Raw genomic sequence first — 144179 nt, 5'->3', positions numbered from 1 at the left:
AGTCTACAGAGGGAAATGGTCCAGAGTTCTTGAATTTACCTATGACTGACCACATTAATGATCTGGCGCTATTGAACATGTTGAGTTGGGAAGAGATGCCCCAACCAACTTTCTTAAACTCTAAGTGGAATTTGCTCTGACTCTCTATTAGCCCAAAGATCTATGCTTTGGTAGACCTTTCAGACGATTTGTCTATGCACCTTGAAATTTGAGAATTGTTGCTCCAATAAATTCTCTCTAGAACTTGTTCTCTAGAGTTTTGAGGGTGCTGGGAGAAAGTATAGAGGATGCCATGACTTTGGCACTAGAATATTAAGGTTTCAATCTCATGATGCCATTTCTTGACTCCAACAATGGCCTGACACACAACTGTCAATATATATTGGTTTTTAACATGGGTCTAATGGTATTAATTTTTGAGAGGAAGAAATTTTGGGCCATATTTGATAATGATCAAGTGTTTACTCATGTCTCTGTGCTAAAAGAACACTCCTGGTAGTGCTGGGGGTTGAGGGAGACCATATGCAATGCTGAAGATTGAACTTAAGTCAAGACTGCAAGCAATCATATACTGCATGCCCAAAGAGTACCAACAAGAATAGACTACATAGTACAATTATTTGCAGACCCTTGTTGAAACTTGAGACTGGTGGAGTCCCAGATAGAGTGAAGCAAAACCAATTCAGATCTAATTATGATCATGTCTTCCTGATAGGCAATCTCGTTTTTCCATGCATACTGAACTTGTAAGTATGAGGAAGATCAATGGGAAGGGTGGCCAGCAAGTTTCTAAAAATCCCTTCATTTCATTAAGGTTCTCCCTCTGGGCTATGGCCAGTCCACTGTTCTGATCACACTCACATTGAAAATGGTCCTGGCCTCGTTCTTCTTTGTTATTTTGATAACCATCTTCACTTCTTCCTTGTCATGATTTTATTTAGGAATAAAGAACACATGGTCAAAAATTGTGAGGTTGGTTCTTCATGCATGAACTCTTATTCTTGCATTCATGCATATGGTCTCACTGAGCTTTCATATGCAGATAGAAGAGGCCTTACTCTGAGTGATCATATATGACTCTTAAATACTTGGAATGGGGCTTATGTGATGTTCAAGTAGTTTTATTACATTTATTAATTAAATTTGAGTTGAAAATCTTCCCTTGTCTAGTAGTTACCGTGTACAGTAGTGTGGAGAATAAGCATGGATGATGCTTTACATTTGCTGGGTTAAGCAGACCTGCACACTCCCAATTCTATTTTAAACTCCAGTGTCAAGAGAAGGGGTACCAGGAGGAATGTTTACTTCTGGATAAAGCAAAGAGATGCATGTAGGAAGCTCATACCCTTTTTTTCTGATTTCCTGCCCTGTTCCCTCCAATGCTTCTAAACCTGACTTTCATATTGTCCAGGGCAATGATAAAGCCTGATGCCCTAAAAATCCTCTTGAGACTATGAGAGGTAGATATTAATAAAGACAGAAGCATCAGTATTCTGAGTGGTTGGAACCTGCCAGGTCTAGCTATGCATTTTCCAGACATATCAACTCATTGAATGCTAACAAACATCCAGGGAATGGATCTGAATTGTCTTAGCTTCTTTGTATCTGGGACTCTACCAGTCTTAAATTTCAAGAGGGCTCTGAAAATCACTGTACTATGCAGTCTATTTTTGTAAAATGTCATGTTAAATAACCTACGAAAACTAAACTCAGCTTCCTTCACATTCCATCACTGTGAGGCATCACAGATACCATGCAAAGTTCTCAGGAAAGCTTCACCCACCCTCTACATAAGTGAAGTTGTTGGCTCCAATGGCAGAGAGGAGAGAAGGAGGTGAAGAGAAGGTCAGTAACTCTCCAAAGTTCCACAGGGAAAAGTGCACCAAAGCTGAGATTTAAACTGAAGGAAGCCAATTGTAGAGGTGGTGTCTCTCCCTCTTGTACTATATTGCCCTTTTGGGAGAGCAGGGAGGACCCTGGGACCTTCTGGCTCTAGACTTCTGTTCTTGTGTAGGGAGGCCACATCCTTCTGAGGAAGGTTGCTGGAGGCTGTGTCCTGTGACTCTCTCTCAGACATCCTCATTGATAGCCTCCCTTTGAGTGGGGCTCCTTCCTGACAGTTGTTGCTAAGATAACTCACTGAGTCATGTCATTACCCAGGACTGATTTACACACCACATCAGAGGAAGAGCAAGATCCAGCTAAGGCTGTGAAATGCTGGAGATGTGGAAATACCAGACTAAGACAACAAGAGGGGTTCACAGCAATGCCTCATGCAGGAGCTCATGGCAAAGGGCAGCCTTGGAGCATCTACCCTGTTTCCTCTGACTCTGAGGAAGGCAGGACCGTACTTGGCAAAGTAGATTCCACAATACAGAATTAGGGTGTTGATTCTGACAAAGCCACTTCCAACGGGATTGTGGAAATGAGAAGCTCAAAGATGAGGGGGAGACCTGAGGCGCAGCCTTACGAGGGCTGGGGAGCCCCCAGTGTCTAGCTAGGATTATTCATTCTGCTCTCATCACAGTTATTATCTGCCCTGCCTCTGCCTGCAGCTTTCTTGGATGACTAAGAATCCCCACATTTGAGAAGCTGTTTCTATCAAGGCTCATGGAAATTTGGAAATAAAGGAAGATCCCATCTATTGGCCCAGAGTCACCATGGACCTAAAGGGATATTGTTCATTATTCCCTGTTTGGCGCAGGTTAGGGTAGACCCAATAATGCTCAGGGGTTATTTATTTTTGTGCTCAGGAAATAGTTCTTTTGGGGCCAGGAAATGATATATGTGGCACTGGGGATCCAACCCAGGTCAGCCAAATGCAAGGCAAGTGTCTTACCTGCTGTGTTACCTCTCTAGCCCTTCACTGCTATTCAATGAGCATTCAATGAGCTGATATGTCTAGAAATTGCATAGCTAGATCTGGCAGGTTCCAACTACAAAGGAGGGTGTAAAGGTGGCTGCACAGAGCTCACTCATCATCCTCATCCTCATCTTCATCCTCATTATAATCCTCATCATCTCTCTCTCTCTCTCTCTCTCTCTCTCTCTCTCTCTCACACACACACACACACACACACACACACACACACACACACACACACACACACAGAGGTCCCTCATTAGATGCTTTCTCAAAGACTCTGATGTGACTTTCATCAATTTGGACAATTTTTCATCTTCTTTCTTCTTTTCCTTTTCTTTCAGTTTCTGGGCCAAGATGGTGGTGCTCAAGATCCACTCCTACTTCAGTGCTTGGGACCATGCTATGCTCAGGAGATGGTACAGTATCAGACATTGAACCTTTGTAGCTCCTTCCTGGCCCACATTCTCCCAATCCTGGCCATCTGCAAAGCTCAGAGAAAACCCCCTCATTGTGGAGCCTTCATGGCCTACATGTTGTCTGGGGCAACACCAAACATCCTTCAGCCCTGCCATGTTGGACCAAATGAGAAATGAAGAGGATTTTGGAAAAATCTTAAATGGCAGCTCTACATGCATGGTGGATGAACACAGAGTGCTGGCTCTTCTCTCTTCACTAACATCTACCTCTGAAGGTCACAGTGTCTTGTCCATGTCATCCTGTGGCACATTGAAAAGGCAAAGAGAAGAGTCTTGGGACCCTTCTTCCAGTCTTTCTGCTTCTCTCTCATTCTGAAAATAGCTGTGTGCTATCCATGGAAACACCAGCTGCAGAATGCACACATGTCTTCTGTGAGGAAACAGAAGCAATTGTAGGTTCTAGTAAGGACTCTGCTTCTTTCTCTTTTCTAACCCTTTCCCTCTGTGGACATTATTGCTATGAGTGGAGTCTGTTTGCCCACCAGCGTGCTGTTGAGAGTGCATCTCTTGCATGCTGTGGTGCTCAGTGATGGGCTGCACTAGGAACCAAGCTCTTATTTTTTTGGGGTTTTGCACAAGTGCTTGCTAGGGCACACATGCTCCCACCGTTGCAGTGCACCCCAGAGTGGCTATCCTGATGCTCCAACTGGAATCTTCTGGTGGAGTGACTGGGGCCATTCTGGAAACACGAGGGGAGCAATAGGAACCAAACTCATCATCTCATTCAGCACTTTCAACTACTCAATCTGCCTACTCATGGCTTTATTTCTTGCTCTTAATTCAATATTTGGTGTTTTCAAAGAGTCTACATTAGCTTAGCTCTAAATAGGCAGAGAAACGGCCTTGATCAAATTTTTCTATTTCCCGGGAGAGAACAAGCTTGTCATGTGCTATAATGTGCTTTTTACTTTTTTGGGGGGCCACACCCAGTAATGCTCAGGGGTTACTCCTGGCTATGCCCTCAGAAATCTCTCCTGGATTGGGGACCACATGTGATGCTGAGGGATCGAACATGGTCCGTCCTGGGTCAGCTGCATGCAAAGTAAATGCCCTACCGCTGCACCATTGCTCTGGCCCCTATGATGTTCTTGTGGGATGTTTGGGTCAAGGATGGCCTAAGCCTGGAGCCTGTTTCTTTTGTGGGTCCCTTGTCTCCTTCCTACTAATATGCTATACACAGGGGCTACCTTGCAAGGGGGTGCACAGGCCTACTCTGCAGATAGTCAAGTGCTCAGGAGCAAAATGTGGAAAACTCTTCCCTCATTGTGGGAAAGAAGGGGTCCTGGCGGCTGCCTACAGGATCCCGCTGATCAGAATTTGAAGTAAAATATACCTTGAGAATCAAAGGAAAGATGTCGTTGAAGCAAACCATTGGTTCTTGATGTGCTAGAAACTTTCCTTTAATGAACAGTATAAGCTTTGGAGAGACATCATTCCTGTATCACTTGAAATAAATGTAAAAACCAATCCCCAAGAAACTCCCTTAAGGTGTGTGGTGTGCGATCCTCGTCCACTGGGGTTTTAAGCAACATTGTTCCAGATCTGATATTTTCTGTGCACTAAGGAGAAAACTCTTCTATACAGTTTTCTAGCTGTGCCCAGAAAGGTGAGCTTCTAAAATCCCTTACTATCTGGAATTACAGTCTATTTAGGAAGGAAGATAAAAGCCTTATGTCACGTTCTGAAAATTAGGCATTTTTCTATTTAGATTCTTTCCCTTAAAGAACTCATGAACCAGGTTTTTCTTTGTCTGTCTGTTTGATGTCTCTCTCATTGGCAGCAGAACTCCCCTTGGCTACCAGGCACTGGGCCTGGAGCCCAGGTCTGAATCCACATCAGAAGACGCCAAACTCTTCTGGGTTCATCCATCACGCATGTAGAGCTGCCATTAGAGATTCCAAAATTTTCTGAATTCCTCATTTTCTTCAGCATGGCAGGGCTGCAGGAAGTGTGGTGTCTTCCCCAGAAAACACCCTGGCCATGAAGGCTCCACAATGAGGGGTCTTTCTCTTAAGCTTCACAGATGGTCAGGAATGGGGGAACGTGGGCCAGGGAGGTACTACAAAGGTTCACTGCCTGACACTGCACTGTGCCCTAAGCACTGCATGGTCCCAAGCACTGAACTGGGAGTAGTTCCGAGGCATCAGTAGGCTTGATCCAGAAACTGAAGAAAAGGGAAAAGAAGAAAGAAGAAGAAAAACTGTCAGAAGTTGATGAAAGTCACATCTGAGTCTTTGAGAAAGAAACATTCTTTCATCTTGAAATGACTGATGGGCAGTGAGGTGCATGTGTGTGTGTGTGTGTGTGTGTGTGTGTGTGTGTGTGTGTGTGTGTGTGTGTGAGAGAGAGAGAGAGAGAGAGAGAGAGAGAGAGAGAAAGAGAGATGATGATGATGATGAGTGAGTGAGTGAGTGAGCTCTGTGCAGCCACCCTTATACCCTCTGTGGAACTACATCAACTGTTGATACAGAAACACACAAACACACACACACACACACACACACACACACTAGCATTTGGCTCCAGGGAGGAGGAGGAGGAGGTGGAGTGACGATTTGATTTCAAGGTCTTCATCTAGCTGTTTGCTAGTGGGCAGTCACGACCAGTCTTTGAGGGGAGTCACTTGAGTTCTCCAGATGCCACAATGGAAGGTTTCAAATATCTCTGCTCTCAACTACAGGGCTGGATCTCAGGGCCAATTGCTACTGTTGAAGGTCTTTGCAGTGCTGCCCTCCCTACTCTCACCCCAAATTTAGAAGGCCTCTCTGGTTAGGATCAACTTAAACAGACTGACTGAAAGCTGGTGGTTTGGAGGGTGGATCTCCCTCTCTTTGGGAGACTTGGGGAACATTTTTGCATTGTTCTGACCCCCAGCCCATTGCCAGAAGTTCCCCAGGATGAAGCACAATAAAGTCATTATTGACCTCTAGGCTCTTTGCTGTGTTACCACCCAAAACACACACTTCCATGATGTTTCTTCATTTTCTGTCCACATGACATGTGTTCTTTGTGTGCTTATTTGTGAATGCTGTTAGTCTTCATCATGAATATACATGAGTTTCCAGAAAACTACTAAACTGTATAAACCATTATGTGGCTTTACACATGCTGGGCATAAATGTGGCCCCTATTACCTTTCTCTGAGCTGTTGTTCAGTCTGTGTTGCTGATATCTTTCCCAACTTATGCTGCCATTTCATTGCCAATAAAGTCACTTTAAACTTACTTTAAGCACAGTGGTTACAATTGGAGTTGTAATGCAGTTGGGTTTTTTTCTTTTGCATAATTACAAAATTGTTTATGATTGAGTTTTAGTCATACCATGTACAACACCTTTCACCCGTGCACATTTCCCTTCACCTTTCTTTATTCCTTTTAGATTTTGTATATTAAATATAACATTTGTATATATTAAATTATATATATTATTAAATATTATTATTTAAATATTATTATTGAATATTATTACTGAAGAGGCCTCATGCATAGCACTTTATTTTCAATAAATCCACTTTTAAGTTCAGTTCTTCTATGCTTTTATTTGAGAATGGCATTACCCAGAGGTCCAAGATCCTTTTTACTCTCCTTCGCTAACAGATAATAGTAGAGCTTGAGGGGCTGGGGTGTCTGTGTGATTAAAAAGTCTCTTTTGATCAATGAATGCAGACTTTCTAAACTTAAGAAATGAAGGAAGTAAATTCTATGCTTTGTCTGGGAAAATCTCAGCCAGGGCAACATTTCCTTTGTTCTCAACTTTAGTGAACAATATATTTCAAAATATTCCCAATTGACTCATCCAAAAATGAGCCCCAAGAACTCTTTTTATATTCCCTTAAATAGCCTGAAATGTAAACTTGTCCAACTTGGTTGGTATTTGCATCCCCCTGTCCCCAAAACCCCCAAAGTACTGCCAATGCAACATCTCTTGAGCTGGGAAAGTCTTTAAGCTTCTTACTGGAACTACGAGCACATGGTTAAAATCCCCACTGGGTAAACTGTGTGTTTGGCATAAAGCATCACTTCTGTCTTAGAGTCTCACTCAGAATCATAAGTTATAATGAGATCAATTCCTTTTTAAGGAGAATTCTAAATCTTTTCATTTAAGATCTCTGAAAGTTAGTGAAATTCAGGACTGTGGATGAGCCTGTAAAATTGCATGATTGCCTGCTTGCATTCCAGACTCCCAAGTAAGACAAAAGCTAGGGGAAGTCAGGAAAGTGGTCTCAGCTTCCAGCACATTTTCTTTTCTTTATTTTATTTAATGTTGGTTTAGGGGCCACACCCGACTTTGTTCAAGGCTTCGTTCTGCCTCTGTGTTCAGTGATCGTTGGTGGTGGGGCTGTGGGGACCTTATGAAGTGCTGGGAGATTGAATCCCTACTCATTGCAGTATCTCTCTGACCCCTCTTGTACAGTATTTTAATGCATCTTTCCTTGTGGGACTGAACTGATGTGCAAGCTGTGATGGGGATGTGAGGGTCCATGCTGGTTCCCTCCTCTAGGTCATGCGTGCCTGAAATGTCTCCTCATAAAGACGAATAGAAAAGACAACAGAAGCTGTGGTTGGAAGAAATCACTCTGGACCCAGTGCTGGGCTGTTCTGGGTTTGAAAGAAGCAGGAGAGTTTTTTGCAGGGGTTTCCTGGAGCCTTTGAAACAAACCAAAATCTGCTGCCACATGGTCTGGAGCAGGAGCCAGAGGAGGCAGGAAGAGAAGGAAGGTTGGAAAAGTCCAAGAACTCCGGGGCTGATGGAGTTTCCCAGTCGGAAGAGACTCACAGGGACGGCTGTGTAGGTCCCAGCCTTGGTCTCCCTGCTGCCACTTAATTGTCCTTTACCTGCTATCAGGTCATGCCATGGTCCTTCCCCTTCTTCCCCACTGGGAGGACCATAACTCTTGTCCTTTGAGAGGGAGGGACTTCCTCTCCCCCCCAACCCCCCCCCCCCCCCCCCCCCCGAGCCTCCATCCACAGTAGCAGAAGGTACAGCTGAGATTTGAGAACAAAGATTCTCTGTTTCGGTGTTTACCCTGGGGCACAGGACTGACTTTGGGCCCCTGCAGCCCTGGCTCACTTCTAGAGCAGGAATTCTCCCCGACCCTAATCTGGAGGGGGACCAGGAATCCCCCGCCCCCCACTTCTAATGCTTCAGTGCGCTGGAGGCTCTGAGGACAAAGAAACAAGGCAGAGGCAGAGACTCTGTGCCTGTGTCTTCTCCAGGGATTCCTCATCCTGGCCTCCAGTAATGTGTCACCCCTCTACCCAGAGTCCTTTCCACAGCATTGCATCCTGAGTTCACCCTTTCTCAGGATGGACAGAGAGAGAAGGGGTGAAGACTCTCTGGCCTTGGGTTTTAACATTTCAGCTCTCCAAAATACTTCTGTCCCAAAGACAGATATGCTTCCTCCAAAGGCAGTGCTGGGTGAGGGTTTTGAAGGAGTACTCCAGCCACTCTCAAGGGATTAAGGATCACTCTGTAGGATGTTGAAAGGGGAACACTGGAGTGTCTGAAAATCTTTTTCTTGGTCCCCAACACCCCAACACTAGCCGCTACCTTTCAGTCTTTAGTTCTTGGAGTTCTTTAGCAGGTCCTTAGACCAACATCTGCCCTCTAAGATGACTTAGAGGAAAAGGGAAATTGATGTTATACTTGGAACTATTTAAGGGAACTAAATGACTGATTAAGTGCTTTCAGAATTGCAGACTGGAATGGGAGGTTTGTGGGTAGTTAGGAGGTTATAGAATGCACCTGGGGATGCCAGTAACACATCTCCCAAAATCATATTTTACATTTGAAAAATTGGAATCTGAAATGGGGGTTGCAAAGGAGAAAATGGAAATTCTTTAGCATAGCTACTGTCTCTCTCTCTCTCTCTCTCTCTCTCTCTCTCTCTCTCTCTCTCTCTCATTGAACTTTTTTGCTTGAGGCCACAACCTGAAGTGTTCAGAGGCTACCTCTGGCTTTGTGCTCAGAGAAGGGCCCCTCCTGGTGCTGGCGGTGCTCACATACTCAATGAATGCCCCTACTATGGCATTGATCGCCCAGTTCTTGTCTTTTGGCTGCATCCTGAAGTCCAGAGGGCTCTGTTTATACTGGGGTCCTTTAAGATGGGAGATGGAGGTGCAGTAACAAATACCACCAGTGGGTGACTTAACCTCCCCCAGAAAGCCCTTGCTCCCCCTTGGGGTACAAAAAGTATGAGCCAAGGGGGAGCAGGGCTGGTTCCGTGGGATGGGGCACATCCCAGACTTCTCCTGTCATGGGATGCAGCTCACTCTGCCCCAGATTAGCTCTTCTCAAAGCGGGATCATGAGGGGCTCAGCCTCAATGTAGATGTCCACTACAACGATTTCTCTCTGAGCTTGGGTACAGTCGGGAGTGGGTGACGACTCTCTCCTACGTGGAGGGGAGACACAAAATCTCCACTTTACCCCCAGATACCCCTGCCCCAGGATATATTTGTGCACATGTGTGTGAGAGTGTAAGAGTGTGAATGAGTGTGTAAATGTGTGAGAACATGTCTGAATATGCATATGGATTTGAGTGTGTGCATGCATGTGTGTGATGTGTCAGCGTATGTGATTGTGTGTGAGTAGGAATGAGTGGGAGAATGTGTGTATGAGGGTGTGAGAGGGTGCATGTGGCTTTTTTGAGTGTATGCCTGCATGAATGTATGTGCATATATGTGAGCATATGTTTGTGTGCACACATGTGTGTTTGAAAGTTTGAGTGTATGTGAATGTGAAAGTGTGAATGTGTGTAAGAGCATGCGTGACTGCGTGTATGTGAGCATGCATGAATATGTGTGAGTTGAGCATGAGCGTGTTCATATAAGCATGTTTGTGTGTGTGTGTGTGTGTGTGTGTTGGAGCAGGCAGGTGGGAAGTTCCCCGCTCACCTATGACATCAGGGCCTTGCAGGTGCATCCTGTCCCCTTTGCCCCACCCCCATCCTTCCCTTCTTAGTCTAAGGAACTTATCCCGGAGCCGGAGAATTCAGAGGGGCAGGGGCTTGCCTTGAACCCCTTTCAATCCTGTAAACAACATAAGGTTCCTCAAGTACATTCAGTAATGATCTCTGAGCACAGTGCAAAAGCAAACCCTGAGCACCGCCGGGGATGGTCCCCAAACAAAAATATAGTCCCCCTAATTTATCATTGGTTCAAAAAATTGTCTTTGGTTCCAATCTTTACAATCCCTTAACCCCCCCCCCCCAAAAAAAAAAGTTGGTTAGTGGGGAAGGGAACAAACAAGCAAACCATCTTTCTAAAACATCCTGAATGTGTTTTTGTCCCTTTTGCACCAAGGGGACTTTTTTCTCCTCCCTTCTTCTCCACTGCACCCCCCAAATGTCTTCCTGGGGGCGTCCGGTACTCAGGATTCTGCTTTCCTGGTGGTTTTTGTGGCTTGCTCAAGACAGCGGGGTGATCCCGGTGCATTCTGAGATCAGTGCTCTCAGCTCTTCTAAACCTCTGCTCCAACGCCCCGGATCCCCGGGATTTGCTGTCTGACCTTCAGGGTGGTGGCTGATGTCTGAAGCGGACCGGAGGGGACTTTCCTTGCTCCGAAGCATCCAGGGCGACTTTTGCACGACCCACCCTTAGCTCTGGCCCACCTGCTCAGCGCATGGTTCAGGCTCGCTTCAGGTTTCCTGAACACACTGACCTGAGGCCCTGCAAAGTCCCGGGGGCACCCTACAGTCAGCTCCTTTCTAAATCTGCCCCCGAGAACAGGATATGTTTCCTGCAGCAAATTAATGCCTTTTGCACCACCCCCTTCTGAACCACGTTTATGCAATTACCGGAATTTCCTCCCAAGTTTTTCAAAAAACCAACGAGCCCAGACCTGAGTGTGTTGGTCTTAGCGCCCCATAGTGGGCGCTTGTTTGCTTTACACTCTGTGTTTGGTCAATTTTCAGAATTAAAAATGCCTTTTCCGATTTAAAAGGATAAATTCTAAATAAAGGATATGTCTATTAAAATGCATTTTCATAAATGCATTGTTTTCTAAGGTATAGTTTTTCTCTTGGCCTTTTTATTTATTTTCCAACTAAAATTCACTGTAAAGCATGACTGACTAACTTGTTTATGTGCACAATCCTGAGAAGTTTGGCAGGAATTTCCCATGTCCCCCACCTTCACTCAGATCAGAAGGAACCTGGCAGAGAAAAATAACCCTAAATTCATTGGCACCGCGGCTGGTAACGTGTGTCTGAAGAACCCACATGTGAGAATATGATTCTAGCTGGACTTCAGAACCACAGCTCAATATGAGGGCAATTTATTTGATTTTTGGGTCACATTTGGGGGTGTTCAGGGAGGTTTTTAACTCCTGGATCTACTCTCAGAAATGCCTCCTGACAGGCTCAGAGAACCATATGGGATGCTGGGAATCGAACACAAGCGGGACAGAATTGTGATTTCAAAGCTTAGCTGACCTCACAGAAAACCTCGTTTGACTAGGGAAGTTCCAGTTTATGTTGGTCACCTGACTGTAATGTTCCACACTGAGAAATAGCTGAGGGACAGTAGTAAGCATTAGATTTATTTGTTTGGTTTTTGGGCCACACCTAGCAGTGCTTAGGAATTACTCCTGGTTCTGTGCTCAGAATTTACTCCTGGCAGACTCAGGGGACCAAATGGGATGCCGGGGATCGAACCTGGGTCAGCTGTATGCAAGACAAATGCACTACCAGTTGTGCTATAGCTCCGGGCCTGCATTAGATTTTTAAGGGAAAACAATTCAAAGATGAAATAAGCCCCTATCATTGAAGCGTCATTTAAGCTCTCTGATTTTATGTCCTTTCTCATGGTGGGGGCAACTTCTATTACAAAGACAATTTTGCACAGAGAAATCCTATTGATTTCATTTGTTTCCAATTAGTTTGCTTGGGAACGCTGTGTTCAGGGTTACTCCTGGCTCTGATCTCAGGGATCCTGATGGGGTTCAGGGCTTATAGGTGGTGCAGGGAAGAGAACTGAGGTTCTAAGCACTCAGTGTCAACATCAGGATTAAGTTCAGAACTAAAATGAAAAACTGATAATTTCCAGAAATCAATCTTAAATCTTAGACAAATGGAAACGTCTTCTATATCTACTTAATTGCACTTTATCTAACATTCTACAAGGGAGGAGTATTTTTTTTATTATATTTCATTTTATTTATTATTTTTATTTTATTTTATTTTTGCTCTTGGCCACACCCAATGATGCTCGGGGCTTACTCCTGGCTCTGCATTCAGGAGTTACTCCTGGTTGTGCTCAGGGGACCACATGAGATGCTGGGGAAATTGAACCCGGGTTGGTCATGTGCAAAGCAAACATCTTATATGTTGTGCTATCTCTCGGACCCTATTATATGATATCATAGATGTCTCTTTTAGAAAAGTGCTTTGCACTAAATCTGGGTAGTTGGTAGCCCTGTTTCCCAGGTTAACCTTTATTTCCAGAAACAGAAAATTCGCCCCCAGCTGACACTGTTTCCTTGAGCAAGTCTGCCCCCTTGTGGCTACTGGGAAAACCAGACCAGCTAGGCCAAGGGCCTCTCGCTTTTGGCAGGCTCTGAGGACCATGCTGGGGATCAAACTCGGATCGGTCCCAAATCAGCCACTTGCTATTGCTCCGGTCCCAGTGAGGCCCAATAAAAAAAGCTCTGCTGCAGTTTCTGAGTTTCCCACACGGTGGCAAACGTTCAAGACTATCCACCGTGCTGAACTGATGTCTTAGCCCCAAGCCCTTGTGTATAGACGTGAATCTCTGGAGATGCCCAAAATCTCCAACTAATAATATCCCCCCATCATTCTTCCTGCTGCATGGAAGTGGAACATCCCTGTTCAGGAAAGGCAGCTCTAGGCCTCTCTCTATGGAATCTCCGACTTTGCAAGGCCTTTGTCTTTCTAAATGTCTCCTGAGAGAGAGAAACAGAGAGACAGAGAGAGACAGAGACAGGGGGAGAGAGGGGGAGAGAGGAAGAGAGAGAGAAAGAGAGAGAGAGAGACAGAGAGAGAGACAGAGAGAGACAGAGAGAGACAGAGATAGAGACAGAGAGAGACAGAGAGAGACAGAGAGAGAGACAGAGAGAGACAGAGAGAGAGACAGAGAGACTTCATTGACCATTTGCTGGCAGTGACCCCTGCAGCTCCTGCTTGCAGAGGCATAATTATTCACAGCTGCGGGTTCATTTTCTCCACTTATGATTTTATATCGTAGCGAGTTATGGGTGAGGAATAACCTTTCTTTATAGAAGAGCCTTAAGAAAAAAGGGATTAAAGGTAATTGAACGTATGTGCCAGGCAGTTATTAAGGTTTCGGATAAAAATAGATGTGAAAACGTAAATGTACACAGCTTAGCTTGGTGAAAGGAAAGGCTGCTAATGGGGAAAACAGTTCTCACATGCAATGTTGCACATGGCATGCCAAAAAGGAGACGATGCTTCTTCAGTACTGATTTGTTGATCCAGAATATTTAGGGGGACCTCTGTGGTAGTGTTTGGGGCACTCCTGGATATTTGAACCCGATGGCTTTGGTGCTGGACCTGGACAGGAAGCTCTGCTTTTCCCCCTTGCCATGCTGGGGCCTCTGGAGCTGGGCTGTGTTTCTGAGCCTGGAGTAAGGGCATTTCCTGGCCAACACTCCCCGCACCCTCCCGCTCTGGCCCAGCTGGCCACAAGGCCTTACCTTTACACTGGACTTCAGCCCAGACTTCCCAGACAGCACTTCTTCATCCACCCCAAAGCTTGAAGGGTCAACTGTTGTACTAGCTATCTCAATTCCTCAATTCTTGAGTGTCTGTCATGCTAGGCTAATGCTTTTTTCTTTTCTTTTCTTTTCTTTCTTTCTTTCTTTCTTTCTTTCTTTCTTTCTTTCTTTCTTTCTTTCTTTCTTTCTTTCTTTCTTTCTTTCTTTCTTTCTTTCTTTCTTTCTTTCTTTCTTTCTTTCTTTCTTTCTTTCTTTCTTCCCTTCCTTCCTTCCTTCCTTCCTTCCTTCCTTCCTTCCTTCCTTCCTTCCTTCCTTCTTTCTTTCTTTCTTTCTTTCTTTCTTTCTTTCTTTCTTTCTTTCTTTCTTTCTTTCTTTCTTTCTTTCTTTCTTTCTTTCTTTCTTTCTTTCTTTCTTTCTTTTTCTTTCTTTCCTCCTTCTACCTTTCTTTCCTGTCCCTTCCTTTAACTTTTTTGCTTAAAGAATAATTTACAAATCATAATAGCTGACTTTTAGGCATATAATCTTTCAACAATAATCCCACCACCAGTGTCAGCTCCCATTACCAGCCTTCCCAGCATGCCCTGCCACCACCTCCCTCACCCCCTTGATAGGCTCATTGTAGTTTGTCAGTTGCATCTTAGGCTTTATGTTTTCAGTGTTGTTGAGTTTGTGCTTTGGATTTCTGGCTGTTCCACTTTTCCACATCATCAAATCATTGAGGCCTAGGACTCTACTCTCTCATTACTTCCCTTTCTCACCCTTTTCCTTCCCTTCTCCCTTCTTGATTTCTTTCCTTCTCTCTCCTTCTTTTCCCTAAGCTCTGGATCAAGTGTGATCTAGGCATCCCCTTTACTACATTACATTTCATCATCCAGTTATTCCACATACCCAGATAAGTGAGATCATTGTTTGACTTTCTTCTGAAAGCCATCAACTTTTAGAAACCTGGTCCATGGTCACTGCTTCCCACCTCTGGGGCTCTTTCCTGACATTTCCTGCAGGTAGAAATGGGGAACTGTGTCACCTGGTAAAAGATACCTATCATTTACAACTCAGTCTCAATGAGATGGGACAGTGTTAGTTCATTCTCAAATCCCAGATCCCAGACGTAGAACTGAAACAAATCTCTGCAACAACACCAGGAACTAAGCTCCATTGGGAGATATACTTGTGCCAATGTTAATATGACAACGAGGACAGCGAGGAAATGACAACTTGACCTAAGACCAGCAGGTCCTATCACATCACCTAACACTAAGTGGAAATCAGAAGATATATTGTCCTTTGAACTATGAAAAATAAGAGCACTAACTACAGAAAACTGACTTTGACAACTGTGACTGGGCAGAACTTACCTTGAGACCATTAAGGAAAACCCTACCCTAGGCTATAGCTCAGGTCTCTTACAAAAATCAAGATTTCTTAGTACAGAGGCCCAATTCTGAAAACAAAGAATGAGCAGAACCTTTGGAACCATAATTTCCTAGACTTCAGCTTAGGGAATGAGCAAAAACATGGAGACATGATACAGAAAACTGAAAACACCAACAATGTTGGAACAGAACTTCTAGAACCTTAAAGACTCTATCCTAGGCCTTGTCCTAGGACCTGCACAAATACCAAAAGTGCTTGCTATAGTGGCCTGATTTTCTCATCCACAACTGAGAGGAAAGGTTCCTGACACCAAAAAAAAAAAAATCCTGGGATATGGCTATGAGAAGGTATGGAGCCAGTGGTTGTTCCATGACAATATGCTTCAAGAGTGGAGAAATCCTGAATCTCTTAGACCACAAGAATTTCCTTCCTTCCCCTATACTTATTGTGCCTATACAAAAAAAAAAAAAAAAAAAGGAGGTGGGGTAATACCAAACCCTGCCACTCCAGCACCTTCTCTGGTTTTGTTTTGTTTTTTGCTTTTTTTAATATATATTATTTTCCTTCTCTTTTTTCTTCCACTTTTTCTTTCTTTTTCACTCCTGTGGATACTATTCAGTGATTTCTTTCTTTCTTTCTTTCTTTCTTTCTTTCTTTCTTTCTTTCTTTCTTTCTTTCTTTCTTTCTTTCTTTCTTTCTTTCTTTCTTTCTTTCTTTCTTTCTTTCTTTCTTTCTTTCTTTCTTTCTTTTATTTTTTAGTAGTTGACACCAAATTTTTTCTTCTCTTTTCCTTAACCTTTTATCTCCAACAGAATAGCATAACTTGAATCATTCAGCCTCATAAATTGAGGGGAGAGGGAGGATGATATCAGGACCAGTCATATGAACATGTAGTGTAAATAAAAAATGACCAGACTGGAACACCAAACAGAATAGATACCGAACCTACAACAAGCTGTAAAGTGGAGACCAGTTACACTAGTATTATGGGGAAGTAAAGGAGGGAGATATGGGAGACATGCTGGGAACAGGAGTGGGGGGAGGACAACATTGGTGGTGGGAATGCTCTTCATTCATTGGCACTATGTACCGTAAATAATTTTGTGTAATGAACTTCAGTCACAATAAAAATAAAAAAAAAGATACCTATCATGGTCTTAAGTAAGGAGGAGGAGGAAGAGAAGGTGAAGGTGGAAAAAGCGAATGATGAGGAGAAAATAAAGGATAGATGAAAAGGAAGGAGAGGGGAGAGGAGGAAGAACAGAGAAGGAAGGGGGGAAAAGGAAGAGCAGGAGGAGGAAAGAGAAAAGAGGGAAAAGGAGGAGAAGTTTAAGGAGGAAGAAGAGAAGAGAGAGGAGGAAAGGAACATAGGGAAGAAAAGACTAAGGGTGAAAATGTTCTTCCTCCTGAGAACAATCTTCTCAAGAGGTTAATAATTGCACAGTGGCATCTGTTTATCACACCAAAATTTCTATTGGTGAGGGGGCACCCCAAACCTAGAATTGGGATCCAGTTGAAAGTCTCAGTTGAAGACTCAAGGGGGAAGGGAAGGTTAGAAGCCTGGAATGAGGGTGGGGATCCTTGGATGGACTGGAGTGGGGTGTCTTTTACATTATTGGGGGGTGAAATAGGTCGTCCCTGGGTTTGGGACAGCACCCAGGGGGGAAGCCAAGGCTCCAATGATATTTTCAACTAACTAAATCATGAATTGGAAAGCGTTTGGAGGTAGACCGGGGGATGAATTGGGGCCAAGGAAGTCAATAATAGGCTGGTGGATAGAAACTAAACTTTTGTTGGGGGTCATCATTGTGTATTATGATGTCAAATTATAGCAGAGACCTGAAACCTATCAGCCCACCTTCATTTCACAACACAAAGCTGTTCAAAGGTGAAGAAGGGCAGGCGGAGGCCAGCAGCAGAGTGGGTGTTCGGGCTCGGTGCCAGGAAAGCTGCTGAGGAGGCATTTTCCAGATGCTGATTAACACGTTTCAGGGATACAAACCGGATCAGCTATTCGGGTTCCCTGGATAATGAATGGCTATTGCCCAAGTCTTTACACAGTCCAGAATTCGCAGTTGTGGTATTAGGAAGCCAGTGACTCCATCAACTCTGGAATGACAAGGATTCATTCAGTGAAAACTTCCCCTAGCACTGCAGACTGAAACCCCAGCACATTTCTTCTTTGTGGCAGGCCACACTCGGCTCCAAAGCAACTTGCTTTAGGCACCTAAAAAAATTGATTTCTTCACCCCTCTTTGTGCTTGATTTGACAAAGTGAGTATTTTTTTTTAACTGCAATAAAATTGCTTTGGTGGGGTGGGTGTGGAGTTGTCATTTCATCTCCTCTGGGAACCCCAGTCAGTGCTCTAAGACCATAAAAATCTCGATTTTCTCATTGTGTGTGATTTATTCCTTGGCTTATTCCTGTGACAATCCATTTCATCTGCTTCCATGGGATTTGGTCTCATCTGAAAACGACTGAGAACTGTTTTATTTTTTCCATTTTTTCTAGCCTCTGTTGTTGACATCCGATCTCTCCTGAATAACTTTGTAGCCCGGCTCCCTGCTTTCTTGCTTTCATGGGGTTTGGGGGCAGAAATCATTCTTTTTGACAGAGTTGAGTTTAATATAAATGTGTGGGAGATAGTTGGGCTTGAGAACCAGGAGGATGCTGGCAGGCATTGGGGGAGCCTCAGAGAGTGAATCCAAGGAGCAGTGTCAGGTAGATGTGGAATTTGGACATTCGTACTTGGACAAGTAGCCTCACTGCAGGGCCTCCATGAATTGCTTTATAACAAACACACATCTGCATTCTGCTTGGCAACCTGCTATTCCTTTTTGGCAGTTAGCAATTTATTTTGGGCACCAGTCCTGGCATTGGAGTTAAAGTCAAAATAGGTTAAATACCAGTTGGGAACAGTCTGAGAGCTGGAGCTGATGGTACCAGGGGGGCCAGACAAGGTTTCTGGTTCTCACTAGTCAATACTGAAACCTCACAGTTTTGCTTATTCACCCAAGTCCCAGGAATAATTGTTCCACAATATTTTTATGACACTGTAAAGCATATATGTTTCATTTCTATTTTTATTATAACACTATAATTTACCAAGTTGTTTATAATACATATTAAAAGTTCCAATACTGATCCCACCACCAGTGTGACTCTTCTTTCCCCAGTGTCTCCAATCTCCTACTCACCACCTTAGTCTGCCTTCATGCAGGTATAGACTTCATATTGTTTGTGATAACACAAAGGCAAAAGGTATTATAAAAACTTAGATATACAAGGGCTATTTAAAATAACTCTTCTTTTTCTCCATGGTATTACTAAAAGTCAGTTTCTAAGGATTTATTGGGCGGCAGTCCCTTCTTGAAGGCCTTATGGGATGATTATAGGGGAAGTCAGATTCTTTCTGATGTCCTGCTTGCTGTCTGGAGAAACAGTGAGGTAAACCTCTTTACCTTTAGGCAGGTGGGTTTTAAATAGAAAATGCTGGTGACTAGAAATAATGTTCCAAGAGGGAAGAACTAGGTGGAATCACTGTGGTCGGTGGAAGAGAAAAGAGGTTCAGGAGTGAAACTACTCAGGAGAAAAAGTTGGTTTTTTAATGGTTCTTTATTTTGAGCAAATAAGTGGGGGACAGGGTTTGCTCTCTTTGTTCCAGGCTTGGTAGTAAACATACATGTGTGCTCTGTTTTCAGGGGATTATGGGGTGTGATGGTGAATGGGGTGGGGGAAAGCAGGCCTTGGGGGCAGTGAAGTGAAAAGGAAACTCTAGGAGTTAACTTGGCCATTACTTCCCTGAGCCAGGGTCTGGTTTTGAGTTGGAGTTGAGGGAGAAGCAAGTATCTGGGTGCCTGTTATACCTCCAAAACTACTGCTTGCTCAAGATACTCCCAACATAGAAAAATTTACTTCCCCACTGGAATTTGTGGTCTTTAACCCTCCTCCCATTTAATCTTTTGCAATGGGCAAGGTGAGTTTCTCAACTTCATTGACATTTTATAAGGTATCTATATATTTAAATTTATGTTTTATTGAGGTGACAATGGTTGACAAGAATGTTCATGTCTATGTTTTAGGAGACCAATGTTAATAGATCATGCCCCATTGCCAAAGAGCCAATACTTCCAACCACAGTCCATAAGGCCCTTTAGTACCTTGATAAGACCATATTGTGGTGAGTCTCAGTTTTCATTGAACACTTTGGCCTATTCCTGGTAACCATGGTGATGAACAGTTTGGAGCAGAGATGGTCTGGGTGAGTCTGGTCTGAACCCACTAGAGTTTAGCAGCACCCTGGTCTTCACCCCTGGGGTGAATGCAGCACCATGGGCCCTCTCTAACCCATCCTCAAATGCTCCCCATTATTTCAGGTGTCTCTGAGGAGTAAAGACAGCACTGCTTGAGAACTGTTCATGGAAGTAGAAGTAAAGACTTTTTGTGGGCATCTGAAAAGGATGGGGTTGGAGGGAGGGTGGGGAGGAAGGGAGAGAGAGAAAGAAGGAGAGAGAGGATCTATTTTCAGATTTTCCCTCTGGTTAAAAGTCTGATTCAATGGTGGTGGGAATTGTCCTAATTGCATTATCACTATGTACCTTAAATATAACTGTGAAAAACTTGTAATTCACACTGGTCCCAATAATAATTATTAAAAAATAAGTCTGATGTCAATGTACACAAGCAGAGGGAGCTGTGTTTCCCTATGCTGAATGTATTGTCTGCTCTGGGGCTTGCAATTTGCGCCTGTGATCTCGAGCATGAAGAGCCGAGTCCTGTACCCACAGACTCAGAACTGCTTTTCCTTTCAAAGGTCTTGTGCAGGTACCTCGTGGTTGTGGGCTGCTTCTGTGGCCTTGAACTGTGAGGGTGAATCAACCAGCCATCAAGTCTGGGAGAGCCTGGGTGGCAGTGCTGTCAGCATACTTTAGGGTGGTGCTAGTTCACCCCTTTTATTTGGGACCTTGATTCTCTTTGAACTCTGTGTAGTTTCAGATAAGTGCTTTTATTTAGGCACTATGATTTAGAAATGTGACCATACGAGGGTTTCAGACATCCGATGTTCCTGCCACTTGTCACCTTCTGTCCACCAATTTTCCCAAGTCCTGCCTTCAGTTCACCCTGCCTTTTTTTTTTTTTTTTTTTTTGGTTTTTGGGCCACACCTGGCGGTGCTCAGGGGTTACTCCTGGCTGTCTGCTCAGAAACAGCTCCTGGCAGGCACGGGGGACCATATGGGACACCGGGATTCGAACCAACCACCTTAGGTCCTGGATCGGCTGCTTGTGAGGCAAACGCCGCTGTGCTATCTCTCCGGGCCCTCACCCTGCCTTCTTAACATGCACCTTTTTTTTATTGAATTTTTATGGTTTGAGTCCATTGTGCATAATTCATGGCTTTGTGGTTTGTCGATAGGGTTGCCCACCCTCAACACCACTGATATATCAGTGGTCCCTGATTGCAATTGTCTCTGTTCCCTTCAGTCCATCTAGTCTTACTCCTTACTCCCCCTTCCCATTTTATTATTGTTTAGTTATTTAGTATTTAGTTATTTTGGGGGACCACAACTGGATGTTTTTAAGGGTTATTCCTGGCTCTATACTCAGGATCACTCCTGGCAAGCTTGGGGGACCATATGGGCTGCCAGGGATTGAACCCAAAACGGCAGGATGCAAGAAAAACATACTACCCATTGTACTACGTCTCTAGCCCCTCCCAAGTTTTTATTTCTATACTTTCCTTTTGACTATTTAGAAGGAAAGATAGGAAGTGGGAAAACAGAGCAGGTAGAACTTTTGGGTGATATGGGAGTATAAGGAAGGAATCACAATGATCTGTTAGAGGGTTGTGGGACCTAAAAGCTCAGCAGTGAAACACCTACTTTACATATGTGAGGCCCTTAGTCAGTCCTCAAACCTCCAAAACATAATGTAATGAGAACAAAATCAAAAGTGATATTAATCTACTAGAGATTTCATAATCAATACAAATAATAAAATTTCAGAGCTGAGTGCTTTTATAAGATGACTAGTAATTTAGGCATGAGTCCATGGTATTGCAAGAAATTCTATGGCCCATTCTTAGGGCAAAACAATTATCAGCAGTCAGTGTATCATGTATCCCCTAGATAAATATTTTCAGGATGCAGGCTACGCTTCACTTGAGCAGGTTATGTGGCAATTACACCTGACAACAAAATGCAGTTTACAACCCAGGAAGTTCAGCTTTGCTTGTGGAAAATTTATTCATTCCACTGGGTGAAGCCACTTTTATTTTCATGAGTTTACTGTTCAACTGTCATTATATCTTCCATGCATTGCATCCTTAGCAAATGCTTCCAGTCCACTAGATGCATTTGAAATAGCTAGTGGTACATCCCCTAGATGCATTTGAAATACTAGTGGTACATCCCAAGTGAATGTTAAAATATTCTAAATGCTGGAGCTTTAAATGGTTACTCACTAGTTTCCCAACTATATGTTTAAAAATTGTCAAGGGCATTCACCAGAAAAAGGGAATAGTAGGGACTGTTAGTTTGATCTTGGACATCTCAGTGGCTCCCCAAACCCACCGAGACTGTTTAATGAGTGCAGGGCTATGAATATGCCCTGAGCACTTCCAGGTGTGCCCCCATCCCCAAAGGTTGCTTGTTATAGGGTTTCAGAGGTAAAGCAGATATGAAAGAGCAGGTGGGGCTTGAGTTTGCATCTTTGAATGCCCAATCATGTCATGGGGAGATGTTGCAACTGTTCAAAATGAGACCCAAAAACCAACCAATTGAATTTTATAGAGGCAAATATTGAGATGTAATATTTTGCCAACGATTTAATGCCTATTAATTTTGGGAAACCTTTCATGTATCATGATTGATAGCTTGTCAAAGACATCACTATTTTATCAAAGAGAGGGATGCATGAGGAGATTGACAAAGGTGGATGAAAAACAAAATTCAGGAGACCCGCAGTGTTCTTCATTGGAGGCTTTTGGCTGCAGTTTCTATGGCAACCGGTGATCTGGATTCCAATGGAAATGCTTGTTTTCTCCATCCAGAAAATTTGGCCCGGAGCTCAAAAAGGATCCAGCAGGAAGCAGCCAGGAACGGATCCTGCCAACACTATCAGAATCTCTTTTGAGATGTTAGGAGGATCAATACTGAATGTGGATTGAAATAATGACCTAGACCCCATCACACTGACACACAGACACACACAGACACACCTCTCCTTGAGCACACACACACAACACACACACACACACACACACACACACACACACACACACACACACACACACACACACACACACACACACACCCCTCTCCTTGAACAATACAGTTGCAAATGCTCCTCTACTTAGCGATGGGGGAATTTAGAGACTAGTTCCAAATGGAAACTTTAATAGCTTTCAATCAGGGTGACTTTTTGCCTCTGGGGGAGACATTTAGTGATTCTATGAGAGGACTCTTAGTGATGTCTGGGACATTATTTTGATTGTCACAAGTGGCTCTCCTTGTGTTGTGTATTGGTGTGGTGGTGGACAAGCAGAACGTTGACTACAAGTAACTAGTAGACAGAGGTCAGGCAATGACCTTAAAGACACCACAGTGCACAGAACAGAGGGACTCCCCCCAAAAAGGAGACTGACAACCCTGCATCTAGCCTCACTAATAGTGATGGGACTTTTATGGGACACAGAGAACATTTATTAATAGATACATTCCTTTGGAGGCCACCCTGTTTATAATTTGTTTTCCAGATCTCGCATTTCATTGCGCTTTTCTATTTAAATTGAAGAAAAAGGAGGAAACCAGAGAGAATGAAAGGGGGGTAGGGCACTTGCTTTGCACATGGCTGAGACGGTTCATTCCCCTGTCACCTTACTATTGTCCACCTAGCACTGCTAGGAGTGATCCTTGAGCACAGAGCCAGGAATAAACCCTGCGCACCTCCAGGTGTAATCCTAAAGGAATAAAACAAAAACTGAAATAAACACCATCATTTCTAGTGCCCAGGGCAATCGCCTAGATTCTAGGCCCTAGAACTTGCAGCGCCGTTTGTTCAAGCTGGTAGAGGGTTTTCGTGGCACGCACGCGCGCGCGCGCGCGCACACACACACACACACACACACACACACACACACACACCCTCTACTGGGTTAGAATTTTCTAGTAGAACCAAGAGGTGTCACGTCTAGAATTTGGGACACGCTCAGCCAGCTTATTATTATTATTATTATTGTTATTATTATTATTATTATTTATTTATTTTAAATGGAATTGTTTTTGACAATAGACTTACCTTTCGGCAGCTGAAAATAGAAGCGCTTTTCCCAGTGGCTGCATTTGCCTTTTGACTTGTGTCTCCTAAAAGAGGTGACTTTATGTCACTTTGGATTTTGAAGGACAATGCCTGAATTTCTACGCCCAAATCCACTCCTGGGTTCAAGGATTCAGATCTCTTGGGCAGACAACCGGCCAAATCCTTTTCTTTGCAGAGGAGTAGGCGAGCCAGACAGCGATCCAAACAGCCAGAGGGCGCCCCAAGGCCGCAAAATAGAATCTCCGCAGGTTCTGCTGGGTTTTGCGGGAACGCAGGCTTTGTCTGAGGCTACAGCAACCGTTGTAAGCGCAGACACCCTGTGTTTGCTGCGTTTGTGGCGTTGGCTCCGGATCCACAGAGAAGACAGGAGGGATCCGCCTCTAGCCGAGGCTGTTGTCTATGATCCGTGGTCAAACAAAGTGGCACCCCCTTTGCCCCCCCAGGACATCCCGAACCCACCGAAGTTGGCCACGGCGGCTTTGCCCAGGGCGCACGTGTGCGGCTTCTCTCGCTTTCCCCATCCTCCAAGCAGCCCTGGAAGATCCGGAGAAAGCACAAAAGCCAGAAAACCGACGGCCCCTGGGCTCGGTGCGTCCTCGGTGGCGCCGGCGGGTTCAGCCCCGCGAGTGCTGGAACCGCGCGCCCGGCTAATGCTCTCGCGGTGCGCCCTGAGCGGGCGGGCACCGCCCAGGCGTGCCAGCTCCTGGAGACCACCCCAAAAAAACCTGTAGACATGGGTCCTGCTGAGTTGAGGGGAACCCTCCAGGACCCATCCCACGCCTGCACCCCACACCTCACTGTCTCACCTCTCAGCCTGCTGTCCAAGAGGGACAGAAATTGGGGTGCTGAGAAGGGCAGCAGGTGGAGAGCTGGGGAGGTGGTGTTGTGGGGGGGCATCATGGGTTCCCTTGGAGGCCGCTTTTTCATTCAAGTCTGAGCCAAGAGATGTAAAGAAAGGAGAGAAGCCAAGTGCCCACGACTGTCTGGGAAGCGCAGGCAGGGGACTGGGGGGGAGGGCGCAGGAATCAGGCGAGGAGAGGAGGGGAGAGGCAGGGAACACTCCTGGAGGAGGAGGGATGGGGAGAGGCTGGAGGGGTGTAGAGGGAGGCTGGTGGTCCTGGTGCTGGGTTGGGGGCGAACGACTTGGATGGGTGGGGGGAAGAGCCGGAGGTGTTTAGGGGAAACCCCCGGGCTGGAGGGGGAGGCCGGGGAGGGGAGGCGTGGAGGGGTGCGGGGCGGGGTCCGCGCGGGGAGGCTGGGCGGGCGGACGCGCCGGGGGAGGGCGCTGGGCAGGAAGGGGAGGGGAGCGCGCCCGAGAAATGCAGAGGCTGCAGCGGCCGCCGCGGCAGTAGCGGCAGCGGCGACGGCGTCGGCGGCAGCGCTCCAAGTCGCTCCTTTGCTCCGGGCTGCGCCGTCGAGCCGAGCCGAGCCGAGCCGCACACCCAGCCTCGCCTACGGCCGAAGGAGCAGCCGGCCGGACTTTCCGCAGCCTCCGCGGGCCCGTGCGCGTGTCCTCCCCAGCCAGGGCCAGCCACAGGCAGCCCCCCAGAGCCGGTAAGGAGGTGCGCCCCGATGGGATGGCCCCGCGCTGGGATTCGGATCTCAAACCCCCCATCCCTATCCCCACCCCCACGGCACCCCACCCCCAGGACCACTTGGGTGCATTTGAGTCTTTGCTCCTGGCTGTAGCTGGGGGGGGGGGAGTGGGTGAGGGGACGGCGTGGGGCTGGATTAGACGGTGCCCTGCTGGGTTTTTAAATATTTTTATGGGGGTAACGGGGTTCCCTCCACGAGGGCTTCTTAGCACTTGGAGAGATCTGGGGTCCAGGTAGGCGCCTTGGAGAATCGCGGGGGAGATGGTTGGATGGATGGATGGATGGGTGGATGGATGGATGGATGGATGGATGGATGGGTGGGTGGGTGGGTGGGTGGGGTAAGGTGCGGTGCGCTGGGCAGCGCCTGATGGTGGGGAAGAAATCGCTCCTTTGGGTACCTCGAGCCCCAGAGAGGCTGACGGCCGGCAGTGCGCACGGACCGCGGGGAGCGCGTCTGTCATCGGAGCTTTCAAAGCTCTTTGGGGCTACGGGTGGGAGTGGGGGTGGTTGGGTGGGGTGGGGCGGGCGCGCAGGGGAGAAAGAACCCTGGGGTGGGAATCCGGGAATCGGGGAAGTGGGGGGGGTCCCCTTAGTGCCGTGATTAGGTTGGCTGGCCCGGTTGGGGTGGGGTGGGGGACGCTAGCATCTTGGCCACTCGGATCTCCGAGCTGCGCGCCAGCAAGAAACACGTCTGAGCTGGAGGGAGGGAGGCACGCGCCTTCCTCGAGCGTGGCCAAGTGGCCTCCCCACGAACCTGTGGACTCTGGGAGCGTCCCATCACCCCATCGCACCCCCACGATCTTGCAATCTGTGGTGCCCAGAATATCTGGGGCGCTTCCACCTCGGGGAGCCCCGCTTGAACCTGACAGCGCGCGCACAGCTCCTCGCCCTGTGCCAACAAGATTTAGGGATTCGCAGCTTTTTTTTTTTTTTTTTTTTTTGACCACGTCTGGTTCCTGTTCTTGAACCTTCCAGGAAAAAGAATGAAATAAAATAAAATAGCAAAATCCCCAGCTTGGACCAAGCAAACCTAGCTAACCCGCGCGCGCGCGCACGCGGCGACAAACCGCATTTTGGTCATGAATATTCATCGAACGCTCGGCCCTGGCTCCTTATCTGCACCCCCAGGGACATTTCCTCCTGGAAAGCTACTCGGTGCCAGGCTGGTGCCAGCCTAGCGGGGTGGCTCGGGCCTCGGCGAGGAGCGCAACCTGGTACATCCCTTGGGTGCGTTTTTAGCACCTCCGCCCCGTGTGGGTGCCACACCTCGCCACGGGGACTTGTAGGGAGGCTGGAAAAAAAAGAATCTACCCAAGATTGTCACCCCCCTCCGTCTACCTCTCTCCCTACAATCCCTCCCTCTGGGATTACAGATGGGGGGGGGGGCGGTGAAGGGGTGTCTTCCCGGCACTGCAGGCAAAATGAATGAATCGAGGCTGTAATTACCTATTCCTTTGTCTTGGCCTCGCGCATGCGCCCGAGAGCTGGGTGTGGAGGGTTGGGGCTGCCCCGTCTGATCGCTCCTTCACCCACCCATACCCCCTTGCTTCGCTAGAGCCGAGGAACAAAGGCCCTGGCCCTAAAGGTTGTCCGATCCGAGGCTCCCTTGGATGGCAATGACAGCTCCCCGCCCCCCTCTCCCTTTTTCTTCTTTTTTTTTTCCTTCCTTTTGGAGACTGGCTTGCATCAGGGCTGGGTAATATTGCCAAGGGCAGAGAAAGCTTAAGAGACTGAGTTGACCTGGGCGCAGAGTGTGGATGCAGTAGTTTTGGGGGGGGGGGGGGCTTTTCTTTTCTATTTCTTTTTTTCTTTTTTAAGCTGAAGCTGCTGTCTTCTTCCTTCCCTGCACTGCACTGCCCATTGTTCAAACCAGCATCTCCGTGATGCAAGTGGGGTTATGCTTGAATTTGCATCAGTGGACCATATGTTTGAAAGGTCTTGGTTCTTTGATGGACACGGTCTTCCCAATGCCTTTCAAAAAATCAGACTTTTTAGGGGAACAAAACCCACAAGATGGCCTTCCCCAAAACTCAGCAGAGAAAATGGTTGCTGTCAGCACCCCCTCCACCAAGCCCTTCTTGTTTTCTTTTGATTCCTTATTGTTTTAGTACAAATCCCCCGAGGTGAGCCCCCACGATTGGAAAGGCACCTTTGGGGAGGAAGGAGGTGACCCAGCCCAGTCCCCATTTCTATGCCTTCCTTTCTGCCTGGCGACTTCTTGCAAGAGCCATGACACATGCTTAGACCTTGGGCTGAGTTTCTTGTCTGTAGTGCCTGCTCCGGGTTCAGGCCCTTCCCATTTTATTTAGGGATCAGTTTAGCTGACTCTCAAACCAGAACAAAATCGGAGCAAGATATTATATTTCTTCACAGCCTTTTATTCTTCTAAGATTGTATGCTGACGTTTTCAGTAACCATGGCCGAACCACACGTGGCAGGGACAGGAACATCATTTCTTTTGTTCCTTTAAATGGAATTTTGATAATGACAAGTCGGGCATATGAGGGCTCCCTCCCTGGTACCCTTTCTGTTCTTCCCTATTGATGGATGTCTTAAAATAACCAAGTCTAGATTTTTTCTTCTTCTTTTCTTTTTCTTAAGATGATGTTTTTTTTGATCAAGAGATGAGTTGGAATAGAGGCCCAACCAAGAGCCAGGTCAAACCAATTTATAGGAGCTTTTTTGTTTTTGAGCAGGAAAGAATTTAAAGTAAACAAAATGTCAGCTTTTCAGCCAACTAATTTTTTGGGTAAGGGTTATGGCAGGCCGAACAAGGGAATTGACTGAGGGAGGCTCTTGACCAAATGCCTTAGCGGTGAGTATGTGGACTCTGGCATTGTACTAGTCCTTTTGAGTTGACTTTGTGGGGGGAAAAGGTCTTTCTCTCTGTGGCCACCCCCCTTTAACTGCCTTCTTAGAGCCCTGGGAGGTGTCTTCTCACCTAACGAACCATATTCCAGTCCATGAAGTGATGTGTTTCATCTTACTTTAGTTTATGTGTGCTTAATTTTTTTTCTTTTACACACTTAAGAACCTTTTCAAACCATGGTCAAGAGAAGTGAAGTTCAATGTTAGAAAGCAACTTGGAGAGTTCTAACAACTCTTAATGGGTATCTGGGAATTCAGTGCAATTTTGAAGAAGGTTGCAAAGTGCCAGACTGTTAAAACAACTAATATGCATATTTCCATAGATACATATATATACATATATATATATATATTAAGCTCTTCATTGGTATGCAATTAACTGCTTGGTATAGATTACAACAGGAATCACATTTGTCTTTGGGAAAGAATTTATTTTCTATTTATGTAAATATGTTCGCAAATGAGGGACCTTGGCTAGTCTGCTAAGAAGCTTATTATAAATAATGTCTCTCCTTACACTCTCGAAATAAAAGTATTAAGTTTTATGCTTCTTACATCAAGATGTGTATTTGTAGGCTTAACATTTTTACAATCATCAGCACTACTGCACTTTACATGTACTAATAAATGATGGTTACTGAATAAAGAATTTATGAAATTCTGTGTAATTTTTGTGAGGCCCTTTTGAAAAATGCCCCAGAAAGGTTTGTCTTTTTTGGGGGGAGGGAGGAGAGTCAAAAGTCATTATTGTCCTTGGTGTCAGATTCTCTTGAAATAAATGCTTTGCTTTGTTTAAGTCTTTATCTTTCTGAGATGCAACTATTTATTTTATTTCTTCCTTATCCAAATACGAACAACTCCTTAGTGATTCTCTTAGCTGCTGAACTAGAAGTGAAGGAATCACTGAGGAAAATTAAGTGTTTAGGATACTTGCTTGTTTCTGGAAGGAATGAAGTTCCCAGGGGATGGTTCTGGAATCTCTCACTCTTTGTAAGTTTTCTCTAAACTTACTGAAAGTTTTCTCTAAACTTACAGATTCCTATGCATGTACAACTTTACACAACTCAGGGCAATCGGAGCTATGCTCTTTGGCTGAGTTTTGGGTGGATAACTATCAGGAAATAACTCTGAGCTTGTAAATACTCTTATTTCTTATAAATGCAAACACTTTGACTGTGTGTGGGGGGGAGGTTGCTTGGGGGCAGAACAGGAAAGAAGCTGGGTTTGAAAAATTTGAAAAATCCCTGACTCTGCCTCTTTGGACAGATTCAGACTAGCTCTCTCTCTGCATGTGATTTTTTTCCAAGTGTGAAATTGGGATAGTAATTCCTAGGTTCAGCCTAGAAGGACCACACAAAGTCTAGAAAGGACCTAAATAGACAATGGTTGGCTCCCATACTCCTCCATACATCCCACCCCCTGCCACGCGCCCCAATCTCTCTGTCAGTGTTTCAACACATTCAATACGACGAAACTCTCTGATTTCTGTATATTGAGCTGGATTTTTGTTCTGAGCTGATTCATGCAAAACCCGAGGACTTGGAGAGAGAAACTTGACACTCAGACTCAGAGCCCTGGTGATACCTCCTAACAACTGTCCTCTTGAATACACATTGAACATTCCATGCAGCACCTTAGGGAATGTGCCCCCAAAGTGGGTTGACTCCAGCAAGCCAGTCACCCTCTCTGATGGGTGATGGCTGCTTCTATAACTCGAGAGATGGCGTATGTGGTCTGATGTTTGAGAAGATACAGGGGTTGTCCCCAAACCACAGCTGTGCCAAGCTTGCCCAAGACAGGATTTTGCTAATATTTTTCTACTGCTGTTCAGGCAGACCTTTAGGTAAGTTGTCACCTGAAGAATGGTGTCCTGGGAGCCTTCTCAGGAGTAAAGGTCAACCCTACACAGTCACGTCTAGACCTGGATCCAGTTAAAGGGTAATTTGGTAGGGACTGAAGGACCGGAAGCCTTGTGATTAAGAAGCCCTGACTTTTTCCTGCTGGAACTGACCTGGGATGAAATGGATGGAAGAAATTTCATCATGCTTTTCCTTGCTTCTGCACCCTGGGGATTCCAGAACATAAAGAACAAAATAATCAGGCTTTTTAAATGCAGTGGATTGTTTTAAACAAAATGCAGAAAGAGCAAGGAGTTGGGTTTTTCTTTATTCCCCTTTGGACTAGCTAAGGCCAGCAGGGAGAGGGGCTGTAGTTGAACAGGCATCTAAATCTAGGAATAAATTCCTGAAAGCTTTCGAAATACAGAAATTGAAACCATCTGCAAACACCACTGGGACCTAGGGTTTACCATAAAGAAACACTGCCAGATAAGCCAGGCAAATGAAGCCTGGGGCAGGAGAGGAAGGTCTTTGCATACTGTTGCCTCAGGATCACTTAAACATCCCCTGAGTTTATTTGGAATGAATTGACATTTTTCCCCCCTTCCTGCCCTTCTCTTTATTTGCCTAAGGGAGCAAGGATTGGGCTTCATTGACTTTTTTCCCAACAACTTTTTTATATAGGATATAAAAACATATGGCTGATATATATTTAATGTACATTTCCATCATTTGTACATTGTAAAGGGAGTATGGTGAGGAAAGGGTAACATTTTTAATTGAGACATCATTCACAATAATATAAAGTCATTATTTTATAGTTGCAAATGGCAACCCTTCCACCAGGGTTTCAAGATCCGCCCACCATTGTCTCATGTTTTTGTTTTGTTTTTCCCTTCTGCTGATCAAAATGTGGTTTTCTTGTGCCATTCTCCACCATAGATCTGGAGGAATCTATAGTGGACCACACCCCCATGTAGCACGCGAAGCCAAGAGATGGCCTACCTCCGGATTTGTTTCCTTGGGGAATTATCTAATCCCTTTCTTTGTCTTTATACTCCCCTATGAGTGAGATCATCTGCTCTTTATCTTATTTTTCTTTTTCACTAAACTAAGCCTGGCACCTTCTTGTTTCATCCAAGTGGTAGCAAATTGCAAAATGCTTTATCTTTTTCAGAGTTGCATACAATTTCATTGTATGTACCTGCCACAATTGCTTTATCCACTCTTCTGTTTTTGACACTTGGGGCTGTTTTCAGATCTTGACTGTTGTTTAATACCTCAGTGAACATAAATGTTCCTCTGTCTTTTTAGGGTGCATTTTTTTTGAGGGGTAAATGTGGTAGAGTTGGGCATTCTGGATTAAAAAGTATGTATCATTCTTTCACTAGTAAGACCACAGATTTGCTTAGCTTCTCTGTAGCTCAGTCCTCATCTATAGAAGGTGGAAAAGAGGGAGTTTGTAAGGAGTCAGCGAGATGGTTGTGCCCCTAGAATAGTGGCATGACCACATTTCTAACATGCATTTTCAGGGATTCTTGGCAACATACATCCACCATCTACAGGGGTACGTATCATGACCAGTTGTTTTCTTGACTTCACTCTGCTTCTAGAGAAGTTCATACACTTGTTTCCAAGAGGTTCCAAGGTTGTTTCCAAGATACTGGTGCCTTAGGAGTAGTTGAATTGGGGGAAAATAATTGAAGTCTATGGTTTAGAAAAATCCTGTAGGTAGGAGTAGCTAAGGTACCTTGAATATGCTGGGAGGAATTTTGTCTGGTTTTCAGATGTTCAAGACACAGATTGATACTCTCAGCTTCCATACTGTGATTGTATTAAGATGAATAGAAAAGGTGAACATCTAAGAACTTAAGGGAACTTTGAGAAAGAGTCATGGTTATGTTGAGATGTTGAGTTCTGTGTTCAACTCTGTGGCCTTTTGTGTAGACACAATTTCTTCACAGTCCTCAAGTGTGACTTGGTTGTATCCTGAATCAGGAAGCATTTGCCACCACCTAAGAGGAGTGTCTTAATCACTAGTATTAAGATTGACACAATCTTAATGCAATATTTCAAATGTTAAAAATATGGGTATATATATTTTTAATTAATTAATTAATCAATTAATTAATTTTGAGTTTTAGACCACACCCAACTGCTCAGGGCGTTACTCTCTGGTTCTGTTCTGGGATCCTATTCTGGGATCTCTCCTGGCAGTACTCAGGCAATTATATGTGATGCTAGGGTATAAACCCAGGTTAACCTTGTGCAAAGTAAATGTCTTAACCTGCTGTACTATCTCTCCAGCCCTAGGGTTTTATTTGACTTACCTTACCTTCAAGAGTAAACTGGTTTTCATAACTGGAACATAACAGATAAAAATATCCTAACAGATCTTTGCAAACAATTTTGGGTTTGATCAATCCTGGAATCTTGAGTCTTTTTTTTTTTTTCCACCTGAGTCATGGAAAACATATAGGTTGTTTGGCCTTTTGGACACTGGCTTTTGCTTTTAAGTGAAAAGTCACTCTTTGGGTAAATTATTTCTATTTTATATAGTTTAATTTCATTATGAGGAAAGCTTTTCTTTTCTTTCTTTCTTTCTTTCTTTCTTTCTTTCTTTCTTTCTTTCTTTCTTTCTTTCTTTCTTTCTTTCTTTCTTTCTTTCTTTCTTTCTTTCTTTCTTTCTTTCTTTCTTTCTTTCTTTCTTTCTTTCTTTCTTTCTTTCTTTCTTTCTTTCTTTCTTTCTTTCTTTCTTTCTTTTTTTGTGGTTTTTGGGTCACACCCGGCCGTGCTCAGGGGAAATTCCTGGCTCCATGCTCAGAAATTGCTCCTGGCAGGCACGAGGCGGGGGTGGGGGGTGGGGGGGGGGGAGAGCATATGGGAAGCCGGATTCGAACTGATGACCTTCTGCATGAAAGGCAAACGCCTTACCTTCATGCTATCTCTCCAGCCCCGAGGAAAGATTTTTACTGTAAGGAAAGTGGTTTTAGAAACAGTTGTTAAATTAAAACAATTTTTTTCTACCAAAGGTTTTTGTTCATTGTTTTTAATCTGGAGACTTTCAGGAGAAAAATTGGACATTGATTAGTTACTGTCTACCAGATGTTTTATTTATTGAGTTAGTTTTGGGGTCACACCTGGCCATGCTTTGTGCTCACTCCTGTCTGCACACAAGAATCACTCCTAGGAGTGCTCAGGGGACCACATAGGATGCCAGGGCTCAAATTTGGGTCGGCTGCATGCAAGGCGAGTACCTTAACTGCTGTATTATCTCTATGGCCTCTCAAATGCTTTATTTAAATTGCATCTCCTCAAATTCTTAGTTGCTTCTTATTTGTGAATAAATTAAAGAAATTGGGTTAAATAATGTGCCCAAGAGAGGAAAAAGAGGTAGAATTTGCATCCATGCCAACACCTCTCTGCACATCACATAAGCCTTTAGCTATTTGATCACACTCATTCACATTCTTGAAAAGGACATAATAGTTGCAATGAAAAGAATTCAGCATTTGGTCAATGTAAATTTACTTATCACGAGTATGAAATACATCTCCATAGATCTCTAAAGTCATCTTTAGGTAGACAGGCTGTATGTCAGAGTGAAAATAAGGAACGTCCTTGAGGCAGATTACTTGTGGTACAGCAGTGGTTTTGCTGGCTTTGATCAGAGATGATGATGAATCATGAAGAATGTGGAGCCATTGGTCCCGCCATGTTCCTTCTTACACCTTGGTGCAAGGCTGGCCCATATGTCTTGACAGCCATTCATTGGGTTTCTGAGTGTTAATCAAAGATTTTAAGGAAACCATTTTTCACTGGGCACAGGAAGAGTTGCCTGGATAGAAACAATCCAAGTCTTCCAGTCTTCACCCTGAAGAATGAAAATTCTGCATCCTTGAGGGACTTACATACTCTCAAATCCCCTTTTGCTTATCTTGTAAAAAACTCCTTTGTCTGCACTCTTCCTCCTTTGGAAATTCTTGTATCTCGGGAACACAAAGGCTAAAATAAAAACTCAGGACTAAAGCACTGATGTCCCAGGAGCTAGGTAGAAGGCTACGATTAGAAAATGAATAAATCTTATTTTGCTTAGCCTCTCCTGCCTAATGGAGGGCATCTCTTACTGCTTGTAGCCTTAAAAAGTAATAAAATTACTTAGAAATTCCTGTTATTTTCTTTCCCAGTTATCATGTTTTATTTATTTATTTTGGTTTTGGGGCCATATCCAGCTCTGTGCTTAGAGATAACTTCTGGCAATGCTTGAGACCATAGAAAGTGGTCAAACACTAGTCAGCTGCATACAAGGCAAGTGTCCTACCAGCTGTGCTATTGATCTGGCCCTGCTGTCAGCTTGTAATGCTCCAGTCCTGAAGTGGTCCTGATATGCACTTCTTTTTTCTTGCTGTTTTCCTCTCCCAGTTTGAGCTCTTTCAGCTACTCCCCAAGGGCAGTTTTTACCAGTCACTGATTTATCTATTTGTCACCCCCCCCCACTTATCTCTCCCTGCTTCTTACATTATAAGCACGTGACTTCTTTCAAATGCCAAAGAACATATGGTAGGAATTAAAATAGCTTTGCTCATAGAACTGAATCTTAGTATTGTCACTTTGGTTTTCTACAAAAATAAGTGGTGGAACAGGATTGCAGAAGGGGGCTATGGATGGAGGGTGCATATTTGAAAAGTAAGTCTGGGCCCGGAGAGATAGCCCAGCGGCATTTGCCTTACAAGCAGCCGATCCAGGACCAAAGGTGGTTGGTTTGAATCCCGGTGTCCTATATGGCTCTCCATGCCTGCCCCTGAGCACTGCCGGGTGTGGCCCAAAAACCAAAAAAAAAAAAAAAAAAAAAAAAAGAAAAGTAAGTCTATTGGTCTCTGATCAATTTGGGAGGCCATAGACCATCATGCCTTGTGCCCTAAAAATGCCCAAGAATTTTTAGGAGGAGCCAGTATGCATAGCATGGTGAAGACCCTGTGAATGGGTGCCGGCTTATTGATTTGAGAGGTGAATTAAGAGCGAGGTTTAATCTGTCGTCTTTGGCATTATCCTTTAAGTATATGAGCTGGTTTAGAGGATTAAAAGCCAAGTGCATTTTTGAAGAAGTCATTAAAATATGAAATTTAGCAATTTGCGTCATTAAGATGTTTTATGTAGCTTAATATAGGCAAACCTTACACATAGAGTTCAGTTCCCGGCCACTTCAGTAAAACAAATGATCACAATAAAGCAAGTTGCATAATATTTCTGTTTCCCTAGTGCCTATAATAAAAGTTATGCTTAGACTGTATGTTATCCTATTAAGTGTGCAAAAGCATTATATCTGATAAATCTACAGACCTTCGTTGAATGGGACATAGACTGGAATTGAGCACTGGATTTTACAGCACTGACACAGGAGTCCTAATATCACAGTGCTCAATGAAGGATTGTCACAAACCTTTAATGTGTGAAAACAACCCACTTAACAGCAAAATGCAATCATTTGAAGCCCATAAAGCAAAAAGAAATAAACTCACATCTGTCTAGATTGGGATGCTTTAAACTGATTTTAATAGCATCAACTGTGACTGGGCATTTGTTTTAGATTAACTCTAAAAAGTTAGGCTTTTGATGAGATCATTGATATTTCTTACTCTAAATCATCTATTTTGACATCATAGTAAGGTGGAATATAAAAGCTTTGATGGATGTATTTATATATTTTTCAGGGAAATCTACAATGAGCTAATGATTTCACAGTTTTAGAAACTTTCATTATTAGTTTTGAAGATTCAGTATTGGAGACAGTCTTAACAATCTACCTAATTTAAAATTTATTTGAGACATTTATAAAGAAATAAAAAGACTGAGAAGAATTTTCATGGATTTATTTAGCAAAGTAATTTTGAAAAGCATAGTTATTATGAAGCTGTTGACAGTAATTGGAACATCAGGACCACTGGGCTAATATAATCACTAAATTAAACAGTAACAAGATTGACTTGGGGATAGGGTAAGTCAGAGGAACAGCAACAACCATGTATGTAAAGGAGAACATACCTGTTTCTTTCCTTTTTGGTGGGGAGGACACACCCAGTGGTGTTTAGGTTTGACCTCTTGGCTGTGTGTTCAGGGTATTAATCCTGGCGAGGTTTAGGGATCTAATACAGGTCAAGCACATTCATGGGAAGTGCCTTAGCTACTGTACTATTTTCAGCATCTGTAGAGGAAGATCTCTGTAGAACTTTTTGGGGCATCATAGATAATTCTTCTCTGATCTCATCTTGGAAATTTTAGGGGAGGATGTAGGAATGTTTAGTGGATTAGACCCTGATGAATGTTCTAGTTGTTTCTGGATCATAAAACTATATTTTTCTTAGTTTTGAGGGGAAGGAAGATTATAGGTGTGGAGATCTGTGCTGACTTCTTTCTATAACATTTTGTCAAGAAGGAAGGGTAAAAGTTACTTGATCACTTGGATATTTACAGAAGCCATTAAGATGAAATAAAGTGCTTTGGATTATTCTCTGAATGATTCATTTTCCTAAGGAAAAAAAATGTCAATAAATACTTGATGAGCACCATAGCTTTTGGGGCCTCATGGATGCCCTGGTCTTGCAGGTACCACTTTCTTGACAGGGATTTACTGTGACCTGACGTGTCCTCAGTAGCTATGGTGATCTCTTGTTGAGACCTCAAGTTTTGGTTGTTTTTTTGGGGGGACACACCCATTTGGTGCTCACGGGTTACTCCTGGCTAAGTGCTCAGAAATTGCCCCTGGCTTGGGGGACCATATGGGAAGCCGGGGGATCGAACCATGGTCCTTCCTTGGCTAACACTTGCAAGGCAGACACCTTACCTCTAGTGCCACCTCGCCGGCCCCGAGACCCCAAGTTTTGAACTCCCAAGACTTACCCAACTGGACTTCAGAATCCTGGTTCCTGAACTTTCTGTATTTGGTTTTCAGACTAATAGTAACAAGTGTTTTTTCTAAATGTTTTCCTGAAGGCTGTGAATAAAAGGTGGATCACAGTTTCCCAGGTATGTGTTTCTTCATGTGACTCAAATCTAAATGTGACTCTTCCCTCTCACCTCACCCAAAGGTTGAATGAAGAAAAGTTTCATTGAAGGGTTCATTGACATAAGACAAGAAAAACTCCTCGAGCTCATTACTTTTACCTCAATCCTTTCTGCTTGAACTGACTTTGTTTTAACCAAAGTGCTTAGCTCTGATTTCATCTGTACTGAAGTGGGTACATCAGGGGACAGGTGTCCCAGGTAAACTGCACTGGCCACAGTACAGAAAGCTGGTCAAGAGCATGCTCCATGGGAATAATTCTGTTCATGTTCTAAGAGTTTGCTTAATTGATGATCAGAAAGAGCCAAGTCCATCCCTCCCCCAAAAGGGGGGATTTCAATCAGTGAGCTTCTCATCCAGTCTAATGAGCTTTTCTCATTTCATTTATGGTTGTCTATAGTAACACATTTTTTCTTTTTAGCACTCACTCATTCCAGCAACAAATATCACAGTTAAAGGAACACATGATAGTTAATGGAAGCATCATTGGAAAATTAGGACACATGTACTAATGTTTCCCCTTTTACACACTTAATTAGACTAGAAAGTGAACAACTTGGGGTTCTCCTTCCTGTATTGATCCCTATTGGTAATTCACGATCAAAGAGAGGGGGTCTTTGTTTCTTTCTGTGATTCCTGAGTGCAGAGCCAGGAGTAACTGCTGAGCATTGCTGGGCATAGGCCCAAACCAAAAAACTGTCATCAGTTAAAGTTTAGATTTACATAATATGCACCGTCTCCCTTTCCCTCCCCAAGTTACTGCTGTTCTGGGGAGAAAAGAATTCAGGGCTGTTTTGAGTTGGGCATAATTCCTGTGGGAAGAGGGTGAAAAGTGGGGGAGAGATAGCTGAGGAGCCAAATAAAACCCAAGCCCTTAGGGTATTTGGATAATTGTTAATATTAGCACATATGTGGTAAACCAGCAGGCCCTAACATGTTGGTATTTGTTTACATGATTTACCTAGGAGAGAAAAGATCTAGCTGCTAGAACAAACCATGTAGACTGTTCTCCTCATAGTATGAGATTTCATTGGATTCATATTTGACTGTATTTCTTCAGGGGTTACTCCTGGCTCTTTGCTCAAGGATCACTCCTGGTGGGGCCACAGGGGACCATGTGAGATGCTGGGGATTGAACCCAGGTTGGCTACTTCAAGGCCAGTATCCTAAATGTCGTGCTGTCATGCAGTAGTTGCATTTTGATTTCAATCTCCTGAGAAGATATTTAGTACCTTCCTGACTAATTAAACAGTCTGATTAGGAGAAGTGGGAGTGGGGGGCATTTTGTGCAATAGCATTTCTTGTTCAATTTGAAATTTGGAAACCTGAAAAGTTGGGTTTGGAAATTCTGAGAAGGGGTAAATCGCTGTACTTGATGAATGTTTCAGCATGTTCTATTGCAGCCATGTTCCTGGCTGGAGAGAAGGGCCCACAATTCTCTTCCAACACTAGAGGAGAATTGAATGACCCTTGTTTGAGCAGGATTTCTGGTAAGCATCAGAGAACCACCTAAACCTCATTGCTCTGTCCACAGTCTATGAGCTAGGTTTGTCCTGAGCCTATCATTCTCTTCACTTTTTGAAGGGAGTGTAGGAGAGATGAGAAGAAGGGAGGGAAGGATTTGGGGAAGGTTGGCAGATGTTCAGACAGGAAGAGAACTGATGTAAGGCACCAATTTCTGTTATTTGCTGGGCTGCCATAACAGTACAGACTCCAGGCTTTCAACCAGAAAGCCCATTTACTTAGCCGTCTGGAGGCGAGAGTTCAAGGTCAAGGTCTTGGCAGGGATAGTTTTTTGCTCTCTTGCTTTCTCTGTCTCTGTCTCTCTCCTGACTTTTGATGATCCCATTGGCTCCCTTGTCAGACCCCATCACCACCATTTCTCATGTCTCCTGACTCATCCCAGCTTCAACAGGGCCTGAGTTTGGTGGAACTAGGTCCCATTCTAATGATCTGTGTATATTCCTTTGTCACTATTTCATAGGCCTCTTGAAATAAGTCTTGTTTTGAGGTACTGAGTTGTTGAGCTTCTGCTTGCCCATTTGGAACATAGAGCAAAACTCTTGCCTATGCACAGTTCCTGTTTCTTAGAAAAGATAGTTGTTGGGGAAGTACCTTTGAGACCCTTACACAGAATGCTACTGCATTCTGTTCTATTCTTAGGGATCCTTATAGAATATTTTCCGTTTGCATGAAAGGCAGAGAATCTCTCAGAGAAGAGACAGGAGGGAGACAGTTCATGGGTACAACCAATCTCATCCATACACCCCTAAGATCCATGTTGCTAGGGAAGATAGTTGAGAGAGATGATTCTGCATTACCTGTGGTGCAAATGGAGGTAGATATGGCCTTTGCAGGGTCTTACTGTTTTGGGGCTTGGATGCCTGGAAAAGTCCTAAAATCCCTATTAAGACATTGCTCTAGGTAGTGACACCCAGTTAATACCCACTCATTCTGGCACTGTATTATTCTGCCTGAGAATGTAGTGAACCAAGAACCAGCTATTCTTTTTTTTTTTTAAATCTTAATTGCTTTATTTAAACACCATGATTACAAATTTGTTTATTGTTGGTTAAGTCATACAATGTACATACACCATCCTTCACCAGTGCACCCTTCCATCACCAATGATTTTTGTTTCCCTCCCATCACCTACCCCTCACCCTTGCCTTGCTCTAGGGCAGGCAAATTGCTTTTCTCTCACTCTCCTTCCTTTCTTTGTTGACACTGTGGTATGTACTATTGTTGGAGTGGTGCCTTGCTTTTTAGTTTCTCCACTTTCAGCATCAAGTTCTTGTCCTGAACAATCAGTTTCATCTATCATGGTCTTAGTAGACCCTTCTCTAGCTACACTCACCGCTCTTTATGGTGAGCTTCCTATTCTGGGCTAGACCTCCTGGCCTTTTACTCTTTTGTCTCTGGGTATTATTACCAGACTATCTCTTGTTTTTTCTTATATCCCACAAATGAGTGATATTATTCTATGTCTATCCCTCTCCCTTTGACTCATTTTACTCAGCATAATAGTCTCCAGGTCCATCCATGTATAGACAAATTTAATGACTTCATTTTCCCCCTAATGGCTGCATAGTATTCCACTGTGTAGATGTACCACAGTTTCTTTACCACTCATCTTTTGTCAAGCACCTGTGTTGTTTCCAGATTGTGGCTATTATAAAGAGTGCTGCACTGAACATAGGAGTGCAGAGGGCATTTTTATATTATGTTTTTGTATTTCCCAGATCATCTTATTATTTTATTTTGACCCCACAAGGCTGTGCTCAGAGATTACTATTTACTGCACTCAAGGGTCACTCTTGGTGGAGGTCTGAGGGATCATATGTGGTGCCGGTAATTGAACTTGGTTTGGTTGCAGTGTGCCAGGCAAATGCTTTACCTTCTTTACCATCTTTCTGGCCCCCAAACCAGGTAGTCTTAAATAAATTAAAATTGAGTTATTCTGAAATGTTCATTTTAACATCTGCCTGTATTTAGCATGGTGATTAACCATTGTTCTAGACAGAAAAGTTGACCCATGGATATGCCAGTTGAAAGTATCCTTTTAGCGTTTATGGTTCTTTGTAGGAGGATCTACTTACTAGACAGAATCTTTACTGTGGGGTAAGTTTTATTGCGTGGAGAGTTGGAAAAATGAGAAGATAGAGATTACAAAAAACCCGTGTGGGGAGAGTGGTTGGAATTTTTATAGATTTCTTCAGAAGGAAGTTTCCATCATCAACTGAAATGTTGGCTGACTACAGAAATTAAGGCTCCTGAATTTTGGGGTCTTTCCAAGTAGTAAAACAAGCAGTGGCACTTCTTAGGGGACTCTTTGAGGGATATTCTCAGAAAATGTTCCTGAGATCTGTCTGACATTTTAAAAAGGCATCTTTCTAAAAACAAAGATCAGTTTATAGCTTTAGAATGTACCTTCATATATATATATGGGTATATATATATATAACAAATATGTATACTATATATATATATATGTTTCAAATTTCAGAGCAAGCCATGCTTTATGGTAATTAAATTGCTGACTTACTGGGGTCAGGGAGAAGCTCAATGGTTTTAGCACATGTTTTACCTGCTGAAGGTCCAACTCTGGTCTCCAGCACTGCATGATCTTAAGAGCTCCACCAAATATGCCCCGTTTTATCACCCAGACATTGAATATGACAATTCAATTTTACTCCTCCAGATAAACTTCTGACCTTAAAATAATTCTACATTGGGACTGTTTAATATCTTTTCTAAAATATTGCAACTGGTGAGTTATTTCCTCATAACTTTGTGATGTGAGTGGCAGTACAATTTTCTCTTTTTCTCTTTTCTTTGGTTTTTGCTTTATTGGGCCATACTCAGCTGTGCTCAGGGCTTGCTCCTGGCTCAGCTCAACCATCACTCCTGAATAGGCTTCAAGGAGCATATGAGGTAGGTCCTAGAGATTGAACCTGGGTTGGCTGTATGCCATGCAAGCATTTTATCCACAGTATTATCTCTCCAGGCCTAGAATTTTTTCTTTTAATACCAAGTAGAAAATATTTTCTCAAATCATCCATATTCATTATTTAATATTCCTAACCTTGATGAACAGCACTTTTCCTTTGGGGATATCTTATAATCTGCACTCCTAGATACAGTCTTTGTCAAACTTCAAGGGGAGGGATTCTGTAATTTTGTGTTGCTCGGGGGGGGGGGGGGGCCGCATTCATTTTGGGTTCCAGGTTGGTCCAGTGGTGCTGACATGAAGAGTATGTGCTTCAGTGTTTTGACTTGATCTTTCTGGCCCTGTGGAACTGTGGCCCTGAAGTCTGTAAGGAGGTTGCTTTGGAGAAAGATAAGTCTCCATCCATTCTCTGTAAAGACAATCTCCTCTTTCTACCTAGTGTCCTAGTCTTATCTCATTTAAGAGGATCCAAAACTAGACTCTGTATGCTTTGGTTTACCATCTCTTCCCCAGATAACTCCCTTTCATTCCTCCCAGTTGCTCAATGCTTAACCTGTGCTATTTTCAGATGGTGTTTGAAACCTTCTGAGAACTGTTCATCTTTCCCAAGTGTCTCCTGTGGACAGGGGTATATGTATTATTAATAAACTGCATTTTGCCTTTTCTTTTTATCAAACAGCCTCATGCCTGTTGGATTATTTGTACAACCTCCGCAGAACCCAGTATGTGTGTGTGGGGGGATGGGATGGTTTCCTTTGCACCCCACGCATGCATTCCAGAAAGCTGGGCTCTTCCTGGTAGCAAAGCCCTGTCATGTGGACTGTGTAATTACCTCTTGCTTAGATACAGTTCCTGTTCATCTAGGCCAGAGTCTGGGAGAAGCTTCTCTCTCCCTCCTTGTCTGTGGCCCGAGTACTGGGTTTCATCGAAGCACGGAATGTCTATTTCTGAAACTCTTTGTTCTAGCTTGCTTTTGCAGTACTCAAATCCTTTGCCAGCCTGAAAGGTCTTGGATGTGCCTCTTCTATTTTCCTCTGTAATATCCTTTCTTCACTTTTTCTTTCTCACCCACCTCACTTTCCTGGAATTTCCTCCTACCCTCCCCAAACCATCGTCAAGAACTTGTCAGCTTAAAACTATTTCCAGAGGTCCCTATCCCTTAGCTTCCTTGCCATTTGTCCTATTTTTTAGGGTGCATTTGCTTATCAAAACCCAAATCTACTCAATAATTTTGTGTAGTCACTCTTCTGGATGAAAACACCCAAGAAGCATAGATATGTGGAGTGTTTTGGGTCATAGCGGGGCTCCATTTTTGGTCTGATACATGGAGAGTTCATAGAAGTTCATGGACCAGGAATCCACAGAACATCTAGCCAATTGGGGACATGCACTTTCTAAGGGTGTCCCTTGGCAGGGGTGGGGGGTGGCATGGGGAACACGGAGTTTCACCTCCTGGCTTGTGCTTTCTCTGAAGATGAATATCTGAGCAACTCCAATTAGTGTAATTATTCACTTTTCAGGCAGTAACTTTAGTGAAGTAATTGTTCTCAGGTCCTGAGACATTACACATAATTAGTACTAATGGCTTATGTGTCCATGCTTCCTCACAAGGTAGAATGTCAAAGGAAGAAGAAATGGTGTATTATTTGTGAGAAAAATATTGTGGGGTCTTTGCTGAAAGAGCTGATAACAGCTAATGCTACATGCAGATCCATGGGCATTTCTGAGATCTTCAGCGATGTCTGGGTGCCAAGTTCTAGATCTAGTCATTCTGTTTTTTTTTTTTTTAATTTTAATTTTATTGAAAACATTGATTTACAAAGTCCTTCATAGTGAGTTTCAGACATACAATGAATCAAGGCCAGTCTCACCACCACTGTTGCCCTCCCTCCACCTGTGTTTCCCAAGTACATCCCATACCACCTCCTTTTGCCCCCTAGTCTGCCAATATAACAGGCCCCATTTTAAATTTAGATCATTAAATTTTGGGTCTTTTGATTCCATTATTGTTGCCTTTGGCTTAAATATTTAGATCTAGTCATTCATGAGCAGCTGAAACAAAGCATTCATTCATGAATCAGGTCTTTATTGTATTCCTTGAAGCACTCCCTTAATTTCCCACACATTTAGGTGAGTATTTGGTCTTAAATTCATGAGACACAAATGAACCCTGCTTCAGGTGCTGTGGCCACTTGCTCTGAACTGTGAGTTCTTCCAAGACAGGTGTTTGCTTCTTGCATCTTTGGTTTTCGCTTCATTCCCAGAGCCAGTGGTTCAGCATAGAGTTCCAGGCAAAGAAGGGCTTGCTTCACTTCCACTTGGCATCAGCAGACCAAAAAGGGCCCCTTTCAAGTTCACTGTTTCAATCTCATAGCCAGCAACCAGATTGTAAATTATTTTTGGTTCCATTTTTTTTTTTTTTTTGATATTTGGCCCACACCTACTGTCAGTGTTTAAGGACTACTTCTGGCTTGGCTTTTGGGACCATATTATGCTGGGATCATATTCCAGGCCCATGCATACAAAGATGAGCTTTAGTCCTTTGAGTCATCTCTTCAGCCCCTCATTATATTTACTTTGTTTCTGGAAGGGAGAACAACACAGTTAAAACAATATCTGTGACGTTACCTCGGTCTTCATCGTCTCATTTCTGCTCATGGCTTCAATTGGAACTTTAGTTTAAAGACTCATGATTTTGAAACCATCCTGCACTTGCTCCTAGGTCAGGCTATTATTTTTAAAAGACTATTCTTGTTGAAATCTTCCCAAATGATAACACACACACACACACACACACACACACACACACACACACACACACACTTTTTTTTGTATTTTTTTCACCTTGCTATGAAATTGTCTTTCCAAGTAGCCTATAGTTAAGTACTTGCAATGTGGGGCTCCAATAGGCAGGCCTAGTCCTGCAAAAACAATTTCCTCCTTTAAAAATACTTCTGGATAGTGACACTGAACTTGCAAAGTTTTTATTTTAATGGAGTTCCGTTTTTGCAAATAGTTATGGTGATGTAACCCTCAGAGTTCTGGTTTCACTGTCACCCCATCAAATGAGAGAAACAGATAGAGCCTGTGGGGGGGAAGGGGAAACTTGACTAGCAAGAAGCTGGTAATTGGAAAGTTGGTGAATTCCTGTAGTCAGTGTTGACCAGATTGTCTGCAGGGGCTGAAGGAGAGGTTTGGACAGAGAAAAGAGGACAGGAAGGAACAGTTTTATAAGGGTGGGTTGCAGACTACTGGATGCTAAATTGAACAGCAAATTACCTTGTCTTATCTGCACATCTAAATAGTGGTTTAGGAGTAAGACCTGGACTTTGGGGAGAAGGACAAGATAAAAAAAAAAAGTCCCCCCAGGCTCTGAAGTATTTTCTGGAGTTTATCATTTTGAGTTTAGCATGTATTCGTGGGTTGTGATACTCTTCATCTGTGAGCTGAGTTGGGAACAAGAGATTCTTACATCATATGTGGAGTGTACCAGGAAGTGCCCAGTACTTTGAAAATGGCCATTTCAGATAAGTTCAGTGTAAGACTGAACTGGTGGGATTCACAGTGGTTGTAATTCCTGTGTAGTAACCCCTCCATTTTATGTGGTCTCAACCTCCCAATAGATTGACACTTTCTAGAAAGAGCTGACCATTAGGAGAAGGAAGAACAGAGCACAACTACAGATCACCCAATCCCTACTTCTGCAACTATGGGGTGTATGGGGTAACTGAAGGGGGAGTCACAAAAAATTGGTTTTAAAATAAAAATGTGATTATCAATAAATGTTAGAGCTTTGTGTCTATTTCATGTGTTTCATGTCATATGGAAATAAATGTGTTGGGTGAAAAGGGGTGTCAAATGGAAAAAAGCTGAAACACCCTTGATTCTAATTTCAAGGGGTTAAGTCAAGGACCAGAAAGTTATGACAGCAGGTAAGGTGACTTGTCATGCACTTGACTGATCCGGATTCAATCCTGGGCATTCTATATGGCCTTTGGTGCATCACTAGGAATGATTCTTGAAATCAGAGCCAGGAGCCACTGCTAAGCAATGCCCAGATGTGGCTTACCCCAAAACAAAACAAAACAAAACAAAAATAAAATAAGTAAACAAACAGTAAAAGGGTTAAGTCAGTTGGATTGCAATTAGTTAGGAGGACCCAAAAGGCAGTGAAGGCAATTTTGGAATTAGTTTTTGATCTTTCAGACAATTCAGCACCTCTCATTCTTATTTCTCCTGCTGCCTGTTTTCCCACATTCCAGACTTGGCCAGTTTGGTTTGGAAGCTTCATCCAGGTTGTAGATTATGTACTTGAAATATGTAATTAGCTGGAATGACCCAGGATCCCTGTCTGAGCAGCAGTTTATGACACAGATGAGTAACTGGGTGACTGATTGGCTTTTTAATGAGTGTTTCCAAGTCTATTAATAGTTTGATACCCCCCCCCTTCTAGTTCTTAATTCCTCTGATGTAACTCCACGAGTGTTGTTGTCTCTTAGTTTTGACATAAGGTCAGTGGGGGAGATTTAAGATGAAGTATGGCTGCAATTAGAAAGCCTGGGTTCTGATTAGCATCTAGATTTGATTCTCCTTAATTCTGGGAGACCTTTTGTGGGACCTCAGCTCCTGCTAGTGTGGCTGCATTTAGATCTCTTAACATTGTGTAAGGATCAGTTTTTTCTTTTCTAAGTAGGTGGCTGTATTTTATTTGAGAAACACAGACACATTTGAAGCATTAAAAATATTATATGTATACATATATATCTATATACACTTAAGATGTGTAAGTATTGCTCTTGTGATGAATTCTTTCTCTAGTTTAATGATCCATGACATTTGTAAGCCTAATTCTAAAATGAGACTTTTAAAGGCAGTCTAAGTCCAAATGAACTACCAGTATGGGGATTTTCTTTTCCTGAGTGCAAAGTGGGAAAATTTAAGCCACATTAAAATATCAGAGATTTACTGGAAATATTTAGAATGAGTTGAAAGGTGCAATAAGTTATTACTTCCTAAATTTTTTTTGGAGGGCATACCCAGTGGTATTCAGGGAATACACTCAGGGATTATTCATGGTTGGGTTTAGGGGACCATGGGGTGCTGAGGATCACACTTGAGTTGACCTGGTGCAAGGCAAGCTCCCTACCCACTGTACTATGGCTCCAACTTTAGCATTTCTAAGTTCTCCTTTGAAAAAATTAAAGATGGTGAAGGTAAACAGGTTCACCAGTAGTTTTAAGAAATAAATGTTGGACTGCAGGTATCTGAGTTGAGGTTAGTAACAGTCAGTCATGAAATTAACCTCTTGGGCCAGCCATTACCCCTGTTCTCTATTACCTCTGTTTTTTCCTGTTACTGTGTTCTCTCTCTCTCTCTCTCTCTCTCTCTCTCTCTCTCTCTCTCTCTCTCAATCTCTATCTCTCTCTCCTCTCTTAATAAGTTTACCTCTTTCACCTACCAGTTCATTCATTGAAGATAACTCAAGTGCACCCAACTGTTAGCCTAAAGAGTTTTATTTAAAGACCATTTTTAAGAATGATAAATTCAGAGTCAATTTTTATTTCATTCAAGAAAATAAAAGTTTTTTGGGGGGCCTGAGTGTAACTGGGTAATACTTGGTGACCCTCAGGGTCTTTTCCTGGCTCAGGAATCCCCTCTGGTGGGGGTTGTGGAACTATAGATGTAGGGGTACAAGGAATATGCCTTACTTGTTATCTCTTGCTCTTTAAGAAAAAGTCTTACTAGATAGAAAAGAAATTAACATGCTTTAAATTTCATGTAAAGTAAAATTCTTTGGGGCTAGGGCTGGGGCTTGAGCGATAGCATAGTGGTAGGGCGTTTGCCTTGCACACAGCTGACTCAGGATGGACCTGGGTTCGATTCCCAGCATCTCATATGGTCTCCCTAGGAGCGACTTCTGAGCACATAGCCAGGAGTAACCCCTGAGTGTCACTAGGTGTGGCCCCAAAACAAAAAGCAAACAAAATTCTTTGGGGCTGAAGATGGAAAGAAGAGTTAACTCTTGAGGAAGAGCAAGACTGCTTTGAGTGTGGAACATGTGCTAAGAGAAAGGGAAGGGCTGGTTTCTCAGGGGTTTTCTTTTTTGCAGACAGGTCATCCCCCGAGCTTCACTTTTCATGGGTCTCTGAGCTTGCAAAAGAGAGAATGAGAGGCCCTTGTCCTTGTCTTTAGGCATATGAGATTAGTTTTGCAGGAACCTTCTAATCTTTCTAGAGAAGTTAGTCCTTGATTCAAGAAACACCTGGTATTTATTCTTTGTGTGAGGGATGTAATTCCTATAGGAATACAAGTTGGGAGCATGGACATAACTAAGATATTGCACTTACCATGACAAAGAGGGTCTCTCTCACACGAAAACAACTTTGGAATATGATCAAACCTGCTTTGGAAAACTATGCATTTTGGAGTTTTTTTTTTTTTTTTTTTTTCCGGCTTGGGTAAGTTTGCTCTGCTCAAGTTGATAACAGGTGGGTTTTCCTGTTGATTCTTTTGTCATAGCGAATCTTGCCATACCAGTTCCCTTTGCACTCATGTCCGATTTCCCTTGATTTCTATAGCTCTTCAGTAGTTGGAGTTCTTTAACATGATTAAAAATCTTTTTCCCCAACTAACTTGCTATAGTTGGTAACTGCATTTTATCATTTCTTTCACATTAACCGAGTCTGATTCGATGAGTCATTGCTCATCATTAAATGTTTATCTCTCCATCTCACAGGGAAGCTCTTTAGATGTAGGGACTCAATGGACTGCCCTGTTGTTATCCTAGAGCTTTAAGTGATAATAATCCCAGACTCATTCATGGCTCTGTATGATTCAATGGACTAATATTTGAAATTATTTTTCCTTGAGGGAGAAAAGTGAAAATGATGAACTATTGTATGTATTTAACCCAGTGCAGATGATTTAGAGATAGTTGCCTGCATCATAAATGAGGATTTGTTAACGGTGCTGATATACCGTATTTTCCGGCATATAAAACGACTTTTGAAACAAAAAAAAGCCAACCGAAAATCGGGGGTCGTCTTATACACCGAGTATATCCTGAAAAATGTTTTAATATGCCGCTAAACGAAACTTGTCTGAATATTGCCACAAAATGAATTTTCCAGCTCGATCCTGCACCAATCACTGCACGGCTGCTCGGACCGCCTCTTTAATTCAGCCAATCCAAGCAGGCTTTTTATGCATGCAAATTAGACAATGTTCTGGACCCGAATCTATACTGTCAAAAGCCTGCTCAGATTGGCCAGAGTCAGAGAGAAAGTCTATTACAATCTAACCTTTGAACCTTTGCTTGTTGTGATTGGCTCACTATGGTACATACAGTTGCAGCACAGGAACGTTCTGTCTGATACAGCGAATATAGGCCTAAACCTATGTTTTAACTGCAAAATTAGGGGTACAAGGAATATGCCTTACTTGCTATCTCTTGCTCTTTAAGGAAAAGTCTTACTAGATAGAAAAGAAATTAACATGCTTTAAATTTCCATTTAAAGTAAAATTCTTTGGGGCTAGGGCTGGGGCTTGAGCGATAACATAGCGGTAGGGCGTTTGCCTTGCACATGGCTGACCCAGGATGGACCTTGGTTCGATCCCTGGCTTCCCATATGGTTTCCCTAGCCAGGAGTGACTTCTGAGCACATAGCCAAGAGTAACCCCTAAGCATCACCAGGTGTGGCCCCAAAACAAAAAACAAACAAAATTCTTTGGGGCTGAAGATGGAAAGAAGAGTTAACTCTTGAGACAGAGCAAGACTGCTTTGAGTGTGGAACATGTGCTAAGAGAAAGGGAAGGGCTGGTTTCTCAGGGGTCCCCTTTTTTTGCAGACACCAACACAACATGTTAGTAATAGAATTGATGATCTTAAATTAATTTCACATAAATACTTATATCAAAAAGTTGCAAATTCAAGTGTGATGAGTCATGTACTTATAACTAGACCCATATTTTAGAAATACTAATAATTTGTCTTCATGAAAATACATCACAATTCTGGGGCCAAAGAGATAATCTACGGCTTAAGGCACCCCCCTTGCACACACTAAGCCCAATTGGATTTTCCATACCACAATTGGGGCACCTCTACCACTAGAAGTGACTCTTGAGCACAAAGCCAAGAATAAGTCCTAAGCACCATGGTGGCCCCAAAACAAAACAAAACAATAAAGTCAAATGAAAATAACTATACTAGATATATAAATGGCAACTCATGCTGTGTAACATGATTTCTTTGAAATTTTTAAAAATAAATTTTATTGAACCTCCATGAGTTACCAAGCTATTCATGATTGACTTTCAAGTATTTGAACACCAATCTCTTCACCAGTGTCCACTTCCCTCTACCCAATTTCCCAGCTACCCTCCTGTCCCCAGCCAGTCTCTATGGTAGACACTTTCTACCTTTTAGCAACCACTTATGCAGTGGCCACTCCCCTCCACCAATGTAATATGGTTCCATGACTGCCCTTGTGCATTAGATAACATTTTTCTTTATTTTATGCACATGAAATATCATTCTGTTTCTGTTATTCTCTGGTCTAATTTCATTCAGTGTGATACTCTTCAGATTCATTCACATAGAGGCACATTGCATGATTCCATCTTTTCTCATGCATGAGTAATATTCCATTGTGTAGATGTACCACAGTTTCCTTATCCTCTCATCTGTTCTCAGGCACTTGGGTTGTTTCCAGAATCTGGCTATTGTGAATTGTGCTACAATGAACATAGGAGTTAGAGGTCTTTTTTGCATTGTGTTTTTGGGCCTTTAGGGCTATATTCCTAGGAGTGAAACTGCTAGGTCATATAAAAGCTCAATTCCTTGTTTTTTGAGAAATGCCCACAATGATTCTTCTAAAGGCTGGGTCAGTTGATATTGCCACCAATAGTGAACGAGGATCCCTTTTTTTTTTTTCATACCTGCACATCAGCACTGGTTACTGTTTTTGTTTATAGATGTACTTCAGTCTTGCTGGTGGGATCTTCTTATTGTTTTGATTAGCATTTTTCTGATGATTAGTGATGGAGAACATTCTATTCATGTGCCCTTTGGCCATTTGTATTTATTCTTTGAGGAAGATTCTCTTCATCTCTTATACCCAGTTTTGGTTGGGGTTGGGTGTTATTTTCTTGTAAAGTTCAACCACTGCTTTCAACATCTTTGCCATGAAATTTGGGAGCACTGTCATTTTTCTGCATACCTTGCAGACTTGCTCATGGAATCTTCCCATTCTCAGTGACTGAATGAGCCAGAATTCTCCTTGGAGACGTTGCAGTGAAAACTGATAACATGGGGGACACAAATAACATCCTGGAATTCACTGGATATGCTTTTTATAATGACACCATGAACTGAAGTTCTGCTCTTTACACCAATGGCCTGGATACTTCTCATTTTAAAGAAGGAACATTGCCTAAGTCTGTGGTTGAATGAGTAGATATTGCACACCTAGCCCTCTAGAAACGGAGAGCTTATGTGAGATATCTCTACCCTGACCCTTGCTCACTAGTTGTTTTGTTTTCTTTTTTTTTTTTTTTTGGTTTTTGGGCCACACCCGTTTGACGCTCAGGGGTTACTCCTGGCTATGTGCTCAGAAATCGCCCCTGGCTTGGGGGGACCATATGGGACGCCGGGGGATCGAACCGCTGTCCTTCCTTGGCTAGCGCTTGCAAGGCAGACACCTTACCTCCAGCGCCACCTACCCGGCCCCTCACTAGTTGTTTTCTGAGGTTGCTTTTTAAACATTATTCAAAAAGCGCTGTAGCACCACCAGACAAGTAAAAAAATTTAGTGTGTTGCTGGGTACCTGCTTAATTAGTGATGATTTGGGACTAGACCTGGTTGGCACCTTAAGAAACTTGAGTGAATTCTACTTTATCTGTGGTTTATTTGCCTGTTTTTCTTCTATTGAAATGAAAAGATTAGGAAATCCTCAGCTTTCTTTCTTCTTAATGTTTTTTCCCCCAGAATTAATTGCTTCTTCTTATTAGTTTTCTTACAGAAAAAGTGGTCACTGTTGTCAACCACCCCCACCTCCAGAGCTGGCTCTCTTGAGTTTTTATTGGAACCAAAATTCAACTTCAAAGCAGCCATAGAAGCTTGAGTTTCCCTTCCCTTCCTTTCAACTAACACCTACCGATGTTTATCTTGGAAATAATTTGATGTTTATTTGATGCAGCATCTAGTTAAGTGTTAATGGAGACTCATGTCAAGCTTCAAAAACTATGTGGAGACACCTTTAATAATATTATCTGCAGAGCTCTTGATACTCTGTGTTCATGGGTTTCTCCAGAACTCATGAAAGCCAGGAAAGTGAGGGTGCTTGTTTCACCCCTCAAATCTCTGCTGACCCCTTTGAAGGATGGTTACAAGCTGTCTTCTGAGTGTGACCTGCTTCTTCTCTCCCTGTCCACCTGTCCTTAAAATTCTGTATTTACTATTAGTTCACTTGCTACCCTATATTCCAGCACCATGGACTGGCCAGAATTGCTCCTAACTATCTGAAGTTATAGGATAGGACTGACTAAACAGTATTTTCTTTTTTTTAATTAATTACTTTATTTAAACACTGTGGTTACAAGCTTATTCATAATACAGTTTTTTTTAAAGATATAGTTATTCAAGATTGAGTTTCAGTCATACAATGCCCAACATCCTTCACCAATGCATATTTCCACCACCAATGTCCCCAGTTTCCCTCCTGCCCTCCCTCTGCCTGCCTGCCAATGGGACAGACAGTTCTCTCTCTCTCTCTCTCTCTCTCTCTCTCTCTCTCTCAACCCTTTTAGACACTGGTTTGCGATATTGTATTTGAGGGGGTATCGTGCCTTAAACAGAGTTTCTTATAAATCATATTCCAAAATTGAATATGTCCATAGTTTTTTCAAGAATTTGGATGGAATGTCTTTGAGTTTTACACTAGATTACCTACTTGCTCTTCAGTTTTGAATATCTTTAGTGAACATTCAAATTTTTCTCTGGATTGAGGACTGCCCAGCTCTGATCAATGAAGAGGAAAGGAGGGTTGGTACATGAACCTGCTTATTTTAGCTGTGTTGGAAGGCCAGTTAGCTGACTTCTTCCAGTGGAATGTACCAATACACCAATACTGAATGAGTTGCAGTGAAACCCTGTAAATCCTCCTCCATGAATCATATGACTTAGCACTTGGGTAAGGATTACCCACTGCCTTCAGAGCTTTCTGAAAGAGGTATGGCATATACAAAAGTTCCCTCCTCCATTGCTTTGTTTCTTAGCCAACCACTGTGAAGTTCTGCAGTGCAGGTCTGGTTAATATTAGCTCATGCAGCAGAAGGCCAGCTACTGGGTGCTGACCACTTTGCCCCCATGACCCTGGTCCTCACTAATGTGTGCTGAAGGATTTATGCGCATAGTACTGGCCATGGCAGCTTCAGGGCTTTTCCTTCCAGAGCTTTGCAGTGGAAGACAGATATGAATGAAGATTCCAGTTTGAAGATGAGATATGTGTGGCATCACTGCATCAGACAATGGCCTTATACACGAGGTGCAAAGTACAGCTTCAGCGAGTAAAATACAAAATCTGGTCTAAATTCTCCCTCAAAGTTTGCTTATTTGCACTTCAGAAAAATCTGAAGGGGTTTGGACTCTTAACAAATGCCGCTCCCTATGATGTGACCCTGTTTGCTGGTCCTGTTTGTAGTTCCTTTTTCAGAGTCTGTAGTTTGGTAATGGTTTACAAAGATGCATGTTCAGAGGCTACTTAATAAGAAAATTGGATTGCTCTGAATTTGATTCTAAGCTGATGAGAAAATCATCATTACCACAGGGCAAATCTTGATATTTTTTCCTCCAAAGACCTTTTAAGTGCTATAATTATTTTTAATTACTATACTAAAATAAAACCTTCCCTATGAAAGACAGAAGTTATTCTGAGCACTACAATGGTTAACTTAAGAGGTATTTTAATTTATTATTATTATAATTTTTATTATGATTTTTTTGGGCTACACCTGGTAGTTCCTTTCTGTGGGTTCCTTTCTGTGCTCAGAAAGTACTTCTGGCAGGCTCAAAGAATTGTATGGGATGCTGGGGATCAAACCTGTGTTGACAAATGCCCTATCCACTACTGTGCTATGACTCCAGCCCCCTTATTAGTATTACTTTTCTTGTTGTTGGCACCCCCACCCAGCTGTGGTCAGGGCTTACTCTGTCCTCTGTGCTCAAGTGTTTGGCAGGACCATATACTATGCTGGGGATGAAACCACATGCAAGGCCATTATCTTAACCTCTGTAGGATCTCTTTAGAATATAGGTCCTACTCTAAGTGCCAATATGTAGAGAGACACCAGGAACAAGGTTTGGAGCCAGGGGACTCGGTCCTCCTTATTCCCTGTGCTTCAGTAACTGGACTCTTGTCCATAGAACTACTTGTTTGATTCTTTCTAAATGGGGCATCGTTGACTTCATACCAATGTCAGACATCAGCCTGACATTGAATAGATCATTGAAATAGATGAGGCTGATGCCCATCTCAATCTGATATTGGGGTGGAGCTAGAGTTTACAAGGGTCACTGTTCCTCTGAGCCCCAAGGGCCAGCAGTGTCCCAGTCTCACCCCTTCTCCCTGCCCCCCTGAGCCCTTGACTACTCTGAACTCACAGGGCTGGTGGCCAACTGATCCCCAGAAAGCCAAAACTCCTGACTCACTGATCTGCCAGGACCTGGAGGATTTGGGGGCGTACTGCAAAGCCGAGGCCTGCACCAAGCATGTGAGCTTGGAGTGAGTTTGAGAATCAAGCTAGTCTTTGTCGTAAATTGAATCCAGGACTTGTGACTGACATGCTGAGTCACGCTGGGAGAACAGGGTCTGGAATCTCCCCGCCAACGCGATATGAGCTCAACGCGACATGAGTTGCATGTAAAGGGAGAGGGGTGTCCTTACAAAGGCAACAGCACCCCTGAAATGCTCTCCTGTCCCACCCACTACTAGGAGTGACTGGGGAGAGGAAATGCGCAGCCTGCTGAGGCCTCTGCAGAATAGGAAGTCCTGCTTGTGTAAAAAAAAATGACGGCAGCTACCTCCAGCCCCATGTGGGGCCTTTATAGTTCCTTTTTTTCTGACTCACTTTCATCCATGACTCAGATCATGAAAACCCTCTAGTTCATGTCTGCAGTGAACAGGAGTGAGACTGGGTTTGGGGCTGTGTCTTTGTACCAGACTCTGGGAGTGGTTTTAGGAGCAGAAGACTTGGGGAATTCACATGCTTGGCCTCCTTTCTGGCACCGTCTTATTAACAATCCCCTCCCTCTAAGGGGGGCTTTTGGTGAAATGATGGATGTGAAGGAGTTCATGTGTTCCATCAAGCTCTGTGCACATCATCTGGGGTTGAGTCGATTGAGACAGCACAGTCCCCAAAGGCCTTTGGTGAGAAGGAAGATTATAGACCATAGGGGCTACCCCACAGACTGGGGTTGAAAACTAAGCTTGTGTGTGGGAAAGGGCCCTAAGGAGGTAGGTGCTTTATCCCCAGAGTTTGAACACAAGGAATCACACCTTCTCCCCAAATCTCCAGCATATGCTATTGTGGTGAGTGAAGGGGAAGAGAGGCTTGTGTGTTCCTGTAACTCAACTACATGCAAACTGGTAAACTGGGGGATTTTGAGATTTAGCAATGATGTCCTATTTGTTTCCTTATTTTACATTTTAACTTAAACTTTTTTTTTGGAGGCGTACACTTGACTCTCCATAGGGCTTATTTCTGGCTCTGTGCTCAAGGATCACTCCTGATGATGCTTATATAGGATGCTGGGGGTCAACCTCCAGATGGGCATACACAAGGCATGCTCCCTGCCCACTCTACTATTCTCTTGGCCCCGTATCTTGAACACTGTTCATTGCAGCACAGGATTGGAGATGAATCTGCCTTTGGGCCAATATACACCTCCTTTAGATACTGGGGATGAGGCTATTGGCAATTTGGAGTATTTTAGATGAGGACTTCATTTTTTTCTACTCATTATCCCAACTTATTTGACAGACTTCCTGAAAAAAAGGTTGCTTTTTCTCCCTCTCTGCCTCTGGGACTCTGAATTCTTAGATGATGACTACTGAGAATTGTCCCATCTTCTCTCTTATCTGTTACCCTCTAAAAGGCATTAGGATTCCACACTGCCTGATGCTTGTATAAACTCTGAATACTGCTTCCTTTTTAGGCGCAGTAGTTGGGAATGATTGCACTTAGAGGTAGTGAGTTTTCTGGGCCAGTACTTAAACCTGCCTTTGTATTTAATTTTGTTGGGGTTTCTCCTAGACATTGCTCAGGGAAACCGGAGGCAACTCTCATCAATTCTTGGCCAACCAGGCTATTTGGTTAATGCTAAGATCTGGGTTTGGAGATGCTCTGGGGTAACTCTGACCATCCCAGGTGTTGCTCAGGGATTCATCCTGTCTTTGCTTCACTATTGAAGCCAACTAAGTCTTTCCCCTTATGACATTGGCAGACATGATGCAGGTATGAATCTAGCTGTGTGGCTCCTTTACCACTTCCATATCCCGGATGTGACTTAAAAGAATCAGTCGATTCTGTGTTATGAGAACCAGGAGATGAATGCACAACTGAGGATTTGGAAAATGCCTAGCATTTTTGTGGTCTCTTTGGTAGCGCCTTATAGTTTCTGGAAAAAGAGCATTAGTGATCAGAGAAATGGTGAATTTGTGCATCTGGACCACCAGGAAGCTCTTGTAGGCATGCGTTGGCCAATAGCCTTGGTGTCCCGAGGCCTAGTCTCTCTTGTTCTCAGTTGCTTATGATTATTGCAGTTCAAACCTTTAAATAATTCCAGACTGGGGAGACTGGACAGATGGCTTTATGCTATTCAATAGTCTAGCAAATATTTTTTAGATGATCATCTGTCATCTCCCAGGCTGAAGTCTCACTTCAGCTATAAATGCAACTATCTCTGGTTCCCACTTGAGCTGAACAACAGTTTGTAAACTGTTGCAGTGATATGGTCAGGTCCCGTGTCTGCTATCTGGTGCATGTGGACATACATTTGTATTACAGAGCAGATTCTGCTGTGACTTTACCAATCTGCTGTGCAAACAAATCATCCTAAACTAAAAGAAAATTGCCTTGTTAGATATGCTTTTGCTCTTATCCTGCATAAGGATTTTGTTTTGGAAACTTAACTTCCAATAGTGTTGATTGTGTATCATTAGTGCTCTAGTTTACTGGACTCTGTCTCTAGGAAGTAGATCACTTCCCCTGACCAATTCAACACAGCTTCAATTTGAGTTGCATACTAGGGTGTGATGTTTACTGATCATTGCCACAAGGTCCTAGTTTATTCTGGGCTGAACTAATACTTTTTGGTATCCCAAAAGTAGAGGATGGATAAAATGATGCTGAGAGGCAAACGTGATGGCCAATGAGATGATTCAAGCAGAGAAGACTCATGCCTTGCACTCATCCAACCCAGTTTAACTTTGATTGATCCCTAACATCCTCTTTGTTCCCTTGAGCCCTGCCAGGAGTAAGCATCAAGTCAAGAGTTTTCCCTGAGCACTGTTTTATTGAGTCACCAGGTGTGGCCCAAAAATAAAAACAAAAAAAAGTTAAACTTTTTAACAGGTAAAAAGTTGTTGATAGTTGGGTTTTGATCATAAAATGTTCCAAAACTCAACCCTTTGCCAGTGTTCATTTTCTGACACCAATTTCCTGTTTCCTTCTCTCCAAGTTGACCCACCCTCACTCCTACCCCTAATCCCAACTCAACTCAGCTCAACTCTCCTCTCCTCTCCCCTCCCTTCCTGTTCTCTCCTCTCCTGTTCTCTCTCCTCCTCTCCTCCTGTCCTTTCCTTTCCCCTCTCCTTTCCTTTTCTCTCCTCTTCCCTCCCCTCTCTTTCCCTCCGCTTTCCCCCTTTCCTCTCCCCTCTTTCTCTCCTTACCTGTTCCCTCCCCTCCCTTCTCCTCCCCTCTCCTCTCCCCTTTCCTCCTTTTCCTCCCCTCTCCTCTTCTCCCTTTCCTCCCCTCCCCTCTCCTCCCTTTCCTCCTTTCCCCTATCCCCTCCTCTCCTATCTCCTCTCCCCCCCCCCCACACACTGTTTGCAATGCTGTTACTGAAGGGTCAGCATGTATATTACTTTACTTCATTTGAATTCCTAATTCTTACCAAGTTACCACCGAGAAGAGATTAGGGATAAAGAAACTGTGGAACATCTTCACAATGGAATAATATGCAGCTGTTAGGAAAAGTGAAGTCATGAAATTTGTTTCTACATGAGTAGACATGGAGAATATCATGTTGAGTGAAATTAGAGACAGAGAGATAGGCATACAATGATCACACTCATCTATGGAATGTTAGAAAAAAAAAAAACAAAACCATAGTATGAAAATAATACCCAAAGACCATGGAAGCACTTTTTTTTTTTTTTTTTTTTTTTGCAGATCTCAAAGATTTAGACTTTCTAGGGCCCTAGTGAACGCAGCCATCTTGGCTCCATTGTTTGGGTGAAGATACAGGAACTGTTCTTGTGACTGGCTTTGGGTTGCTTCATCTCTTGGTGAGTGGATATGATCTGTGGAGGAGGGTGTGGTGAGTGTCAGTTTTCTTGAAGCCTTGCTCATCAGAGGTAAAAGGTCATCTGGTCAGGTGCTCCTCTTTCCTGCTTGTTGATAACAGCAAGTCAGAACTGATCTCATTTGTTAAGTGACAGGGGATTCTGAATGCTTACTATGCTTGAGCTTGTAGAAGTCCTGATGGATGCAATCATTAATGGAATTTGAAAAATTTAAGTTGAGTGGCTGCATCCATGAAACTTTCCTGACCCTAATTGTCAATAGTGGTTCCCCAAGTTAAATTTTAAACCCTGTTTAAAAATCATTTGCTACTCAGAATGTTACTACATTTTAAGTACTTCAACTTAGATACAATTATGTCTTATCTAAATATACTACCATTCTAATTTATTTGCTGCATATCTTCTTATTTCATTTTTCTTCCACCCTTAAATATCAACTGAAGCAATTTTAGGGATCCACTTTTGTTTTGGACTTCTTGCTTGTGCTATTTATTTAGCATACCAATAAGAAATAAAATTCACCAAATTTGACCACTGTCTGTTCCATTGGATCTATGAAAGGTCACCTTGTCATGCTATAATCTTTGTACTTCATGGGAAGTGTGCTCTTAATTTTTGTTTTGTTTTGTTTGAGGACACACCTTGCAGCATTCAGGTATCTATTCCTGATCTTATAGCTCTGGAATGATGTGATCCAAGGGGTTAATTGTAAATTGTATGTACAATAAATAAAAGATTATTTTGTGCTTTTTGTCTCCCCCCGACCCCCCCCCCCCCGCATAGGCACAGTAAATATTGGGGTCATTCGAAATAGAAATCCCCTTGGCCTAGATACAGGGTTTCTCCACCCTTGGAATATATTGTCATGGGATTATCTATAGACTCCTTTCAAGTTCATTTACTCTCCCCTTGGTGCTTTTGTGGTGTATGGAAGACCTGCTCCGATCTGGATGATAAAAACAGATCTCTATATCTAGAGATCTCTATATCTAGAGATCTCAGTCTGTGCACAGGTCAAGGAGTGGAACTTATGATGAAGTCTTTCTTTGTGATTTTAGAAGTTCTGTTTCCTCAGTGTCATTTTAATCTGTCTTCTGTGGTTGGTGGTCTTGGCCCTTGTGCTGAACCTCGGATGGAGCCTGGGATATCGTCTTCCGTTATGTTTCCAGAAGACCCATTCAGTTGCAATTGCCTCAGTTAGATCTCTGGAATTAGAGGTCGTGGTTGTTGTGCAGGTCGTAGAACAAACCCTAGATTAGGGCTTTCTTGTTGGTCCCAGAATACATACTGCCCGGTCATGGTTCTATCAGCCAGTCATCTGTAGATCACATTCTTGTTTTTTGCACAGCCTACAGTGTGACAAGTCTTCTCATTTTGTTTTATCGTTAGTTGGTGAAGTAGTATAACCTGTTCTTATGTCCATTTGTTCCCAATTTCCTCGTTGTCAGGATATCATATTAGAACTGGCACATGTTGGTGTTCGAGCAGTATTCAGGATGTCCCAGATGGGATTTGGTTCCTGTAGCTGTTGTGAAGAACTGTGTCATTTCTATGTCTGGGGTTCAGGAAGAACGGACATTTTCAATTCAAACAGTGCTCAGACATTTTTAGTTCAGACAGTGCTGGGGGTGCCACCGGACCATTTGCTCCTAGGGTCACTGCAGTCTCTCTTGTGTTCAATTCTAAGCCCCTTTTCACATAGCGAATAGTGAGGATAATATTATCCCCATTTTCTGCTTAGGGGAAAAATTGGCTTACAGAGGCGAAGAGATTCATTCTGTGCCATAGAGCAGGAAGGGATAGAACCCAGGATTGGAATCCAGGCCAAGAATTTTGGTTCTGGTGGGGAAGCTGGGAGAAGCAAGTCTCCAGAGATCATCAAAGCCTTGGTCTAGTCTGTTTATTAAGTGTTCTATTGATGGTACAATCTAATTATTTTTGGAGACTGGATCTATAGCACAGTGAGTAGGACATTTGCCATGCATACGGTGGACCTGGGTTTGATCCCCGGCATCCCATATGGTTCTCTGAGCCTGCCAGGAGTAATTTATGAGCCTAAAGCCAGGAGTAACATTGGAGTCCTTGGGTGTGATCCAAAAACCAAACCAAAAATCTAAGTCTTTTGACTCTCTGGCAATTGGAACACAAAGATTAAGGGTTTTGAGTTTTTTGTTTTGTTTTGTTTTTACAATCTCTCCCCCCAAGGGTTTTAATTTTTTATTTTTAATTTTCAAGACTGTCTTGTTTCACATTCTTAAACCATGTGATGAGTTTCAGCCCTTATAATATGGTTGCAAACTCTCAAGACTAGAATTAATCTTTGCAACATCTTATAGACTTGCAGCAGTCTCATATCTGATAGCAGAAACTGAGTCATGAGATAAGTATGTTCTTTTATACTCATGTAGACCTCTAGACTGTAGTATGCAGACTTTTCTCTTAAAAATCTAGGTAATACATATTTTAGGCCTTGCATCGCCTAATGTACAAGGTCTGTCGTCCACAACAGCTGTCAGGCTGAAAGTGACTAACACATAAATTAGTCACAATTAGTGGAAAGTGGCTACACTTTGAATAAACTCGATTTTCAAATGCTAGCAGGTAGTTGACTTGCTGATCCATGCTCTGGAAGAAGGCTCAGTTCTAATAACCCCACTTACCATTCTGTAAATGAAATGATCAGACAAAATCGTGAGAAGAGTCCATTGTTCTTGTTCATTTCCAAGATTTTAAAAATCTTTGTTTTTGTTTTTGTTTGAGGGGTCAAACCTGGTGATGCTCAGGGCTTATTCCTGACTGTGTACTCAGGACTGGCCTCAGAGTACCATCTGGGGTTTTGGGGGTACAGGTAAGCCAGGCAAGTGCCCTTTTTACTGCATTTCTCTTCAGCACTAAGTTGTTGGGTTTTTAAATGGATTTATCATTGTCCTTATCTTTGAAAAAATATAATGACCATTATCTGAGAACACATACAGAAATGACCTTAGTTTCTCCATTTCATTCTGGTATTTTTTTCTTCTTTGTAATCTTGAAAGAGTTTTGAGTGCTCAGAATCTTCCAAGCTTTTCAAAACAATAGATCTTTCGAGACTTGGTATCTAATTTTCACTAGCCTATGATGGTTTAATCACTGCAATGGTTTGATTACAGATTCCCTTTCTTCAATCTCTCCCCATCACATCTGTGGGAGTGAAACTAGAATCTAAAAAACGGTACCTATACTATTGGCAGATCTTTATGTATTTTACTCAGCAACAATCAGAAGACTGCTAATTCATTCACACAGTTTTAAGAAGAAAAATATTCTCCATTTTTAGCTATTGCAATGACTATATATTCACATAAGTCAGTCTTAGAAAAACATACAAGTTGAATTTACAAATGGATCATTTGATTGTTCATATTCTAAATCTGAATTTTTGTGGCCATAGAGACAAATGGACACAACTGATGTGTCTAAAATCTTCAGGAGGTTTTTTTAGTTTTTGCAGTTTTCCTTTATTTGTATTTGCACAGCCTTGCCTGAAGTAATCCAAATTCATCCTTTGTCTTCACCTAAAAGTGTTTCCCCTTTGAGCTGCAATGTTCCTGTCAAGGCAACATTGACATGTACTTGCCTTCTCAATCCCCTTAAGCACTATTCTTGATAACCTGTGGCTTTCCTGTGAAACAGTATTTCCCTTCTGCAGTTTGTCTTTTAGTGTTAAACAGGGAGATGGAAGGAGATGATGGATTTGGGGAATTCTATAACTTGGTCATAACCACTTATGACAGACAGTCAAGGTTCATCAGTCCCAAGTAAAACTAGACACAGAATTGCATGAAAGTGGGGATGGTTCAGAATTTAGCAGTTTACTCTGAAAGCTCTGTTAGAAATGGAAACTTCTGCCTGACTGTCAAGCCGGGTATGTTGCTAAAAATGTCCCATTTCCAGTGGCTTTTAAGGAAGTGATGAAGAACTTGGTGGTAGGTTTGAATAACCACATTCAGTTTTCGGATCTTAGTGCAGGTAACAACTGCTTATCATTTTGTTTGAGTCAACGCAAATGTGAGCAGGCTATTCTAGAAAGCATTTTTACTGAACCTCGCAAGAACAGACCTTGAGGCTTGAGGCTCAAAGTAGATAAGAAGTTCACTATAAAGACAGAAACTAGAGGGCAGGAGTCATATTAGTGCGGGTAGAGCATTTGCCTTGTATGTGGCTGACCTGGGTTCAATCTCCGGCATCCCATCCGGTCTTTTGAGACCACCAAGAGTAAATCTTGTACACAGAACCATGAGTAAACCCTGAGAATCACTGGGTGTGGCCAGAAACAAACATTCCACCACCACCCCCCAAAAAACTCCCAAACAAATCCTAAGTACTGTGGATACTGGTCTCAGGAGATCCTTGCCATATTGGTCTGCCTGTCTGGACTGACATCTGTGGAAATCACATTTCATATTGATCTTTATTGTAATAAATGTGCTCTTTCTCTTTGTTTCTGGTGAGTATAAGGAAAAAATTTTAAGACAGCGCTGAGGGTCTGCCAGCCAAAGGGACTCGGAGCTAAATGTTCTCTCTTTTCTGAGTACTCTCAGATAATTTCAGTCCATCTTGTGCTGCCATTTTTGTCTTCCAACTGATTCAAGATACAACTTTGATGTTATTTTTCCTTCCTTTATTTTATGTGGTACTAACTAGCCATCTTAAAATTTATTTTTAAATTAAAAATTTATTTTTAAAATTTATTATTTTTTTGGAGAGGGATGAGTTAAAATTCTGGGGAATCAAACTAAAGGGCTGCATGACATGTATAAGCCTCAAATTCCATCACTGGTTCCCTGCACAACAGTTGAATATTATTGTGGTGGACCTAGAGCATTGCTTGAGAGGCCCCTTAGACTTAGTGTTTTGACCCCATAGTTTGGCATACCAGCACTTATTCCTTTGTTGCTGTCTATTGAAGTAATGGTTCAGACACTTGATGTAGAGCATTAGATCCTTGTCATTTTAGAAAGGAAGTAGTAGAACATCTTTTTGATTATTTTTTTTTTCCTTTGGGAGGTTAGTGCTCCCAAGCAGTGCTTAGAAGAGTTAGAAGCCCCACCTGTGATTCTCGCCAGCCATAGCTTTGATTCTATAGTATTGGGGATACTCGGAGAATTGAACTCATGTTGGTCACTTGTTAAATCCTTTCTACTATCTTCTGGCCTGCAAAATAGCTCAATTTGATAGAAAAACAAGCCATAAAAGCAGGTAGATCTTAAAATGTGATGGGCAGCCATACCTCACAGTGCCAGGGGTGTGGTTCCTCAGCTATTTTCCTTACCATTAGCTCAGCTTAGTCTATTTTAGGGCTGTGTCAATGCCAGAGGGAAATCTTGGACCCACCAACTACTTCCCTCCCAGCTCTCCCCAAGATCCCCCAGTGAAACAGCACACCACTCACCCAGCTTTGTGCTCCCTTCCTGGCTTTAAATTTTCTAATGTCCTAACTTTGGGGTATGAGAGGGAGCCTGGGTTCCATGCCCAAGTAAGGCTGCTGAGTGCTTTGAAATCTCTTGCCCCATGTGTTTTGGTAGCCGACATTGGGAGAAGTGCTGGCAGGTGTGGCTCACTATGGGTGGTCTAGCAGAACTGGAAGTTGTGAAACTGCAGGGTAAGTGAGTGAGTGATTGAATCCCCAGCATTTTGGAGGGGTGGGATTGGGGAAGGTGACACTCAGAGGTTCTCAGGGGCTGTCCCTTATGGTGTTTGGGGGACCAGGTGGGGCCTGAGATTGAACTGCCTGCCGAGGGTGAGCTGCTCCCCTCCAGTTAGCTCTCTACTTCCCATCACCCACTTCTGCCACCCCCAATAACTTTACTGACTTTTGTCCGCTTGAATAAGTTAGAAACTTGCTATGTTTGCTTTGGGTCAGACTGTTCACCTCCCTCCAACATATTATCACAATGGCAGGGTTGCTTAAGCCTCATGCTGTCTGCCCCAGGTATCTTCCATTTAGCAATGTCCTGCAGACAGAGGAAGTTTCAATTAGGGAAGTCCAGATACCCATGTGGAGGAGACACACATTGGGTGTGTATGACACTCTCTGCTGTTCAGAAGGTGTCTGTGCTGCAAGAGTGATTCCGAAGGGACCTGACTTTGATTTCTGTGGTCTCAATTGTTCCTTCATCCTCTGGTATCAGTAGAAATTCCTAGCCTGGTCCTTTAGGTCTTCATTTTTAGTAGCTATCACATTGTCCTGCATTTCAAGTCTCGTGCTTGGTATTTGAAGAGTCTCCCTTGGAGAGCCCCGGAAACCTCCTTTTAAATTGTGTTGGATCCTTACTTATTGTGTACTGAATGCTCTATCTCTAGCCAAAACAAATGAACTGTTTGTTGCTGTTATGTACTTAACATTGTTTTAAGCCACACACCATCCCTCCAATCGAGAGGTGTTTGTCATTACCTTTGACTCCACTAGAAGGCAAGGTTAGCTGGGAATGGAAATGTGAAATGTGTCTGGTGAGAAGCTTCATTCTCATTGGATGCCCTATGTGGAGCAGAGAGCCTGGAGGAATTATGGCATTTTTCAGACATGCATGCATTTGAATGCATAATAACTTCATTCCAATTAGACTTAAAAATCATTACTGCATGGCTTGGATAAGCCTTGTACAGGTCTAAAGGATATGGTCCTAGGTCTTTAATACGATAACCTGTAACTAAGCCGGAGTTGAAAGTTGGTTAAACATAAGGAAGCAGTAGTGGTCATAGCCACAAACCCGTTCAGCACTTGAAATTACCAAATCATCCACAATAATGGTGCTAGTTGCTTGTTTTAGGTGAGTGTTTTGGGTGAGCTTTGCATAACTAGGACACCCATGAAGGACCACCCTAAGTGTTAACTGTTGGCATGATTTTCAGTGCTCTCTCTGCAGGCTGGTTCCTGAACACAATTTCTGATCTTGAGTTGCCAAGTTGGGCTCCCCACTGGTTTCCTAACTCCAGTTCAACTGCTCCCGGATTCGGGCAATTGAGTTTCCTTGACTTGCCTTTTCTAAGCCTAGAGGGAAAGATAAAAAATTGGCGACTTGCCTGAATCATGTGTTTAGACCAAGGAAGCCTCCCATAAACTTCTTTCCTTCACTTTGCATTTGGTCTCTCTTTATTTTTTAATAGCAGTAGATGGAAAATAACATCTTTCTTAAGACATGGTTTATTGATGGTTCCATGTGAGGGCAGTCACTGAACTCCAGACAGGTGCCATGGATGGAGCAGTGTTGTTCCAGGCCCTTTGCCTTTGTCTATTTCTACCCCCAACCCCCAAGATGGAATGAGTCTTCGCAAAACTATTCATGTTGTTTTGCACAAAGTACTTTGTAAGGTACCATCTTTTCTGGAAAGCTGTGCAGTGTGTGATGGGGTTCACAGAGGCCTCTGCCAGGCCTGGGTGGCATTCCCTTCCCCCAGCTTAGGGCATCTGTTGTTCATGAAAGATTTTGCCCATTGAGTCACATCTGTTTGCTCTTTACAAATCTAGACTCTGTAATGGCTCTCGCAGACTTTAATTTTGGCTTGAAGCATTCAAGAAAGTCATGATTATTTTTATTATGTTTGAATCAAAGTTTTACTTACTTGGCCGTTTTGATCACAGTAATCTGTTGGAACAGTCCTGTTTGACTTCATCTTGAAATTCAAGGTCACTTCTTGCTACCTTTCTATGGAGGGGAGAGAATGGGAGTTTGCAGCAGGCTTTCTTGCAGACACCCCGCTTTGTGCTCTTCTCAAATTCTCTCCACTTCGTTCTTTGATAGAAAAGGCTGAGTTGGCTCATGCTCACTGGCCAATGCAAGTTCACAAAGCTGAACTTGGCCTGCTGACCCCAGTGCCCATATGCTTTCTCCCACAGCGTGTTTGGATCAGGGCTCAAAACACACTGGCAAGCCATCAAAGTTTTATTTGAAGTATAAAAGGGGGGAAAAACCTGTTTTCTGAAACATGAACTCGAATTACATAAAATGGAAGCTTCTGAAAACAGCATTGTCTCACAGGGCAGGCCCTAAACCTGCAACAACAATGGAAGTCCCCCCATTATGTAAGAAGGAGGAGTTTTCAAAGGCAAATACCCCCCACTCCGCTTCTTCTGTATAAGCCCGTCCCACACTCACAGTGAGTGCTGTGGATGGTTAAGAAGGGACTGCCCAGGTCCCAAATAGGCATAAGGCCTTTCTTGCAACTGCTGAAACTTGATCTGGAACCTTCCATGCTGGCTGTGCAACATCGTTAGGCTGTTGCATATGCATGTATCTGATGGTGCATGTAGATTTTCTGTTTCCAGGATCACAGGGACACTTGACTACTGGGCTGTTTCCAGAAAGAAGAATGGCCCTGATGCTTCTTCTAGCATATTCTAGCTAGTAGCACAAAAAAAAAAAAAAATTACAAAAAAATCAGACACCACAAGGCAGCAAAGTGTTCAATGATTTTTTTTGGGAAATGGACTCCATTCTGCTGTGTTTTTTTCTCATCACCAGCAAGACCCAGCAAGGTGGCTGACCTGCTTGTTGTGGGGCTTTGCAGCCACCAGCTATCAGTCTCTGCAGATTTTCATGGTTCAGAATTTTTATGGTCATCATGAAAAGAAACCTCAATAGGTTGGTTATTCCTGCCAAGGCCTTGAACTGCAGATGCCTGCTTCAGCCTTTTTACCTGGGAAACTTGTTAAAAGAAAGAAACAAACAAAACAAGAAAAATTGGTTCATAGTGCCAGCCCACTAGTTCTAAGACCCTGTGTCTGCATTCCTTTCTTACTTCTTCTCTCACTCATGACACCAACGGATCTACCTTTTAAAAGACCATGCTCCTCAGATGAATCTTGTATACTTAAATTTCAGAATACTATTTAAGAGACATTTTTTTTGAAAGTTGACAGGGTATATTAAAATATGAACACCAATGAGAGTTCTGAGTGATTTTACTTCAAATCACATCATAATTAACGGACATGCTAGTATGAAATTCTGTTTGCTTCAATCCAGATGTATTCCCATGAGTTCATACATGGAAAAATTCATACATGGGTTTTTTTTGGCTTTTAGGATTGGATGAGAAAAGACTTTTGTCTTTCTTCTCTAGCTTAGAAATAGGGTTAGGTTTTGAAATCACATAGCACTATGTGACTTAAACCTTCAATATTTCCTTGTTGCTCAGTGCCTCACTAGAAGCTGGATTTGGGAAAGACAAACACATATTAGGAAACATGGAAAACGAGGATTTTCACAAAATTAGATTTTGTAAGTAAGGGCTGGAGTGTCAATGACATTCATTGTTAAGCTGTTACATTAGCACCTGGAGAGCATGAGCTGCTTAAAGATACACAGAACACATGCTTCTCTCATCTGTGTGTTGAATGCTTGGTTTTTAATGCAACCAAACCCCTATTTTGGCTATACATAACACTAAGAGAAAAGAAAAAATTTTGATTAAAAATCAAGGGGATATATTTAAAAAACAATGAAAACAAAATGGAGAATAGCTTGAGGACTGTAACTACTATATTACTGCCAGAGCTTGAGGACTGTAAATACTATTCCTACCAGAGCAGGGAGGAAATGGTATGTTAAAATGTCAATATGTGGCTATTTTAGCTGGTCATAATAAGTGTGGATCCCTTGTAATAATCGGAGATAGAAATGACTGGAAATAAGTGAGTTGTTGCTAGGGAAGTGGACCTTCTTTCTCTCTTCTCATTGGCCACCAGCCTGTCTTTGTGGGGTGAGTCTTTTATTACTTCAAGCCCAGGAAGGTTGGCTAGTCTATTAATAAGAAGTAAATATATCTCAACTGCTAGTTGTGTGTGTGTCCATCATCTCCTACACACTACTTTATTTTATTTTAATTTTACTTGTTGAGAAGTCCACATTATTTGCAGTGATACCATTATTGGTTTCCTGAGTTTGTGGAGGAGAGTAATGGCTCAGAAGTGATCTCAGCTCTTGCATTTCCTGAGCTGATTGTGGTTCCTTCACCAGCTTTATTGACTGAAAGAGCATATTAGAATGCAGCCACTAGTGAGTACCTTTTAAAGGAGCACTGTTAAGTGCGAATAAATAACAATGTGCATGCACAGCTGACTCTAAAAGCATATTAGACTGTCAAGGAGAATGAATAATACATGCTTTCTGATGATGTCTGCTGCATGTGGCAGGATATTTAACAAAGGGTATTGGAGATGTATTTGTGTGGGGAGATCTGGGTAAGATCTATGTATTACTTAATCAACCTTTATGGTAAGAGATAAGTTGAAATATCTGCGGTGTTTCTAGCAACATCCATTTGAACTTTGTTGGCAAAAGCTATTGGAATTAATTAGATAGAAATTGGTTTCTCAAAACATGCACTGTAACTTTGAAAGCACACATGTCATTATTATTGCCATGATTGCTGCATTCTCATCCTTTTTAAAAAAAATATCTTTCTTCTTTATTGAATCAATGTGAAAATTGTGTATGCTTGAGTTGCAGTCATACACTATCCAACACCCCTCATCAGTGAGATCTCATCTTTCTGTGATGAGTTCCATTGCCTTCTTGTTGGCCATTCTGGAAGATTCCTGGACTTTAGTTCTTGTTTCACTTAATGAAATGGGATTTTTGATGTGATTTATTCCTGCTGCTGAATAAAACAGAACTCCATAACTCAATGTATTGTCATGATTATATTGATTCTTTCATCTTACAAACTTATAATTTTTAAATTGTATTTTGACGTAGATAAACTCTACAATCTAGTGAGTACACATGGTGCGTTATCAACTATAATATAAAATAAATATCAAACAGAAAATTAATCTTAATTTAATTGACCTAAAATAGGTTAATACTTAAGTGATACCAAATCCATTTTAATGCTCATATTTCCTATACACAGTGATGAAAGATGAAAAGGGTGAACAGTTACCAAATTATTTACAGTCCAAGATTAGATAGCTTTGTAAAGAAAGATTCTTTTTCACTTACATGGAGGAACAAGTTTACATGCCAACTGTGAATTTTCCCTATATGGCCTTTTTTAGTACTGTGAGCATATCACAACTCTTGAAAAATCCTAAGTGTGGTAATATGGTAAAAAACAAAGATCCCAACCCAGAAGATAAATGGTTTTATCAAAGACACAAAATCCGACATTTGGTATAGTGACATCAAGTATTTGGTCTGGAATGATTCAAATTTGACCATATATACTTGAAAGAAAGTAGTATGCAGGGGAAACAATAAATTGCATTGGTTGGAATTGACCTCACTCACCATCTGTAGAGGAGTGGTTCTTTGTATCAAGTTGCAGCTTGATTTAATCTTTGAGCTTTACATGATTTGTCCTATACATGATTTCTTGTTTGTCTTTCCATTGTAAATCTTTGCTTTGTTTTATCCTGTGTTCGTATTTATGTATATTTTAAGTTCTTTTAAATGCTTATGAGCAGTTGTACACAAGGCTCAACTTGAACAAAATTTGCCTTTGCTTTTCCAGCCCTCATTGATGTAGGATATAGAGTTATCTTTTCTGGCTCTTACATTCTTTGAACCCTTCCAAAGAGCCATATTTTTTTGTTCTGTATCTGAGTCATTCAAAGTCAGTAGTGGACGACTAATTATTAGACCAAATTGCACAATCTATATTATATATTTTAGCCAGTTTTACAACTTTATGGCTTCTCTTTTGATTTTTGAGATATAACTTTGTCATCTCGAGCTCTTATTGCAAATTGAATTGGCAGTGTTTTCTTTTTTACCCTCATGATCTTATATGTTCTTCTTTGACTTTGGATACCTTTATAGGTTTATATTACAATATCCTGCATTCCAGGTAAATGGATCTTTACCTTTTTCCTAAGTGTGACTAGCTTTTTGAATTATTTCAAATAGACAATTCTTTCTGGCCTAATTCAACTTTTCCACTGTCCCTCTTTGTCTGTAGATAGCTTGGTCTTTTTCAAGAGAACAGACCATGCTTGTTAAGAAATCTCACTCAGGTATGCCATGGTTTCATATCATGGTTTATATGATATGAAATATTTGTTCCAAATTATCTTTTAGTTTTGTTGTGGAAAGGAGAGATAGCAATAATGTGTTCCCATATTGTTTAGACAGCTAATGGGTTAGTCTATGTAAATGAAAATAGTAAGATGGGTAGTCTTAGACCAACTATTTTAACTGTGTATGTCTTTTGATTCCTGTTAGACTTGAGTTGGTTTATTAAATTTGATGTGGGATGTTAACATCTCCAAAAGGTCTGTGAGCTCTTTCTGCCTTTGTGTTTAAGGGTCATTCCTAGTTGTGCTTGAGGGATCAATGTAATCCTAGTATTACACCGTTGTCTCCACACTTTGAGGTATTTCTCTGGCCTCCCTCATAAAGGACTTTGATGAGGCTTCTTAGGTTTTGTTTGGACTTTATGATGGAGAATAATAGAGGGACACTTGCTCTTAAGTTCCTAACTATGTAGATTCATCTTGAGTACTTCTGTGGAAAAGTAGATTCTAGATGTGTGGGTATGTGTGCCCCCCCCCTCTTTCTCTCTCTCTTTCACACACATACCTCTCTTCTCTCCCCTTCCTTTCCTCGAAATAATTCTTTCTCATTTTTATAGTTCATTTTTACAATATTGAATTTTTTTTACTGTGAGGCATTAAACATTTTTACTGTGCAAAGGGTATAAGTTGTCTTGGAGAGATTTTCTCTAAAATTTTTTACTCATGGTATGAATAGAGCTGCTTTAAATCTTAGTCATGAATTGCATCTCCCCCGAGGTTATTACCATTCTGTAAATGTTGATGCTACAGTTGCTGAATTGAAGCCTTGACTGAATCAGACACTGAATCTAGTAAGTCCAACAATGGAAACTATCACTAGGCATTGATAAAACCTGATAGTAAATCATTGTGGTAAAACACATCTAGGTAGGAAGACCAAAAATACACAGATGCTTTTTTTTTCTTAATTTCATTTTCCTAATTTAGAATAAAAATTTTAAAGAAAAGTGCTAGTCATTTATTGAATATAGAAAATGTTGACTGTAACAAAAACAATATAGGTTTTTTTTATTCTATCCTTAGTGAGATTGTTTTAGGAATTCATTGTTTTTTTTGTTTGTTTGTTTGTTTATTTTTGGGGGGGCCACACCCAGTGACACTCAGGGGTTACTCCTGGCTATGAGCTCAGAAATCGCTCCTGGCTTGCGGGACCATATGGGACGCCTGGGAATTGAACTGCTAGCGCTGGCAAGGCAGACAACTTACTGCTTTGTGCCACTGCTTCCGCCCCTCATTGTTATTTTTTTAATTTTTATTTTTGGTAAGTTCTTCTTTAAGGTAATTTCTTGTTATTCCTTTTCATTATCTTAACATTTGCTTCAGCACAATCACCAATCAGGTTAGGGTCAGTAACATAATAATCCCCTAAAATATTTACATACACAACAAGTTTGACCAGTAAGTAAGATTCCTTCTGCTTGATCAGTCATCAGCCAGTTAGCTTGTAATAAGTTTTTTGCAGAAGCAATTTAGTTTTGACCTTTTATATGTTACTTACAAATATATAATCATGTATTAGCTTATGAATGAGTCTGTCTAATCTTTGTAGTTCTGAGTACTCAAAGTGGCCATTGCTTATGTAAAGATATCATGGATATAATGCAGCATCAGCCACATACTTCATTAGTAGACATCGATTCACTCAGTATCTTATGAGACAGACCATTTTTTCTTTTGATTATAAGGGAATCAAAGGGAGCTATGTTTACTTTTGCAACAGGAAGCTGCAATCAAACCGGAAATAAGACTTAAATCTGACAGATATTGTTGCATATTCATGATAGGCTTTGCTCCACCTTCTGTTTTCTATCATCATTGGGAACACATGTGAAGTAGTTCATTAATCCAATTTTATGTTTCCAAAATGGAAACATGGAGGAGCTCTTTCTATGATTCAAACTGACCTAGATAGGAAGTGCCTGTTATTAATATAGACACAGAAAACAAAAAGAGTAGGAACAGATTATGAAGTAATTTTCAGACTATGAGGAAGAATTTTGTTGTAGTCATTTTCTTATTTGTTTATTTTTTAAACAAATTAATTAATTTTTATACAGTGGTTTATCTAGGCCAAGAAGCTTCAACTCACAGAAACATGTTGGTCATTGACAGAGTAACGCAAATTTTAAATTCCAAATGAGAATTGGAATCAGGAGGCATCATGAAGCTAGTTGGAATTGTAGAAAGCAAACAATGCACAGATTCACATGGTTTGAGATAATCAGTGCCTGGAAATTTTGTCATCATGCAAGGTTGCATTTTCTGAAGTGGCACCATCTAATTGGGGTCTTGCATATTTGGACAGTGCTAATGGATTTCATTCACCGAATGCTGCCCAAGTGAGGACACAACAGTTCCAAGTGGATATTGCTTCCACATCCAAACATCAAGAATGTAGTACCCAGACAAATATAAGCATTCACATTAGTTTCCTATAATGTTTGCCACCGAGTTGCAAAAATGTTCTGGAATGAGACCCAGGTTTCCAGAGGAATTCTAGAAAGTCTGCTGCCATATCACAAGGATTGAAATATTCAAGTTGCTGATAATAGTCCTCTCCTTGATTCTCTTGCACAAAACTCCATTGTTTCCAACACTCTCTCCTTCTTCACCTACTCCCAACCACTAAGTATTTTATGGGAGAACTGAAAAAGGAAGCTTAAATGATACCTTCCAGAAATCTCATTCTCCTTTGGAAAAATGTCATCAACTTCTGGAATGACTAAAACATCAATTAAAAATAGTCACAGACACTTGGAGTTGCTAGACAGAATTCCCCCAAATGCACAGAGATGACTTCTTCTGTTTAGGTGCAATCCTGGGATTTGAGAAACTCAGTAAAGGCAAAGGACAGATTGCCTTCAGTCAATGCTTCAAGAACCTTGATTGCTGAATGGCTCTACATTCCATTGCAATTGTTGGCTGCCAGGTTGGCTCCCTTAGCATTATTAGAGTCATGATTATATTGTCTTAGAGTCAAGGTTCAAATTTCATTTGTGTGTGTGTGTGTGTGTGTGTGTGTGTGTATGTGTGTAGTTTGTATTGTGTGCATCCAAATGTGTCCTGCTAGAGAAACTGAGGGCATACAATAGTTAGCTTTGGTGTCCATAAATTCAAAGTGTAGAGAAATATTGGGACCAGAAGTGTAGATTCTCAAAAGATGCAATAACTATCGAGAGAAGGTGAAAAGAGACTTTATTCAAATGGAGAAGTTTCTCTCACTCTTTCTTCTCTTTTACTCTTTTATGTGAAGGAAATGAATCTTGACTTCTGCTGTGCTCCAAGTCACCATGACCTCCCTCTGATACTCATTTCTAAAGTCAAAGCTGTTGTCATTTACAACTTGTAACTGATCTGAACCATAAACTCCAAAGAGAATCTTCTAAAATGGATGTGCTAATTGCTCTGTAAAAATAGTGATAGGTTCTACTTTTGATTTGTTTTTCAATATAATCAACATTAATTTGAATTACCCCAAACAATATTTACTATGTATTAATGTTTAAAATTAATATCAATTTATTAATTGTTCCCAAACAATCTTTATTTTTTGTATCAGAAACATAGTTTCCCTTTTTCTCATCAGCATTTAACCTTGTATAGACATTTTTCCCTACCAAGTTTAGCCTAGGTATAAAAATAGGAATTTCCCTGTCTGTTTTTTACATCTCATGCCAGTTTTGGGGGACAAAGGTGTGCATGGTGTGGAACTTGAATATGTTAGCACTTACTGAGGAAAATGTGAGTGTAGGCACTCCTTGGATTGTTTTTCTCACCAGATGGGTAAAAGCTGGTTTTGGCAGCAAAATACATGGGAAGCCATCCATGACTAAATATTCAAAGTCATTGTCCTATCAAGATCTTGCTTTAGCAAGCATGTCTCCCATTTTTATAGAGCATGTGTTCATGAAGGAATTATTGACATTGTCTAAAATACCAACCAGTGGCACTGCAGAACCTTGCTTTAGAATATCTTTTACTCTCACAGACAATATGTTCATGAGGGAATTGTAGATACTGTCTAAAATACCGGCATATGGCAGAGCAGGATCTTGCTTTAGAAAAAAATACATAGGATAATGATGATTTCATTACTCTTATAATACTCAATATTGAACTTATAAGATATTGGAAATGAACAAGAACAATGGACTCCTCACGATTTTGTTTCTGTGTCACTAAATTAGAAGTCATTGGCTTGATTTTTTTTCTTCAACATTAGGTAGATAAATTGTTCAGAAATTCAGATCTAAGAACACTTTTCAATTGGCATTAGTCAACATTTCTATACCATACTGAAACCGAATTCATGTTAGTCTGTGAGAATTGTAATGGGTCATATCTGGAGGTTAACTTAAACAAACTATATTTGAAATGATGGATTCAAAGTTTTCTAAGGTCACATCAAAGGGAAAGAGCATTTGGTTGCTCTAGGAAACCCTCTTTCTCAATGTGCTTGGACATAGCTAAGACTTCTCCAGCAGGACCACCAATGATTGGGAGATGACTCTTGCAGACAGAGAAACAAATTAACTTGGTCACATGAATACAGCAATATGAAATTGTTTGGCATGAACATAGCTAATGATCCTACATTTTTTGAGTTAAATTTCCCATCTGCTGTGCTCTCACTGTTCTCTTCCATCTTAGTTCATTACTTATAGAACTGACACATTTTGAAATGTCATTGTAAGCATTCTATTTTTTGATAAATATTTGGATGTTGTTATACATTTATTTTTTTAATTTTTAATATACTTCACAACATTCTAATCACTTACAAAGATACCTATTCAGTGCTACAGGCCAAGTTGTTGTCAATTGAATCTTCAGAGTGTCAGATGATATATGTTTGTATGAAATAGAGAATCTATACTTAGTCTTTTTAATAATGAAGTACTGTAGACTCCATGGTTGGTTGACTTAGAAGAAGCAAAAATCGATTTCTTAAAGTAGTGGAAGCTGGAAATCCCAGATCAGGGCCAGCATGGTTGGGCTGAGGGAAGAGCATTCTTTGAGCAGTAGATAGCTGACCTTATTTGGAGAGTGGGGGTAAGGAGGGGTAGGGAGTTGTGCAGGGGTGAGTTTGAGTCACAGATGTCATCAGGGGCTGTTCTTCACTCAGCAGTAAATCCTAATGGTGTTTGGGAACTATGTGTTGTTAGGGATTTGAATTTGGGTGACAGCTGCTGCAGCCATATGCAAGGCCAGTGTCTTCTCTCCTCTGCTATCTCTGGAGCTCCAAGATGACTGACATTCTGTTGTGTCTTCTCACAGAGGGAGAGGAGTGGGAGTTTGGTGGGTCTCTTCTCTAAGAAGACTGCCTCCATTCATAAGGATTTTGCATTGATCATTTCCCCAAAGTCCCACTGCCTTAATCCAATATCATAGAAGAAGGATATAATATATGATTTGGGGGCTGAAGCAATGTTCTAAAATTTATTGTTCCACTTAGTGTTTTTAGTTTAATGTCACAAATATAGCATACATAGCATAGAAAAATGTATTTATGATAAGATACTTTTTTTTGTAGAAATAGAACTTTACTATCTTCATTTTACTACTTAGGAGATTTTGAAATCCAGGTGAGGAGGTGACTTGCTGAGAGTCTTAGAGCAAGTTATTGACAGTTGTCACCATGCTTGATATTTTTGCCATTTTCCTCAAACTTCATGCCAAGTGAAGGTGACTTATTTTTACCTATATTGGTACAAGTCTTGAAGAGATTTACAATTTGGGGACATTTTTCCCAAGTTACATTTTAACCTTTGCCTGTTCATCTTCATTGGCCTAAACATTTAATTCTGTTGTCCATGCTGATAGATGGCCTCCTTTCAAGGTAAGAAACATACTAAGGACAGTTTTAAAGAGGTTCATGATGTCAGCAGTGACATCATACCTTACCTAGCCAGAATCCTAGTTGTTCAGTGAAATTTAGTTTGTGATAATTTAGCTTATGTAGAATTGATATGGGCCTCTTATATTTTGAGATTATGGAGGCAAAATAATCACAGCAATTTGAAAACTAAGAAATACTTTCTTGGGCCCGGAGAGATAGCACAGCGGCGTTTGCCTTGCAAGCAGCCGATCCAGGACCAAAGGTGGTTAGTTCGAATCCCGGTGTCCCATATGGTCCCCCGTGCCTGCCAGGAGTTATTTCTGAGCAGACAGCCAGAAGTAACCCCTGAGCAGCGCTGGGTGTGGCCCAAAAACCAAAAAAAAAAAAAAAAAAAAAAAAAGAAATACTTTCTTTTTTTTTTTTTTATTTTTTATTTTTTATTTTTTTTTTTTTTTTGGTTTTTGGGTCACACCTGGCAGTGCTCAGGGGTTATTCCTGGCTCCAGGCTCAGAAATTGCTCCTGGCAGGCACAGGGGACCATATGGGGCGCCGGGATTCGAACCGATGACCTCCTGCATGAAAGGCAAACGCCTTACCTCCATGCTATCTCTCCGGCCCCAAGAAATACTTTCTTTATTCATACAGACATCCTTGAGCAAAATGATCAGAGAACTGGAATTTTGTATGGAAATAGATCATCTCTTGCTGTGCATGTTTCTTGATGATAGTATAACTTTACAATTTATGTTTTCAGGCTCTGTGGGCAGAACTCATGCTTTACATGTAAAATGCCCAGAAGTTTGATCCCTTGTCCCCACCATCCCATATCCTATGATCCCTTGAGCATCATTGTATATGGTGCAAATCTCCACATTTTCCCCATTGTTTTGGGTCCATAGAACAATGATGGCTGTGCTCACACACACTGGGCTCTGCCCTCAGGGATCCATTATGATGATCTTGGGGGACCATATGGAGTGCCAGTGGCTCAAACTCAGGTTGGACACATGCAAGGCAAGTACCTTACCATTTCTCTGGCCTTAACCCACCGATTTTTTGTTTTATGTCTTGCCCTTAATCTTTCAAAGAAAAATTTTATATAAAATTTAAGCACTTCGCTTTTGCAAAAGCTGGCTCCCTGTGTGTGACACCAGGCGGGGAAAATCCGCGAAAGTACACCGGCCCAGTGGGGCTCAGCTGTGAAAGACTGTGAGTGTGACCTGTCTATGTCTGTCTACTGTCCTCTTGCGTGAAACTCTTGCGAGTGGGGCAAAAAGAGCCTCCAGAAACCTCGCTCGCCCAGACGCCATTTTCAGGGAGGGACTTCAGAGCATAAAAGCCGGCTATCCTTTGCAAAAGCTGGCTCCCTGTGTGTGACACCAGGCGGGGAAAATCCGCGAAAGTACACCGGCCCAGTGGGGCTCAGCTGTGAAAGACTGTGAGTGTGACCTGTCTATGTCTGTCTACTGTCCTCTTGCGTGAAACTCTTGCGAGTGGGGCAAAAAGAGCCTCCAGAAACCTCGCTCGCCCAGACGCCATTTTCAGGGAGGGACTTCAGAGCATAAAAACCGGCTATCCTTTGCAAAAGCTGGCTCCCTGTGTGTGACACCAGGCGGGGAAAATCCGCGAAAGTACACCGGCCCAGTGGGGCTCAGCTGTGAAAGACTGTGAGTGTGACCTGTCTATGTCTGTCTACTGTCCTCTTGCGTGAAACTCTTGCGAGTGGGGCAAAAAGAGGCTCAGAGGAGCACGGCCGCGTAGCGAAGCGGAGCGGCCGTGCACTCTTTCTAAGGAAAGAACTCCATTGCAACAAGAAGGAAAAATCACACTAAGAACGGCGCTATATCACAGAAGCAAACATTTCTCTCTGGACTGTCTTCTCTGTTACATGCTCGGGCCTAAGATTTGACCCAGTGTGAGGCTTCATCCACGGAGGACTCCCCTCCCTTAGAGGCAAGTCAGCCCATCCAGAAAGGGAGGAGCCAGAGGAGTGTGCTGCCTACATCATATAGACAATGAATACCACTACAACACGTAGAAAAACCCACAATACAAATGTGACAATGGGGAAACAGCGCAGGCCAGCATCAGACATAGAGAATGAAGATGACAATTCTGAGGACCAGATAATGACTGAACAACTAATCAACCTCTCAGATAAGGACTTTAGACTAGCAATATGGAAGGTGCTCAACAGACTCCAAGAAACCATGGATCGAGTTGAACAGAACACTAATAAGAACCAAGAAAATATGAAGGCAGAAATGACAAAACTCCAAACTGAAATAACATGTCAACTAACAGGCCTGAAAAACTCAGTAAACGAAGTGAATGACAAAATGGATAAGCTCTGGGACAGGGTATCAGAAGCTGAGAATAGACTTGGTGCTGTGGAAGATGAGATACATAACAATTCCATACAGCAGGAGAGATTGGACAAAAAACTTAAAGCAAATGAGCAGACAATGGAAAAATTAGTCAAAGAATGGGAACAGACGAAAATAGAAGTCTATGATAAGATCAACAGAAACAACTTAAGAATCATTGGAGTCCCAGAGACCCAGGAAGAAAATTTCCAGGAAGAATCAATGGTCAAGAACATCATTAAAGAGAAACTTCCAGAGCTAAAGAATATATGTGATCAAATCCTGCATGCCCGAAGAGTACCAACCAAAAGAGACCCCAGAAAAACCACCCCAAGACACATCCTAGTCACAATGACAAATCCCACAGATAGAGACAGAATTCTGAAAACAGCAAGATCAAAAGGGGAAATCATGTTCAAGCAAGCTTCCCTGAGATTTACAGCAGACCTGTCACCAGAAACGCTCAATGCCAGAAAGCAGTGGTGGGATATTGTGACAAGACTGAATGAAATGAATGCTTCACCCAGAATACTATACCCAGCAAAACTCACTTTCCGGTTTGATGGAAGAATACATGGTTTCACAGACAAAAAACAGCTCAGAAACTTCACAGACACAAAACCAGTCTTAAGAGAAAAACTGAAAGACCTAATCTAAGACAAGACTACCCAAAAGACACACCAAATTTTGAAATAAAGATGGCGTTAAATCCCAGGACAATTCTTTCTCTCAACGTCAATGGACTAAATGCACCAGTTAAGAGACACAGAGTGGCTAAATGGATCAAAAAACTCAATCCAACCTTCTGCTGCCTACAAGAAACGCACCTGAATAGTCAGAACAAACATAGACTCAAAATAAAAGGCTGGAGAAAAGTTATCCAAGCAAACAACACCCATAAAAAAGCTGGAGTGGCCATACTAATATCAGATAATGCAAACTTTATACTCAGGAAGGTTGTAAGGGACAAAGACGGACATTTTATATTAATCAAGGGGTACGTAGAGCAGGAAGAATTCACTCTCCTAAACATATATGCACCGAATGAGGGGCCAGCAAAATATTTAATACAACTGCTGACAAATCTGAAAAATAATATCAACAACAACACAATAATTGTGGGGGACCTAAACACGGCTTTGTCAACACTGGACAGGTCAACCAGACTGAAACCCAACAAGAATATACTAGACCTGAGGAGAGAAATGGAAGAAAGAGGCCTAGTGGATATATATAGGACACTCCATCCCCAGAAACCTGGATACACATTCTTCTCCAATGTACATGGGACATTCTCCAGGATAGACTACATGCTGGCACATAAAACATACCTCCATAAGATCAAGAGGATAGAAATTTTGCAGACTACCTTCGCTGACCACAAGGCTCTGAAATTATTTGTGAACTCCAAAGGGACTCAGAAGAAACACTTTAACACCTGGAAGTTAAACAGCCTCATGCTCAATAACCAGTGGGTCCGAGATGAAATCAAGGAGGAAATAAAAAGGTTCCTGGAAACAAATGACAATAAAGACACAAACTCTCAGAACTTATGGGACACAGCAAAAGCAGTACTGAGAGGAAAATTTATAGCTTTGCAAGCACACATCAGGAAGGAAGAAGGAGCTTACCTGAGTAGCTTAATGACACAGCTAATAGAACTAGAAAATGCTCAACAAAAGGACCCAAGAACAGGAAGACAGAAGGAAATAACAAAGCTGAGAGCAGAAATCAACGAAGTGGAAACTCAAAAAACAATCCGAAAGATCAACGAAAGCAGAAGTTGGTTCTTTGAAAAAATAAACAAGATTGATAGACCACTGGCAAACCTAACAAAGAAAGAGAGAGAGAGAAACTTGATAACTCGTATCAGGAATGAAAAAGGAGAGATCACTACTGATATGACAGAGATTCAAAGGGTAATCAGAAACTACTTTGAAAAACTCTACGCCACTAAAAATGAGAACCTGGAAGAAATGGATAAATTCTTGGACTCTTATAATCTTCCACGGTTGAAGGAAGAGGATGTAGCATATCTAAACACCCCCATCACCATTGATGAAATTAAAACAGTAATCAAATGTCTGCCGAAAAACAAAAGCCCAGGTCCAGATGGATTCACTAATGAATTCTATCAAACTTTCCAAGAGGAACTACTGCCAATCTTGGCAAGACTCTTTCATGAAATTGAACAAACAGAAACACTTCCAAATAGCTTTTATGAAGCCAACATCACCTTGATACCTAAACCAGACAGAGACGCTACCAAAAAAGAAAATTACAGACCAATATCACTGATGAATGCAGATGCAAAGATCCTCAACAAAATCCTGGCAAATAGGATTCAATGCCTCATTAAGAAGATCATCCACTACGATCAAGTAGGTTTCATCCCAGGAATGCAAGGCTGGTTTAACATCCGTAAATCTATCAACATAATACACAACATCAATAACAAGAAAAATAAAAACCACATGATCATATCAATAGATGCAGAGAAAGCATTTGATAAGGTCCAACACCCATTCTTGATCAAAACTCTCAGCAAGATGGGAATGGAGGGAACCTTTCTCAATATAGTGAAGGCCATCTACCACAAGCCAGTGGCAAATATTATCCTCAATGGAGAAAAACTGAAAGCCTTCCCTCTAAATTCTGGCACAAGACAAGGCTGTCCTCTCTCACCACTCCTATTCAACATAGCACTGGAAGTACTTGCTATAGCGATTAGGCAAGAAAAGGATATCAAGGGAATCCAGATAGGAAAGGAAGAAGTCAAGCTCTCACTGTTTGCAGATGACATGATACTCTACTTAGAAAACCCTAAAGACTCTATCAAAAAGCTTCTAGAAACAATAGACTCATATAGCAAGGTGGCAGGCTACAAAATTAACACACAAAAATCAATGGCCTTTCTATACACCAACAGTAATAAAGAAGAAATGGACATTAAGAAAACAACCCCATTCACAATAGTACCACACAAACTCAAATATCTTGGAATCAACTTGACTAAATATGTGAAGGACCTATACAAAGAAAACTATAAAACTCTGCTCCAAGAAATAAGAGAGGACACACGGAAATGGAAACACATACCCTGCTCATGGATTGGCAGGATTAACATCATCAAAATGTCAATACTCCCCAAGGCATTATACAGATTTAATGCCATCCCTCTAAAGATACCCATGACATTCTTCAAAGAAGTGGATCAGACACTTTTGAAATTCATTTGGAACAATAAACACCCTCGAATAGCTAAAGCAATCATTGGGAAAAAGAATATGGGAGGAATTACTTTTCCCAACTTTAAACTGTACTACAAAGCAACAGTTATCAAAACAGCATGGTATTGGAATAAGGATAGGTCCTCAGATCAGTGGAATAGGCTTGAATACTCAGAAAATGTTCCCCAGAGATACAACCATCTAATTTTTGATAAAGGAGCAGGAAATCCTAAATGGAGCAGGGAAAGCCTCTTCAACAAGTGGTGTTGGCACAATTGGATAGCCACTTGCAAAAAATTAAACTTAGACCCCCAGCTAACATCATGTACAAAGGTAAAATCCAAATGGATTAAAGACCTCGATATCAGCCCCAAAACCATAAGATATATAGAACAGCACATAGGCAAAACACTACAGGACATTACAGGCATCTTCAAGGAGGAAACTGCACTCTCCAAGCAAGTGAAAGCAGAGATTAACAGATGGGAATATATTAAGCTGAGAAGCTTCTGCACCTCAAAGGAAATAGTGCCCAGGATACAAGAGCCACCCACTGAGTGGGAGAAACTATTCACCCAATACCCATCAGATAAGGGGCTAATCTCCAAAATATACAAGGCACTGACAGAACTTTACAAGAAAAAAACATCTAACCCCATCAAAAAATGGGGAGAAGAAATGAACAGACACTTTGACAAAGAAGAAATACGCATGGCCAAAAGACACATGAAAAAATGTTCCACATCACTAATCATCAGGGAGATGCAAATCAAAACAACGATGAGATACCACCTCACACCCCAGAGAATGGCACACATCACAAAGAATGAGAATAAACAGTGTTGGCGGGGATGTGGAGAGAAAGGAACTCTTATCCACTGCTGGTGGGAATGCTGTCTAGTTCAACCTTTATGGAAAGCGATATGGAGATTCCTCCAAAAACTGGAAATCGAGCTCCCATACGATCCAGCTATACCACTCCTAGGAATATACCCTAGGAACACAAAAATACAATACAAAAACCCCTTCCTTACACCTATATTCATTGCAGCTCTATTTACCATAGCAAGACTCTGGAAACAACCAAGATGCCCTTCAACAGATGAATGGCTAAAGAAACTGTGGTACATATACACAATGGAATATTATGCAGCTGTCAGGAGAGATGAAGTCATGAAATTTTCCTATACATGGATGTACATGGAATCTATTATGCTGAGTGAAATAAGTCAGAGAGAGAGAGAAAAACGCAGAATGGTCTCACTCATCTATGGGTTTTAAGAAAAATGAAAGACACCCTTGTAATAATAATTTTCAGACACAAAAGAGAAAAGAGCTGGAAGTTCCAGCTCACCTCAGGAAGCTCACCACAAAGAGTGATGAGTTTAGTTAGAGAAATAACTACATTTTGAACTGTCCTAATATTGAGAATGTATGAGGGAAATGTAGAGCCTGTTTAGGGTACAGGCAGGGGTTGGGTGGGGAGGAGGGTGATTTGGGACTTGGGTGATGGGAATGTTGCACTGGTGATGGGTGGTGTTCCTTTTATGACTGAAACCCAAACACAATCATGTATGTAATCAAGGTGTTTAAATAAAAAAAAAAAATTAAAAAAAAAAAAATTTAAGCACTTCAATAGTAAGTAATAAATTCTTTATAGTTCTTCCTCAGGGCAATATGTAGGACCACATATTCTCTCTTTCTCTTCTCTCACTTTTCAGGTTTATAGCTTAACATTAGCCTGCAAATAGAATTTCCTGTCATAAGAAAAGCAGCATTTACTACTCATGTTCCACAGAGACCTTGAATATTTGTGTTGAAGAGAGAACTAAAACTTATTTTTTAGGTCACTTATTTACATGTGACTTTTTCAAGCAAGAAGCTCCTTCTCATAGCTTGTCTCAGTTGGAAGCTAGGAAGTGAATCATTCTATGAGCTTTCCAAGGCTTGGAAACAGAAAAAAAAAAAAACTGTCCTACAGAAATATGAACTTGGGTTAGCCAATGTGTAGTGTCTCAGAGTAGATGATGAACATTACCCAGATGCAAAGTACATCCCTAGTAGCTATAGACAAACAAGAGAACCAATCCGGCAGTTGAGCAATTCCCACTCATCTTCCCTTTCACCTCTCCAGGCCTCCCTATGTGTTGCTACATCCTGTGCCACACTGTTTTGATCAACCAATAGTGCTAGAATGTACTTACTCTCCTTTTTCTAGAATACAAGCTAAACTTGTATCCTAGAGTATTATTCATCACCACATGGGCTTACTAGCTTTGAAGAGATGTAGCTGTTTAAAGTAGGGATGTTCTACACTTACAACTATCATAATAATGGGATGAATGAGGGAAGTAGAAAGTCTGTCTCAAATATAGGCGGGTAGGGGTGGGGAGGAGGGATATAGGGGGCATTGGTGATGGGAATGCTGTGCTGGTGAAGGCGGGTGTTCTTTTTATGTCTGGAACCCAACTATAATTGTAATCAAGGTGTTTAAATAAAGATATTAATTAAATAATAAGTAGGAATGTGGAGAACAAGACAGTTGCAAGAGGCTTAAAGTGTTTCTGCTAGTCCTTAAAATTATTTTGAAACTGTGAGGTACTGTATAAGAGAAAAAAAAACTCATTCGTGTAAAATGGGGGGGCATTGACATGTTGCCTTTCTTTTCCTATGAAGAATCTTTGCTTAATTCGTGAGCTAAGCCAATGTTCTTCAAGTTTTTTATACCCTTAGACTTGTGCCTGTCCTGAGAATGAGTCCACAATCCAAGGTGGGAGAACAGTGGGTTTCACACTTTCTACACCTGTTAACCAGTACTGGTCCTGGGGAGCAAGGGTTGAAGAATGCTGAGCTGAGGTGAAGATGACTCTTTTTTTTTAAATCTATTTTGCATGTGACAGTAAGTTTTCACAAAGGAATCTGGATTCATTTTCCATCCTGTTGACTGTTAGGGAGTTTTCCTAAGAGAAACATGAAAAGATAGAGGAAAAGTGAACTGATAAGTTTTTTTTTTTAATCACCACTTCATTATCAGTTTACCTTGGGAGGAAATAGTTGCTCATAAATAATTTTACTTTAGTCTGGAGATTATTTCTTGGCATGATACTGATAATGTACACAAAGAACTTATTTTTGGGTTTTTTTTTTTTTTTTTTTTTTTGGTTACACCTGACTGTGCTCAAGGTTTACCCTTGGCTTTGTACCCAGGAATCACTCTTGATGGTGCTTGGGGGACCATATGGAATGTCGGGGATCAAACCCAGATTGGCTTCATGCAAATTAAAACCCAAACCATTGCTCTATGGCTCTGCTCACCTAACCCCCCCCCCCCCCCCCCCCGCTCCAAACTAATAACTGTTTGGGAACCTTTAGCACATAAAGTGCTTTAATCATAGAAACACACTGATTTTAGCTTGCTTGTGTTTGGATAACTATTGGTGATGCTCAGGGCTTACCCCTGTCCTTACACTCAGAAATTATTTTTGATGGTGCTCAGGGGAACATATGGGATGCTGGAGATGGAACCTAGAATGACCGTATGTATGTAAGGCAAGTGCCTTTCCTTCTGTACTATGCTTCTAGCCCCCAAAGCAGATTAATTTTAATATGATCAGTGTAGTTCAGTGCACAGATACCTTCTTCTCTGTGTCTATAATGCTGGTCAGAAGCATAAAGAGTAAGTTAAGTATCTTCATGATCACATTTTCAAAACACTTAATCAAAACTAATATATTTTCTTTTGGTTTTGGGGCCAGGGGTGACACTCAGGGGTTACTCCTGGCTATGTGCTCAGAAATCGCTCCTGGCTTGTAGGGTGCCGGCAGGATTGAACCACAGTCTGTCCTAGGTTAATTTGTGCAAGGCCTTACACCTACACCACTGCTCTGGCCCCCAAATTAATAAATTTTTAATGAAAAGAATGAACTGGTTCCAAGATCTGGTTTTAGAAAATTTGTAGGTGTGGAAGCTATATGTCTTATTATTTTCTTGGGGTTTACAAATACAACACTACCTTAAGATTGACCAAATTATTGGCAGGGAATGAAGCTAGCATTTAATGCAGGGCTAGACCTGGTACTAATGCTCAGTACTGATTTGATGTTTCTTACTGTTCCAGGACTGACTGATGGGATAGTGAGGTTTAGCTTTACATAATGTACCCCAGCAGCATGCCATGGAGGTGCCAACTTTTATCCATTCCATGTGCAAGACCTTGGAATACTCTTGTCCTATGGTTTCTGGGCGGAATATGGAGAAGATTCTCTCTTCTGTGGATGCTCATTGTTGGTTATATTCAATATCACTGTCAAACTCTAAGTCTATGGGGGTCCTTGTGTTATGGCCTTGTCATTGGAACTGTTCCCTTGTTTGCAGTCCTTGGAGGTGTTGGAACTAGGAGATCATGTGCAGTGAGAATTTGGTTATTGTATCCACAGAGTACAGTTTGGCAGCAACCAAGCAAGAGTCTCCATTTCTTGCTCTGTAATTGAGTGGCAAAAGAATGGTCCTTATGGGAGAAGGGCCATGGCAGCCCTTCCGTTGCCTAGATTCCTGATGAATTGATCCAGGGCCTATCTCTAGTTGCTTACTTTGTGAGCATACAAGAAAGTTATGTGCCCATCACTGAAATGCATCCTTGGGTCGCTCCTCCCTCCCTCCCTCCTTCCCTCCCTCCCTCCCTCCCTCCCTCCCTCCCTCCTGTCCTCCCTCCCTCCTTCCCTCCCTCCCTCCCTCCCTCCTTCCTTCCTTCCTTCCTTCCTTCCTTCCTTCCTTCCTTCCTTCCTTCCTTCCTTCCTTCCTTCCTTCCTTCCTCCCTCCCTCCTTCCTTTCCTTCTTTCCTCCCTCCCCCTAATTTTCTTACCACATTACAAGTAATTATAATAAAAGGAATAACTAAAATAGGATTTTAGTTCAAAGATCCACTGGCAAACAGAGGCATGCATAACTGTTCAGAGGTTGGGTACATATAGGACTATAGGACTGTATTTTCTCCTATTCCACTTTTGTTTGAGTCTGAATTCACCCAAGGCTGCATTAGCCTGTTGACCTCGGGTGGCAGCATATCTGTGATGAATGCTTGGTTAGCTTGTTTCTTGTTTCATCCTGATAATATTGAAGTTAAAAGAAAGTAACTTGTCATGTTTTGGGGATAAAGACTGTATTTAACACCCAGAAAACAGCTGGTGAGTCTCCAGTTGCAATTGTGTATGATCTGCCATCCTTCATGGGAAGAAATCTTTCTCCTGCTTTGCCAGAATTCAAAGGCATTTTATACGCTCTTTTTTTTATTCCTCATTATGCCAGTAGATCAGCTAAAAGAAAGGTTTTATGGGTGACTATTATTGTTTACCTTGTATTTGGAAAATAAACAGACACACAAAAATATTTTCTGACTTACAACTTAATTATGCACATTCATTTCTTACCCAGGAACTAATTGCAGCTGGGCTTTAAAACAAAGAATGGAAAATGGTCCTGACAGAGTTTCAGAAAACCAGTTTTAGTAAGATAGATTTGAGGTTTGTAAACCAACAGGACATTAAGCCTCTGGGTATGGCAATATAGAATGTCAATCTGTTTATATCCGTCAGGGCACTTTGTTGTGAACTCCCTAGTGGATTACTTTTATGCTTTGTCTTCTGGTCTGTAATCTCAGTGTTTGTGTATAGCTTCTGCTATAGAATCTGCATAGCCTAAAAGCATATATATCTCATTTTCTATTGCTTAGCTCTAAGCTAAATGTATCTTGAGATACTAGAGCAGAAACTGCATTTGATAAAGATGATTTGTGCTTGTTTTTAATAGAAGAGTTAGAAAATATATTTTAAAATATTGATTTGGTCTATTTTTTATATTTTTTATTTATTGCTTTGGCATTACTTGCTTACAAAACATACATATTTCATTGTATACACACACATAGATATGTTTCCTTTACTATCTTTGCTCCCACTTCTGAAAGAGAAATAACAGTAATTAAGTCACGCAGAACCTGTGGGGTGTCTGGTGAAGTCTCATGATCAAAAAGCCCGTCTTTAATAAAGAATTTGATATGTCAGAGAAAATTTTTTCTTGTTTTGTAACATAATAAAGAAATCCTTTGAAAATCGGAGCAATATTTTAGTCATCTTTTAGTTTATTGCCTTCTTATCTCCCCCAACTATTAAAGTCATTCCAGACAGGAAATTAGCATATAGAGTGAGACAAATTTTGACTCCAGAATGGTGCTCTTCTACCCCACACTCTTCTTTTAAATAAGATAAATGTAGGTTATTTCACTGTTCTATGAATCATGATCCCAGGGAGTGGAATGAATAAACAGGGAATTTTCTGTTCTAAATGAATGATATTTTACAGAAGGAGTTAGATCAAGGAGGCTTTTATAATTCAACCCAGAGTAGGGCCTGCTGTTGATGGGGTGGGTAGGTCCTGTCTCATCTGTATTTGGTCTCATCTGTATGTGATACTCACCAGTATGCCAGTTCCATCCTCTCTCCCTACAGGACTTCTTATTTGTGGGAATGAAAGTGGTCATTGGAACTTGACTTGGGCTCTGCTTTGCCAAGGGAAAGTCACCAACTGTGGTCCCCAGTTGAATATCAGTGGATTTGCTAGGAACTGTGTAAAAATATACATGAAATAGAGTTGGGGTTGGAGATGTGAAGATTCTTTTTAATCCTGGAAACAATGAGCATAGTTTTCTTCTTTATAAATTAATGCTATTTATCAATATGATTGCTTTACATAGCAGAGGAGAGAATTTGGAATTAAGTTCAATTGGACATTCTGATACCAGAATCAGTGGAAGTTGAAGACTTGGCTTCAAAAAGACTGTCAGCTACCACTGACCCAGCTTGTCTGATCTGAATGGAATCTGAACAGTTTAATGTTGCAGTGGGAAGATTTCTTTTAATCTGAGATTACCTTGAGAATCAGTGGCAATGGATATAACCAAGTGTCAACTGGTGGGAGAACAGGTTTTCATTTGCTGTGTTGGGCCAAGGGTGGGTTGGAATAGTTTTCATTTTTGGTTTTTGGACGACATTTAGCAGTGTTCAAGGCTTACTCCTGGCATCGTGCTCAGGAATCACTCCTGGGTTCCAGGGACCATATTGAGATGCTAGAGATTGAACCCAGATCAGCCAACATACAATGCAAACACCCTACCTTCTATACTATTGCTCTGGCCCCAGGAATAGTGTGGCAACCCAGAGCTAGGGTATGCAGACCTTTTTAAAGACAGGATTTCCAGCCAGTGCAAGGGGAAGGATTCAACCTTTCTAATGATTAGTTTCCACTCTACTTTCAAACCCTAGGCCAGGGGTCTCAAACTCAATTTACCTGGGGGCCGCAGGAGGCAAAGTCGGGGTGAGGCAGGGCCGCATAAGGGATTTCGCTTACCGAATAATCGCAATAAAAATCGCATTAGTAAGAAAAAAATCGCATTAAACATTCGCATACCCCGAACGGAACTGCTGGGGGTATGCGAATGTTTAATGTGATTTTTTTCTTACTAATGTGATTTTTATTGCGATTATTCGGTAAGCGAATAATCGCGAATACTGCGATATTTGAAGGCTGGCCGCGGGCCACAAAAGGTACAGAGGACCCGGGCCGCGAGTTTGTGACCCCAGCCCTAGGCAGCAGGTTTGTCTGGTTATCAGAAGACTTCATGGCTAGGGTTGGTGTTCACCTAGAGAGAGATTGAGGAGGTTCTAGCTTCTGATGTTCTTAAAATCGGTTGACTGTTGTCCAGGAACCTTCCTACTACTCTCTTGTGCCCCTTCCAGATAGGCTACTTGGTGTAGCCAAGTATCTCAGGGCCATATTAATATGAACTTAGGCTTGAGAGGAGAAGAAGCCTAAAGGTTTACAACATGTGGCCCTTTACAAAATGGCGTCCCTCTTGTTCAGAACCTAGGATCCCTCTAAGACAGAACAGGGCAGGGGAGGACTAGGCAGGGCTGGGAAGTTCTGGGTCAGACAGAGCAGGCCAGGCTAGGCCAGACAGCCCCTTCCCCATCACCACCTCCCAAGACCCATCCAGGCCCATCCTAAGTGCATGTCTCTTTGTGTCCTTGTGTCTCACTCCAGAAGTCCACGATGGGCGGCAAGCTGAGCAAGAAGAAGAAGGGCTACAACGTCAACGACGAAAAGGCCAAGGACAAAGACAAGAAGGCCGAGGGCGCTGGCACCGAAGAGGAGGGAACCCCCAAGGAGAAGGAGGCCGCAGCACCCACCACTGAGGCGCAAGAAGCCGCAGGAGACAAGGCTGACAAGGAGGCGCCTGATGCCAAGGCCAAGGCCGATGAGCAGGCGCCCGACAAGGGCCCTAAGGAAGATGCCACCTCAGCTGCGGCCCCGAAGGCTGAGCCAGAGTCCTCGGAGGCCGCTCCTGAAGCCAAGGCCAAGGCCGAGCCGGGCCCCGAGGCCCCGCCTGATGCCCAGGCCAAGGCCCCCGCGGCAGGTGGAGACGCGCCCCAGGCCGAGGCGGAGGCCAAGGCTGAGTCCGCAGGCCCCAAGGCCGAGGCCCAGGCCCCCGAGGGTGGCGAACCCACTAAGACTGAGGCCCCAGCCGCACCTGAGACGAAAAGCGACGGGGCCCCAGCTTCAGACTCTAAACCCAGTGGCACCGAGGCTGCCCCATCGTCCAAGGAGGCCCCGTCGGAAGCCCCCAGTTCCACAGTCAAGGCCCAGGCCCCCGCAGCCCCTGCAGACGCCGCTGCCACCACCACCGATGAGCCCCAACCCGCCGAGGCCCCTGCCGCCAATTCGGAGCAAAGCGTAGCTGTCAAAGAGTGACAAGGACAGGAGCAGCCGCGTCTAGAGGGGGACAGGAAAGGGGCCAGCTAACAAGGCCGTCTCTCTCTCTCTCTCTCTCTCTCTCTCTCTCTCTCTCTCTCTCTCTCTCTCTCTCTTTCTTCCTCTCCCCCTTCTTTCTCTCTCCCTCTTTCTCTGGCTTTCTCTAGCTCTCTCTCTGGCTCTCTCTTCCTATAGCTCTCTTTGTCTCTCTCTAGCTCTTTCCTACATCCCTTACCTTTCCCCTTCTCCCCCCTCATCTCTCTCTGCTTCTCTCTTTTCTCCCTCTCTTTCTGTCATTTCTCTCCTCTGTCTTTCTCTGATATCCTGTACTCCTCTCTCTCTCTCTCTCTCTCTCTCTCTCTCTCTCTCTCTCTCTCTCGACCCCCTATCTCTTGCTTATACTAACTCGTTTCACATTGGAGAAGTGATATGTATTGCCCAAGAAAAAACAACTACAACACACAACACGACACTCGCACGCACACACACATCTACACACACACGCACACACACAAACGGAGGTTGTCCCATCAAGGGAGGGAGGGGGTGGGGAGAATCCAAATAGTATTTTTGTGGGGAAATATCTAATATACCTTCAGTCAACCTGCCCAGTCAGCCGTGGATTTGGAAGATCAAAGTCTGAAAGTAGAGTCAGTCAGTTCAGCTCCTGTCTTGGACTCCGCCACTAAGATCCGAATCCTCTAGGGGAGGTGGCAGGGATCTGGGTGATTCTGCCCCCTTCCAACCCTCCCAGGGCCCGTGCCAAGGCAATCAGATCTTTATGAAAGCAGTATTTTTGGTGTTTCCTTTTTTAATTTACAGCTTTTCTTCTTTTTTGATATTTTTTTAATGTCGCGGATGAATGCCGACTTTCAGACAATCCACTTAGCTTGTCTACATGTTTTCTCCAGGCCGATGCTTCATTCTTCCTCCCCAGGTCTTCTTCGGAGTAACCAACATTCTCTCATCCTACTTAAACCTCCCTAGATTCCTCATGACGAGTTAATGCATGTCCGTGGTTGGGTGCATCTGTAGTTCTGTTTATTGGTCAGTGGAAATGAAAAAAAAAAGTCTGCGTGCATTGCAGCTCCAGTTTCTCTTCCATTCTGTGTCCCAGACACCAACACACCACTCATTGGAAAATGGGAAAAATAAAAATAATTAAAAAAAAAACAAAAAAAATGTACAATGGATGCATTGAAATTATATGTAATTGTATAAATGGTGCAACAGTAATAAAGTTAAACAATTAAAAAGTAATCTTCAAGACTATTGGTTTTCATTTTGACCTTTCTCTTTCTCCCCTTGCTTCTGAAATTATATACTATGTCCTACATTTTCCCCCGGAAGTCTTTGGACAGAAACCTTATCTATTTTAAAAAATTCACTGCATTAGTATCAAGAAAGAATCTTAGAAGTGGCTAAGAACTGAAAACAATTCATTTTTATTGCTATACTCTACTTCAGTGATGGCTAACCTTTTTGAGCCCGAGTGCCCAAACTGCCGCAAAAAAACAAGGAATTTCCTCAAAGTGCCAGCATGTCCTCCCAATGGCCAGTCCGGCCCTGTTGCCAGGTGAGCTGCAATCGCCTCCCGCAGCGCCGCATATCTTAATTGCAGACCTTCCCGCTTGCCAGCTGCAAGGCCTTCGCATGCCACAGCTGGCACGTGTGCCATAGGTTCACCATCGCTACTCTATTTGAAGGAGGTTGTGATCAATTTGCATACAAAGAACAATATTTAATAAAAAAAACATGAAAGACAAACAGATTTGATCTTCATGGCTGGAAAGAAAAGAAAGAGATGATCATGAAGAAATGTTGTGTGTACATAAGTCCTGAAATCACAGTTTTAAGACACCCTTTACATGTTTAAGTTGGAGCCAGGATCTGGGCCTGGGTATGGTCCCTTGGTTAGGGGCAGTGGTCGGCAACCTTTTTTTTCAACTGAGCCAAATCTTGCCAAAACCATGATTGAAATTTATTTTGAGAGCCACATTTTTTTTCTTTTTTTTTTTTGGCAGCGCTCAGGGGTCACTCCTGGCTCTATGCTCAGAAATCACTCCTGGCAGGCCCAGGGGAGCATATGGGATGCCTGGATTAGAACCACTGACCTTCTGTATGAGAGGCAAATGCCTTACCTCCATGCTATCTCTCCGGCCCGAGAGCCACATTTTTAAAACCAAAAATACATAGGTGGTACACTGTTTTTAGTTTCAATAAGTTTTTATTGAGAATATTCTGCATGCAGGTATCCACATAGGTTGGGAGGATACAAATAACACCGCCAGGGCTGCACACAGGGCGCGTACTGACAGAAGCTAGGAGCAGAGTCCTGACTCCTGGAGCAGCCGCCCAGCACACAGAACAGCCAAATTAAAAGTGTGAAATGCCGCATGTGGCTCGAGAGCCACAGGTTGCCGTGGTTGCCGACCTCTGGTTAGGGGTAAAAGGGCCCATGGGATGAAAACATGTGGGACTGGTCTTGATGGTGAGCAGATTCCTATTATGGTCTTGCTAGAATTGATTGACTTGGATGGCTTCTTAGTTCTAAGGCTCAAGCCTCAAGGTTGAAGGCTTTATGATCTCTGTTTGAAATTCTAGGGTGTATCCTGGTGACAGTTTTGTGATTGGTAGATATGTGACAACAGGTATGACACTCTATCTCTTGATTTCTTCCCCATATCTACTTGTCTTAAATTTTATTCTCCTAGATAAGGAGGTGGAAGGGATAATCTTTTGTAGACTGGCAGGCATGTACATGGATGGTTTACAAAGGACATGGAGGAATTTCTGAAATGGTAAGATACTCCGTGCGGGGCTGGAATACATGCCTGGCATGCTGGTTCCATCCCTGCACCAATGGACCACACTGGTAATAGTTCCAACACTATCCCATATGACCCTATGACCAAAAAAATTATAAAAGGTGGTGGAAGGAATTATCTTTAATCCGTTGGTTTAGTAGTCTTTTTCAGTTAACTATTAGAAACTAAATCTCAAATAGAAAACACTTAAGAAACTTAACACTATCTACAACAAAGATGTCTCACGTTTGAATCAGTGAAGTGTAAAGAGTTTTGGTTTTGGTTTGGGGCCATACTTGGAAATGATCAGGGTTTACTCCTGGCTTTGCTCAGTAGTCATGGCTGGGCTCAGTGGATGTTATTGAATGCCAGCTATTGAATCCAGGTTGGCCATGTGGAAGGAAGGAATCCTACTCTCTGGACTATCTTTCTGGCTCCTAAGTCTAGGCTTTTGAGGTGGGTAGGATTAGGTGATGATCACTTGGATTAATAAATACATCATGGGAAAAATTTTAACTAGAATTTGTAATAGCTAGAACATTAATTTTTCCCAAGGGACACTGACACAGTGAACGAAGATGGATTTTATGGTTTCTTTCATCCTCCATGTAATTAAAAAGAAAAAAATTGCAACTAATTTTGGGTGATCTGTAGTTTGAAAATGTTTCCAAAGGGTAGCAGTGTGGAGAAGAGGAACTGTTGAAACTGATTATTAGGCAGATCATATACCTTAAGTACAATTCAAGTCTATGATTATCTTTTGGTATTTTTGGTTTCTATTTCTATGGTGAGAGAAATTTGAACTAAAATAAATGCTTGAAAGCACATAGTGTACAAAACTATACAAAGCCATTAACCACCTAATGACTGTTTTGGCAATAAAACAGCAAAGGAATGCCCAGAATATTAGTGATGTGACTTAGCATGTAAAAGAGATTAGGAGCAGATGCTGGCTGAGGTAATAGGGAGATAACAGATTCAGTGGACCATGGAGGACATTTGTATAGTTACTAATTTTAACCTCCATGCATTCCTTGCTGATCCATGTGGTCAGGTGAAGTTATATTGTCACTATATTATTTTCTCATTATTTTTATTCAAGCAATCTTTAGGCTTTTGGGTGATTAGGACAGTCAGAATATCCATTTGGATGAAACTTTATGAACATTAGTTACTGTATAGGGATAAATACATTTGAGGATATTCTCAATTCATTTACACTTGGAGTTAACCGAGAAGAGTAGCAGTAGTATTCGCAAATCTCAGTGATTTTTTCCTTTTCCTTTTTCTAATCATTAGGATTCAAGTAACTAGGTAGTTGATCTGTAACCAATCTATTTAAAGCAGAATTTAAACTTGGAGTTCAAGGCATGGCATTTCATCACACTTGAAAAACCACAACCACGAAAAGCTCAAGATGTAGTTTTAAGTAGATTCAGCAGACTTGAATGTGTGGGCATGTGGCTCTGCCAAGAAAGCAAAAAAAAAAAAGCTGGTCTTATGTTAATTTTGGATTCACCTAGATGATTTTACTTTAGATCACTCACACACAATCTAATATAAAGATAAGGTAATGCATAAATTGTCCTTTGTGGGCAAGTTTGCACTATCTAGAACTTTACATATCAGGTCCTTCTAACTCACATCTATAAAACACATCTCACTGAAGAAGGAAGCATTTCAGGGCCTCACACTGGTTTGGTATCTCTTTGCACATTGTCAGGAACAAAGGAAGGAGTGGAAATGAGCCTTGGTATTGGCAGGTGGTTGAGAACTTTGGAATATGGATGAACCTACATTCCCAAGGTCTTAGGTACTGCATGTAACCTGATGAGCCCCTTTAGTTCTAAACCCCAGAATGCATTGGGGGCAGAGGTCAACTGTGGTTGTTCCACATAGGAATACAGTTCTACTCAGTCTTCCATTACAGTTAAGACCTATCTTGGTCTAGTGTAAAATAGGAAATTGATCATTCACATTTGGTGCTAATAAGATCTGGATATTCTTTAGTTTCCTAAGTAGGGTAAATAACTGGCTGTTAGCAGTTGTATGAAGTTTATTTTAGGAAAACACCTCAAGGTCTGAATTCTCCTTAAATAATCATGGTAATCTGAAAAGTTCTCTTTATTGGAACACACAAACAATATCTTGATTGATGTTTACTCTTTTGGGACACTAATAAGCCTTCAGAATGTTTCTCTTCTTTCTTCTTTCTTTTTCTTTCTTTTTTCTTTCTCTTTCTTTTTCTTTCTTTCTTTCTTTCTTTCTTTCTTTCTTTCTTTCTTTCTTTCTTTCTTTCTTTCTTTCTTTCTTTCTTTCTTTCTTCCCTTCCCTTCCTTCCTTCCTCCCTTCCTTCCTTCCCTTCCCTTCCTTCCTCTCTTCCTTCCTTCCTTCCTCCCTCCTTTCCTCCTTCCTTCCCTCCCTCCCTCCCTTCCTTCCTTCCTTCCTCCCTCCTTTCCTCCTTCCTTCCCTCCCTCCCTTCCTCCTTCCTTCTCTCCCTCCCTTCCTCCTTCCTTCCCTCCCTCCCTCCCTCCCTCCCTTTCTTCCTTTCTGTCATTCACAGTGTTCAGGGATTACTCCTGGTGCTGGGTGCTGGGGCACTTTTGGGCATGTTAGGGACCATATGCAATGCAGAGAATTGAATTCAGGCCAACATTTTGCAAACACACCTTAACTTACTGTGCTATATTTGCATAGCACATATTTTTCATTCCCCATGTATTTATCTCATGCATACTTGAGTATCTTATTGTCTTAAGATTCAAATATCACATTTCCCCTTCATTTTGTTCCATTGAAGTTGCTTTTTTTATTTTTTCATGTATTTCCTTGAACCCCAAAACATTCACTTTTTTGTTTGTTTTGGGTTCAAGGGTTACTCAGCTCTGTGCTCTATATCATTCCTGGCAGGCTCGGGGGACCTTAGAGGATATTGGGAATCAAACCCGGGTTGGCTGTGTGCCAGGCAAATGGCTACCCACTGTGTTATCGCTCTGGCTCAAGAACATTCCCCAAAAACCAAAAAAAAAAAAAAAAAAAAAAAAGGGGGGGGGCCGGGAAGGTGGCGCTAGAGGTAAGGTGTCTGCCTTACAAGCGCTAGCCAAGGAACGGACAGCGGTTCGATCCCCTGGCGTCCCATATGGTCCCCCCAAGCCAGGGGCGATTTCTGAGCACATAGCCAGGAGTAACCCCTGAGCGTCAAACGGGTGTGGCCCAAAAACCAAAAAAAAAAAAAAAAAAGAACATTCCCTTTTAATATCATTCATTTATCAATTATTTGGCCTTATAATGCAGCCATGTTCTTAGTTTGCTGAGCTCAATGTGTTGAGGGGGCAGATGACAAAATGATGTGACAGTTTAGAATTTGAATCTACTCATGTCATTTCTTCACCTAAGTGTTTGATTATATTGTTGAAGGTATCATGTTCTCATTAGAAATATCTCAAGCACATGCCTTTGCAAGTGTGAGTTCCCTGTTTGAATTTCTGACAGTGCACCCAGAGGAACCCCCGAGTACTACATCTGGAACAATGTACCCTTCTGAACCTAGCACTATTGGGTGTAGCTCCAAGCATTCCCAAGTGGCCTCCAAATAAAAAATAAAACAAAATATAAAATGCTGGGTGAGGGAGGGACTTGGTAGATATGTTAATGGTGAGAAGCACTTGTATTCCCAATATACTGAGTTTATTTGTTGCCAACACAAACTTTCGGAACCACTGACCTTGCATTACACAGACTAAGTCCTTTCTTAGCTCTGATACTACCAGCCTGAACACAGCTAAGAGTGACCTATGGCATCAAAAGCACACACAACTGGGAAGACAACCCCCCTTTTTTGGTTTTGGGCCACACCCGGTGATGCTCAGGGATTACTCCTGGATATGTACTCAAAAGTTGCTCCTAGCTCGGGACCATATGGGAGGCCAGGGATAGATAGAATCTAGGTCGGTCCTGAGTCAGTTGCATACAAGGCTGACTACCTTGTCTACAAAGTAGTCTACCTTGTTTACCTGACTACAAGACCCTACCATTGAGCTATTGCTCCAGCCCCATGGGGAGATCCCTTTTTTAAATTCTCATTTGGTTTGGGAGATTCTCATCTTGAATATGATTTTCCACTTATCCTACAATTCTGAAATACAATTTTAGATAAGTTTTAGATAAGCAAAACATTGTTATGCTATGGGTTGTTTCTCTGTCATTATGGATGTAGAATAATATGCTAGAACTTAAGAAATCATTTATTTTTATTTATTTTTGGACCATTCTTAGCTGTGCTGAGGGATCACTCCTGGAAAGCTTGGGGGACCCTCTGGGGTACTAGGGTTCTCAACCCAGGTTGGTCATGTGCAATGCAAGTGTACTACCAAATAAACTGTTTCTCTAAAAATAAGTAAATGTTCTGATAAAATTTAGAGAATCATTCTAAAGACTGACTTCTAATTATTAGGGAGAAAAAGAGATGGGGATCTGTTATGGACCATTTTAGTGTCATTTAAGATTTTAAGCTATGAATTTATTCATGTAGAAAACATGCTTGATGTAGCATTTTTTTTTTTTGCCTTCTGATGGGAGATATTCAGTCTTCATGGGTGCATTTACGAACCTGCCCACCCACAAAGTCCAGCCCACCATGCCATGAAAAGAAAAGCACTATTTTCACATCGAGGGAAATGTATTCACTTGTAACACACTTTTGCTCATAATAAGGACTCGGGAGGGGGAGAAATTGAGGGAGAGTGTTTCCCCCATCTCCTACAAGGAAAGCAATTCTCTTAATGGAATGGAAAGATGAAATTTCAATACTGTACTGACAGAAACAGCCTGTGGTTGAAAGGGGCCACGTGAAGGAAGGAGTGACACATCTGGTTCTGAGCGCTTTTCCTGCAGGTTTGGGAAATTGGATCTGACAGGCGAATCCCATGTAGAGAACTGACTTGAAGGTCCTCTAGCAGCAAGGAGCAATTGTCATCTTCTGCCACTGTACAGGCACCTAAGAATAGAGAAGCTACTCAGCCAGAACCACCCACAATGGAACCTAGTCTGACCAGTATGCAAATTCCCCAGAGAGTTCCTTCTTTCTCTTTCTGTCTCTACCTTCATTTCTTCCTTCCTTCCACCACAGCTTTCACACCAAAGCAAATGTTTGCATAGAACCTCTATAAAAGTGATATATATCTTAGTTTTTTACAAATGTATAGTTTAAAAATAAATACATATTTAGTGTACCGCTTGTTCTTTGAATAAGCCTTATTATTTATATTTGCAGGAAGAAAAATATAATTTCCTGGGAATTTATACTTATCCACCTTTCCCATTTATTTATATGAATAACTTGGATATTAAAGAAAATTTGTTCAGGATCTAATGTAATTGAAATATACTTGCCTTTTAAAGAATATGAAGACTACTATATTTTTATTGTATAAAATTGATGATTATATCAGACATCATTTTTTTCAAATGGAAAATGAGACACAATAACTTTTTTTATTATTCCTGAGAAGCTCAGTCTTAACTGTCTTTTGAGGTCCCAGTGTTTTGGTGCAGTCTATGCTATTGATCAAGGGTATCAATAGTAGCCTGTTAAAAAAAGAATATTTGATTTACTCAATTGTTCTATAATGGGTCCTGATTTGAATCATTCCATTTTTTACTCTCATCTGGTCTTCACACTGGATCATGTGTTTCTTCACTGTTATGCATAGGAGCTGATGAAGAGACAGGTTTTGCATGTCCACAGAGTTGGCTGCCAGTAGATGTCAAAGCTGCATCTACTTTGTGATCGCAGACACCTGGAAGAAAAGAACACATAGATTTATGGTGAAAGACATAATACAAAGCTCCATCCAGATTTGGGAATAAATCTTTTGAGTCAACTCTGCTTGTTATGGCTCATTTTGCTGCCTCTAACCCTGAATCATGGTGAATCAAGAACCTATTTCCATCTTTTGTCAGCTGCTCACAGCCAGAAGAGTTCTTATTAGAGGAGAATCTTGCCTGTTGAGTGCTTACTTGAAGAGAATCTTAATATGTCACTACCAGTTGCTCTATTCTAGCAGACGTCTATTGTCTCCAAAATGCTCCACAGTTTGGCTGCATCAGGATTTTCCTAGATACATAGTGAGCACCTTCCAGTTTCCAAAAGATGATTCTGATTCAATAGTTCTACTGAAGGTGGAGGAATGATAAGCTTCCATAAAACTCTGAGAATCTATCTTGAATGTAACTTTTGACTTTGGGTAGTTTGGGAATTTTATGGATCATTCTCATTTTAAGTCAATTATTTAATATATCTAAAGTTGATTTCATTACAAATTTAGGGAATACCAACCACACTAGATTTGCAAAACAATATTTTCAGTAAGATCTGGAAGTGACTCAGGACATAAACTCAGTGAACCAGTGCAGTTTCATGTGAACCAGTGCAGTTTCATGGGAAACTTTAGTCCCTAACAAAATGTTCTAAGTTGTGATCAGCCCCTTCTACTTCTATTGTAAGGGAAAATGTTATGGGAAATTATTTATTAATGTTTTTCTAGAACTATAAAGATAATAATCATGAAACTGAGATCCAAGTTACCCAAGAGAAGACATAAAAAGAAGAGAAGATAAAAACCCACAAGATCATTTATTGATTTTTTTGAGGGAGAACATTTAAATTTGAAGTCAGATAACTAGGCTGTGAATCAAGGGAAGTGGATAAATTCTTGGTTTATGACAGGTAGAATTGTTGGGATCTAGCCTCAATTTCTTATTTAGCCTATGGCCTGGGGCTCCAAGGATTGGACATAGTCTAAAGATCAAATCCAGGGTCTATGGATTCATTTCATACTGTGGACCTATTTCTCTAGACCACCATTCTATTTTATTTTTGTTTATGGGCTACACCAAGCAGTACTCTGGGCTAACTTCTGGTGCGACATGGGGGACCACATGGGGTACCAGGGATCAAACCCAGGTCGTACATGTGCAAAACAGTAACCCTACCTGCTGTACCATCTCTCCAAGCTCCCCTTTATTTTATCAACACCTAATAGTGCTAAGGGCTTATTCCTGGTTCTGAACTCATGGATCGCTCCAGGTGGGGTTCAGGGGACCATATGGGGTTTCAGAGATGGGATGTAGATTAATTTGTAAGACAAGGGCCTTACTGTATTATCTCTAATATCCAGCCATTCATTTTAAATGGAAACCCACAATCCATCCCTACCCTGCTCATCTACCTCACTCTTATTTTCTGTAGTGCTAGTCATCAATGTCTGATACATTTTTTCTATTAATAATGAAGTCCCTAAGACAGTTCTCATGAAGTGAAGAGACCACTTTGGGGAATCCTTAGTCACCTAAGCTAGGTGGTTTATTACCAGGCTCCAAAGAAGCCGAGTTAATGTGGGACCATGTAATACTGGGGGTTTGAAAGTAAATCCTCACAATCATATGTGCCATTAAATGCTTTGCTGTCTCTCTGGCCCTTGATACATATTTATCAAATAATTTATTTTATGTATACTTCTCCGAGACTATAAATTACCTAAGAACAAAACTTTATCTGTTTTTTTTTCAATGCTTCATCATTCTCCAGTGCTGAGTCAGAACAGATGGTCATTGATTGGAAGGAAAAAAATACATTCATGGTGGTGGATGCAAAAAAAGTTAACAATTGTGCAGCAATTAGTAATTTAACCTGAGTTATGTATTTCAAAGGAAAGTCTTCAAAAAAAGATGATAACCAGGAACTTGCAGGGAAGAGAAAACAAGATGATCAAGGGACCTCATCTTGGGCTTTGGATTCTGAATGCTGAAGAGTTATAAGAAAGGCATAGTCATTAGAATTCATGGAGAGAAAAAAAAAGTTGGACACCTATCTGTGGTCAGTGCTGGCAGATCACTACAAGTCCTGAAGAGGACTCTTACCTTCACTCTTAAGGCTCCAGGAAGATAATACACAGAGGGAAGGAAAGGAAATATATTTGCTGAACTGGTATGAAGAACATACAGGGTGGTTATAGGGAGGAAAGTCTTTATAATCAACAAACTAGACAAGAGGATTTGATTGAACTTGAGAAAGGATAGAGAGATGGAGAAAGGAGGCTGATTAAAAAAAATGATTCTGAAGATTACTCAGGTCTTTATTGCTCCAGACCCTTCATCTCCATCGTCTCCACACTTGGCCATGGAAGATGATTCCCTGGTCTGAAAGAATAAGACAAAGGGTTTAGCAGCCTCAAAAAAGTTTTTTTTTATACCTCTTTGTGCTTCAGATCCCTTTTTTGTAAAATGAAATAATGATATGATATGAATGCCACCAGGTTCAATTGAGATCATGTCAGAGTACTTGAAACCTAGTAAGAAAAATGATTAGTTTCATTTCATGCCTGTATCCCAATTATCTGAAAATATTCTCTAAACTCTAGCTTTTCTAGAATTTTCGAAATCTAATCGTTCTCATCACTCTGCCTATCTGCATGCCTGGATATCCAACTTTTCCTCATAATCCCATCTCTGTGTGCTTTCTCTTCACCACCTCTGGCCTCAGCCAGTATCTGTAAGCTTCTTGTGTTCCAGCTTTTTTCATGAGCACTTTCTGACTCTGGGGATGGAAGACTAAGGGCTCAGAAAGTTCCTTTTTGACTGGAGAATACTCCCATTGGCACTGACCTTTCCTCCACCCACAAGTCTATTTTTCAATAAGTTTACTGAATATAAGAAATTTTCTCCTCTTGAAGTAATAGAGGTAGAAGGTGCAGCTAAAAATTCCTTTCTGAATATACTGATCTTTTCTGGTTAACAACTATGCTAAATAACAGGAACTATGATGGAAAGTTTACTGCATAAGAAGTTAATGTAATATTCCCAATTCTCATTATTGAGCACACTGAAAAGAGAAACGGACTAGTGCATAACTCAGAGAATTTCTCCAATTTAATATGCATGCGAATCAGCAAGAACTCTTGTTAAATTGCAAATTAGGATGAAGTGGGTCTGGGCTGAGCCAGAAGACTATATTTTGTTAAAAACAAAACAAAGCTCCCAAGAGATGCTTCAGTATTTGTTTTTTGGTCTAGAGCACGAAATATTTCTTATTCTACAGCCTTTCAATGAGATTCAAATAATGAATTTTTTAAATATAAAATTGGAGGTCATAATGGCTATTAAGAAGGCTGAATCTCTGACCACACAAGTCAGTAATCACCTTAAAATAAGAATGGAAGGGTCACATTCTTCCCCTTTCCACACCATGGAAATAAGCATGAGAATAATCTCTGTCAGATTCTTACCTATTTTGTAGGAATCCCTCCCCTGCCTACCTTTACTGAAGACTATTCCTACCTATAGGAAGACCTGTTCTTGCTATAGGATAAAGAACTAGTCCCGAGTTTAGAAAGATGAAGACATTTAACCTTGGAGCCACATTGAGATTTCTAATGACTCTATATCTTTGGTCTAGAGCACAGTCTACACTGGGAGTACACTTTTGATAAGAAAACCAGTGACATATCCCAGAATATCTGCTTTCTAAACTCTGCTCCTTCTACTGAGATCTGTCATGCTAGGGTAAAGTTATTATTATTGGGTGAAGGCTAGGATAAGGGTAGTCAAGAGTGATAGAGGATCTAGAAACAATAGGTAAGCTCAACCCAGTGTTTGGAAGGGATAGTATGTGATCAAAACCTGATTTGAATATATATGTTGTCAAGTAATGGAATTTCAGTGTGGCTCATAATTGTCCAGATCTGGTAACAATCCAAGTGCCCCTGAACAGAGGAGTGATTAAAGAAATGGTGGTTGACATATGCCATGGAATAATACTCAGCTATGATAAAAGATGAAATCATGAAGTGTATTTATACAAGGAGGGAACTAGAGGGTATCATCCTGAAGGAATCTCTCAGACATAGAGGAACAAGTATAAAATCTGAGTCCTCTTATATATGATATATAAAGAAACATGGCGTGTGAGTAATGAATAGCCAAAGACAATAGACTCTGAGAGTCAGTCTACAGAAATGACTTACAAAAAGACTGAGGTAGGAGTGAGGCAGGATGTTGGAAAAGGGACATTGAGACATTGTAGGAGGAACTGTCACTCTGGTGATAGATATGGTGGTGGAAAGATTGTATGCCTAAAACTTTCTTATGAACTGACCCATTAATCGTCATGCCTACATAAATTTGTGAAAAACTTCAGCAAATATATTCAACTACAGAGAGACTTGAAATTGGTTTTAAATTGAAAAATTAAGAAACATTCACTGAGAAAGAACTATGTGCATTCCTTTATCTAATGGTAGTTTCCAGAATCCCAGAATTTCATCTTGTCCTCTGGGGAAGATGTCAAGTTGTGTGGGAAATAATGGCCAACTCTGTCCAACAGGCACCATCTCTATGCTCTTCCTCTGTGCCTCCAATACAATCAGTGAAACACTAAAGACAAATCCATTACCTCCTGTCCTCTATAAATAAAATCAAAGACTTCCTTCAACTGGTGTTGTCACCTGCTTCCTGCTATTTTACACTGGCATCAGTGTGAGAAAGAAACAACTTTTTGGCCCTCTCTCTGGCCAAACTCTGCCCTTAAGCTGTTCTCTAAGAGTTTGCCCTAGTCCAAGCTTTCGATAACGTTGTCTTTTCATTTCTAACATGCTTCAATACCAGTTTCAAAAACAGTTTCAAGATCTTGTGTCCTCTACTTCCTATTCCCTTCATGCCCGTCTGAACCATAAAACCCAACATGGTTGATTGTCATCATCTGTAGGTAGAACAGGAAGGTCTTACATGGCCAACAACACAGCATGCTGCCTCTTTCTGCTCCTGTGGGCAATATGCCCAACTGCCCCCATTATCATAGGCACCAAGCACAAATCCTACTTATCAGCCTCTGTTCCCTGCCAGCCCATGGATTTGTTCAGACAAGCCCATCCCATCCTCCCACAGGAATGGAGAGGGGGCACCTGGCAGTCTTATTACTACAAAATTTGCACTCACAAAGACTGCTGGTTTCATTTTCAAATGAAGATCATGTGCCTATGTAAAGCAATATTCTGCCACCTCTGCTCCCCCCAACACAATCTTTGAGTAAATGGTACTCACACTGTATCTCTTCTGTCTGAATTAGAAGCGTATATTTTGCCATCCTCTTGACTCTTAGATGGGTGTACCTCAGGTACAAGTAGAGTGAAGATGAGGCTATTCCAACTTCATCTATGACTAGACACAATTGAAGGAATAGCCTATTGTCCCCAAATCCTATTCCACTGGCTGACTGGGATAAAATGAGTATGAAAACACATTTGCATCAGTCATACATACATGGTGGGGCTGGAGAGATAGCACAGTGGTGTTTGCCTTGCAAGCAGCAGACCCAGGACCTAAGGTGGTTGGTTCAAATCCCAGTGTCACATATGGTCCCCAGTGCCTGCCAGTAGCTATTTCTGAGCAGATAGCCAGGAGTACCCCCCGAGCACCGCTGGGTGTGCCCCCCCCCAAAAAAAAAACCAAAACAAAACATAAATACATGGTTAATTCCTCAAGTTTGCTGGGTATGTAGCTTTATGTAATATTATTGGCGGGGCAAGAGATATCCAGTGAATCTGACATTTTTCACTCCATCTAGCAGGGACTTACTGATTGCCCTAGTGATAAATACTCAGCTCTTTTTGTTTGTTTGTTTGTTTGTTTGTTTGTTTATTTGTTTGCTTGGGCTACACCGATGACACTCGGGTTACTCCTGACTCTGGGCTCAGAAATTGCTCCTAGCTTGGTAGACCATATGGGACGCTGGGATTGAAGCATGATCTGTCCTAGGTTAGCAAGTGCAAGGCAAATGGCATACCACTTGTACCACTGCTCCAGCCCCTCATTTTTTAAAACAAAACTAACATTTTATTTAGGTAAAGTAAACTATACAAAATTTATTTTCTTCACCAAAAATAACTGCACTATTTTCATACTATTCTTGGGAAACCCACAAAACAATTCTTGCAGGTTGAGGCAGTAGATATAGTCAGGAAGAAAAGAGAAGAAAACAAATCAGTTGTCATGTCCTCTGATCCTCTTTTGATATTGATACAGAGGTGTTCAATATATACCTGCTGGAAGCTTATGCAAGCTCAACAAAGAAAGGTAAAACAAGCAACAGATACTGAATGACAATGATAGACATATCCATGGAAACACTGGTGGTAGAAAATGCACACTGGTAAAGGTTGTTGTACATTGTATGACTGTAAATTATGAACAACTTTATCTGTGGGAAAAAACTATATTATGAACAGCCTTGTAACCGTGGTGTTTAAATAAAAAAATTTTTTTTAAAAGAAACTAATTTGTTCCTTTAAAATGCATACTAAAATCTTTCGTTGGCAGGCTCATGTTTGTATGTCTGGAAATTCTCTTAACTGTCCATTGCAGCTTTTTCACAGCAATACTTTGAACTTCTACCAAACATAGGTCAACTGTGATCAATTAATGTATTTATGGAGGAAGGACAGTTGCCTGAGTATAAGAGAGAATATCTTAAATGTAAAGTTAGGCAAAACAAACAAACAAACAAACTGATTTTGAACAATGCAAGGTCCTTACAAACAGTCACATCATGAGACATAAGAAAAGACTTTTGCTCAGAGATGCCAAGAAAGTTGATGTAGTTATGTACGTCAAACATTCAGAAGTTTGCCCAGGGAGTTTATAGTTTTTCTGACTCTAGATGCTGATATTTTTGCCAAATACTTACCCTCAGCTTTATCTGTAAAATGTGAATGAATATCTTTAATTTTTTTTCTGGGGGAGCAGGAATATGATTTGGGCCACACCTAGCAGCTTAAGTCTGACTCGGTTCTGTGTTCAGAAATTGCTCCAGGAGCATATGGGGTAACATATTGACTGAACAGGGGTTAATGGTTTGCTATGCAAGAACTCTACCTTCCCTGCTATCTCTCTGCCCTTTAGGGAATAAAAAACCACACCCAGCATCTTGGTTCTTGTGGGAATAAATGATTGAATAGTGCCAAGTTCTTGGTAAGTGTGGTTCATTTTTTTGCTTCATTTTTTCCCCTTTCTACATAGAAAGCGAGTTTCAGATGGATGTTTGACAGTGCAAGCATATTTTTATATGGCTGTTTTCTCATATCCTGCCTTTCTGTAGATTTATGGCTAGTATCTTTGTTTAAATCTGCCTAGAAGCCTCACTTGTTCGTGATTGAATTGCCTTTTTATTTGAAAGTAATTTTTCTTTTGTTTGAATTATTGCAAGAGGAAATCAATCAGCTAAGTGCTGGGCAGAAGGAACATGCTAGCTAGAAATGGGGGGCTAGGAGAATGCCCTGTTAGAGGGATTTGTGACCTAATAATCTGGAGCTTTCCACTCTAACTCCTTGCTGAACCCAGTGTGCATATCTGTGTTCAAGATGGCTCAATTTTTCAAAAGGTTGACTTCCAGAATAAAAGAGATGAGACCTTTATTGCCAACAGAAATTTTTGGTTTTCAAAAGTTATATACACTGTTTTTATGGGGGGAAAATCTAATTTAAAACAAAAGATGATTTTTTTTTTATGTTGGAAATGTGACTGGGGTTGTATTCTTTGTTTGTCTAGTTAATCGACTTCTAAAAGGTCAATGTTCCTAGAGAAGAAATAATATGCCTAGGGCGAGGCAATTATTTAAAGTTAATGAGCTGAGATTAGGGTGTGGTCCATCAAATGTATTTCTAGGAGATAGAAAGAGGAAAGTGATATTGTACTGACAATAGCAGATTCTGACATGAACACTAGAATTTTGTTAAGTTGCACCAACTCCCTAGTGGTGTTCAGGGCTTCTCCTGGCTCTATGTTTAGGGATCACAAATGGTAGGCTTGGGGGTACCATCTGTTGAGGTTCTAACCCTAGTCAATTGTATGAAAAACAATTGCCTTAATCGCTTTAGTATCCCTCCAGTGCTTCAAAAGATCATTTTAAGTTTATATATGGTCGAATAAGGAGCAATGAGTGGAGCATATGTCCAATGTTTTATCTATGTGTGTGGAATGTTCATATAAGTTTCACTCATAAGTAAATAGGAAACCAGGAACATACATAGAAATCTGGACAATTAGTGATCATGTGGAATCATACCAGTGGCAGGGCTGTGTCACTGTATCCAGCATTGGCAGAGGACAGAAGACTGGTTTCTGTTGTTAATGGTAATTTCTGGAATATCAACCAGCATTTTGATTTCTATAAAATTGTAGTAGACTAGAAATAGGATCGAACCTTCCAAAGTTGTTTGCATTATACATTTTTTAGCTGTTGAGAAAAATATATTCATCTTGGATCACTCATAAATTGGGGATAAACATCCTTCCCAAGTAAATATTTGGAATTATCAACCATAAACAGTGATGAACTGAAGCTTTGTGGTGACCGCACCCATGTACCCATTAGGAAACATTATCTTTTTTTTTTTGCTTTAAAGAAATACACTTTAAAGAATGAAATAATCCAGTGCTTTTTGAAGAGATCAAACAGGACCATTGTAAAATGATTTGAACTATGTAATCTCTTATCTGGGGAGACAGGGCAGTTTAGGGGCTCTCATAAAATAAGTCAGAGGAAACCAGAAACTAATGAACAAAAATTCTTATTCCAAAGCCTATGAGGCTGTAGTTTTCTGTAAGCGTCGGTGTCTTTCAGAGAGAGTGGTTTATAGAAGGGAGAGGACAGGGTAGTGTTTGAACAGCTTACACAGTCATGGATGTCCACAGAGAAAGGAAGCAGAAATGTTTTAAACATTGTGCAGAAATATCGCCAACTAATCCTTATATTCAGGTCAAGTTGTACTATATCTTAGGAACATCTATTGTTTCTAATATAAAATATAATTTTGTGAGGTTTGGATGGTAGTGAAGGGGCTAAAGGCAGAATCATTGGAAATCTTCCAAGGTAGGGCTGGGAATTGTACTTAGTGGTCAAGTACATGTTTTGCTTGTCTGAGAGATGCAGACTTGATTCCTGGCATTACACAAACAAGCATACAAACAAACAAACAAATCATAAGTGAAGTAACCAAGGATTCTCCATTAATAGTCCTCCCAACCTCCTGGAAGTATCTTGTGGGACAAAGTCCAGTAAAATTCTGGGTGCATAAATTTTTTTTTATTAAAAAATTTTAAATTACTTAAATACCATGGTAACAAAGTTGTTTATGATTTTTTTTTTTTTGTCATACAGCAGGGGTCTCAAACTCGATTTACCTGGGGGCCGCAGGAGGCAAAGTCGGGGTGAGGCAGGGCCGCATAAGGGATTTTGCTTACCGAATATTCGCAATAAAAAATCGCATTAGTAAGAAAAAAACCGCAAAAATTCGCATTAAACATTTGCATACCCCGAATGGAACTGCTCGGGGTATGAGAATGTTTAATGCGATTTTTTTTCTTACTAATGCGCTTTTTATTGCTATTATTCAGTAAGCGAATAATCGCGAATACTGCAATATTTGAAGGCCGGCGCGGGCCACAACATGTTGTACGGAGGGCCGCAAAAGGCCGCAGGCCGCGAGTTTGAGACCCCTGTCATACAGTGTCCAACATCTTTCACCAGTGCACATTTCCGGCCACCAATGTTCTTATTTAACCTCCAGCCCTTTCCCATACCCTCTCCTCTGTCTGCCTCTGTGGCAGACCTCCTCCTCCTCCTCCTCCTCCTCCTCCTCCTCCTCCTCCTCCTCCTTCTTCTTCTTCTTCTTCTTCTTCTTCTTCTTCTTCTTCTTCTTCTTCTTCCTTCTCCTTCTTCTCTTCCTCCTCCACTTCCTCCTCCTCCTCTTCTCCTCCTCCTCTTCCTCCTCCACTTCCTCCTCCTCCTCCTCTTCTTCTTCTCCTCCTCCTCTTCTCCTCCTCCTCTTCCTCCTCCACTTCCTCCTCCTCCTCCTCTTCTTCTTCTTCTCCTCCTCCTCCTCCACTTCCTCCTCTTCTTCCTCTTCTCCTCCTCCTCTTCCTCCTCCTCCTTCTCCTCCTTCTTCATTTCTCTGTCTCTCCTCTCTTTCTCTCTCTATTTTAGACACTATGGTTTTGCAATATTGTTACCAAAGAGGTATAATTCAAATCACTTTCCCTCCTTTCAGCACCCAGTTCCTTCCTGGATTATTGGGAGTGATCACTCCAAACTCTATTTCTCTTAGTGCATCCTTCTCTGCCCTCAGCACACTCCTCTGCACTGCATGGACTGGTCCTCCTGGCCCTCGTCTCTATTGTCTCTGGATATTATATTCATACTATTTTTATATCCACAAATAAGTGTGATTATTCTTAGAGAGAGGATTCAAACACTATCAGTGTCCTTCGAAGGTCAGCTTCATTTCACCCACCACACACTCTCTCTTTTGGCTTTGATTAATAAGAAGAATGTCTCTTCTTGTTGCTAACTACTAGGCTAGCATCCCAAGGAGTCTCAAACTTTAAGAACATTCTGGTAATCCATCAACTTGTGAAATCACTGAGTCTTGCATAATCCCTATGCATTAGTAGACAGGGCCTTGGCAGTTTCTCTGTGACTCTCCTTCCACCAGAGATCTTACTCAGGCACTTACCCTTTTTAATTTCCAGACACAGCTTTACTTTCTTGCATAGAGGATGCAACCTCTATTGGCAGGAATTGGCAGGAATTCCTTAGGACTGAATGCAGAGTGTGGCAAATTTCTCTATGGGCTGCTGCATGTCTACTCAGGGTTGTGTCAAGTGAATGCAATTCAGAGTTGCAAGATCTTTTTCTCAAAAGAAATCCCTTGCTTACACTGTTATTCATCACAACACTCAGTAGAATAGCTAAGAGTTGGACTCAATTCAGATGTCCAACAACAGATTAATAGATCATGAAGATGTGCATATATATAATGGAATACTACATAGCTCTAAGGAATAGTGTAATCATGTAATTTGCTGCAACATGGATGGAACTGGAATATATTAAATTAAATGAAGTAAGCCAGATAAAGAAGTATAAGTGCAGAATTTTTAGAATATCTGTATGAAGAAATGCAATGGCTTAATTGGGGATTACAGAGAATACTCTTGTCCCCAGAGTATAGCGAGGAGAAGGAAAAAATTGAGTGGAGGAGAAATATATGAAATGATGGGAGACAGGGGTCAAGCAAATTCAGGTGCATTGATGGTACTAAAAAAGGACAGAACTAAATATCCAAGTCAGAGTCAACAGCAATGAAATCATGAGACCCAATATTTAACAACCAAACTTAAAAAGGTGCTTATTATGATAGTAGGTTGGGGCAGAGGGAGGTGGCATGGAATAGACTCTGGGAACATTGGTGGAGAAAAATTGAACCTGGTGGTGAGATTGGTCCTGAAACATTGTATGTTTAAAGCTAACTATGAAAACATTGTACATAACAATGGTTTAAATAAAAAATATCGGAAAAAAGGGAAATCCCCTGTATTTGTACGGAGAATGTAAAAACTTTTACATGCTAGTTATTGGGATATTTTAAATTATAGGAGACCATTCCTAGTCTAGATCTTTGAATCTTTCATTCCAGCCTTGATTATCTTTGTTATTTATTTAGCTTTCTCTGTGTTTTCCTCATGCCTGACCTGAAGCTCATAAAATATGCATTCATGATAAAGATGTGCATTAAGAAGCTTTTCAAGTTACATCAAACTATTAATCCTGGATAATCATGTTCTAAGCTACAATATAATAATGATAGGATATCGTAATAATCTAACTCTGGGCAGGAATATATTTCCCAAAAGATTATAAATAACTCTTTAGTTACAAATGGCATATTAAAAGAAGTAAAGCATATTTATAATTCATTCTTAAAAACTTGAATTTATAATAGAACAAAAAAAAGAAGAAATCTCAAGTTAATATTCTTCAGTGGTTGCAGATTTCTCTAAGCTATTAATATGTGGCCTGGGGAAAATTTAGGATGGTAAGAATGGAATTTAGATGATATCAAATATAATTACAGTCATGTCATTACCATAAAAAGCATAAATTTAAATCAAATCCAAGAAACAGTAAATTTGGTATGAATGATATCAATAAGGAGAAGTTATTATCGACCATTTTATTGGACCTGTCAATGGGTATTTGTTAGGTTACACCTTATTTTACCCAAAATAAAGATCTTCCCTGGTTCCTTTGTATGTTTGTTTACAACTTGGATTTACCCAAAAATAGAGTTTGTCTTACTTGCAAAACTGGATGAGACTGGCATAGGATTGTCTGAGCTATCTGTCTTTACACTGTCTTTACTGCCCCATCCAGGGATGGTCTCTGTACTCAAGGAAAATCGCAGTTCTGGCCAGCAGCTGGGGGAGATACAAGGTAGAAGACTGCCAGGATATACATGTTTCACCCTTTGCCTGATTTGGATTATTTCATGCACGACCCTAATTCAGACTCATTCACCTGGGCTTGGAGATATGGCCTGTGGGGTGATTTTACAGGTTCTGCTGACAAATACGAGCATGCTGGTCACTTATCAAAACCCCTCTGCAAAGCTCTGGGTTTTGATAGACTTTGCATATGTTCTAGCTATAAATAAATCCATTTTGTCTCCATTGATACCTGCCTCCAAAATCCCAAAGTTAACCTTGGGGCTAAAATACACCATTGTTATACTCTTGCTTCTCTCTTCCAATTTTGAATTGAAGTTGTGACAATAAACTTTGTGCCAGTCTATTTTTATTACTCAGAGAGACAAGGAAAGAAACGAAGGACTTATTTATTCTTGGGGAGCCAATCTCTGGGTCATCAGCAACTTTTGTGACCATCATCAACCAAGCTGAAGACCTGACCCCTGGCCTGTATTGCCAGGGATATCCAGAACATACTATAAACACATCCTGCCAGGCTGTCTCTCAATATCCACTCAACACTGGCCTGGCACCTCTGAGGATTTCGATTGCCCTGAGGAAATTTACTGGAACTTTAGCTGGGCAGCCTCTGATTGCTTTGAGGTCCCCATTGATGCTGTCAATTTGTTGACTCTGAGACATGACCTCTGAGATTCTCATAGTAATTCCTGTGCCCAAAGAAACTTCTGCTGAAATCTTTTTGTCTACTGATTATTTTTGCTCCATTTCAGTTTTCAGCTAGTTTTTCTCACTGGGACTTCCTCCTCTGTGATTACACTATGGGATTTTCCTGGGGTAAACTGCTTATCTAAGGAAATTTTCTTTGGGGGAATCCTTCATTTAGAAATTCTATTGTGGAGGATTTCTCATCCCTAAAAATGAACCCAGATGGGGCTGGAGCAGTGGCACAAGCAGTAAAGTATCTGCCTTGCCCACACTAGCCTAGGACTGACTGCGGTTCGATTCCTCCAGCATCCCATGTGGTCCTCCAAGCCAGGAGCAATTTCTGAGCGCATAGCCAGGAGTAACTCTGAGCATCACCGTATGGGGCTCAAAAACCAAAACCAAAATCAAAAAAGGAACCAAGATTCTGGTCGATAGTTGCTTCGAAAGCATTGGAATGATTGTCTCAACTTTTAATGTTCTGGTGGTCTACAGGGTAGGGAAAAGTGACTGTGGGGTCAGCCTGGTGAGGCTATAACTTCTCTACTGCATCTCTGGGAACATTGAGTTGGTAACTGTGCAGGCTATTTGCAGAGCACTTAACACTCTATCCTGGAGATCACACTACAACAGTGTGCAGAGCTGTCTGATGTCTTTGGGAGCTCCTTGGTGTAATCTATTTCATTATTCCCCACTTTACAACTCTTGATGCAACATGCTGCTAGAGCAAAAATTCTTGCATTTATACCATCATCCTATGTTAATAATTTTTTTCCCTCAGATAGTGGAAGTGAGCCAAATTAAGGAGAATGATGGTAGGAGAAAAATACTTTAGATTCTATCTCAGAATATTATAGGTGCAAGAATCCGAAGAATGAGGTTAAAAATGTAAGGAATTTTACACTAATTGCAAAATTTGGATTTTTATGAGGTTCAATCTCTCACTAACAAATGAGATTTAAATACGTCCTTCATTCCTTCTTTCCTTCCCTCATTCCCTTTTTCCTTCTTCCCTTCCTTCCTTCCTTCCCTCCCTTTTCCATTCTTTCCTTCCTTACTTCCCTCCTTCATTCCTTTTTTTCATTCCATCCCTCCTTCCCTCCCTCATTCCCTCTCTACCTCCACTCTACGTCCTTCCTTCCTTCCCTCCTTCCCTTCTTTCCTTCCTTCCCTCCTTCCTTTCTTTTTTCATTCCCTCCCTCCTTCCTTCCTTTTTTCATTCCCTCCCTCCTTCCCTTGCTCCCTCTCTATCTCCCTCTCTACCTCCTTCCTTCCTCCCTCCCTCCCTCCCTCCCTCCCTCCCTTCCTTTCTTCCTTCCTTCCTTCCTTCCTTCCTTCCTTCCTTCCTTCCTTCCTTCCTTCCTTCCTTCCTTCCTTCCTTCCTTCCTTCCTTCCTTCCTTCCTTCCTTCCTTCCTTCCTTCCTCCTTCCTTCCTTCCTTCCTTCCTTCCTTCCTTCCTTCCTTCCTTCCTTCCTTCCTTCCTTCCTTCCTTCCTTCCTTCCTTCCCCTTTTTCCTCCCTCCCTCTCTATCTCATTCCCTCTCTCAGTGTTTATCTACTATATCAAACTTGGGAGAATTTCAACAATTAATCTTTTAGAAACATATTCATGTAACTTAAAGGGCTATCTCCTACCTCTAACTCCATTTTTGGGGGGGCCCTGATGTTGGAAAGTCTATACCATTTTTTGTCATCCTTGCCTAATCTCCATCAGTGGATTTATGCACTAACCTGAGGGGTGAATGAGTATATAAAAACATTTTAAGAATAACATTTTTTGATTCAGAAACAATCCTCTCTTATAGTGAAAGCTCATAGCACATTCCCTTGCTCTTAAAGAAATGCAATTTTTATTTCCAAGAAAAGCACCAACCATCCACTGAGAAATTTCAATTCTACAGAGAAACCCATACAGAACATAATGTCCTGAGTTTACACAGCATGGGGACAGGAGATGGGAATGGATTTTGGCTTTTCTTAACCAAAGTATCCATATTTCCCAGACTCTCTATTTCATTTATACTGGATGGGAGAGTGGGGGGGACCCCAACCAAGTATTTGAAGGAACCAAGACTGTCACTCTGCAAATTACTTCTCAACATCAGTTAAGAACTGATGTTGAGAAGTAATTGCTTCTTGGAATGGGGTCTCTTTCCTACCTTATTTAGTTTAAGATTAACCTAGTAAAAAATTAGAAAAACAAAACAGAGCAACTCTGGAAGCTATTAAGGAACTATTCTAGCTGGTGCAGTACTGTAAATAAGTGAGATGTCATCTCTATCCTGAAGCAATTTATCATTCAATGGAGGAAAAACACGTTGACAAATAGTAGAGTAGCTTCAAATTAAATGAAAATGGCTAGCTCTTACAAAATGCTAGGCACAAAATGCAAGGTCCTCTTCCCTAGAAGAAGCTATTCAGTAACTTGCAAAGAAAGGATTAAAATATTCTTGCAGCCTAGTCATGCGGCTCAGTGGGAAACCATCTACTTTTCAGGGAGTGAGGTCGTGCATTTTATCCCAAACCCTACCACACATCAAGTGTGATCCTGGTGGCATGAACATCGAGTCCCACACTGCCACAATAAGTGTGCCAGCCCCAGGGAATACAGCTACCAAGGATATGGTGACTGTACCTACATAAGTGTAGAACCCCTGGATTCTTCAAGCAAGAACCCCTAAATTCTACCCAGCAAGAAAGGGAAAAGGGTGGAAAACAAGTGATGGAAAATGTAAAATAAAAATAGTTTTGCCAGTTTTGGCAATTATATCTATTAGTTTGTTGGATTTTCAAGTTCCAGAAAGGGAAATTAACTACATTTATTTACTCAGAAACTCATGAGAACTGATCACAAACTCATTTCCATTTTCACTCGACATGAATATCTTGGGGAACTTGGGATTGAGTCTATGCCCAAAGACCTTGGAGTTTGACGAAGGTCTTGGCTCTAAACAGACTTTGTGTGTCTGAACATCATGTTTGTCCTCCTGTTACTATTTACTGAGGCATTGATTAGTCTTATGGGTCAGGAAATATTTTTCCTGTAGAAAAATTGTGATTCGAATGGTAGTGTTTTGTTTGGACTTTGGCCTAACTCTGACCATAACTCAGTTGACTTAGGGATACTGAAGGGCTCTTGTTACCAGGCTCCTCTCTTCTAAGGAGCATTTGGGGAGAAAATTTGGAAAATTTCCTCTTCCTACAAACTTATAGATTGAAAAGGTTGGCAGCCACATGGTGACCAAAAACAGAGTCAAATTCCTCTCTACCCTCAGTGGAAGAGCCTTAAGTGCAAATCTATAAAGAAGGCTTTAGTTAACTGTGAAAAGAGCTGTTTAATTTTCTTAAGGACATGTCTCTCTTGAAACAGCTAATTCTGGGATGCTCAGAAAATGGTATTTGCTTGGGATGATGCATGGCTAGAGTTAGTGCAGTGTAGGTTAATCATCTACAAGATTAATATTGTCATAAATAAAGAAAACTTTAATTGAAATGAAAAGAGATATAATTGGCCTTAGCAAATTTAGTATGGTCTGATGTAGGGACCAGTACAGCTCAGAACTTTTATACTGAGTTGAGTGGATCAGATAAGCAGAAATGCAGGATAAGTCTGACAACCTTCGACAAAGTGCACAAGGTCAGATCGCATAACCTCACTAGAGTGGGTAAGTAGAATATTGTTTGGCTCATACTTCAGGAACTCACAAAATAATGCACAGGATTTGTTAAGGTCTTTTGTGTTAGCTCAGGGAATCACCCCAATATGAACACTTTGAATGAACCGGATTATTTGAGCATCTATTTGTCTCTCAATGAAAATAAAATTTTATATTGTTACAGTTTAAACTGTGTCGGCTTTGGATGGCAAATGTGCAGGGATCATGCCTAACTGATGGGATTTTGAGGAAATATTATTCACCATGGTGTGTTCAGTAGGTAAGTTAGAGATTCAGTGAACTAAGTAATACAGTCCAGAAACACAATCATCTCCTTTCATTTGCTTTTTGCAGGAACATTTTTACAATTTCAGGGAAAAGCACAGAGCAAGGCCATGGACATATCTGGCACTAGTGACTTTTTTTTTTATTATGGAATAGATAAGTGGTGCAAACAGAAAAATTCTATCATCCCTTTTGTATTTCTCATCTCTTGTCTGTATATTTTTTTTTACTAACTGACACATGTTCATTTGGTAATTTGGAGACTATTTCCTCATTGAATATATGTTAAGAAAGCAGGTTTGTTTGTTTGCTTCCAGGTTTTAAGTTTTATTCATGGCTGAACCGTTTGTCACAAGGTTCCATATACATTTGCAGAATCAGCACATACATGAGATGAGCACTGAGTCCTGGTTTTCTTCTACACACAACATCTATGGTGTCCATACAAGTATAACACTTTGTCTTATTAACTTCCTAACTTCCAATATATTGGAGAATACTTAGAATAATGGAGATTTGGAACTAAACTCAGTGCAGCAGAATTGATGCTATAATACATAAGGCAACAAAAACTAAATGAAGATGAAAAGATAGGAGAAAAAATGCCCCATGTCACCAAGAAAGACTCCTCCTAAGAACTCCCTGATCTTACTTCTAATTCTGACTCATTTCCTCATTCCTGAACTATAATCTTCCTAGTCTAAATTTTCTTATCAGAAAGTTTATAGGAGAAACCAAATGACCTCTCTGATTTATCTGCACATTATCATGCATGTTTTTGAGGCTAAATAAAGAAAGTGAAATATAAGCATCAAATACATTGAAATCACCCTAGATGGGAAGTTTTCTAGATTCTCTGTGGCCACTCGTACCCTCATCTAAAGATAATTCTACTTAAGAAAAAAGTCATTTATTTGTAGCATCATGGTATATAATATGGTTAATGACAGGGCCTCATGCATGTAATAGTACAAACAACACCTTGACATTGTCTGTGTCCCCCTCTCCCCAACCCTTAGAACCCCTATCTTTCTCCTTGTGGAGCTCAATTCTGCAGACTATGTCTCTTGTTCTGTTGCATTTTTCCATTTATTATTCCTTTACTAACTTTCTTTATATTCCACATACGAGAGGAACATTCTGGATCTGTGCCTCTCCTTCTGCTTGCTACTCTCCAGATCCACCCATGTAGCAGCAAATTGTATTATTTCTGTCTTCTCCTTAAAGTCGAATAGTAATCCACTGTGCATATGTACAATAGTGATTATTATTGTTTTTATTTGGACATATATTCTTGAACATTTGGATTTGTTTCTAGATTTGGGCAGTTTGTGAAATATGCTGCAAGAAACATAGGAGCACAAATGTCTTTTAAAAGTAGATTTTTATGTCTTGGGAAAGAAGTAAAATTTCTGGGTCACAAGGAATTTCAATTCTTAGTTTTATGAGATGTATTCATGAAGTTTTCCCAAAAAGCTATGCCAGTCTATGAGACCGAAGTGGTGGCACAGCGGTAATGTTTGCCTTGTACGAGTGACGCAGGACAGACCATGGTTCCATCCCCCAGCGTCCCATATGGTCCCCCAAGCCAGGAGAGATTTCTGAGCGCATAGCCAGAAGATAGCAACCCTGAGCGTCACCGGGTGTGGCCCAAAAAACAAACAAACAAAAGTTATGCCAGTCTATATGCCCATGAGCATTGGATGGAGGTGACTTTTTTTTTTCTACATTCACCCCAACACTGGTTATTTTGTTCTTCTTTGATATGTCCCAGTCTCACTAAGATTATGTGATGTAACATTGTTGCTTGGGTTTGCATTTTTCAAAACTGTTTATCTATATGTTTGTTAGTTATCTGCCTGTCTGCTTGTCTGCTTTGAGGAAGTTTTTTATCATCTCTTCTCCCATTTTTTGATGTGAATATTTGCTGTTGCTAAGTTTTTGGAAGCTGTGTCCTAAAACTATATATATATATATATATATATATATATATATATATATATTCTAAAACTATATATATATATATATATGTCTTTTCTAAGGGTGAAATCTTGTTGCTTAGTACAATTTTGTATATATTAAAGAAATGAGTTCTGGATATATATCAAGACTTTGATCAAAGTGGCATGGTTTGACTTACTGACGCAAGCTTTTCAAGAAAATTTGACAACATAAAAAAGTCTAATGATTGATAATATCTCAGGTGCCTCGTTAAGCCTACTCATCTGGTTGCAAAGTTATGACTGATTTCTAAGAGAAAGATCTTATTGCAATAATTTCTTGGAGTTTTAAAGTCATCCTAAATCCCTCTTGTTTATAATCTGCAAGGCATTTGCAAACTCCAAATAAATACAAACATGGAATTGCAGTCCAAGCAAACCTTCTGTTCTCTGCCACATGAGGTGGGTGAATGAAACAATTACAGAATCATTCAAACAAATACCAGGACCCTTCTTGTTCCTTGATGTAACCAGGAGTGATTGCCTTTGAGACACTGAAGGTTATTGTTAATGTTCTGAAATTTGACAATAGACACTAGGCAGATTTCTCTTTATTGCAGTTTTAGTACAAGCATAGTTTTACTGTAAGTTTCTACAAGGTAAGAAACAAAGCATAATAATTTTTCAGAGTGAAAATTTACCAGCAGTTCAGAGACATTTATGAAAGACAGGATAAAATCCATTTAATTGAATTTTTTATTTTCCCCTCAGAGCATCATGAAATGAAAAACAATCTTGGCAAACCAAAGTTATTTAAATTCAATTCAGCAAACGTTTATTGAATACATACTCTGGCATACATATTGATTTGCAGTAAAAACAAAAATGAGGCTGATTGTTTTTTATTTTTGGTTTAGAAGATATTGTATAAATATGACCTAAAGAGAATAAATTTCTTGGTTTATTTTTCCTTGTTTTATAATCTCTTGAGATACCTGTATATATTTCTAACATAATTACCATTTCCTTAGATTGTTTCATATTATTTGTAGTTTATATATATATATATATATATATATATATATATATATATATATATATATTATACATTTATCCCTGTCCCTTGGTCTAGAATTTATCTTTATTTTTCCTCCATCCCCACCTTCATGGATTCCAACTACTGGTTCTTTGCTTTGAACAAATAAACAAAACAAGAGTAAGAACTGGAAAACAAACTGCAACTATTGTTCCACTGTATAAATCAGTTAAATTCACTGGGCCTCAATTTCCTGTACCATTTATTTGCAGTGAAACATGGGAAAACATCCTTTGGGATTCATAGCTCAAACTCCTGTTTGCCTTGTATTTGAATGTACGGAGGTCACCAGTTAACAAAGGCTTCATGGCACAGCTGGCTTCTTGGTACCAGACTATTAAACAGACACTGTATTAGCATATATTGACTATTTATTTAGTTGCACAGACATGCAAGGCTTAACTGAAGGATTGTAATGGAGGACTTAGTTTAATGACAAGCCTGAGATAGTCTAAGATGCCACATTGAACAAGAAGTTCTTTGCATATTATCAAGTGATAAAGGAAACAATGATGTCTGCTTACTAGGTTGGATGCTCCCAACAATTAACTGATAGATTGGATTAACCCAAGGACTCTGTCACACGTATTAGGAGATTGGCAGAGGAGACACCTGCTCTTTGAAATTGAATTGGAAACCAAACAATGCGGTATGAACAGGGCTGGTGTGTAGTGTTTCAGCAGCTATATGAATTTGGATAGAAGAATATTCTAGAAGAGATAAAATCATTTGCCTGACACTGATTGGAAATGAAAACATTTAGAAAGTAGCAACTGTCAAAATGCCCCACTCTTAAACTCCTCTGAAAGTCCCTAAAACAATCACCTTCTCAAAAGACAGGTGTATTCTTACTCAGGCCTCTGGGAAATAAGAGAATTTCTTTTAAACAGCCATTGGCACTGCCTTGAGGTGTTATCAAAGCCAAAGGACTGACATGAGCAGAATGGGAAACCAGCAGAATCAAAGTCATTCCTTAACAAAGGATTCTGGTGAAATTCGAATGGAGCTGATTTCCAGATCTTAAAACCATTTTGATTAGAAAATTCAATTGCTTGTGTGTAGTCTATACTCAAGTCAACTCTTTAAGACAGATAATTTTCATTTAGCAAGGCAAGCACCCTACTGGCTGTACTATTGCTCCAGCCCCCAAATTTACACTTTCTGTTGTCTAAATGTGTCTGCTTCACAAATTAAATGTGTAATAAAGAATGTTATGCTGTTGGCCTTTGCTTTTCAATTTTCAGAATCATTCTGGCCTGCTTTTTTGAAAAAGACAATGAAATCAATTGCTTGAAAAGGGGTTTGTAAACAATATTAAATGTTAGCACCAGTTTTATTCTTAGAGACAACAGGCATTTATAGTTCTTTGCCTAATCATGTTTCTATACACCGATTCTCATTTTTAAGCTGTCATCACTGTGGACAGTAACACAGCTCACTGGCTATATATAGATACCTTATATGAAGTAATATTGATTAATATACTTCCCATAGTAATCACCAGCAAACTAATAATGGTTAAAAATTAGGGAAATAAGCCTCAATAAAACAAGAAGTGGTAGAGACTTATTTTAGAGATTGGGCTTAAAACTTAACTGGGCTCCTTTATGTCGCTTTTGTTTCTCCATTTTCTTATCTTTAAGGAGTTAAAAATCTGAAAAAAATTCTGTGTTGCAGGATAACGAAGAGAGTTTGGTGTTTTGAGAATGTATTAAAATGTATTCAAAGGAATAAATTTAAAGTTTTTTTTTTTTGTGAAAGAATATGTAAACCTATACAAATAGGGACACGAAGCAACTGGGAAGAAAGAAGATGTCAAAATGGAATCTTACCAGGGTACTGTAAATATTGCAATAGAAAGGTGGAAAGACAAAATGGCATGGTTATGTACTGAAAGTTTGCTTCTAAATGTCCATGTTAAAATAATGACCTGGGACCTTTAGAAGATTGTGAAGCTTAGATGAAGTTTTGAATGTGTAGACCCTTAATTGTATCCTTATATGAAGGTACATCATCAACTTTCTCTCTGTCTGTCTCTTACATATACACCCTACCTTCCAGAGCCAGATAGAGGATTCTACTCAACAGGATAGACACCTCAACTCCTCAGTATTCAGGATAGTAAGAGTATTATCTGTAGTTAAACTTTCTTTATCTGTGTTATTTTACTAGGGTAGTCTGGGCAGACTACTAGGGTAGTCTGGGCAGTTATGACTTATATTGAAATAAAAATGCTTGCTTGGAATAAAAATGTGTCATAAGAACAATGACAAGGTACTTAACTTCTGTGGCAGGGAATGGTTGGATGAGATGGTTTAACTTTTTTTGGGGTGTGGGGGATAATAAATTAAGATGCTTGGGACTAAACTTGCAGCTATTGGATGGTAAATATTACAGATTAACGTATTCTATAATTTTTTTCTTAAATGGTTTTGGGGAAGAGTAATTTAAAAAATGCATTTTATCAAAGCACAGTGATTTACAAAGTTGCTCATAGTGGAGTTTTAGACAGAGAATGTTTCAGCACTAACTCAATCATCAGTGTCAACTTCCTTCTACTAATGATCCCAGGTCACCAGGTTCCCTCCCCAAGCCACCATTCTCCTCCATCCAACCTGCCATTTGAACAGATGTCTTTTTAAGTTCAATTGTTAAAAACTGGGTTAAGATTTCAATGCTGTTGACTTGGTGGCTTGGATATTAGCTCTACCATTTCTTGATACTGCTGATATACCTGTACCTCTTGACCTCTGTCTCCCAATTGATTCTCATCTGTCTCTCTGTCCTCTCCTTACCATGCTTATTTCTTTTTTCAGTTGTTTCTGTTTTGTTAATTTTTTAAAATTATTTATTTTTCAAAATAATACCTTTATTTAAGCACCATGTTTACAAACATGTTTATAGTTGGGGTTTAGTCATAAAAAAGAACACCCCCCCCTTCACTAGTGCAATATTTCCACCTCCAATGCCTTTAATCTCCCTCCTCCCCCACCCCGCCTATATTCAAGACAGGCATTCTACTTCTCTCATTCATTAGCATTGTCATGGTAGTTGTTAGTGTAGTTTTTTTCTCTAACTGCTCTCACCACTCTTTGTGGTGAGCTTCATATCATGAGGCTGTTCATGAAATTTTCCTATATGTGGATGGACATGGAAACTACTATACTGAGTGAAATATGTCAGAGGGAGAGAGATAGACACAGAATAGTCTCACTTATCTATGGGATTTAAGAAAAATAAAAGACATTTTGCAATAATACACAGAGACAATAGGTATGAGGGCTGTAAGGACCAGTCCATGCTTATTTCTTTCCATATTCTCTATATATTCTAGGACAAAGAATGATGTAGGCATCATTCCCTCTTTAAACCATGTATTCTCTTATCCAGTTATTCTAAATAGAAGTTCAGAACCACATAGAAATTTTGTTTTGGGGCTACACCTGGCAGTACTCAGGGCTAATTCCATGCTCTGTAATCAGGGATCACTCCTGGTGGGGTTTATGGGAAAGGAGAGATGTCAGAGATCAAACCTGGCAAGGGTTATACTCACTGTGATATTGTTATTCAATTATTTATTGATATTCAATTATTTAAATTGAATCTTGGCTGGGTCAATATTAGTTTAAGACACTGTTTAAGTTTTAGATAAACAGTTTCATACACTGACCACTGTATATCATAATATACCCACTGCCCAAAATTTGATTTTCACCCATTATCGCCAATGAACCATTTTGAACCTTAGATTTATGCCTTAGATTCTCTACCCACAACTGCTTCCCCTCTGTAAAACACCATTCTGTTGTCTGAATCCATGTATTTTCCTTTTGTTTGTTCACTTGCTTTGTTTCTTTGTAGTCTTCATATAAGTGAATCAGAACCTATTTATGTCATTCTGACTTATTTGTCTTACCATTATCTCCTGAAAGTTTATCCAAGTTGTCATAAAAGGCAAGATTTCATTTTCTGTTTTTTAAATAATAGAGCAGAATTACATTGTCTATAAATAATCCTCCTCCTTTTTTTCTGCTATCTCCAGGATGTCCTGGAGTGTCACACTGTCTTTCAACTACTTTTAAAATTTAAACTGGAATAGATTGATATCACATAACTATATGTTTATTCAAGAATATTTAAGTGATTTAAAAAGTTCCAGGCTCAGTTCTTTAATAGAGAGATCCAGACATCTAATGAAGAACAGAGATTTACTTCCTAAATTCTGGAAAATAAAAATCAAGATGAGGGAGTCAATAGGGTTTGATTCTGATAACTGGCAATGCTGATAGTACCATCCCCTGGAAAGAGACCTGGAGAACTCTCTGGGATCTCTCTCTCTCTCTCTCTCTCTCTCTCTCTCTCTCTCTCTCTCTCTCTCTCTCTCTATTGTTTTGGTGAGTGCAGCCAGAAGTCCTCGCTCAGGGATCATTTCTACCAGTGCTCAGGATACCATATGCAATGCTGAGGATTGAACCAGATTATCTGTCCACAAGGAAAACATTGTACTCTCTGGTACCAATGGGGGTTTCTTCATAAGGGTACTATTTCCATTTATAAAGGTCCTTATTTCATTTATGAGGTATTAATTCCTCATAATATATTAGGATCTTGATACATGAGTTTTGGGGGTAGAAAATCTTCAGTTCACAACACATAGCACCTATTCTCTTAGACCTCAAGGAGCATGCATTTAGGGATTTAGGAATAGTGCTGATAGTCTAGGCTCTAGGGACATTTATTACAGACATAAATAAGGAACATAAAACCCAGTTCAATTATATAGTATATTACAAGAGACAAATGCTGAAGAAGAAGAAAGGATGGATGGGAGGAGGATGGGGAGTGAGAACAGGTCATTGGGCCAACATTTGGTCATTGGACAATAGGATCAAATGGTAGGTGCCATTTGAGAAATGATTTGAAGAAAGTGAAAGAGTTACTCTTGCATATATATATTAGATTAAAAATCTCAAACAGAAAGAGATGATATCTATTACATATATTATTAAAACTCAAATTTGATCATTTCCTGGCTCTTATTTTGGTAAAAAAATTATATACGTTTCCTCCAATTGTCACCCAAGTGCTGTTGCTCATCTATCTTGGCTAACATGGGCCTTCTATTTTTCCTTCTCCCACTTCTCAGGTCAGCATGTGTAAGACAAATGCTCTACCCACTATGCTATTGTTCCAGCTTCTTCATTCATCTTGTTTTTAAACCATGGTCTCCATGTGTGAGCTTGGTGACTTGCACATTGCCTGAATCTGGTGAAATAAAAATATATTCAGGCTTCTTCTCATTCTGGGAAAATCAGGAACTCTGGGTTTGGGCTCAGGATCTGTGTTTTCATTCATCTTTCAGGAGATCTGATGATTGCAACAATCTGAAATCAATGCTCCCAATAAGGGATGTGCAAATGAGTCCTTCATGGGATATTTTCAGTCAGTTGCTTGATAGTCCATAACTGGTAGAAAAAGCTGGTTTTGATAGTTAATTTTTTTTTTTTGTCTTTTGGATCACACCCAGTGATGCCCAAAGGTTATTCCTGGGTATTCGCTCAGAAGTCTCTCCTGGCTCGGGGATCATATGGGACGCTGGGGATCAAGCCTAGGTCCATCCTGGGTCATCCGCATGCAAGGTAAACAACCTACCTCTGTGCTATCACTCTGGACCTGATAGTTAAGATTTTTTTTGTGGTTTTTGGGTCACACCCAGCAGTGCTCAGGGGTTATTTCTGGCTCCAGGCTCAAAAATTGCTCCTGGCAGGCACGGGGGACCATATGGGACGCTGGAATTTGAACCGATGACCTCCTGCACGAAAGGCAAACGCCTTACCTCCATGCTATCTCTCCAGCCCCTAGTTAAGATATTTTTCAAGAATGTAACAAATATTTAAAATGTAAATTTCAAAATCTGTTCCCAAGTACAGTTTTATCTGTATATACATGGTCATAGAAAAGTTTTATCTTGACTGTTTATAGATGCGTCTCACTGCCTTTAGACAACACAAGAGCTGAAGGCATTTGCAAGGGACCAAATGGTTCTTTCAGGTTAACAATGACTATTTGACCCTTTATGGGAAGCTTACTAGGGTGCCCTAATTTCTTTTTTTTAAGTGTGTATACATGTGTGTGTGAGCCACACATGTCAATGCTCAGTGATTACTCCTGACTGCACTCAGGAATCACCCTTAGATATGCTCAGGGAACTGTATGAAATACTGGAGTTTAAACCCAGGTACCCACCATGCAAGACCAGCGCCCTCCCCACTATCAATCTATCCAGGTTCCTCTCTTTTTCCTCCTTGACTATCTCATCCACCCTCTCTCATTCCCAGATGAGGAAGGTCCTTTGGCATTGTCACCCATTTGGTCTTAATCTTTGCTGGAGGAACTCAGGAAATTTGTTAACCCTTGTTGAAGCATAATGTGTATGTATATGTGAGGTGTGTGTGTGTGTGTGTGTGTGTGTGTGTGTGTGTGTATGTGTGTGTGTATATTTCAAGCACTGATTTCCATATGCAAGGCAGGTTTCCCTGTTTCAGCTCCAGGAAGAGCCTAATCCCCATGTGGTTTGCATCTGCATGTTGGTTTCAGAGTTTTAGGCCTTAGATTTTCTTAGCATTTGCTTATGAGTCTGGTTGTCGCGGGGAAAGCTGTTGGCAGAAGACAGCCTAGCTCATCTTTCTTCTGTCTAGAATGTTTTGGCATGTTTGTGGTAGATGCCTGCAAATTGTTGAAATGATCCTTGTGGTTTAGGAGCACCACGGTTGTCACTGTCGATGAGATTTCATGTCTGTCGGCTTCAGACTTTCACTTCCTGAATAGGGTCTTCTCCGAATGTTTTTTCAGTTAAAGACACATGCATTTTGCAGACTGAAGCAGACTGTAAGTGTCTTGTACACCCTGGGGCAAAGAAGGTGGTTCTAGTCTTTTCCTCAGCCCAGCCAATGTTGACTTCTCTTTGAGAAAATGAACATATGCCTCAAAATGAACTTAATGATGGCCTGATAACCATCTAAAGTGGGATTTGTGTTAACATTCATCTTTTAAATCACTCAATAATTTGCTCTCACAGCAGCCAATTGCACATGGACTGGTTAAGAGAGCTACTTTCAACATGAGGAAGGTTTTCTTCAAGTCAGCTTGAATTTTACATGAATTTAATTACAGGAATGCCTAATAATGTTGATTTACTTGGAGAATGCGAATGAATTTGCAGCACTCACACATTTCCTGGACTTTTGTGCTCTGTTCCATTACCTCTCTCCAATTCCAACTGCTTCTTTATAGTGAGGAAATCAAAGAGTGAATGAGAGAGAGAGAGAGAGAGAGAGAGAGAGAGAGAGAGAGAGAGAGAGAGAGAGAGAGAGAGAGAGACTCACATGTGCCATTTTACAAAGAGGAAACACTCAGCTCTAGACTTATGCTAACACATATTGGAGGAGTATCATGGAAATTACCAGAAAAAAAAACACCTTTTCAAAAATGTCTACTGAGCACGTTGAAAAGAAGTACTTTTGTTGCTGTTTGGCACAAGAAGCACAGAGCAATATCAGGTGCAAAGAAGGAAAATCCTGGGGAGTTTTGAGAGGAAGTAAGACTTTAGGACTGATAACAAGATCTTTGTCTTATTAGTACAGATTCATTGTTGTAAAATTTAATAGGAAAAATTCATGACACAAGAGTTGAAAGAATAGTTTAACAAACACCTATCTATATTTACACAAACTGTTAACATCTCCCAATATTTGTTTATTTGTTTTTTTGTTTTTTTGTTTTTTATTTTTGGGTCACACCCAGTAAACCCAGGGTTTACTCCTGGCTATGGGCTCAGAAATTGTTCCTGGCTTGGGGAATCATATGGGACGCTGAGGGATGGAACTAAGGTCGTTCTTATGTCAGCCACGTGCAAGGCAAACGCCCTACTGCTGTGCCACCGCTCTGGGTCGCCTATATTTGTTTTTATCTATATATTCATCTATACTTGACCACTTACCTAGTTCTTCATTTTTTCATCTATTTCACTCAGTTTTATCCATCTGGTATCTACCCTTCTATCCATTAATCTCTTTTCATCTATCTTTTCATAATTTTTTGAAAATAAGTTTCAGTCATCATGTATTTGACAAATACTGTAGGCTTCATCTCTTCAAAATAAGTAAATTTATCTATATGCCATTATTACTTTAATGATAATTATGAAAAATTCCATTATACTATCAAATATTCATATTTGTTGAGTTAAGTCAGTGCTTCTGAATTATTTTCTGTCATGCCTCCCTAGAAAGAAGAAAACATTTTTGTGCCCCCCCGTGCGACTGTAAATAGTATCTTTATTAAAAAATACTTTAACCTGCAAAACAAAAATATATAAAATAATTTTTTGACAATATTATTTTTTGTGTTTATTGAGGAGGTGCACCTGTAGCTCTTTTCTTTTAAATATATAAAATAATTTGAGCTGATTTTTTTTTATCAGAAATGATTTAATGGATGAATGACTACAATGAGCATGTTTTGCAATGCATAGCTTTTTGAAGCGGGGTCTGAAGCAGGACACAGCAACTCTCAGCTCCAGAGACAGACAGAGACATAAACACGGGGCTTAGCTTGATATGACAGTATTTGCCGAGGTCAAACGCTCCCCTCTTTACAGAGCCTTGTGCCCCCCCCCCAGAGGGTGAACCACACTATTTGAGAAGCACTGAGTTAAGTCAATTGTTCTCTTTGACAAATCTTATTTACTTTAAAAATTGCTTCTTGTTAGTCCATATTTCAAAATATTTTAAATTTATGGTGCATCCTTTAAAAGCTATTATTATCATTATGATCACCTGTGTATAATATTCCCAGTAGCATATGTAGCGTGTTTATATTTTAGTCATTATTTTTGATGATTTTAACAAGGGAAATGTTTCTTGCATGTTTCCTAAATTTGGAATAAAAGTAACCCATTTTTGTTTTTGTTTTTGTTTTTGGGCCACACCCTGTGTTGCTCAGGGGTTACTCCTGGCTGTCTGCTCAGAAATAGCTCCTGGCAGGCACGGGGGACCATATGGGACACCAGGATTTGAACCAACCACCTTTGGTCCTGGATCGGCTGCTTGCAAGGCAAACACCGCTGTGCTATCTCTCCGGGAAAAGTAACCCATTTTTTAAGGCAGGTATTAATAGGAAATTGTTACAATATGTTTTGAACTTGACATCCTTCAAAGGGGCACTGACTTCACATCTGCAACCACAAAGCAAAGTTTCTTTTAATTTAACTTTGTTGGCATATTTAAAATTACAGCCAGTTTATACCTAACACGAATACCATACCTACTACCTAACAACAATGTCATAAAATCTTGAAGAGTTGCTTCTTCATCTCTCCAGCACCAACATGGAGACAAATATGTCGATTTTATTTGTTTTGATTTTCTTTTGTGTGGAATATATTTTTGGTTGTTTTAGGATCTCAGGGTTAGGATCTTCTATTATACCCTCAGATGAATCTAGCCCTGCACTTTATTGCATTCCTCAATTTCAGTGATAGAGTGCAGTCCATTTAGGGTTGTCTCACATTTCAAAGATTTGTGGTTTTCCTTTTGGGAAATTAACATTTTACCTCGAAGCAGGATTCTTTCAATTCTTCATGCAAAAAAAAAAAGACAGTTTCAAGGTTTGAGCTAATTTCCTATCTTGAAATAAATTAGAATAATAATGGTGACAATAAAGATATAAAATAATGGCAAGACCTTGTGTTTCAAGACTTTAATTAAAAATAAGCAATTTCTACTTTCATTTAACCATGTACTAAATACTAAAATCTTTTATAACAATGGAAACTATATGTCATCCAAAATGGAATATCCCACCAATTTCAAGGCCAGAAAGATATTATTAGTTCAGAAAAACTAACTGGTTTCCAATCTTAATGCTTAGATCAGTAAATATTCTTTCAGAACTTCTAAAGAAACAGCAATATAGGAACTCAAATGTTGAAGATGCCTTTTCTGACAATAATCTGTAGGGTGGACAATAATGATTCTGGTCCATAATTCTCTCTAGATATTAAATTTATAGGAAAAATATAGAAAATATTATTTTCGTGCATATTTAAAATTTTTTTTTTTGCTTTTTGGGTCACACCTGGTGATGCCCAGGGGTTACTCCTGGCTATGTACTCAGAAATTGCTCCTGCTTGGGGAACCATATGGGATGCCGAGGGATTGAACCACAGTCCGTCCTAGGTAAGTGCATGCAAGGCAATTGCCCTAGCTCTGTGCCACCGCTTCAGCCTCCACATGACCAATTTTTGGTTCAATAACAAATCCCAAACCTGTGATTTTATGTGTTCAAATAAGAAAAGAGGATATTAGGACAGACTTTGAAGCACATTTCCTCTATTAAGATTCCATGGTGACAAAAACAATGTATGGAAGGGCAATTCACTTGTAATTTCTTTTTTTTTATTTAAACAAATTTATTACATGCATGATTGTGTTTGGGTTTCAGTCATCTAAAGAACACAACCCATCACCAGTGCAACATTCCCATCACCAATGTCCCAAATCTCCCTCCTCCCCACCCAACCCCCGCCTGTACTCTAGACAGGCTTTCTATTTCCCTCGTACATTCTCATTATTAGGATAGTTCAAAACTTAGTTATTTCTCTAACTAAACTCATCCCTGTTTGTGGTGAGCTTCATGAGGTGAGCTGTAACTTCCAGCTCTTTTCTCTTTTGTGTCTGAAAGTTATTATTGCAAGAATGTCTTTCATTTTTTCTTAAAACCCATAGATGAGTGAGACCATTCTGCATCTTTCTCTCACACTCTGACTTATTTCACTCAGCATAATAGATTCCATGTACATCCATGTATAGGAAAATTTTATGACTTCATCTCTCCTGACAGCTGCATAATATTCCACTGTGTATATGTACCACAGTTTCTTTACTCATTCATCTGTTGAAAGGTATCTTGGCTGTTTCCAGAGTCTTGCTATGGTAAATAGTGCTGCAATGAATATAGGTGTAAAGAAGGGATTTCTGTATTGTATTTTTGTGTTCCTAGGGTATATTCCAAGGAGTGGTATAGCTGGGTTGTATGGGAGCTCGATTTCCAGTTTTTGGAGAAATTTCCATATTGCTTTCTATAAAGATTGAACTAGACGGCTTTCCCAACAGCAGTGGATAAGAGTTCCTTTCTCTCCACATCCCCGCCAACACTGCTTGTTCTCATTCTTTGTGATGTGTGCCAATCTCTGGGATGTGAGGTAGTACCTCATAGTTGTTTTGATTTGCATCTCCCTGATGATTAGTGATGTGGAGCATTTTTTCATGTGTCTTTCGGCCATTTGTATTTCTTCTTTGTCAAAGTTTCTGTTCATTTCTTCTTCCCATTTTTTGATGGGATTAGATGTTTTTTTCTTGTAAATTTTTTGTCATTGCCTTGTATATTTTGGAGATTAGCCCCTTATCTGATGGGTATTGGGTGAATAGTTTCTCCCACTCAGTGGGGGGCTCTTGTATCCTGGGCGCTATTTCTTTTGAGGTGCAGAAGCTTCTCAGTTTAATATATGCCCATCTGTTAATCTCTGCTTTCACTTGCTTGGAGAGTGCAGTTTCCTCCTTGAAGATGCCTTTAGTCTCAATGTCCTGGAGTGTTTTAGCTAATGTTGTTCTATGTATCTTATGGTTTCAGTTCTAATATCGAGGTCTTTCATCCATTTGGATTTAACCATCGTACATGATGTTAGCTGGGGGTCTAAGTTCAATTCTTTGCAAGTGGCTAGCCAGTTGTGCCAACACCATTGGTTGAAGAGGCTTTCTTTGCTACATTTAGGATTTCTTGCTCCTTTATCAAAAATTAGGTGATTGTATGTCTGGGGAACATTCTCTGAGTATTCAAGCCTATTCCACTGATCTGAGGGCCTGTCTTTATTCCAATAGCATGCTTTTTGGATAACTATTGCTTTGTAGTACAGTGTAAAGTTGGGGAAAGTAATTCCTCCCATATTCTTTTTCCCAATGATTGCTTTAGCTATTCTAGGGTGTTTATTGTTCCATATGAATTTCAAAAGTGCCTGATCCACTTCTTTGAAGAATGTCATGGGTATATTTAGAGGGATCGCATTAAATGTATACAGTGCTTTGGAGAGTATTGCCATTTTAATGATGTTAATCCTGCCAATCCATGAGCAGGGTATGTTCCTCCATCTGCGTGTCCTCTTTTATTTTTGGAGCAGAGTTTTATAGTTTTCTTTGTATAGGTCCTTCACATTTTTAGTCAAGTTGATTCCAATATATTTGAGTTTATGTGGCACTATTGTGAATGGGGTTGTTTTCTTAATATCCATTTCTTCCTTATTACTATTGGTGTATAGAAGGGCCTTTGATTTTTGTGTGTTAATTTTGTAGCCTGCCACCTTGCTATATTAGTCTATTGATTCTAGAAGCTTTTTTGTAGAGACTTTAGGGTTTTCTAGGTAGAGTATCATGTCATCAGCAAACAGCAAGAGCTTGACTTCTTTCTTTGCTATCTGGATTCCCTTGATATCTTTTTCTTGCCTAATCGCTATAGCGAGTACTTCCAGTGCTATGTTGAATAGGATTGGTGAAAGAGGACAGCCTTGTCTTGTGCCAGAATTTAGAGGGAAGGCTTTCAGTTTTTCTCCATTGAGGACAATATTTGCCCCTGGCTTGTGGTAGATGGCCTTAACTATATTGAGAAAGGTTCCTTCCATTCCCATCTTGCTGAGAGTTTTGATCAAGAATGGGTGTTGGACTTTATCAAATGCTTTCTCTGCATCTATTGATATGATCCTGTGATTTCTATTTTTCTTGTTGTTGGTGTTGTGTATCATGTTGATAGATTTACGGATGTTAAACCAGCCTTTCATTCCTGGGATGAAACCAACTTGATCGTAGTGGATGATTTTCTTAATGACCATTGAATCCTATTTCCAGGATTTTGTTGAGGATCTTTGCATCTGTATTCATTAGCAATATTGGTCTTTAATTTTCTTTTTTGGTAGCATCTCTGTCTGGTTTAGGTATCTAGGTGATGCTGGCTTCATAAAAGCTATTTGGAAGTGTTCTTGTTTTTTCGATTTCATGAAAGAGTCTTGCCAGGATTGGTAGAAGTTCCTCTTGAAAGGTTTGAAAGAATTCATTAGTAAATCCATCTGAGAAAGGTTTGAAAGAATTCATTAGTAAATCCATCTGGGTCTGGCCTTTTGTTTTTGGGCAGATATTTGATTACTGTCTTAATTTCCTCAATAGTGATGGGTGTGCTTAGATATGCTACATCCTCTTCATTCAACCATGGAAGATTATAAGAGTCCAAAATTTTATCTATTTCTTTCAGGTTTTCATTTTTAGTGGCATAGAGTTTCTCAAAATAGTTTCTGATTATCCTTTGGGTCTCTACCATATCAGTAGTGATCTCTCCTTTTTCATTCCTAATACAAGCTATCAAGTTTCTCTCTCTCTCTTTCTTTGTTAATTTTGCCAGTGGTCTATCAGTCTTGTTTATTTTTTTAAAGAACCAACTTCTGCTTTCGTTGATCTTTTCGTTTGTTTTTCGGGATTCCACTTCATAGATTTCTGCTCTCATCTTTGTTATTTCCTTCTGTCTCCCTATTTTTGGGTCCTTTTGTTGAGTACTTTCTAATTCTATGAGCTGCGTCATTAAGCTATTCAGGTATGCCCCTTCTTCTTTTCTTATGTGTGCTTGCAAAGCTATAAATTTTCCTCTCAGTACCACTTTTTCTGTGTCCCATAGGTTCTGATAGTGTGTGTCTCCATTGTCATTTGTTTCTAGGAAGGTTTTGATTTCCTCCTTGATTTCATCTCGGACCCACTGGTTATTCAGTATTAGGCTGTTTAACTTTCAGGTATTAAAGTTTTTCTTCTGTGTCCCTTTGTGGTTCACATATAATTTCAGAGCCTTGTGATCAGCGAAGGTAGCCTGCAAAACTTCTATTCCCTTAATATTATGGAGGTATGTTTTATGTGCTAGCATGTAGTGTATCCTGGAGAATGTCCCATGTACATTAGAGAAGAATGTTTATCTGGGCTTCTGGGGGTGGAGTGTCTTGTATATATCTACTAGGCCTCTTTCTTCCATTTCTCTTTTCAGGTCTAGTATATTATTGTTGGGTTTCAGTCTGGTTGACCTGTCAAGTGTTGACAATGCCGTGTTGAGTTCTCCCACAATTATTGTTGTTATTGATATTATTTTTCAGATTCATCAGCAATTGTATTAAATATTTTGCTGGCCCCTCATTCTGTGCATATATGTTTAGGAGAGTGATTTCTTCCTGCTGTACGTATCCCTTGATTAATACAAAATATCCATCTTTATCCCTTACGACTTTCCTAAGTATAAAGTTTGCATCATCTGATATTAGTATGGCCACTCCAGCTTTTTTATGGGTGTTGTTTGCTTGGATGATTTTCCTCCAGCCTTTTATTTTGAGTCTATGTTTGTTCTGACTATTCAGGTGCGTTTCTTGTAGGCAGCAGAAGGTTGGATTGAGTTTTTGATCCATTTAGCCACTCTGTGTCTCTTAACTGGTGCATTTAGTTCATTGACATTGAGAGAAAGAATTGTCCTGGGAGTTATTGCCATCTTTATATTGGAGTTTGGTGTGTCTGTTGGCCAGTCTTGTCTTAAAGTAGGCCATTCAATTTTTCTTTTAAGAATGGTTTTGAGTTTGTTGTTTGTCTGTGAAACCATGTATTTTTCCTTCAAACCTGAAAGTGAGTTTTGCTTGGTGCAGTATTCTAGGCGAAGCATTTATTTCATTGAGTTTTGTCACTATGTCCCACCACTGCCTTCTGGCCTTGAGTATTTCTGGTGACAGGTCTGCAGTAAATCTCAAGGATGTTCCCTTGAATGTAATTTCTCTTTTCAATCTTGCTGCTTTCAGAATTCTGTCTCTATCTGTGGGATTCATCATTGTGACTAGGATGTGTCTTGGGGTGTTTTTTCTGGGGTCTCTTTTAGTTGGTACTCTTTGGGCATGCAGGATTTGATCACATGTATTTATTAGCTTTGCTAGTTTCTCTTTAATGATGTTCTTGACCCTTGATTCTTCCTGGAGATTTTCTTCCTGGGTCTCTGGGACTCCAATGATTCTTAATTTGTTTCTGTTGAGCTTATCATAGACTTCTATTTTCATCTGTTCCCATTCTTTGAGTAATTTTTTCATTGTTTGATTGTTTGCTTTAAGGCTTTTTTCCAATTTCTTCTGTATGGAATTGTTATTCATCTCATCTTCCAGTGTACTAATTCTATTATCAGCTGCTGTTAACCCATGTGAAAGCTCAACCATGTTTTTCTTCAATTCATCTACTGAGTTTTTCAGACCTGTTATTTGACCTGAAATTTCAGTTTGGAGTTTTCTGATTTTTATCTTCATATTCTCTTGATTCTTATTAGTGTTCTCTTCTATACTTTCTTTGAGTTCTTTGAACATCTTCCATATTGCAATTCTAAACTCCTTCTCTGAGAGACTGACTAGTTGGTTGGTCATGTTCAAGTCATCAGAGTTGCCATTGTCATTCTCTATGTCTGGTGCTGGCCTGCGTTCTTGCCCTATTATCTCACTTGTATTGTGGGTCTTTCTACCTGTTGTGGTTGTATTCAGTGGTAAATGATGTGCACGGCCGGGAAGTGAAGCCGTTGGTAGGGAAGTGAAGTGGTGTGGCCGTGCTCCTCTGGCTCCACCCTTTCTGGGCTTTAAACTCACCTCCAGGGAAGGCTCCAGGGAAGGTGAGCAGTCTTCATATTGGCCACACACAGGATGAAATCAGGCCAAAGATGGAGCACAGCACAGAAGACAGGCAAATATGGGTGCTGGCATCTGAGTTCCAGCATAGTTCAGAGGCTTCTCCTTTCTGGGATTGTAAACTTACCTCCAGGGAAGGCTCCAGGGAAGGCGAGCCATCTGCAGATGAGCCACACACAGGATGAAATCAGGCTGAAAATGGAGCACAGCACAGAAGACAGGCAGATAGGAGTGCTGGCATCTGAGTTCCAGCAGATTTCAGCGGCTTCCCCTTTCTGGGCTTGTAAAGTCAGCCATTTCTTACTCACTCACTTGCTCGCTGGGTAGCTTCAGAATGCAGTTTTTTTTTGTTTTTGTTTTTGTTTTTTTTTTTTTTTTTTGTTCACTTCCCAGGGCTCTGAGGAGAGCTTGAAGGATTCAGGAAAGACAGAGGAGCACAGGACAGGGTTCTCTTTAGGTCCTCAGCTTCCTCAGAACAAGCACAGTAGGGCGGAGACTCCGCAGGTGAAGCAATCAGCACTTCACCTGGCATTCCCCACAGTCAGCCATTTCTTACTCCTCACTTGTAATTTTTAAGATAAGATTATTGCATCTATTTTAGACCCCTGGATATTAAATCCATATATACATAGAACATGCAGATGGTGACTCCTAAAAATATCTTAGTCTTGTTTCTTCCAGATTGATTAAGAACAACAGTAATAAAAACACATCTAAAGTATAACTATTGGGTGAGCATTTTCATTTGTTTATTTGTTTGTTTCTCTTTTGTTTTCTTTTGGACCACACCCAGCTGTGCTCAGTGCTTAACCTGGGTTCTCTACTAGAGGATCACTTCTGGCAGATCTTGGGAGAACTAAATGAGATGGCAAAGATTGAACCAGGGTCTGTCATGTGAAAGGCAAGCTTCCGAGGTGCTATATTATTACCTCTAGTCCATTGAATAAGATTTTATAGATCTCTATAATGTCCTTTTTGTAAAATTCCTTAAATACTGATGGGGAGAAAGTCTCCGTTTTCAAAGTAAGCTGATTTTGTTTACCATGAAAAATGTTGCTAACTTGTCATTCTAACCCTTTAAAAAAGTGTTTTAAGAAGCAATAAAACAGATCTAGTTAGGCAGATACTTCTTGGACTTAAAAAGAGAGAGGATCTCTTAGTTTTGGTTCTGCTCTAAAACACCCCAGACTTATATCCCCAAGAAGCCCAGTAGAGCTTAGCATTAGACTGTAGATTATCTTCCTGCACTTAGGTTGACTTGCTTTCTGGAAAGTGTTGAAGAGCTTTAGGCACCAAGGTTTATGAATATCTTCATTTCCATTAGCTGTCAAAATGCTTCGAGTTATGTGTTAATTTAGAAGGGATTTCCATTGTTCCCATAACTATTCCTTTATCTTGGTCTAGTAGCTCAATTTCAGCCTGTATTGGCTTTGCATTCTGCTGAATTTCAAACAAATTTAAAATACTGGCTTTCATCTCTGCATCTGTGAATCTCTCAAGCATAGTGCAGAGTGCTTTTTATGATAAAGTTTTGTATGATAAATTTTATCATAATATAGTTTCATCAGGAACTAGGTCAAATTCTTTACCTACCTTTATCCATCTTATCATTTATTAATAAATGTTCTTTGTTTTAGTGATATTCTTCTATTGTTTCTTGCTCCCTGAAAATATTTCATTGCCAACAAAGATAACAGATACATTAATTTTGTAGAGTAAACTCGGGAAAAATGAGAAATGCTAAGGAATGCAGTAAACTTATTTTAAGATTTTATTGCTATAAACCTCCATAAACTTGGCAAATCTGTCACACAGAGATCAAATTAGATTGTTTTTACCCTCTCCTGCAATTATAACGTTCCTTGTTTTAAGTGGCTGGGGAAATAGTACAGCAGACAGGACACTTGCTTTGCATGCAACTAACCCAGGTTTGATGCCTGGCATCCTACATGGTCCCTCATGCATGTCAGGGAGCAATTTCTGAGTATAGGGCCAGAAGTAACCTTGAGAATTGCTTGGTGTAGCCCCATATCAAACAAACAGAGAAACAAATAAAATTTTTTTGCTTTTCACCTCCCAAGGAAATACTTGAGTACTTATTCCTGAGCAGCGGGAAGATGTTTAACTCAGCACAGGAATTGGAGTGAACCATCTTGTGCCAGAATGAACAAGCTTGTGCCAAGACAAACATAGTGCCAACCTATTACTGACATCTCCCACTCATTTTGATACTGAAAGTTATGTTTCAGGCTAGAGATCAGCATGATAAATAAGATACATGTTTGACAGAGAAGCTGATTTTGCCGATTGAGTTTGTGTACCTAATTTGCTGTATCTATCTGCCTGTCACAATTGTGCTTTGATGTCATTGCTGTTCCTTTCAAAATCAAAACCCATTTCAGGGACAAATGCTGTGTGTTCTCTCTTTTGTGTATAAGTTTAGAAGCTATAAAAGCAGAGGAATCTTTCCTCTGCTTCCCACCTCTAACAATTGTTCTGAGAACCAGAGTTTTAGAGCCTCTAATTTTCTAACTAACTTGCTGGTCACAAGGATTCATTTTCTCAGGGAGTCAAATACCACCTTGGACAGCCAAGTTTCTAGGTCTCCTTGAATTCATCTTGCTCTGTTATCTTCATTTGAACTCCCCTTTGGACATGTATTGTTTATCATGCCCGCCACCTCATGTTCCTAAATTTTTGCCAACCTTGGGATAGCTGGGTTTATTTAGATTTCAGTTCGATTGTTCACCACAGAAATGCAGCATCAGGTTGAACATAATTTTCAAGTTGAAGAATATTCCAGGGCTCTTATTATGCTTGGGTGGTCTTGTCCATAATAGAATCCTAGTCAATGTTGGCAGCTTTACATAGTCCTGGAATTCACTTTGCTCCCAAATTCTAGCCCTTAAGTTCCATCTTCTCTTTCAAAACAAACCCCACTGAATGAATAAGTTGGGATTAAAGACACTGAGGGATTCAAGTTGATGGTTAGGTGTAAGGAATTTGTAGGCCAAGGTAGAGAATAGGTAGAGGTTCTCTGACATCTCTTGCTGTGCCATTGTGCTTTGTCTTTCTGTTCAACAGCAGAAAACTTTTCTATTCCTATATTCTTTAGACTCTTCACATCCAATCAATAATTGTGTATTTTAATATTATTATGTGTATTTTATTATGTGCATTTTAATATTATATCAGTTTATGTATTTTTAATATTCTTAATATTTTTTTACTTTGGGATCTATTTTCTGGTACCCATATTAGGACCCAGTTGAGCTATTTGTGAAGACAAACAAAAATGGATGGAAGGTGAGTGTTTTCATTAGGAGAGGGTAGATAATAATATGCTAGTAAGAATTTTGAGAGAGGGGCCGGAGTGGTGGCGCTGAGCAGTGAGGTGTCTGCCTTGCCTGCGCTAGCTTAGGATGAACTGTGATTTGATCCCCTATATGGTCCCCCAAGCCAGGAGAGATTTCTGAGCACATAGCCAGAAATAATCCCTGAGCATCACAGGGTGTGGCCCCCCAAAAAAAGAATTTTGAGAGAAATGTTTAAATTATTGATTAAACCATTGTCCTGTCACATTACTAGATGATTATCTAAATTTTAGATAGTTTTATTTACATCTCATAAAATTCTGTCACTTCAACAATACAATGAGATTATTTTTTATAAGCTTGTACATTATGTGAATATAAGTACAATATGAGCCCAGGTTATTTTTATTATCCTCTTAAAAGCCTATGGGTGTTTATTCTGGGATTGAAACAGGGAGCTTCTATCTTTAGCCTTAGGCACCTTGTGAAATGCTTTTCATTTTTTAAGTCTAACCTTTTGGAGACTTCGCACCTAAGCAGAATCATAAATCTGTGGATTTTTGTGTTGGGTTTCTTTGGCTTTGTCTATGCTATGAGTTTCCTTCATGTTATGGTCTGGTTTAATATTGCACTCACCTACACTGCAGGCAGGATTCCTCTCTATAAATAACAATTTATTTATCTTTCCCCAGTTTATTTGATTCCACTGTTTTGATTATTAAGGGTAATAATGCTAGTATATATTTATATGGGTTTACGTTTTTTTCCTCTTGCATACTTTCCTAACATAGTCAATATATGTTTAACTTTAAATAACTAGCCAAACTCTTGTCCAAAGTGCCTGGAACCATATCACAGCCCACTAGAGGTGAATAAGGATTTCAGTTTTTGTTTTTGTTTTTGAGCTAGGCCCTGTGGTGCCCAGGGGTTACTCCTGGCTCTGTGCTCAGAAATTTTCCTGGCAAGCTGAGGCACCATATGGAATGCTGGGGATCAAATGTGAGTCTGTTCTGGGTTGGCAGCATGCAAGGCAAATGCCCTACTGCTATGCTAACACTCCAGCCCCTAGGGTTTCAGTTTTGGTATACTCCTCACTAACACTTGTCATGGCCATTTGGAGGATGGCCATTCTTGAAGATGTAAATAGGTATTTCTTTGGATTTTCAAATAAAGACTTATGTTATTAAAGCTGTTTCAATGTCTATTTTTGTTCTACTTTGCCAATATTAACACCAAATTTCTTCCAGTGAAGAATAAATTCATGAACAGATTTGCTAAGTAACCAACGCTTTGCACTGCATAAAAATAATTGTGTTAGGTAAACATATCTTCTTCCTCTGGGAACCTGGTGGAGGAAGGAAGGAAAGTGGTAACCAAAGGGAATAGCAGTAAAACATAGTGAAAGTGGTAGAGCACAAGTGGATTACATGACAGCCTGGAGCTGAGTCATCTGGTTTCTCATCTGCAGGCTCTCACTTTGTCTTACTGAACATATCCAGTAAACTTAGTGCTAAAAAACATGCTAAGTGATTCCCGAGCTCAAATTCAATGACAGTGACTGAGAGGAACAAAGACTTACTGGAAACCAATGGAACATCTCACAGAAAATCCTCCTACCTGATTCTCCCTTGTGAGGACCAGTGTACTTTGTAAAGTTCATGCAGTTAATCTTTTTATTTTATTACTTTAATAATATCTTTAGAGTCCCCCTGTCATGTCAAGAAAAACATTCAGGGGCCCTGGCATGAGGACATGAGCAGATTTGGTGAGAGGCAGGGGTCACTTTACTGAACCTACCAGAACAACTAAACTTACAATATGGTGACTTAAAAAGAAGATGCTAATTTAAAAAATAGCTGATAGTATACGTAATAATTGCTTAGTTTTTTATTTTTAATAAAAATAGGTAATTTTAACTCAATATACATTCTTTTGCCAAGGAATTAAGGAATTGTTTATTTGTGAAAACCAAAGAAAATGATCTTTCATGGAGAGCATATAAATCTACCACTGGCTATTTCTAATAAATGCAACATCTTGACATATTGTCCTTTGTATTCTAAAAAATATTTCAACTCATCAACACTAATTGTTCATTTGTCTTTCCAAATATTTTTTGTTTAATACTTAGACAAACTTAGACCCCTTAGGTCTTTTCTCACTAGATTTGATGAAATTAATAATATGATTTAATATGCTTTACATTTTTATATTTCATATATTACATTTAATAATATTTAGATGATTTTGATTTCTTACTTGTTATCATGTTTTCACTGTTGAATCTGTGCTGTGGCCCTATAGTTGTATCACTTTACCATATCACCAGTGTACGTAAAGCCCTGTTCCCTCATTACTTCCTTTTCCCATCTTCTGCCTTTCTCTGTTGACTTTTCCTTCTCTCTCCTTTTCTTCCCTAAGCTGCAGGGTGAGAATGATTTACTAAAAGCATTTCCCCCTTTATTATTTTATGTTTCCCCATCCTGTTATTCTACATGCCACAGATAAGTGAGATCATTCTGTGTTTGTTTTCTTTTGGCTTACTTTACTCAAGATAGTATCTTCCAGTTTCAACCAGATAGCAGAAAATTGCATGGGTTTATTGTTCCTTGCAACTGCATAATATTCCATTGTGTACCTTTTCAAAATTCATTTATTTGTCATTAGACATCTAAGTTGATTCCATATCTTAGCTACTGTACTAAGTGTAGCAATGAATGATAGTTAACATATCTCTTTTTGAATGAATGTTTTTAACCTGGGGGTAGATATTCAGAAGTAAATTTTCTATGCCGAGGGTCCATTCACAGAAATGAAATTTCTGAATCACATAGAAGTCTAAGTTTACTGAGATCTCTTCATATTATTTTTGACAAGGGTTGAATCAGAAAACATTCCCACCAGCAGTGGATGAAAATTCCTTTTTCACCAGATCCCTGAGAGCACAGATTGTTCCCACTATTTTTAATATGTGCCATTCTTACTGGTGTGAGGTGATTTTTATTATGATCTTTGTGCTCTTTATATACTGGTCATCAAGCCTTTATCTGATGTGTTGAAAGCAAATATTTTTCCCATTCATTAGCTTTCTTTTAGCTTTAGTCTATTTCTTTTGTCATGCAGATACTATTTAATCTGATGTAGTTTCTTTTTTTTTTTTACTCTTACAGTGAATATTTTTCAAGGTAAATAAAACATCAGGGTGATTCAATCCATTATCCTTTTATCTGTGTGAAAGTGAAATTTTGATTTAAGAACTTGTCAGAGTCCCCAAGGAAAGGGAGGGGACTTTTATGGACTATGGCAATAAGTTTCTTGAACTGTCTCACATCTGCTTGCCAATAAATATTATTTCATTTCTCAGAAATTGGTCTAAGACTTTCTTTCTTTGATCTCTACTATTTGATCTTGACCTTTGGAAGAAAGGGCATGCAGTGCCATGTTTGGGAAGATGTACTCCTAAATTCTTGGTTCTTCATATTTTTCAGGCATTAGTATTACCTGGAGAGCTAATTCAAACACGGGTGTCTGGGAATCAACCCCTAATTTTCTGAGTCAGAAGACTTGGACAAGCATTGAGAATTCACTTTACTCAATAGGCCCAAGGTGCTTTAGTTGCTGGTTGAGATCCATTGATCTAGAATTTGCTGTGGCTTAGAGCAATAGAGATTTATTTTTTTGCTTACACTACCTGCCCACTTGGATATAGGGAGGTTCAGTAGAAGCCTTTGCTCTGTTTTAGCAGTCGAGGTAATATAATTTTGAAACCTGGGCTGATGGAACCTTTAGACTTTTAGTATATATTTGAGAGACCCAGGGAGTATCCTGCTGGTGATATTAAGACTCCTCAGAAGGCATCCTCTAATGCTGGCCACATGAATTATCACACCAAGACACCTGGAAACACAATATTTGGAAATAGATGTGGCTTTGGAGGCCTATGTTGATGGGTTGGCTAGAACTGTGAAAAGAATCAAGTCTGTAAATTCAAAGCACCAGTAATATTTCCTTTCTTTCTCCTTCCCTCCTTCCTTTTCTCCTTTACTTACCTCCTTTTGCTCCCTCAATTTCCTTCATTCCCTTCCTCCTTCCCTTCTTCCTTTCTTCCATCCATCCTTTCCTTCCTACCCTCCTTCCCTTCCTTCTCTCCTTTCTTCCTACCCTCCTTTCCTACCCTCCTTTCCTTCCTTCCTTCCTTCCTTCCTTCCTTCCTTCCTTCCTTCCTTCCTTCCTTCCTTCCTTCCTTCCTTCCTTCCTTCCTTCCTTCCTTCCTTCCTTTCTTCCTTCCTTCCTTCCTTTCTTCCTTCCTTCCTTCCCTCTTTTCCTTCCCTCCTTTCATCTTTCCCTTCCTTATCTCCCTTCCCTCCTTTTATCCTTCCATTCCTTTCCTCCTTCCCTCCCTCCCCTCCCCTCCCTCCCTCCCTCCCTCCCTCCCTCCCTTCCTTCCTTCCTTCCTTCCTTCCTTCCTTCCTTCCTTCCTTCCTTCCTTCCTTCCTTCCTTCCTTCCTTCCTTCCTTCCTTCCTTCCTTCCTTCCTTCCCATTCTAATACATTTCCCATCTTCAAAACTTGATCAATATTACATATAATTTCAGCATCAAGTCACAATTTGACTTTGAAATTATTTCTCAAAACCCCTCTACAAGTCCTCAATTGAACCAATATTAAGATCAAAGCTCATTGTCTCAGAAGTTCTTAATTTCTTTCTAGTCATCCATAGAGAGTAGTTACATCTTCAGCAAAGGTCAAATGATAAAGGAGAATGACAGAGTGAGGGCTGCTTGTTTTGCATTCTTGGTTCAATCACTTCAGCTCACCAGGGAAATAAAACTGTCAGCACAACATTTCTGGGTACATAGGACATGGGTAGGCTACATGAGTTAAAAGATTGCTCAAGGCTAACGCCGCTGTGTGAGCTTTAATTAACTGGAACAGGCAGGCAGGTGGTGAAAAAAGAGAGCATGAGGCTTATTAATGTTAATTTTCCATGTGCATATAGGGGCAGCTCCTGGATGTGAAACTTCATAATTAATTTTCATGTAAGTTATGAATGTCCTAGAGAGGCCTCTCTCCTTTAAGGCTGGCAAGATCAATTCATTTCATGCATTTTAGTTCCTAGAGGCTACTGCCTATTGGTATTTATAGCTATACTGAGTTCGACTTTCTTGTGTGGTTTCCTAGAGCCTAAACAAGCTTGGCTTTTAAGATGGGAAGGGCTAATGGCCACTACTATACCTTTCTGAAGATTTTCTTTTCCTAGGGTGCATTTTAGACTGCCATTTGAAACAAAATAAACAAAAATTGTGACCGCTTTGGTGTTTCTGATAGTAAAGTTAGTCATTGTGAAATATATACAGATATTTGTCAATCAAATAAATGTTTGCTTTTTTTTAAAAACAAGTTGAGGCTATCTTACAAATTGGATTTAGATTGATGAACTATTTTTCATATGCAAAGTATTATTTCCTTTCACATATTTTTTTTTTAATCTTAGAAGTTGAATTTGGGGTCTAGGGGTGGAGGTCAGTCATAGAACTCTTGCCTTGCCCGTATGATATGTTGAATTTGAGTCATACATACAGAAGTTGAGTGCACCTCTACCTATTCCAATTCTGACTTTTGGGGGATTGGGGCACATTCCCACCAGTGCTCAGAGTTTACTTCTGACTCTGTGTGCAGAATTCACTCCTGGTGTAGCAGGGGATAGACCTTGGTTGATCATAGGCAACTCAAGAGTCTTATTTGCTGCCTGTCCCTACTGCCCAACTCTGATATTTTTTTCTCTCTGAACACAATATTGAAATAGGAACAGGGAAGGCCAACATATTTGTGTTTTCTCCAAAGGCTTAGAACAATGTAG

The 144179-nt window shown here is 40.8% G+C and overlaps 1 protein-coding gene across 1 annotated transcript; it reads left to right on the top strand.

Annotated features, from left to right (window-relative positions):
- Nucleotides 1-25071: 25071 nt before the first annotated feature.
- BASP1 (brain abundant membrane attached signal protein 1) lies at nt 25072-90498 on the top strand. The gene is made up of 2 exons (XM_049768271.1): nt 25072-25281; nt 89712-90498. The coding sequence occupies exon 2, from the start codon at nt 89721-89723 to the stop codon at nt 90417-90419; it is 699 nt and encodes a 232-aa protein (XP_049624228.1). The 5' UTR covers nt 25072-25281; nt 89712-89720; the 3' UTR covers nt 90420-90498.
- Nucleotides 90499-144179: the final 53681 nt, after the last annotated feature.

The sequence above is a fragment of the Suncus etruscus genome, chromosome 2 (assembly GCF_024139225.1).
Source record: "Suncus etruscus isolate mSunEtr1 chromosome 2, mSunEtr1.pri.cur, whole genome shotgun sequence".
NCBI classification, from domain to species: Eukaryota; Metazoa; Chordata; class Mammalia; order Eulipotyphla; family Soricidae; genus Suncus; species Suncus etruscus.
This window is presented reverse-complemented; position numbering and strand designations above follow the sequence as displayed.

Excerpts from the sequence above, each read along its gene's own strand:
- BASP1 (XM_049768271.1), top strand. The coding sequence starts at position 89,721 with ATGGGCGGCAAGCTGAGCAAGAAGAAGAAGGGCTACAACGTCAACGAC.